The sequence below is a fragment of the Pungitius pungitius genome, chromosome 11 (genome assembly GCF_949316345.1).
Source record: "Pungitius pungitius chromosome 11, fPunPun2.1, whole genome shotgun sequence".
Classification (NCBI taxonomy): domain Eukaryota; kingdom Metazoa; phylum Chordata; class Actinopteri; order Perciformes; family Gasterosteidae; genus Pungitius; species Pungitius pungitius.
Genome location: NC_084910.1, coordinates 16402991 through 16526878, shown reverse-complemented (window position 1 = coordinate 16526878; position 123888 = coordinate 16402991). Strand labels below are relative to the sequence as shown.

General features: G+C 43.2%; 12 protein-coding genes across 16 annotated transcripts; 5 read left to right on the top strand and 7 right to left on the bottom strand.

The window, feature by feature from the left end:
- Positions 1–11473: 11473 nt before the first annotated feature.
- Positions 11474–23574, bottom strand: stk40 (serine/threonine kinase 40). Its single transcript, XM_037454319.2, has 11 exons — positions 23338–23574; positions 19938–20062; positions 19393–19478; positions 18642–18785; positions 17463–17687; positions 17063–17115; positions 14303–14418; positions 13180–13324; positions 12820–12939; positions 12569–12653; positions 11474–12442 (listed from the first exon to the last, which is right to left on the bottom strand). Exons 2-11 carry the CDS (start codon positions 20053–20055, stop codon positions 12224–12226), a joined length of 1311 nt encoding a protein of 436 aa, XP_037310216.2. The 5' UTR covers positions 20056–20062; positions 23338–23574; the 3' UTR covers positions 11474–12223.
- Positions 23575–25388: 1814 nt separating this feature from the next.
- On the bottom strand, positions 25389–31014 carry oscp1b (organic solute carrier partner 1b). Its single transcript, XM_037455068.2, has 10 exons — positions 30749–31014; positions 29739–29893; positions 29411–29578; positions 29027–29107; positions 28832–28935; positions 28097–28225; positions 27352–27421; positions 26982–27121; positions 26792–26855; positions 25389–26288 (listed from the first exon to the last, which is right to left on the bottom strand). The coding sequence occupies exons 1-10, from the start codon at positions 30858–30860 to the stop codon at positions 26169–26171; spliced, it is 1143 nt and encodes a 380-aa protein (XP_037310965.2). The 5' UTR covers positions 30861–31014; the 3' UTR covers positions 25389–26168.
- A 482-nt stretch (positions 31015–31496) lies between these two features.
- Positions 31497–33802, bottom strand: LOC119197916 (cornifelin-like). Its single transcript, XM_037454619.2, has 4 exons — positions 33550–33802; positions 32691–32838; positions 32448–32584; positions 31497–32246 (listed from the first exon to the last, which is right to left on the bottom strand). Exons 2-4 carry the CDS (start codon positions 32800–32802, stop codon positions 32148–32150), a joined length of 348 nt encoding a protein of 115 aa, XP_037310516.1. The 5' UTR covers positions 32803–32838; positions 33550–33802; the 3' UTR covers positions 31497–32147.
- A 759-nt stretch (positions 33803–34561) lies between these two features.
- On the bottom strand, positions 34562–38634 carry mrps15 (mitochondrial ribosomal protein S15). The gene is made up of 8 exons (XM_037454618.2): positions 38304–38634; positions 36353–36421; positions 36194–36269; positions 36045–36093; positions 35858–35942; positions 35680–35738; positions 35077–35268; positions 34562–34839 (listed from the first exon to the last, which is right to left on the bottom strand). The coding sequence occupies exons 1-8, from the start codon at positions 38413–38415 to the stop codon at positions 34750–34752; spliced, it is 732 nt and encodes a 243-aa protein (XP_037310515.2). The 5' UTR covers positions 38416–38634; the 3' UTR covers positions 34562–34749.
- Positions 38635–39553: 919 nt separating this feature from the next.
- csf3r (colony stimulating factor 3 receptor) lies at positions 39554–45993 on the bottom strand. Its single transcript, XM_037454616.2, has 16 exons — positions 45907–45993; positions 44666–44740; positions 44215–44511; positions 43943–44075; positions 43668–43834; positions 43365–43534; positions 42826–42976; positions 42474–42556; positions 42175–42370; positions 41881–42069; positions 41601–41702; positions 41201–41347; positions 40974–41114; positions 40770–40866; positions 40611–40689; positions 39554–40244 (listed from the first exon to the last, which is right to left on the bottom strand). The coding sequence occupies exons 2-16, from the start codon at positions 44727–44729 to the stop codon at positions 39762–39764; spliced, it is 2499 nt and encodes an 832-aa protein (XP_037310513.2). The 5' UTR covers positions 44730–44740; positions 45907–45993; the 3' UTR covers positions 39554–39761.
- A 2557-nt stretch (positions 45994–48550) lies between these two features.
- Positions 48551–59306, bottom strand: creb3l4 (cAMP responsive element binding protein 3-like 4). Of its 3 annotated transcripts, none has more exons than XM_037454830.2 (10): positions 58278–59306; positions 55882–56013; positions 55620–55785; positions 53855–53961; positions 53451–53540; positions 52309–52415; positions 51746–51814; positions 51445–51529; positions 49785–49878; positions 48551–48962 (listed from the first exon to the last, which is right to left on the bottom strand). In XM_037454830.2, exons 2-10 carry the CDS (start codon positions 56008–56010, stop codon positions 48637–48639), a joined length of 1173 nt encoding a protein of 390 aa, XP_037310727.2. In that variant the 5' UTR covers positions 56011–56013; positions 58278–59306; the 3' UTR covers positions 48551–48636. The 3 variants fall into 3 exon arrangements, with proteins under 3 accessions (XP_037310727.2, XP_037310726.2, XP_037310728.2); XM_037454829.2 differs by having other exon boundaries at positions 55882–56031; positions 58332–59306; XM_037454831.2 differs by having other exon boundaries at positions 58332–59305.
- A 223-nt stretch (positions 59307–59529) lies between these two features.
- Positions 59530–80467, top strand: LOC119196992 (CREB-regulated transcription coactivator 2). Of its 3 annotated transcripts, none has more exons than XM_037452843.2 (15): positions 59530–59754; positions 63866–63967; positions 64492–64608; positions 65862–65923; positions 67353–67421; positions 70568–70674; positions 71894–71973; positions 72236–72285; positions 72492–72760; positions 73257–73708; positions 74799–75044; positions 75134–75325; positions 75585–75656; positions 76124–76232; positions 77204–80467. In XM_037452843.2, the coding sequence occupies exons 1-15, from the start codon at positions 59587–59589 to the stop codon at positions 77392–77394; spliced, it is 2286 nt and encodes a 761-aa protein (XP_037308740.2). In that variant the 5' UTR covers positions 59530–59586; the 3' UTR covers positions 77395–80467. The 3 variants fall into 3 exon arrangements, with proteins under 3 accessions (XP_037308740.2, XP_037308738.2, XP_037308739.2); XM_037452841.2 differs by having other exon boundaries at positions 59531–59754; positions 76031–76232; positions 77204–80456; XM_037452842.2 differs by lacking the exon at positions 67353–67421 and having other exon boundaries at positions 59531–59754; positions 76031–76232; positions 77204–80456.
- A 4009-nt stretch (positions 80468–84476) lies between these two features.
- LOC119196996 (sialic acid-binding Ig-like lectin 13) lies at positions 84477–93897 on the top strand. The gene is made up of 6 exons (XM_037452849.2): positions 84477–84684; positions 85056–85460; positions 85684–85998; positions 91887–92162; positions 92738–92831; positions 92931–93897. Exons 1-6 carry the CDS (start codon positions 84624–84626, stop codon positions 93037–93039), a joined length of 1260 nt encoding a protein of 419 aa, XP_037308746.2. The 5' UTR covers positions 84477–84623; the 3' UTR covers positions 93040–93897.
- A 3367-nt stretch (positions 93898–97264) lies between these two features.
- On the top strand, positions 97265–101417 carry LOC119196993 (sialic acid-binding Ig-like lectin 12). The gene is made up of 8 exons (XM_062565446.1): positions 97265–97510; positions 97861–98262; positions 98491–98805; positions 99160–99435; positions 99523–99579; positions 99686–99797; positions 100237–100303; positions 100595–101417. The coding sequence occupies exons 1-8, from the start codon at positions 97450–97452 to the stop codon at positions 100961–100963; spliced, it is 1659 nt and encodes a 552-aa protein (XP_062421430.1). The 5' UTR covers positions 97265–97449; the 3' UTR covers positions 100964–101417.
- A 2107-nt stretch (positions 101418–103524) lies between these two features.
- irgq2 (immunity-related GTPase family, q2) lies at positions 103525–104676 on the top strand. The gene has a single exon (XM_037452851.2). The coding sequence runs from the start codon at positions 103525–103527 to the stop codon at positions 104674–104676; it is 1152 nt and encodes a 383-aa protein (XP_037308748.2).
- A 50-nt stretch (positions 104677–104726) lies between these two features.
- On the top strand, positions 104727–112716 carry si:dkey-24p1.1 (uncharacterized protein LOC556718 homolog). Its single transcript, XM_037452839.2, has 17 exons — positions 104727–105112; positions 105617–105691; positions 105805–106200; positions 107006–107284; positions 107685–107939; positions 108020–108280; positions 108354–108650; positions 109022–109315; positions 109577–109846; positions 110334–110594; positions 110687–110765; positions 110856–110916; positions 110996–111147; positions 111291–111348; positions 111533–111621; positions 111707–111773; positions 112005–112716. Exons 2-17 carry the CDS (start codon positions 105643–105645, stop codon positions 112212–112214), a joined length of 3078 nt encoding a protein of 1025 aa, XP_037308736.2. The 5' UTR covers positions 104727–105112; positions 105617–105642; the 3' UTR covers positions 112215–112716.
- Positions 112717–113973: 1257 nt separating this feature from the next.
- On the bottom strand, positions 113974–116946 carry LOC119196997 (myelin-associated glycoprotein-like). The gene is made up of 6 exons (XM_062565548.1): positions 116201–116946; positions 115683–116033; positions 115295–115591; positions 114726–114983; positions 114381–114638; positions 113974–114089 (listed from the first exon to the last, which is right to left on the bottom strand). The coding sequence occupies exons 1-6, from the start codon at positions 116244–116246 to the stop codon at positions 113974–113976; spliced, it is 1326 nt and encodes a 441-aa protein (XP_062421532.1). The 5' UTR covers positions 116247–116946.
- Between the last annotated feature and the right edge of the window lie 6942 nt (positions 116947–123888).

Sequence of the window (123888 nt, the reverse complement as noted above, 5' to 3'; positions counted from 1 at the left end):
AACTAAAGCAGCAGGATTCCTTCATTTGTGATCCCACGGCTTTATTCACAGTTTAATCTGTTAACATCTAGCCTTGATCTTCAGTGGATGCGTGCAGACCGTAGTCAGCAGCCACAAAGAACGCTAACGACTTACTCCTCCTCCCCTGGAACAAGTGCTGACATGTCAAAGGACAAATCTAATCTTTTTATCTGCAGTCAATGCACCTCAAAGAACCCTCTTGCCATAATCTATTGCTTCCTTCAGGTGCAGCCGAGATTACATGTTAGCATCACTGTTATTACTGTCACTCAAAACGAGGAGCTCACGATGGAGACCCATCTTCAAACAAAAATGCAACTTGGGGGTTTTATTGAAAGTACAATTTAGTCAGTGATGGATATTGAAAGAAGGTCCCTTGAAGCACCAAATAAAGGCCTCAGAGTTCTGGGAGAGAGGTTAATGAACCCAGCATTACTGAAAGTGTGCAAATACGTGTGCACACACACACTGCGTGCTGCTGCTGCTGCGTTGCCTTCCCCCCCCCCCCCCCCCCCCCCCCCGTGTGATCAGCGTGTCACGGTGTTTACATTGAGGCAGCAGACTTGAGAGAAAACAAACAAGGACTTGATGAATCAGTGGATCGGGAGTTTTGCGAGTTCCTCGGCTGCACGGCGTCAGCGGTTCCTTTGGGTGCCTTTTTGTCTTCCAGATGTTTTTGTGGATAGAAGCTGAGAGGGCCCAACGCTGTACGCAAACAAAAATTCGTCTTTTCGAATGGGATTTGCTCCAAATATTCAGGAGTTTTTTTCTTGGCGCAATGCTGCAGCATTCCACCAAGGGTCACTTCACGGAATGCAGCATGTCATGCATGTAGCAGTTTGTGAACATCAGGCATGTAATAATGCTGTGACTCCACTGACCGAGGGAAGGAGACGGTGACGCGTTGTGTTGTGTTTTTAGGAACCCATGTACACACACACACCGTCCTCCTCATACGCTCCATCAGATCCCCGTCTTCTGCTTCAATGGCTGAAACGGAATAGACATCTCCCCCTTAGAGAAGGAAATTCCACCACTGCAGCTGTGGCGCCCGACTACAAAGCAAGCAGGCCAAGACTGCATGACCCCCCCCCCCCCCCCCCAAGACAGTTCACCTCCTTCACAGCACAACATTGACTTCATTTTCTTTGAGACCCGACTCGTTCTGGATCCAATCTGAGGAGCTGCATTAGCTGTAACACGAGGATGGAGGGAATTAAAGGGATGGAGCGAGATCATCCACGTCCAAGAACAATGGCCAGCTGGGGAAATTGTCTCCGTGGATTCCAGACCAAACGATCCACTCTGATCAGGTTGCACGGAGCGTTAATTAGGTCAAAATAGCTTTCAGTTATCGCAGTACCCTCGGCTTCAAAATGCTTAAATAACACAAAGCTAACCGAGGGAGGACTCCTGGTCTACACCAGTCTGTGTTTTTCCAGCATTCTGCGCTCAGGTTGACTCGCGATTTTCAGCATCTAGAAATAGAACCGTTGCCGGGGGTAACGTTCAGCCTGCAGGCTCAGCGAGGCCAGACGTGCCGAGTTCACCCCAGGACACGAGAGAAAATAAAACATTACAAGCACACTAAGTGTTCACTGGATGGGGCAGTCTGTGTGTGTGTGTGTGTGTGAGGGGGAGAGGGATGAGGCACACAGGTGTGAAGTGGGAACAATAAATACAGCTTGAAGTCCAAAGACAAAGAAATAATCGAGCGGTTTCCTGGGATGTTGGTCAATGGGATGCGGTGTTATTTAATGGGCTGAATGCGTACAGCAGGGCAGAAACTCTTCAGGGAGGTGGATTCATTCTCTCCTCGGTTATTTAACGGACCCCCCCTCACCCTCCCTGGACATTAATCCCTCCGGGTCCGGTTCGCCCTCTGGATGCCTGACACTCCAGGTGTTTGGAATAAAAGCCTCTTAACGCGCTGCTGAGGAGGCGGCTAGTGTGTGTGTGTGTGTGTGTGTGTGTGTGTGTGTGTGTGTTGGAGAAGATGGAGGGGAGCCTAATAAATAACAGTGAGGCCCTCTGAAAGCTTATTTTACTGTACTGGGGATCATTTACAACAAGAACACTGCAGCAACAAAAATGTTCTTTTGGCTTTCGCAGCGAAGCATTTCCACACATGCGGGAGAAGTTACTGCTGCGGTTCAAATCGGGGGGGGGGGGGGCAGGTTTCATTGGAGGAGGCCTGAGGTGGGCGGACCATGGCTCTAATTCTTCTGCCAATCGAGGTTTGTTTGCAGAAGACGTGAAAATGAATAACGGCAGGTGTGAAAAAAAAGACATAAAATGAAAGATGTGGTGTGATTTTTAATGATAAATAAGTGGAATTCATTTAAGAGAGAAAGCGAACGCGTCAACGTTCATAATGTAGGGAACATGTTCTCTGTAATGGAACTCAGAGCTTTAATATAGCAGCAAAGTACATGTTTAGAATAATAATAATTGATTTAAAATGTTTTAAACGTTGCTCCAGACATCCTCCTGTAACCCTCCCATTGATCTTCAAAAGCAGACATACTCACCTGTAGTTTTGTATCTAGTTTGCTTCATCAAATGAACAACTTCAGCTTTGGTTCCAAATTAAACACCCAACAAAAAGTCACTGCGTAGTTCACAGTGTTCCCACAGAGAAAATGGCTAAATTCAATTAACACAGGAAGAGATGCTATCTGTGTAATACTCAGGCTTATCCGTGTTATTTCAGTGTACTTCACACACACACACACACACACACACACATTGTGCTGCCACGCAGCCTTTTCTCAGCGTAAATGACAGCCTCTCAAGACCTTCAGCCACGGGTGCCTTTAAAAAGGCACGAGCGGTCTAAACAGAGCAGGAGCAACACACCCTGCGCGCGCTGTAATTCGGGCTGCCTTCTGCTCCTGTCGCAAATGTTAAAAGGATTCCCAAACAACGTGTGCTCCTCATGATTCATGCGCGCAACGCGCCCCAATGAGGCCTGTCGGGAGGCGAGTGTCAACACTACTGTGATGCTTGCAAAGTTTGACAGGAACTGGTCGATGTTATTACATCTGCAGATAAAGCAGCTGCGGAAACACAAACACCAGGTCAAACACACCGACAGCCAAAGTCCAGACTGATCCCCAAGCAGCGGAACCTCCAGAAGGTCTGAAGAACGAAGAGAAACAAAACAAAACAAAACAACGGCGGCGGCGGCAGGTCCCCTCCAAACCCGAGCTGCGGTGACATCAGGCATCTGGAGACGTCGCCTCCTGCTTCCTACATCCAGCCCGCTTCTGCATCGACGCCACGCAGAAACCAGCCTGGGCTGCACCGACCTCAAAGCAAACCAAACCGAGCCAACCCCCCCCCCCCGGAGGAATTCACATTCACATCTGGGACAGAGGGACGGTCCAGACTTGTTGCTTCTTCACGGGTGCCTGGCACCACTTGTGGAATCCCAGTTTGGGTTTCAGTGAACGGCACTCCGCCCTCACTGGGGTTGAAGACACAGCCACAAGAATTACGCCCTGTGGGAATGTTTGTCCCCCACGGCGGTCGAGGCGAGGCCCCGGGGAGCCTGCGGTGACGACCTGCATGACGACCCGGGGCTCCATTTGGCTTCCTGTGGTGAGACCCAGAGAGACAGGAGCACTATGAAAAAAAAAAAAAAGAAGAGAAATGCTGGTGTAGGTTTTTGGTTTCTATTCTTGAATGATTGGGCAAAGTGAAAGAATGTGTGGGGGCGGTTGTCAAAATGCACTTTTTTGTGATCTGGAAAATAAAAAAGGGACACATGCCACACAAAGGAAATGATTATGAACTCACTCAAAGAAGCTTTGGTTTCACTTTCAATTACTGTTCATTTTCGAATGAATCATGAAGAGCTCGTTCATTCCAGCTGCACCTCAATATCTGAACAGGCTAAAAAACATGAATTAATGCACATTACAGTGAGTACAGTTGTGTTCATACACTTAAAGAACATAATGTGATGGCTCTCTTGAGTTTCCCGTTTTCCGATTTTTCTCTGAGTGATTGGAACAGATACTTCTTTGTCATAAATAACATTCATGAAGTTTGGTTCTTTTATGACAGAAAAAGTCAAAAATATACATAGAGAGCAGTGCTAATATCTGGTTACATGTCCGTTGGCCATTTTCCCTTCAATTAGGCGCACATCAGAGAGCGGGATGAAGGAGATGATTCACGGTGACGGGGAGAGCGAGTGCATGCTCTCTGATGTGCGTCGCAGAGATTCGAGATTAGTTAAGACTCTTTGATTGGAGGAGATATTTACACCACACGCACACACACACACACACGCACACACACACACACACACACACCGAGAGCGAGAGAGAGAGACGTGTTTCTTCCGCCCACATCAAAGCCCGCTTCTGAAGGGGCGGTGAGAGGAAATCCAAGTGCTGTTTGCCACCAACAGATACCGGATGAAGGCCTGAAAGGCTCTCAAGAGGAAGAGGAGGAGGGTGACGGTCACAATGTATTCAACATGCTGGTGACAATGGTGAGATGAAGCCACATGTGTCACTGGAAATCACTTGATGATTCAGATAATAATTCACGATGCTGCTTTGACTCATTGCCTCCTCGACAGCTGAGCACAACTATTGCGCACAATCGTTTTTTTTGGACCGTATCGCAGAAAAGGTCTATAGAGATGTCTGGAGGAGATCCTGACAAACATGATTGCATATCGAAATCCAGTCTTTGAAAAACCCCAAAAAAGCAGAAGTTAAAAGGATTAAGGCAAGAGTTTACTGTGCATAAGCAGGCACTGTTCCCCATCTTAATTCAACATGTGAGGCCGATTTAACACACAGTACAGCCGAGGCTGTAATTTATTTTTGGTCATAAACCCAAATTTTGGTAATCATTAAAGGGCTTGTACTTGTAGAGCACATTTCTATTCTTCCGACCAATCAAAGTGTTCCTACACTGCTGCCAGCATGCAGCGATGTCAGAGGTTACCAAGCTGCACGTCGGGGTCCCAAACTGATTTGCATATTTTGTGGTTGCGGTGTCTCGTCCAAAGACGCTTTGACCCCTTTGGACCTGTTCAATGGAGAGCTTCTCAAAATCTCAACCTCTCAAAAAGTTCAGTTCACCAAAGTCACTGCAAATCACGCCATAAAGATGTGTCGCCCCACACGGATCCATCTCAACGTTGTAGAGATACTTTGGACTGAACCAAAGCTGACTGACAGATGATCAACGCCTTGACATTTACGTCTGAGTGTAAATACCTCAAGTCGAATGAAACCAACGTAGTCCTCATCACTCTTGATCTGCTCCGCTCTGGAGTATTTGACCGAACACGTCTCTACTGTTTATGTCTCTGTGTCAGAGCGGGAATGTGGAAGGAGCATCATTAGAGGCCGACAGCTGCAGTGTCGTAATCAACCCCCCTCGATTTCCCAAGCTGACACTGCCTCAGAGGCCCGGGCTCTGGGGCTCGGATCGGATGTGTGTGCAGCTTCCATGGAACACGTTGACCTCCCGTAAAAGCAAAGACCCCCGTCAGACTTGGACGGTTAAGTGTTGTCACAAGTGTCCCAGATGCCGGTACCCGGCCTCCTCTTCAAATTTTCATCCATTGAGAATACACGATCTCATTAGCCAAGGTTTGGATGAGTGGCCCATTTCGTAGTTTGGTGTCTAAAAAGCAAGTTTTACTGTCACCGTTCTCTCTGCCAGAGAGCAGGAAATGTTTCATTTGAGCAGGAACAAGCCGCTGTTTGTGGTGGACGTAGTTCTTCCTTTAGGATTTTCGTGCTTTAAGATGCATGATCGTGTGTCTCTGGCTTCTGCGATACATCCGTGTGCTGAACATTGAACATGCTCTGTGTTCTCTGGTCTCTTTTGAAGTCTGAGCGGTGAAACAGAAGGTATTTACTACGAGGCGGATATTCTCGAGGGTACGCGTGAATATTTAGCTCTTTTTATTTTACGGGCGGATTGAAAAAAAAAAAAAATAGAATTGCAGAGATCGCTGTCCTAAAGATTTGGTGAGGTCAGGCCTTATACTTTTGAAGTTATAGGTCTTTCCTTTCTAGGCCACACCCCTTACAAACTTCATTGGTCCATAACGTCAATGAGAAAAGAGATATCAACATTGTTTCTGGGAGGAGTTCTCAAAAACGTGTTTTTCATAAAATTAAAAAATGGCAGAAAAAAATCGGTAGGCGCATTTGCATCCCATGATTGACTTTTTTCTAGAGCACATCCAAGAGCACCTGTGTGCAAAGGATCAAGTCAATCGGTAAAAGTGGGAAAACATTTCTCCAGAGGGAGCACTTACGCTAGAGAGCACTTTTTTTATGCCCGCGGGACCACAAGAATATCTAAATCTTTCGCACTTCTGAAGCGCGCGATAAACACATTTTTATCACGCATTTTTGAATATGATAAAGTCCTCAAAGGTGCGAATGAAGCGGTGAAATAAGAATAAGATTTCTTGAAACACAACAGGGCTTCGCTCGACTTTCAGTCGGCTCAGGCCCTAAAAACCCAAATCACAGTAACTCCGGCTTGTGAGTCGCTGCCTGTCACGCATGTGAAAGCACACACAGGCCTCCTTGTTCACCTTGCGGCGGGCCTGTTTTCTCATGTGTGTCGACGGGGGGTGTGTGTGTGTGGGGGGGGGGGGGGGGGGACAAGGGCTCCCATTGACAGGGGTCACCCTCCAGATGTTCAGAGTTAGAGGACAGTTTGAAAGCGGCACATGGGCTCGTTCTTGTGACCTTACGACTCGAGAGTAGGTGAAGGGAGACGGAGACGGCCGAGGTTCGGTCGCCTGCGGCATCGGGGGGAGAGGGCGGGGGGGGGGCGGCCGGGGGGGGGGGGGGGGGGGGCGGCTGTTGACCGTTTTCTGCTGCACGCTGCTGTGTTTCAGATGAGTAGGAGCGGCTGTGCACTGGGTCTACATGAGGCTTTATTAATTAAACCTTCAGGGGAACATCTATGTATCACATATGATGAAAAGAAGGAGCAGCATGCTTAGTCTACACTCAGGGTAGAGAACAAATACGAATGAATATGGAGATTAATATCACTCTGTGGGTTTTTTAATAGATTATTCTAATTATGATGATGGACAGTATTCTCCACACTGGAACATTTCATTCTTCAGTTGGTCATGAAGATTCCAAACCGACACATTCGAGCAACATGACTCTTTACTTTTATATTCCTTAAATCATAATTGCAGGGACCCGGGTCAGTTTTTAAGTTCTGACAAGCTGTTGGCAAAATGGCAGCACACTGTATACAAAACCCTTTTTGATCAAATCAATCAATTCAGGTATTTTTGTAATTTAAAAGTGAAATGATATCATTGATGTTCCTCATTTTCTCCGTGTAATGAAATCAAACTCTGCGATTCCAGTTCCAATCATTAATGAGCTGAGGTACGAACTCTTCACGGACTCGTTGGCCCAATGAGAAACTAAGTCATCCGTGTTGTTGCACTCGTACGGGCTTGTAAGTCTTTGCTTCTGCCGGCACCAGAACCACATCTGAAGACCCGCTGTCTGTCACCGAATGAGACTCTGTAATGTGGGGGGGGGGGGGGGGGGGGAGGAGTTGTTACCTCGTTTAATACAGTGGTTCAAATGGAGATGGATCATGTTGAGGACGCCGATTTCAAAGCTTCAGTTTAAAACGAACATGGCAGCATGTGAATGTCATCAACTGAACCGTTGATTCAAACAAGGATGAAAGCTCTTCCTGAGATGAATATGTTTGTGGTCACCACAAACCGGCTGATGGCGCTTTGATTGTATTTTTCACGATATTCCGTTTCATCTTCTGTTTTTAACAGAACTCAAATACGAGAAACTGGACCGAAAAGCGAGCGTCTTTAAACGAGTGAAGGAAGACCTTTTGGCAGATGTTTTCCCTCCTTGTTGCACATCTGGGGACCGTACGCTTTGAGACCTGTGGCCATGACAGCTCGCCAACAAAAATGAACTTAGTTTAGCATTCCAGTGAGTGGAAATCACAACGCTGCTAATCTCATCTCTCTACAGCATATGAAAAGAGGCTTCAGTGTCTTACGTTGAAGTTTAAACTTACAGAAAATGGAGAACACAGAACCCTTTCAGACGGTTCTCGTGTGGCCTCTTAGGCAGCCGACACTATTTAATATGTGTTTACTCAATCTCGTGAATACTCACATATTTCTGGTTTCGTTTTGTGATTTTGTGCGTTCGGGGCCTGCTGCACAGTCGCTGCACAGTCACTGCGCGCGCGCACACACACACACACACACACAACTAACAGAGTCACTCCAGCTGTGCACTGACAACTATTTCGAATACATTTTAAACATTCTAAATACACTACTAGTGAACACACGCCCTGTTCACGCTTTGTCATCGTCGTCCTCCAGCTGCATGGAGCCGCCTCTTCTCCGGTGGAACCAAACACGTGACGCTCTCCGAGGTAAAGAGAGCATCGCAGATGGTCCAGACGGACCTCCTGAGGGCCAGCTGCTTGTAATCTGTCCAACTTTGACCCTTAAACAGTTTTTGCCCTGCTGGACATGATGGGATGGAATGGGGGGGGGGGGGGGGGGGCGGGGGGGTGTAATGCTCTGGAGGAGAATCTGAGGATCGTAGAAGGGTGGGAACCGTTACTCACAACTCCCTGATGCTTTTGCAGAGTGAGTCAACGGATCATTTTTTCCCCCCTTTACTTATTGATGGAAAATGTGTTTGAAAAGATCTGACTATTTGTCTTTGGCCAGTGTGTTGGATAATAGTTTATTCCACTTTACTCCAAATCTTGTGCATCACAGTGACATCTGTCAGGTTAAACAATGCCTGGTTTATCATAAAACATTTGACAATCCAGTCTGTCAAGCGCTGTATGAGGAGATGTGTGTGGATTCTTTAGCTTGCATGACCTGACTTATTGAATTAATATACTGGCGTGTTTGTGTATTCAAAGGCCTGAAGGGAGGCAGTGCTGGAGCGCCACCTCCTCAGTTTCAGGAAACCGAGCCGATGGTCTCTTCCCCCCCCCCCCCCCCCCCCCCCCCAGTCTGAGACAACAGCCTAAATAAGCACGCACACACAAGACTGGCACTAATATGTGGAAAGCATAGAAGAACATTCAGTAGCATTAGTGCATAATTCAGCATTAATTATACCAGTTTAACCGCTGCTCAGTTTCATTTTCTATGAAAGGGCTCCATCTCCTGGAAGTGAAAGGAAGTGGAGTATGAAGAGTATGACGACCAGGATGAATGTTTCCATATCAAAGTTTATTGCTGACATGCATGTAGAGATCTGATTAAGTAGAAAAATAGTTTTTTTTTTATACAAACGTGTTTTCCATCTGTACAATTCCGCAGTTCTCCGTATCTTCGATGCCCACGTCGACCAAGCAGCTTACAGATATCCCATTGGGTTTAAACCACGCGTCTTAACTTACAACTAATATCTAGTTTCCAGTTGAAACAGTCGGCAATATATTAGTTGTGTACTTCGGATGTAGGACTCGACAGCTGAGTGACAATCACTAACTTAAATCTGGAAGAAAAAAAAAGTTTTACTAATAATTAAATTCAGGGGTAAATCTACTTTGCAAATTTCCTAAAAGACATCAAAAAAAGTAAATGATCTGCACACCTTGCGAGTTTAAAATCATGCAATAGTTCTTTTAAACAGAGTTGAACCTCACACTACGTCAGTGCTTTTCAGTCAATAGAACTCTGTAGGACCAAACATTGAATACATTAGAAAGTGAAACACTTTGGGAGTGTAAGGGGGGGCGGGGGGGGGGGGGGGGGGGGGGTGAGAAATCTACATCAAGGTTCTACTGGACCTCGAGTTACTAATCTGTAGTTGGGCACCATGGAAGGTTGTGTAGAAAACACTTTCCACTCACAGATCAGTGTTCAGGGAACATCTTCAGCTGCTGCAGAGCAAAGGGGTTCACATTGAGGTGGGGGGGGGGCGCTCCCTTTGCATGGAGTTTTAGCTTCTGGGTGTGGTGGTTAATTGCCAACGTGGCCATAATGCACGGCAATCCCACCGGGTGGTGACCAGCGCATTTGTGGTGGCAGATATTTACACACTGACCCGAGTGCGGCCTCATGTGGACAATTTGGGGGTAAATGAACAAACTTAACACCCTCCTAGAAGTCAACATAATGTGCGGGTATTTTGTAGAAAATTCTAACTATGCAAAGTCAGTCTTGTTAGTGTAGCTTAAATTGACCAGATTTTTTTTTTTTTTTTTAAATGGCAAGAAAAAGACTGAGGAATTGAAAAAAGGGAAACAAACATTCGATGCTACTCGTCCATGAACGCGGCTGCTAATCATCACAAGAAAACCACTGTTTGAGTTTAGAGCCCCTCTTTAAAGAAGGTTCAGGCCCCTTTACGCTGGCGTAAGTAGCGCCTGGGGGGGGGGGGGGGGGGGGGGGGCTACACAAGAGAATAAATAAATCAACATGAAATTACAAAAAGGAAAAAAAATGAATAAGTAAAGACATTTGGGGGAAAAAAAAAAACATTTCAGAGGCTATGTTCATGCAAACAGTTATAAATAAGAAGCAGTCTAGCCAGGACGCAATGAACAGATGCCCAACAGTCAGCCGTTAGTAGCATCGCCATGGTTCAAACACCAGAATGCAGCTAATTAACTTTAAATCTATTCTCATTTCTCCATGAAATTTTACAGCATCAGCTACCGGCCGCCAACTGGTCCTCTGTGGAGAGACAATACAAGCAATGTACAGGTTGAGCTGGAGCGAAGGCTTGAGAATGTGATGCGTGTTCCATCTTTTAAAGAGAGCATTCAGGGCAAATCGGTAAAACATTCAGTCAAGTCCCGGCAGCGCTCGCTCTGGCTTTCACAGTGTCTGCCGCAGAGGGCAGGCCAGAGAGCAGAACACCATGATCGGAGGTCAGCTTCAAGGGTCTGTGGCTGCCACAGGTGAACAGCTCCACGGACTCAGAAAGCACAGAATGACAGTTCACATTCAAACTGAAGGAGAAAACGAAAAAAAAAAAATGCCATTATCCTTCTTGATGAAGAGAAACGGGGAAGTTGGAATACCTGGAAGCCATTTGATTGTGAACGAGGCTGAGGGAACCAGTTTCCTTGGCTAAGAGTTACTTTAAGACGTGACTTTTGGCGATGGAAACGGGACAGTGCTCAGATCGCCACTATAATGGCACTGAGGAAGCGTTACCATCCATATGCCTTGGCATGGAGGATCCGACGGGGTTTCTCCCCAGTCAGTTATTGGCATTGTGACTTCCAGGTACCTCACACTTAGCTGCCTAGGAGCCAAATTAGATTTGCACAGGTAGGTGTATACGAGCAAACTGCAAGAGACAACGCTTTCTGCAGATACCAAAGGATGCACGTGCACATTCTTTGTTATTCATTATCTTCAATCCAAAAAGGGAGGGATGAAATGCTACTTATTAAGTTGATGATGAAAAAGCTTATTCAGAAAACACAAAAAAAAAAAAAAGTTTCAAAGCACGATCACTCTGACAGAAAACATTAATGCTTCGTGTCACTGGTGGCATCACGACTCCATCGTTACAATCCCTTGTCTCAGAACAGTGAGCATGGTTTACCAACAGACGAGAGACAGAGAGGTAGATTGTTTGAAGTCCGAGTTACAGACGGGACCAGTCTCCATCATTTCAGTACAGTAAACGACAGAGAGGAGCAGGGACGAGTGAGGAGGGTGAAATGGAGGTATTGAGAAGTGACATCTGCGATCAGGTGATCAAACTTGAGGCAATACCATGAACCACTAGGAAGAGGGGGGGGGGGGTTGCTACATGGTCCTGAGATGCTCAGGGGATCCAGAGTTGACGAGGAAGTGTTACAGTAAGGAGGAGGAGGAGGAATATGGGGTTCAACGTCTCTTCAACACTGCAGGCCGAGCCTGGTGTTGGGCCCCGTCAGGTTTGGCTGCACAGTGAGATCTGACTGTGGGGGACCTGAGGGAAAGGAACCTTTGGTTCAGATCTTCCTCCTGGACACTCCACGTCTCTCTGGAGGATTCAGGCTGGAGGTGTGAAGGTTCGAATTGGCAGTTTGTCCCGGTGCCCCGCCTAGCCCACCTGCAAATATGACCGTCCTGTATGCAAGCTCAGTTCTGGTGGTCTGTGTGGGGGGAGGGGGGGTCTCCAGCTCTCGCCTATTGGGGGTCAGGAGGGGCGGTTGAGGACTACTTCCGGAGGAACCGCTGTGCCAGGATGGCGGCGTCCAGCGGGCTGACGGGCTGCGCGTCGTGGCCCAGGCGCCTCACGGGCGGGATGCTGCCAAACTGGCGCTTGGTGAGGAAGCTCTTGGCCTCGTGGATAGTGTTCTTCTCTTCTGCCAACAGCAGCTGCTGGCGCATGTAGTTCTCAAACTCGTACTGTGAAGACTCTTCGATCACCTTGGCCTGAGGGAGAGGGGGGGGGGGGAAACGTAGCCTTATCAATGTGCTGCACCATCTGAGCTGAATGAAAGTGAGCCTTTCGATGTACACGAGTGTTTACAGATCAGTCGTGTTTTTTCCAATATTTACCTCTTGCAGAAGTTCTACGTGGTTGAGCTGATCGTCAATATCCGGCACCACCTGCAGAGGGCCACTCAGCGACGAGACAGTCTGCCTGTTACGGAAACAAGGATGATTAACACCAGTGAGTCTGAAAAGGATTTCAGCAGAAAACAGTCTCTAATAAATCAACTCAAGCAGCAGTCATTTCTTTAAAAATAAATCCTGACAATCAACACGTTTGACAAACTCTTCAAACAACCAGCAGGGGGAGCAGTTACCACGAGGAAATGATGCCGCTGAGGGCCTCCAGCACCTCTCCTGCAGTAAGCCGCTGCTGAGGGTCCAACACCAGCAGTTTCCGGATCAGGCACACCGTGCTCTCCGACACGCGGCCGTCCCTGGGAGGAGGGCGAGGACAGAAGACACGGCTTTTGTTTTAATAAGACATTGGAGGAGGATTACAGTGTCATTTCTTCTGGTCCAAGATGGAGATGCGAAAGTGTGGCAAACTCAGTAAAAGTAGCCGAATCGCAGATTACTCAAAATGATTTGGTAAAAACGTACATGCAGTCACTGTTCAATCGCATCGCTCTGAATACGTCCCCAACCACCTTGACGTGGACAGAACTAATACTCACTCTGGGATGGAGTACTCGGCGGCCTTGATTTTGCGGAAGAGCTCTTGAGGTATGCTGTCGTAGAAGGGAAACTGACCGTACAGCATAGTGAACAGGACCACGCCGAGAGCCCACATGTCACTGGGTTTACCGCGGTACGGCCGCCCTGCAGACAGGAAGGGGGGGGGGTCAGGTGTGATGACAAAGCGAGACTGTACTCCAACAACAGATAAGCCAAAAAGGTTGATCGCAACCACCACCCCCCGCCATGTCCCCAGGTCTAATGATTAATGTGATGAGTAAACAAACAGAAGCTAGAGGCATTTTTTTTTTTAAACCAACCCTGAACTAGATCCAACGCTGTGGATCACAGATGATTAAGCTGTAGCAACATGGCGGTGCATGACCATAGTGTGTGTGTGTGTGTGTGTGTGTGTGTATGGGAGTAGTTTCCCTCCAGTGAGTCATCAGCATGAGAGTCACTGGAGCTCGTTTAATTGCGTGCCTGTCACGTTATGCTGATGTACAGGCGCCGTTGAGGAGTTTCTTTGAGGATTTCTGTCTGAAATCATTCACCCTCATCTTGTCAGCTGTCTAAGACCACGTCCTGGATTTGGCATCGTCATTTCACCGTGGAAGTGCCCGAGCGTGAAGCCGACTGGTCCTTGACAAGTGGGCATTGTGAAGCTCAACAATAGAATTTCACCCCCCCCAGACAAAGAAAATGCTTCACGCAAAGAGGAAAGTAGCTTCCTCTGCTGACTCGCACCATGACAGAACGCAACATCACCACGAACGCAGCGACAACAGAAAGAAAAGCCGCTTCCAACCCGATCCAAAATTGCAACATAAACCCCTTTGTGTTGCCCAATAAGCAGAAAAAAAACAAGACATGGTCTGCTTAACGTTACACAAGGCGCCGTCTTCTGACCAGAACCAGGTCTGACATGACATTTATGTACATTAGAGCGCGAGGAAGGTTTTCACACTTGTGCACACATGACCTGTGGCTACCAAACAGGTTGGGACTGCTGGCTGTCAGTTTCGGCGTGATGCGGATTGAGTTACAGAAACAAGTTTAGGCACCATGTATGCAAGTATCCTCTAAAAAAAAATTAAAAAACATTCATGTGACATCACGCACCACTTAGCACGTCGGGGCTGATGTAGGCCGGACTTCCTCTCTGGTCCTTCAGAAGGTCGTCCTCGCTCACCAGGTGCTTTCCCAGGCAGAAGTTGGTGATGGTGATTCGGTGAGTCCTGGAGGCACAAACAAACCGCAGATTAAAACGCTTTCATACACTGCCGGTAATTAGCCAAATAAACCGACTTGGCTGTTCCTACTGTGGACGAACACACCCCGAGTACTCGATTGAACTACAGCAAAACAGTCTTACTCATCACGAGGAATGAGAGTTCAGAATGTGGGACACGGCACGCTCTCAGCCCAAAGCGTGAAGTGAACACAGGCTGACAGAGACAAGAACTCGCGAGCGTGGCCCCTTCTCACGGTTCACTGGGCCTCAGGATCTCATGACTGCCGAGAAGGGGGGGGGGTCTTAGTATGCCTGTCTATCTCCAGAAAGAACTTCAACAGTTAAAAAAAAAAAAGTTAATTTCCTCCACGTAGCTCTCAACACGGGGGGAGACTCATGGCCAAAGATGGATGAAGTTGACTTAATCCTGCTTTGGAGCTGATGAATTGAGCTTAAAGAACTTTCCCTTCATGTAACCCCCAATGGTCCACGATAAAGTCAATAACATCACTTTACTGTCTACATCAAGCCTGAGACATGAATACATAAAACCAAGCCAGACACATTTGCACTCCAGAGAGGAGATGTGTCTCCGAGTCATTAAGGTCAATGCAGTTTGCGTGTGGTGAAGTCAATGCACCGTTGGCGAAGACTGTTCCGTGTCGCCATGTTCCTTCAGCGCACAAAGAGAAAACAAAAAGCTGCACTTTGACAAACACATGAGTCAACTTGTGGCTTGAGATAATTGTTCCGATGACTAAGCCTGCATGGTGACGGGTCGCCAAACGAGTATATAAAGCTCACATAAGATTCAAGATCTCTACGAATAGGTGAAAACTTTATGTGCGCCCACACAAAAAGACGCCGAGAAGCAGCCGCGGTCTGGAGCCCCGAGTCCGCTCGAGATCACGCTCCTCATCCGCTTTCTAAAAAGCCTGAGGTCAACAGCTTCCCTTATTTGCTCCTACTTTCACACCCGGCTCCATCACACGCGCACACGCACTCGCGCACGCTTTCCAACCAGACACTCCGATCTCAATTCCCCTTCAGAAATTCCAGCTACTTGTATGATTCAACCCTTGAAGAGCTTGTGTGATCAAAATCTAGCTCACCATGCAGCGGCCTTGTGACGTGCACGGGGATGGGCCAGAACAAAGGCGCCATGCTTCAAGGACCCTCGACATAAAAGCTTCCTTCATGGAGGAGTCTGTTCTTTTGTCTGTCCGCATCACGACCCGAGCCGCTATCCGCGCGCCGGAGATTGGGGCGAATGAAATTGCATGTTTGCCTCGTGAGGCAAGGGTCCCCGAGGACAGGAGAGGCGGCCCCCGTCGACGCTTCCTGTTCATGTGAGCCCGGGTAAGTCAGGAAACCAGAAACCTAAATAGCCCCCATGATTACCCCTCCCCGGCCACAACATTTTGCTGACGAGAAGGGAGGTTAAGCGCAGGGCAACTTCTGCAGATCATTTCCTCAGAACGGGGACTCTGTACCTTTGACCTCTACAGAAGAAATTCAAAGTAACCACTGAATGATTGCTACGGCCCGTCTTATGTGATTGCACGTTCCAAAAACATCAATGCAATACAAAAGGCATGCTCAAGACAGCACAGAAAGAAAAAAAACGTCAATTCCTGGGACAATAACAGCAAATATGGGGATTCCAATTTACACAACCGGTCCAGGGGAGAGCAGAACACCCTTCGGCGGCGTCTCTTAGTCTACGGTCGTCCGTACGGTCTGACACACACAACCCTGCAGACTCGTTTATGACATCCGGCTCCCATAACAGCTGGCTCTGCTAGAGGAAATCACATCATTCATGCATAAAACTGCTGAGCTTGTTGATGGCATCGGTGCAATTCCCTGAGTGAGGAGCAGCAGGGGAGGACGGGGGTGGGGGTGGAAAGGGGGGGGTGGGGGGGGGGGGCCTGCATCTAAAATTGGCCACGTCCTTCCCACGTAGGGCCGTACATTCATACACATCCAGGGCGGAGTGACGAGAGGAAACATGGACGCAAGCAAAGTAGACGGGAAAAGGAGATATGACGAGGCGAATGAGGTGGACAAGAAAAACAGAAAGCAGAGTAAATAAATGATGACTGCGTGTGTCAGCTGGGAGCTATGAGGCCTTTGGCTGCTTTCATCACCTCTGGTGGAGGCGGACCCAACAGGCTCTGGTGTGCTCCTGACCCATCAATGCACGTGCTCATCCTGACTGATGACAGCATGAGAAAAGGGTCGGCTCTGTGGGTCATCAAGCACGTGCGTGCAGACCTTTGCCGTTCAGAGGAATCAACCCACAGGTTCAATATTTAGTCACGTGAACTTTGGTTCACAGAGGGGCACTCGCCGGGCTCCCGTCTAGTTCTCCGAGGTTTGTGTGAATACGAATCTGGTTTCCCCTTCGCTGCCAACAACCCAACAGATGGGGGGTAACTCGTCGGCCTTTAACTCACCGAGAGCAGGGTTTTGGCTTCCTACTGCCGATGTGAGCCTGTCTGCTTGGGATTCAAAGCCAAATGCACACTGGACCCAGGCTTCTGGGACAGACATACACAGGCTAATATAACCGACCCGGTAGAATGCGAGAGGGTATTGGCGAGCTCAAGGATTGGCAGGTTCAAATGAGGGGAGTTTCACCTTACCGTTTATTCAGCACCATGTTTCCCAGCTTGAGGTCTCTGTGCACAATGTTCTTCTGCATGAGGAGGGGAAGAGAATGGAGGGGGAAAAGGTTCGCTCAGAGAGTCATTTGCCATGTTTTACACAATAATCAGAAGGTAAGATGTGAACATTTCTCCTACAGTTGTAGGATCCTAACAACAACGCTTTGTTTGTACTCTCACTTGGCGTCATAGCATGAAAAGAGGAGTTAATCCTCCCCAACGCCAGATGGGCGTACTAAATTTAACTGAAGAAGACAAGTGGAACTATTATCTCATGTGCAGTACCGATTGGGCACAGGCAATGTGTATCAGGGTGAATCAAAAGAATATATCTGACCAGACTAGTGGAATAAATAACCCTATTCCATCCTAGACTCACCTTATGAAGGGCTTCCACCACACGCACCACGTCGTAGAAAATGATGATGGCCTCGCGCTCGCTTAGTCTTTTCTCCTTTATAACGTAATGCTGGAGGTTTATTAGATCCGCCGTCTTGTCGCTGAAGTCGTGCGCACACAGGCAGTCGAGCACCAGACAGATCCGCTTCTTCATCTTGCGCACTTTGTTGGCCTCCATGTCCTCCACTACCTCGTATGCGCGATCCTGGAGGAAAACAGAAGGAAGTGAACAAGAGTCGTTAATGCATTTTAAAGGAAGTTTACAAAAATATCGATATACATCGGCCGAGGCGGCCATGAATGCATCAACCTGAATGGATTCCTGAACTATGAAATAAAAGCCTCAACGGGGAATCATATTTTCAACGTTGTCATGGTGAAGTGACAGGTGGCAGCAAAGTGCCGTCCCATATTAACAGTTAAAGCCCACAGACTCTCACACTTAACCATTTACCAGGTGTGGGGGGGGGGGGGGCATAATTTATCACCAGCCATCATGTAGCCAATAAATGAGACTCACCCACCGCTTTTTATTACTAGCTGCATCAGGTTTGAAGTTGTTTTTTTAGATGCTTTATAAATTATGACCGGTTGCCTCACCGTGGAGATAACACAAATCAATAATGAAGGCCTGAATGAATCAGAGCACATGACTCAATGCTGCTATTCTGAGAACACAGGCCGAGTGGAACAGGTAGATGTGGAAGAGTGACTAGGACGAAAAACAGGACAGATGGAACAATAACAAGGCCAAGGGAGGAGACAGACAGGAAGACAGGTGTGTGTGTGTGTGTGTGTGTGTGTGTGGTGGTGGTGGTGGTGGGGGGGGGGGGTGATGTGAATAGCTTCAAATAAATACGGCTTTTAAATGGTACTCCCACTTCTCCCTTGAAAATAAAAGCAGCTGGCAGGATGTATGACGAGCTGATGAGAGCCTGCTGTGACTCCACAATGCCATATTCTGAACGGAATGAAAAGCCATGTCTCCATGGTAATGTTGGTGTATTTAGCATTTTCAAATTATACAGGAAACTCACCCACACAGTTGAGTAGCACACCATAAACTAAAAGACCCCCCAATTATTTGAACAACAATGTTCTATGCACCCATCAACGGAACCAAAAATAAACAGGCCAACGTGTGCAGGGGCCCGTCTACCTGAAAGAGGCCGTGGTGGTGGACCACCCCGTCCTGGTTGTGCAGTAGAGAGAGGAGGGAGTACTCCGTGTGCAGCAGCATCTTCCCCTGCCTCTCCTCCTGAGTCTCCCCTGCAGAGTCCACTCGCTCCTCCAGCGTAAGAATCTGCAGTAACAAACAAAACATTAGGTCACGAGACCAGACCAGACTGCAGAAAGAGCTTTAAATCAAGCACGAAGTCATGACTGAGCAGCCATTGCATAACTGGAGGCGGTACAATCTGCTTAGAATCCAACAGGAAGTTACAATCTGTACGGCGCGGAGGCGGTGAACGGTTTGCAGTTTTAAAAACAGCGGCTCCCCTCTGAAGCAAACAAGCGGCGCGGCAGACACTGAGGAGCTGTAGTCACGGGTATGAGGGCAGGGTCACGCAGTGACTCACTGCATGGCCACGGGGGTTACGGGTCGACATTCCAGGTGGGACCTCGCTTCCCTCCCTCCCTGCCTGCCTCTCTCCCTCCCTCCCTCCCTCCCTGCCTGCCTGCCTCCCTGCCTCCCATGTGTAACAAACATTGGATACCCCCAATAAACAGATTTCCCAGCTGAGGTTCTGTTTGCACCAAACAGAAACAGGGGGCCATAAAATTAACACCAACAAAAGGAAAGTCAACAGCTCTGATGTCTACGGGGACAGCTTAGCTTTGTGTTGTATATGATTTGCACATGCGCTTAACTCACTGCGTTTCGGGGTGAAAGAATGTGAACAACCTACTTTGAGCTGATAGAAGTCGTCTGTGCCGTCCTTTCTGGCCAGACATTGCACTATGCTCGGCACGGGCGAGTTGCCCAGACGAGGCCCTGCAAGGATGAGAAAAGGAACAGCTGCATGACCAAAAGGAGGGCTACATGCCGGAGTGTGTGCTCCCACTGAGACTCATTAAAAGGCTGCATATGCACAAACCCATTAACACTCCCGGTGTAATGTTTTCTTTGGCACCTTTGCATTGCAAATAGTGCAGGAGTTGAGAAGTAGAAAACAGACGTTCGGGGGAAGAGATCCATTTTTCCAGGGGGAGGAAATTCAAATAACCTTGCACCAACACAGGCGGGACCTTTCTGGTCAATGTTAGGGGATCAGCTAAATTCTTTGCATTCTTGCCTTAGGCGTGCGCCCACACAGGGACACCCCGCAACTCACTCACACACCTTTACCCGATTTCCTACCTACACACACACACACTGTGCAATCTCAGCCATTCAGACCACTTTGTATTCTGTATCCCTGCTTTTGGGGATCTGTGCAGAAGAATTCCTTACCAAGGATGAAGGGCCCGGCTCTCTTGGCGTTATTGCCGGATATCCCAGGACATTGAAGCTTGCTGGCCCTGCCTGAGGTCTCTCCAGCCCCCCTCTCCGACGAGCGCCGCTTGGACATACTGGAGCTATTGAGAGGAACGGACGTGATTAGTTCACAGGAACAAGGACAGTCACGTTAAGCGTTGCATGCGTGCATCAGCGTGTGGACAAAACTCATAACTTGACAAAGTGAATCGCAGCAGTCATCAGTCACACAGCAACGGCTTGAAAACTGGTTTAGAAACAATGAGTATACCCAAAGATCCAGCAGCAAGTACTACAGAATTCACCGATTAGTGAATGGAGGAGACTGGAGGTAAACTCTAGGGCAGCTCCTCCCAGCATACTTTAAATATCCCTCCCACACATTTACCAACACCTATGTGTGAATGTGAGGCCATTACGGCTCCATTCAGAATGATGGCTGCTGGCGTCAAGAGTGACGCCGCAGATTCACTCTCCCCAACAGGCTGTGTGCGAATGGGCCACAATTTGCAATCGGAATGGAAAAGGCTGTCATGCAAAACTAGCACACTGTTCTTTTATTAGAAACGCATATTTAAATTTGACTCCCAGCACTGAAACCGCTGCAGTGGACATGGCTTTGGAAAAAACCCTTCTGCTGCTAATCTGCATTTTATCTCAAAATCTGCTCAGCCGGCTTATCTGGTGTACCTTCATCTGAAGTGACATGCGTGTTCGAACAAGGGCGAGAAAAAAACAAAAAAAAGCCAAGCCCTTACAGTATGATAAGGAAACAGATTCACATGCCAGAGAGACCATTGACAGTGTGACACATCATCATTACACAAACTACTTTAACTGCCAGATCTCCCTCCCAGAAGTCAGAGAGCAAGCGGTATGGTTTGTTTACTGACTGAGTTCCCATGTGATGAAACCCCATCTGTTTCCCGTAACAGGGAAGTAGTGCCTTCAACCGAGAGGAGTGATTCACCCTGCTGTCGCCGTCACTTTCCATTGGACAGGAATGACCAGGTGATGACGCCAATAATAAGACAAAGCCTGTGACCTGCACCCTGTCCTCTGAAAAATGGAGGAAAAAAAAAAACACACACAAAAAAACCCTGTAGAAGTTATGTCAACAAGACTGGCAACACAAAGCCATATCTAAAGGGGAAATGTCTCTAATTGGTGTGCATATTTCAGCCAAATTAACGAGAGGTGCTTAAGACTAACAACTTCCAGAATACCTCACCGCCGAGTGTGACTGGAGGGAAGCCCAAAACAACTTCAGGGCATATAATCAGGTCATACGAACGGAACAAACTACGGAAATAGAATATTCTTAAATGAATTCGGACATCATCCAGTTTCAAAGCAGATCGTGCACCACTCGCCAGTTGGCGTTTTTGGGCAGAGAGGAGGCAGGACAGTTGGCAGTCAGTGCGGGCTGGTATGAATTCTCACGTCCATGAGGCTTTTTGTGATCCCAGACAGCAGACAGTGTCATCGTCGTGTCTCTCGCCCATCTGTCTCCATCTCCGCCAGTAGTCACACGCCGAGTCTGATGAGCTGAGGTTTTTCCCGACAGCATTTATGGCACGAGGCAGGGTGACAACATCACCCTGCCAATAGTAAGAGAGCATCTTCCTCGAGTGTGTGCAAGGCAAAGCGATGGATGGTCAACTACTGCCATTCACGAAGCTCCTGGGGAAGGAAATGGTTCAACTTTGGAGTCTTGGATGGCTGTATTAAAAATGTACATATTGCTCCACATGCCTTTAGATTTTAAATAGTTGGTTCAGTGCTCTAAAAGGTGAGTAAACAAACACAACGTTGGCCATGATTGTACCTTGGCATAATAGTCTGTTTAAGATTTTTTTGTATCTATGCACCCGATGAAACTAATCTGACCCAACCGATAGGCACCACACAGCGACAGGTCCCATGGCCATTTGTCTGCCTACCAGGCACCAGCTGTGGAGTCGTGGAGCCAACCCCTGACACATCTAAAGCAAGAAAAAGGTCAACGCAACCAACCAACGAACGCACACGCTGACCTAAATGACATCAGCGCAATGACGGCGCACAGCTCTCCTTTTATGACACTGCTGTGCCTCTCCGCACAGCCAGTGATCTGGCATGCAAGACTGCCTCTGCCTCTGACTGTACCGGAGGGAGGACAAGAACAGATACAGCCTCTGAATCATATCAACACAAAAGGAGGAGAGACACGGCTTGCCGGTGCCCACGAGAAATGTGGGCTCCTTAAATAGCATCTGAAGCAAACAAGCGCGTAGGTGTCCCAGCATCCACCCACTCTCCCGGACTCCACGCCACTCGTCTGGCTCGGCGGGGACAGCGCGATCGAGACAGCGTCCCGGGTGGGACAGGGGACGGCATAAGGACAATGTGAGCAGGTAGTAAACAGAGAGGTCAGGGAGACAATGTGGTCCGATTCAATGGATCCACAGATGGATGAATCGCTAGGATTCAGGACAAAGAGGTGAGGGCCGGCCGAAGGTCACAAAAGGCTTCAAAAACCTGCTGCTTGAATGAGACGTCAATCATTCGCGTCAGCTCCCGGTTGGCTGCTTTATTCCAAATAAAAACGTCCTCGATCGCACGTACACGTTGGAAATGACAGGGCGAAAAATGATCACAAATGCACGCGCACAGACACATACACACGCGCGCACAGACGGTCACGCGTTGATTTTGGTGCCATTTTGCGAGCCCCGCGGTCCAGACGCCGCTCGGCTGCGGGCCGCCTGAACGGGTCACACGCGCCGAGCGGAACCAACCAGAGTCACCGGGTGGCGTGAAGCGTTTCGGGTCCACAACGACTAACGGGACCGTTCGACCACTCGGGGAGACGTTCCGGACCACGCGAACTAAAGCGCGTAACACGGTGCGCGTTCGTGCCGACTGCCCCGGGTATGGTCCGCGCACGAAGTGGGTCGTTTAAAAGAAACACATATTTCAATGTTTAGAGGAACACATTTACACAAAAAAAACGAGGGGGCTATTTGTCGGGCTGAAGAAGCTACCCCCCCCCCCCCCCGCCCGGTCCCCGCTGCAGGCACACCGGCCACACAAAGGGACACACACATGCAACACAACACGAGAGTTGAGCTTTCGCTGCAAACTACCGACACGTCGGGCAGCCGTTAGCTAGGTCAAGCCACCCCCCACCCCCGTCCCGAATCACCTTAACGCCACTATTGTGTACCGCCGGTGTTACGACCACAGCTGCTGGCGAGCGACGTTTAGCTGAAAGCGGAGCTGGAGGCCATTTAAAACCAGTAGGTAGCGTCGGCACTACAGCTGGCTAGCTTCGCCGGAGAGCTAACGGAGGGGGGGGGGGGGGGGGTTGCAATGCAGTCGCCTACTCGCTTACCTCGAGAGCCGAAACCGCCGGGTAAAGTCCGCGTCGTCTGCTCACAACATGGATGTTGCTCGGCCTGACGCCGCGGCGGACACGCGGAGCTTCTGGCCCGAACAGCGGGGGGACCGCGGAGGGTTCGGGTTTCGGGTAGTTCAGCCTCCGTTACTGAAATGAGCAATTAAGGAAAAGCCTGTGCTCTTCGCTGATCGCATCTTTCCACAGCGACAGCACCACCTGACAACGGAAATGACGCACATACTTATTTGATTGACAGCTGCGATCGACCAATGCAAGCACCTGTTTTCTTTTTTTTTTCTTCTTCTTTCCTGGTAAATGGTAGCTCGCCGGTGATGAAACCCTTTGCATAATACAAGTTGCTAAACTAAATACATTACATCATAGTTGTTTTTACGGGAAATGTTTAGTACATTCAAATGGAGTCTGTTGCACCATGAAACAACATCATTTGCACACAACGCCATGGTTATTTATTGTGTCATGCGAATAAACTCAACTTCTTACGTTTTTAACGTTTGGCAACTTTGCAGGCTAAGCATTCAGAGAATCTGCAATGAAATCAAGATCATAAAGAAGAAAAAAAAGCATTTTAAGCCTTGAAAATAATCTAATCTATTGAGCTATTTAACATGACATGGAATTAATCTTCTGTCATACCGAAATCATATAAAACAGTATTTTCTTCTCACGTAAAACAACATTTTCTCTTCAGGTAAATTATTCAATTTCACTTAATCAAAGGTAATGCACTTAGACGTTACCGTGTATGTAACGTAAAGGTATATTTAAGTATTGGGTTAAACTTTGATTCATAGAAGACTGCCTGCTGACAAATATTGCACATTTACCATGTGACTTTGCGCGTTTCCACCGAGCAGTACGTTGCACAGTTAGTGGAAGTTTAATGAGTAAGTCACTCATACTCAACCTTGTGTCACAATTGCAATCGGGCAGGATGACACCCCACTAAAGGTGCATTTCCTGCTACTTTACTCACTCTCGCATGACACTGACATTCAGTAAAGCCCACCCGTGTTTCCTATTTCCTATTTAGCATCCCCCCTTAAATTCCACCCACAGCTACCAGTTTCAACCCAGTAGGCAGGTGTGACAGACAGGGCAACCTAAAGGCCAATGGCTTAATTGAGTCGCACTCGTCTTCCTGCATTGACTCAGAAGAGCATATGCCCCCGGCCACATGAAACGCTCGTCAGCTTGTGGCTTTACAGTGGCCTGCCCACAATCTTTAAAGAGGAAACTGAATCACAACTCGAATGCAACGTTTGTGTCAGAAACACATTTTAGCGTCTTGTTTGGAATGTATATGTAAATTAACACATTTTCTGTACATTAACGACAAACAAGCTGCAGATGTTTTCTTTTTTGGCACTATCTCCGCTTTGTACATCATTTTAAAATCAGCAGCTATTACTCATTTTAGAAATCCCATTTAGGTTTTGGGGGAGTATTCCAGTAAAATATTATCCTCCTCATTGCAAACTGTTTTCAATTGAATCTGTTCAACTGCAGTGAACATTCTTGCAGAAACGACTGGAAGAGCTCTGCTTTCTGATTGTTTGCAGCTATGTAGGATTCTCAGGGCACGCTGAATGTCTTGTTTTTGCTTTCCAAGATTATTGGGAGGACCTCAACGGAATCCTCTTCCCCCACGATCGGATCGGAGAAATGTCTCAGCATGCCTCGCCTGGCTGGTATGCACCATGTTCAAATGTGGTTTACTGGGGGAGGGCAGACTGTCCCACTTTGACCAATCTGCAGGGAAGACTGTGCTAATGGCCAGGAGTCTACTTGGAGATTACATTCAAGCACATTGCTGTAGCGGTTTGTTGGTAGATAGAAATAAATCAATGAGATATTTGTTTAACTGTTGAGGAAAGTTCACTCAAAATACTCCCCCAGCAAGTCAGCTTAAGAAAACTCAGTCACTTAGTTTCGACAGACCACAGTACAGGTTTTTGAATGAAGGACGGACAGCTCCCCCTAGTGTTTGAGCTTTAAAACTGCAACCAGCTTGGGGCCACCAATAACACTTTTGTCATCCATTTATTAAAAATCCTATACAGAACATTTAACAATTTACCAACTGTGGCAATATGTATACAAGGAAAAAATACATTTAAATATATACAGTATGCAATTAACATATTTACATATTAGACAAACTATATTGCATTACTCCATATTAACATGGTCTTCAATGAGCACATCTGGGCTATACATCAAGACTATAGAGATAACAAGATAGTTAAAAAAATGTCTGTCATGCTGCCCCTCATACTGTTTTAAGGAAGTAGAGTATGAAGCAAGAAGAACATATTTTTAACCAAAATATCAGAAAGAGCACTTGGGATTCCTCCAATTCTACCCCCAATATCATCATTTGTTCATTCGATTTAAAATGGAATTACAGACCTCACATAATCAATTAAACTAAAACTGAGATGTATAACTTACATTGTGCTAAATCTTGAGTACGAGAGCCGTCCAACTCCATTAACCCACATATGTTTAATACAATCACATCAGCCCACTCTATACTTTAACTAAAACAGCAAACATCATATTACGGCGTCCTTGTGACGTCTTTAGCAACCTAAGGGCGCAAATTCGCCATTCGACAATCAATGGAAACACCGGCTAACATCCGCATTTGAAAAAGCACCCAGAGAGGTAGGATTCCTAACTGCATGCAAGGTTTCTGCAGCGTTTCTGCAGGTGCAGACGGCAGGCTGGTCTTCCGTCGGACATAGTGTTGACGACGCGTTGAGCACCTCTCCCTGGGCTTCTCTGTGAGGGTCGCCGTGTCACAGCCCGTCCATCATGGCCAGAAGGTCATCTCCTTTGCTGCTGGAACTTGGACATTGATCTCCAGACTCTGCAAACTCCCCCATGATCTTGGCCAGCTCTGCATTGGCCTGCTGGTCCTGAAAGACAACGGCCCTCCGTTCAGACCTGGCGTTGACATGCTCCGTGGATGACCCAATAGAGAGGGGACATCTGGCAAGCACAGTGGACTCGCGTCTCAGTTAAGTAAATCCCGTTGGACTGGCAAAGCCTCACATCTCTGAATACTGACTGTACACGCCTCATTGAGATAAGTAACAAATGGCCTAATCGTGGATGTTGATCATCACGGGTAAAAGACGACAACATGGGTACAACATAGCCAAAATAAAGATGCACTAGTTGACTGGAGTGAGATGGAAAGAGAGGCGTATCTCTTACATCTATGATACAAGGATCGTGAAAGACTGGATCTGAGGTGAGCTCCTTCTTGTTTTCCATAATCTTCCCAAAGAGAGTAACCCACAACAATCAATCACTTGGTGCTTACACGACAACATGAGTCTTATGGTCTGCGTGTGCCCACAGATGACCGAAGGCTGACAGTGAGATCAGATTACACAAATCATTTCATAAGCTTTACCTTTGTCGCTTGGATGTTGATGATTCCATATAAAAGGTCATCTGGTCTTGATATTAATGCTTCTCTGAGAAGAAAAAAAAATTGACTGATCAAAACAAGTCCAACCATTTATTTTTATTAACAGTTCTGTATGATCAAGTGCTATAGAGCACAAGGATGGTACACAAAAAAAAAAAAAAAAGAGACTCACTCTTCCTCCTCATCGGTGGAGAACAGGTTGACCCGGAAGCCGTTGTCGGCATTTCCGGGCTTCTGGATTTCCAACCCTCCCATCAACTTGGCCAACATGTTCAGCTCCTCTTTTGCGAGGGGATTGGGAGCAACGTTGACCTGTTGGTCCACAGAGGCGTGTTTACTTCAGTGTATCAGGGATGGACCTATGGTTTGCAAGATCCTGCTACACATGTGCTGCAGTAAGCGGTCTGTAGTTGTGGACTTCATTAAGTGATCAAGTCAGAAAGGGTGTCAAAGAAATAAATTGTGTGCATAAAGTTATTTTATATTTTGTGCATTCATAAAATCATGTACTGTTAAAAGTGTTGCCAGTGAAGCGGTTTCACCTTGGTGTGCTGAGCAGAGTTCTTAGACGTTCCTGTCATGTGGGTTTCCACTGGGCGACTTACACTGTACCTGGATTGAAGGTGCAAAACAGAGCATAAACACCGCAATGCAACAACATGCCAGAGGTCATCTGTCTACTCATCAAGTCTCAGGCATTTCACTCTCTTTAAGGTGTTGGCAGGTGGCATTTGTAGGTGGCAGGTGGCATCAATTACAATTACGATTGTGGCGGACCCCTCTCACCCTGGACATGAACTTTTTTGTGCCCCCTTCCATCCGGCAGGAGGCTGAGGTCCACCTCCCGCCACACTAACAGTTTCTTCCCATTGGCGGGGACCAACTGACTGACTCTCACTCCACGTAAATACACTTTGTCACTTTCACTTGTCACTTTCTGTCTGGTGCACTTAGGGTTATATTTTTATCTTCTTGCTGCACTACGTTGTCTGTTGTCATCATTGTACTGTCTTTGTCATGCACCAACCGCCAAGTCAAATTCCATGTATGTCTGACATACTGTATGATGGCAATAAACGATTCCTGAAATCATGTGACACCAAACCACATAGATTTACAAATCTAGGATGCATGACTACACCATTAAGTTAAATTGCCTTTGACTAAGAACTTCCAAATATCTCACAACTTGGATGACAAATAAATCATTATCTACTCCCTGCCACTGTATTCATTTAGTATCATGATGTCAAGACTTATGCACATCGTTGGTACTTTGCAGCTTACATGTTTGTGCCTAATTTGGTGACCCTGTCACCAAATATCTCAAAGGATCCCTCGTGGAGAGCCGCTGTGTAGTTTCCTCCGTTACTGAACTGCCGCCTGGTCACCTCTTCCCCACCGCGGCTGAACATCCTGCAATCCAGAGATACAAAAACACTAAATGTTATGGACTAACATGCTTTCAAAATATTTTTTTTGTTGTTTTTTTTTTCCTCTGATGAAAGTAGTTCTTGTGTGGAACCCTCTAAGGCTTTGGTTGCTTTGAATACTTTATCATAGTGACGAGTGTGGATGTTTCCTGTATCAAAGGTTGCTGACGAGCCCCTATTTTAATAATTATTAATTTAATTATTTGGTCAGGGTTTTGACATCACAACAACAGGAGATCTACACTAGCTCACGTACATATTCTAAATGTGTCCAGGTTTATGCTGCAATAAACGGCATGTCGAAAGTCAAATCCGAGTGGGTATCCTCAATTTCCAGCACAATCAGGTCCAAGTTAAAAACACGGTAAAACATGGATGCATCATTGTATAGGCTGTAAACTTCAGAGGCACCTACAGAGGACCTGCCTGTTACCACACCTCCATTAGTGATAAAAAAAAAACAAAGTAACCATCTTTAACTTTAACACGAAATCTAAGGGGAACAAATTCTGAAAAAATAACTTAAGGCATTACGAGGATCCACAGGAACTGTAATTAAAAGAGACCTCGTGGCCATACCAAGTGGTACCTTATCAAGCAGGGAACTAGCGTTCCATAAGGCACGGGACCACTGGTGGGAAGCACAAAGCGGCCATTAGAGTTCTGTACTTTGTCCTTGAGGAAAATAGACACCTGGCATAGAAGAAAACACAAGACAATAATAGTGTACGTTTTTACTCTCTAGTTACTTTATTATTCAAACCTGAGATCAGATTGGACTTACTCTTATATGCATGTCTTGGAAGAAGATAAGGAGAGTTTGTCTGATCAGCTGGAATTCTCCACTTGACAACGTTGTATACATCTATAAATGAAAAATTGATTTAACAAAACAAACACTAAAATGAGAACATTGGAAAATCACTCTGTATCTCAATGTATTAGTTTGAAATTTAGACAACATTGAATATCACCCAAAAATAAGTAGATCAAAGTAGATCATGATACTTGTAATGCTAATACTATCTAATAATATTAATACAAATAATACCAGTCATGTTCATATGAGAATATGAAACATTTGGCATTGACATTTGTCAAATCAGATGACTGTTGCTGAGCTTTGTTGTCCTTATCAAATTTGAGGCAAGTGTCGCACGTGGAATACCTCTATGAGCTGTCGGTAGGTCTCATCAACCTGGCCGAGAATGCTGGGAGTGTCTTTCACAAAGTCTTTGATGGCATCCATGTGGTTGAAGGACACAAGAAGGATGTCCTTGGGCCGAGGACAGAGAAGCACCTGGTACTTGAAAGCCATAGTCATCAAGTCGTAGAGCTGTGAGGAGGGACACACGCGCATGACTTCACTGACATAGCTGTCGGTAACAGCAGAGGGAGCCACAAACGGCAACCTACAGTCCGCAAGATACGAATGGCTCTGTAACCCCAGAATTACTGTTGTACACAATGCCTCAAGGAAAAACATGATGACTTACCTTGTCCATGCTGGCTTGATTGAGTCTCATTATTGAAGCATGGGCGAGCCTGTCGAACACAGTGCGTAGGGCTTTTTTGGAGTAAAGCTCCTGCGGCTTGAAAAGCTCTTCGAGGAACTTTTTATTGAACATGGTGGTGATGATGTCATTCATAACTATTGAGGAAAACCAAAGTAACAAGTCCACAAAGAGTTAGCCGAGGTTAGGCAAATGGAGTTTCCACACAGCAGGCTCGGAAGCAGGCGGCATAACTATACTAGATGTCGGCCAGAAACACTCCGTCCTCAGCCTATCCCAACAACCCCAAGGAAGCAGCAGCTTGGCAAGCGTTTGCCCTACCTGGTGCAGTGGCAGGTACCAGGTAGGTAAAGGGTCTGTGTGCGAACTACCCTCAGACATGTTTCATTTGCTGTGATTAAGCCCATTGCTTCGGCCTAGGCCAAAGCACAGCAAAGAGCTACGAATGCATCAGTGCACGATCATTCTGAAGCTGTAGTAATACCTCTCCTTCTGTCATCGTCTATCCAGCCAGCTATTGTGAAAACGTTGTGGTTTGAAAAGAGATAAATAGATGCAATAATGCAATGAGTCATGAAACCACAACGCTCAATGACAAATGACTCAAAATGTTAACAATGCGTTTGTATAGCACAGATGCATGCGTGCTGAAATGTGAAAACAGGTTTTTTAACATTCATGTGGATTGGGAGTCTGCAATCAATGTTAAGTTCTCTCAGCGCTCATACGGGTGGCCCATGCACCAGCAACCGGTGTCTATGAGAGTTATGATATAACGTTAAGTCAAAAATCAAAATATGTGACAAGACAACAAGCGGACTCATTTTTGTTAACTCTTGACCTGGCATTATATCTAATGTTTACACGTTCTAAGAATCCCGATTCCTTAATTCACCAACCAGCAGAGGAATGCATGGAGGGAAATTTACGTTTGACTGCACGGTGACATTCGTGATGTTGTCAGGGTAAGCTAGCTGCTAAACTAAGCTAACCTTTATTAGCTTTGTCCGGAGGGATGTTCTGAGCTCGAAGCCGTTGGTCCAGGATGTATAGCATTTCTCCACCGAGGTTAATGAAAAGCAGAGGCAGAGTCCTGGACGACATGGTGGAAACTGGACGGTTTAAGCTATCCAGAAAAAAACGTAATTAGGCGGCTAGCGGTCGTAGCTAGCTCGGCTGCTAGCTCCTACAGTTTGGTTAAGCCTCTTCTGGTTGCTAGGCCACGAAGCCAACTACCAATCAGCGCGTCGTGATTCGAGACGAGAATCGCGTTTCAGCCAAAGCCGTATAAAGAGAGAGTCGCGTCAATCGGACAGTCACGTGATTCTAGTGGGCCTCAAGTGGTACTTAGCAGGGATTTTTCATACGTAAATATTGTAACGTTCGGCGCCAATAAAGAGCCAGTTTATGATTACTCGGGTTTATTGTCGCTGTTGTCGGCCACAGCCACGGCATCAAAAAACACCCCGTTTTTTTACACACCCGTAAGAACTCAACTTCCCACAACTCCCCGCAATTCCCACTTCCTGTGTTCCCCAAAATCTACACACATTACACCGGAAGGGGCGGTTCCCCAACCCTGGCAGTAACAGTAATCAGAACCGTATACATTTAGGAACTTAAGACACGCTACAATATTATTAGAAATCGGTACAAAGAGACAATATTGTTTGATCAATGAATGCATTTACAATAGTCAAATGGAGCAAAAACACATGTATCTAATCAGATCAGGAATCAGGAATCAGGAAACGTTTATTGCCATTGTATGTTGTACATACATGGAAATTGTCTTGGGGGAAGGTGCATGAAGACAGTAGATACATTTTTTTTCCAAGTATAATGTGTTAACGTTTGAGGATTAGTAAGTGTAAACTTGGCACGGAAGAGCGTGTTACCTGCCTTGGTAGCTTGGTTTGCTTAATGCAAAAGTTCCTTTGTTTTAAGGCACCAAAAGCGAAGCATTTCTTTCTCATTTCACAGATGTTGTGACGTACCGGAAAAAACTGTTACGTGTAAGTTTCTCATGTAATGAGTGTCAAGCCACAAACGTTGGAAACAACAGGTTTAAGAAATGGTTTACATTCACCCAAATGAATCAGAAAACCTGTTTTTATTGGAAATGTTGTACACAATGGTCCGTGCTTAAATGCAGTTATGAGTTGTGAGTGATAAAAAAAAGTTTATTTACAGTAATGCAGATCAGTAATATCACTTTTTCATTTCCATTAGACGGATACATAAGAATTCATTGTTCATGAGCCCTCCCCCACATTTGCAGTGTGCATGAACGCTAAGCCCGCTACAAGAAAGAATAAAGAAATGATAGCTGAACATCCTCACCAAACTGAAAATACTGTATGGCCCAGAATGCTTCATGTCTTCTCGTGATTACATTTCTCCATTCCTGATGTGGATTTCCCGCGCCATCCGGCACACCTCGCACAGTCCGCAGCAAAAGGTCATCAAGGCGTCGTTGGTTATTGTTCCCTGCGGTTCAAAAAAAATTGCAACAGCATCAAAACAAGGAACAACGATCCTGTGTGGGGAAATGCACTTTCTTGATTGCAGTGAACACCCAACGTTTCCTCTGTTCTTCAAATCTCTGTCTTTCATAAGATATTGACGCAAGACTCTGTGCACCACCCAAAAGGTTTCTGGAGAGTTGTGATAGTTGTATGAGCAACTTACTTGAATGCCATAGGTCAGTCTCATATGAGTCCTCAAGGCCGCCATGCCTCCTGGCAAACAAGCCAAGCAGCAGTTTTCTCCATACTTGTTAGCTGTGTAGCAGGTCAGTGCAACTGGACAGATGCATCCCAGGGCGCCTGCACAACAGAGGTGTTATCGAAACAGAAAAAAACAAACGAATGGGTACCCGAGTTTGACTGTCAAAAAATAGACGTGAATGTCCAACGTTTTAATGGCACTCACAGACAAACAAGTCACTGAAGCAGGAGCACAGGCCCGTGCTCCACTCTCCTGTTTGGACATTTGTCCCATAGCTGCCTGCACCTGGTTGATGGGTGACCACTGGGTTTGACATTTTTGGATTCACGGATCCGCTCCTTGATTTTAAAGTCTGTAAGAAAAAATATGTTCTTAGTTTATAGCACAAGAAGCTAAAAGCAGCTGAACAAATGACACAAATCAATCTTTCCATGTGCAACATGTTCTCTCACATGTGTCCTCACATGCGATATTCATCTCCAGAGCAGGTAATATCACATTTTGAGTTTCCATTAAAAAAAACGGTAGGTGCAATGCATGTTTTTTTTGTTGTCTTTTTAGTATATGAAGACACAGATCATTCACGCTCTACAGTGCAATCATCAGTCATAAAACAGCCTGCAAAGAATAAAATACTTGTTTGATGGACTTATCCCTTCAAACAGAGTGAGACATCACTGTTCGGGGGTTTTGAGAGCAATTGATTCACTAATTGATTTGAGGACTATTGCCCGTGGGTTTCTAATCAAAAATATACTCTTAACAGTCAGTGTGCAACAGCTCATCAACTTGTTGCTTAGAAAATATTTCCAGTTTCAAACTGGAACTACTTATCTTGAAATTAAAATGTATTTACGGAAAAGGGGCCGCTTCTGTCCTACTTTTTTCCATAAGAACATGTAACAGCCTCTGGTACTGGTGCTAAAAAAAAACGAGGATAAGTGATACAGAACTTTTAAAGTCCTAAATGTTTGGAAATTTGGTTCATTAGCAACTGTTTAACCAAATAAAAAGTGAATTGTTCAGCGAGTCTACTGCGAGAGGAACAAAAGGTGTCACTTACCAGAAGAGTGTGTCGGTGTGCAGTCCTCTCTCTGTAGCCGACAAGCTGCACACCGCACAGGAAGCCGTGACGAGCCTAAGCTGTGAAGCACTCCGCTGACAAACTGCTGTTTCTGCGGATGACAACGATCTACATTCAGACTCAGACGGCTGCTGTGCTTTCAAAGGCCGTTTCTGGGTTTAATCGCAGGCAGCTGACTGATGACAGGAACACAGTGTTAATGTGACAGGTCACATTAAACATTTGTTCCGATCTCGCATTAGATCAGCAGTGAAGTCTCGGTCGTCAAAATCACACCTTCCTATCGCACAGAAACCACAAATGCATCATGCCCGATGTTATATATATATATACACACACACACACACACACATTCACAAGGCTGCATTTGTTCTTCCAAGAGTACTTAACAGATGAAATGTAAATGTGGAGTTATAAAGTGATGATGCTGATATCTCAAAAATTGGTGCGTTGCACAGCATTCACAATGCCATAATAAACATGTAGTTACTCAATGGGGGAATGGATTGAGATCAGGATGCAGTGGATTTTGCTATTTGAACAAAATATGAGACACATTGCAATTTTATCTAGTTTCATCCACGACGTCTCAGGAAGTCAACAAAAATCTAACATACGTTTCTCAAATGTCTTAATTTCAGCAATTGTAGTGGATTAATTATGTTTTTTGGAACTCTTGTGTGAACGGTGATTCATTTTACATTATTAGCAGATGCTTTTCAAGATAAAGCGGGGCGATGGATTGGTTTGTTTGATGAATGATGACACAGGAGTTCAGCCGTGCAGCATGTTTGACCCACAAAGACCAAGAGTGGAAAATAAAATGAAACCCCGTCTACAAATGATCTGCTTATGAGTTCCCTTCTTCACTTTATACTTCGTATCAGTTGAAGACGTATTTGTATTGTGAAGATAAAACTAATTGAACCCAAACCACCTCCGACTGATTTTAATATTCATTAAGTTCATCAAAAATACATTTACAAAGTAAAACCTTGTTTGATTATTTTATTTCCAACATCAACGTGAAAGCAGAAGAAATAACATTAAATGATAGCAACACATATAAAAGGGATCCATCTATCCCCGGGCCACATATCTGAAGGTGTTGAAATAAAAGATGTTAACACAAACATGTGGAATCAATTGTAATTTACACGACACGATCCATTATTGGGGCTAAACGGCTTTTGTCTCGGCGTCTTTGGAGACTAAACCTTGCTTCATCTGCCTCTGCTCGGCTTTCTGCTTCTGCACTTCCTGAAAGACCTGAGAAGAGACACAAATGGCCGAGTGTCAGTGGGGGCACAGAAATAACACCTTCCACGTGTCACCCAGTGAGAGGAGCGTACACGGCGGCCTACAGAACGCTTCGGTAACGCCTCTCAGTCGCGACGTGCACTGTGGGAGGAAACTAGCGCAGTGTTTTAAGATCCCTAGGCGTCAATCATGTGATGCCATTGTGAAGAAAACAGAATATAGGGGTCATGGGGGGGGTTTCGCTACCTTGATGCAGAAGGCCTTCTTGGCCACCCAGCGGCGGGTGGCCCGTCTGTAGTACTCGGGAGGGAAAGTGTAGGCGATGCCCAGCTGCTCGCACACTTTCTCAAAGGCCTCGTAGTTCACCAACCGAAGCTTTTTCAGAAGCTTTTTCCGTCGGTCAACAGCCATGAGCATCCGCCTCTTGTTGGCTTTGTCCTGCAATGAAAAGGATTCCAAACCGGTTAACGTGGGAAGCCATGGGAGCACCAAGAGAAGCGCAGTTTCAACACATCGGTTTGTGAGGAGATTCTAGTACAACCTGTACTATCTGTGACCCTTATCGGAGTATGATGTAACATGGAAATGTACTACCATGCTAGGCATGTTCTTTTTTTTTTTTTCTTCATGTGGGGGAGTAGACAGGATATCCTGTAGTATGTCACAAACCAGAGGAAGGCGAAATGTGAAAAGATGTAGTCAGACGCGGGTGGTCTAGTGGTGCGAGAAAAAAAAAGCAGCGCACAACAGCGCACGTCATCGGAGATCTTTATAAAAAAAAACTAAAAAAACCTGTTGACGGCTCGAGCCTCTGCGTTATTTCGATGGCGCAGACTGTCCCTTACTCACCTTGTGGTGTTTTAGTAAGTGCTCCTGATAGTTTCGGATCCTGGCGGTCAAAACAGCCACTGAGGAGAAAGAAATGAAAATGGGAACTGAACCAGTACACAGTTCAATCACGTCACATCCCGTTTTCTTTACCCCGGGCATAAACAATGTCTACAGGGGGTGAGAGAGCGCGACTCACCCTTGACTTCCACTGAGCTGCGGTCATTCTCGTCCCTCTGGACTTTAGCAACGTACTGCTCCTTCTTCAGCTGCAGCTTCTCAGCCTGGAATACAGGAACGCAAACAAACGTGGTGATGGGTGTGCGTGTTAAAAGGTGGCTTCAAAAAAAGTCACCTTCATCAAACGTGGTGAATCCAGGACTCACGTGACTCGCCAACTCCAGAGACAGAAGCCTTTTGACGACCTCGTCAGTCCTGTCGCGTCAGAAGAAATACAACGAGGAAAGCATGAGTGCCTATTTCTAATTGAATTGTGAATATATACGTAGTATTTAGGGTATAAATGTATGTTTACGATTGAGCGAGGGGAACCGCTGCGTAGTCCATCTTCAGCATGGTGGAAGGAAGGTCAGCGAGCTGGCTCACGGGGCCTGGAGGAGACCAAATGTTTGGATGAAAAGCGAGAAACATCAAAAGGTCGGAAACAGGGCGCCGTGACAACGCAGCGTCATACCCGTCGTCTTTTTCTTTGCGACCCGAGCATAATGCCTCACTGGTGTTGGAGCAGCAAAGCTGCCGGCAACTGAGGAGGGAGAGAGAAAGAAAGAAGAGGGATTGGGAAGAGAGGGGAAGGGAGAGAGGGATGTAAACACCATAACGTTTAAAAAAAAGTTTCAGACGAAGAATCTGAGCTTGTTTGAGCCCAGAAGACACTTCTTCACAGTCGCTCCCCGAATAACAGCCGGGAAAAAAACCTGCAGTGGGATCTAATGTGGAAGGACAAAGGGCAGTCGTGGGCTTTGCCAGACACAAACCCAACCGGGCTCAGGAGACGCTCTGCGGCTGCCCGACGAACTAAACGGAAAACCTCAGATAACGCTCTCGTCGCGCCAGGAACTCAATCAATACGCCTGTGACGCAGTTTCAATCAAAATGCACGCTGTGACCTTCACAAAGACGGTTTGTGTGTCAAGACCTCGACAAGATCACATAATGAGGAGCAAGTGGGATTAGTGAAATGAGGCCTTTTAATTTAACGACACTGCTGAATAACAACTTTTTTTTGTCAATAAAATATATTGTTAATCTGTAATGATGGTGACTTCCACCTATTTCCAATAAGTGTTTTCTCTGGTAATGCAGTAGACCAGAATAAGCAAAAAATAGGCTAATTACCACTACAGTGTCTGTATTTTAAACTATCTCCCCTTTGTAGATTTCTTCAAAAGAATCTGACGCAAAACTTAAATATCACACAGCAAAGCAATCATTAATTTCATATTAAAATCAAGATCTGAGTGAACCTTTCATCGAATTCTGCATACAAGGAAACCGTTCTGTGTGAGACACATCTCGTGGATAGCGTGTCGTTTGCATTGCTGCATGCGAAACTTCTCTGATGGTGCCGTGCGATAGGAAAGAAGATCAAGCAATCGATCTACAAGTTTAACATGAACGGCTTGGAGAGCGCGGCCCGAGATCGTCTTCATAGTACAGCAGTCGCTCACCCCGGATAAAACACGGCGTCCCACATATCTGATGGAGAGAGGAAAGCGGTTTTCAACGCATTGAAATCATTGAAACACAATCTGAAGCCATTTCGGAAATACCCCCCCCCCCCGGCGCTTCGTTCCTGCAGAAATGGAGTTGCACGCACAGCAGCTGGCCTCTGACTGCGTTCTGTTCATTGGAACACATTTTCATGCTGCTAAACGTCATGTCAAGTTGCAAGAAGGCAAATGTGTGGAAGAAGCTTCTTTCTATTTCTTTTGATGATATTGTAATTGAGTTCATTTCTGTCAGGTCCGAAGCTGCGTAGTCAGCCACAAGCAATTAGGAGGTCAGGGTTGAACTAAGGCCCTGCACAGAGGGGTCAGACACATCTCTTAACAGTGCACAAGTCCTTTAAAAAATGTTGTCCTACCCCCAAAACGTGCCGTTGTTAATTAACCAATATTAATCATCTGCCAGCTATTTGGTCTATCGATTATTTATGCAAGCTCTTTCTCTGATTTGTAAACACTAACATTGAATTTGAGGAGAAGAGCCCTGATGTCCATGGTAGACAATACGAATAGACGCATTTATGATATTTATCCTACATATAAATGGAGGTGGATAAGATACACATCGTGTGTTCCGGTGTGGAACTTTTCTTTATCTATAGTGATGCAGGACTTCTGTCTCAAACCCGTTGGATGTGTTGGACGTTGAAAACAACGAAGGCAATTCGAACAATTAAAAATTGGAAAAACCACGAGGCTCATTAATTGATTCTCGCTTTGGACCGCTGTGCCCCCCCGATGGAGGACATTGACGTTCGCTGACACACGCCCCTCCTCATGGACGATGGGCGCAGTGTGTCACCGACCCGGCCGAGCGACCGGCGGACAGGTAACAACCGGGCGGAACGCATCGGCCGAATGTTCTCTACGCAACACCTGACGCGGGGCTCCTGAACTCACCGCAGCAGACTCTCGGCGCCGACAGGAAAGCCTGGCTGCGTGTCCACGGCTTCGCCGAAAGAGCGACACTTTCCCCCAAAACACCGAGCGAGGACCTCAGAGCAGTCAACATGGTGGCGAGGACGGCTCGCGAGGCCGAGAACGTAGCCCCGGGAAATTATGAAAATGTGACAGTTTATCAAAGTCGACCCCTAGACGTGGTCCGCCATTTTGAGGAGACCGGACTAGCCGAGCGAGGATCGGGGAAGAGTTTCGGAGGGCAAAGCCAACAATCCCAGAGCAGGTCGATTTGAGAAGAGATTTTACTTCCGTTTCTATCATTAAAAACATCTGTCGTTGTTCCACTCCTGCTTTTGTTGTCATTTCTTCATGACTAAATAATGCAATTCACTGTATTTTGGGAAGCTAGGCTCAATTCGCCGGGGACTTGTATAGTATTGCAAATATATTAAAGCAACTCTCGCTAATGAAGCTCTGGGACAACGTGCTCTTTTTTACTTTAGTACGGAAACCGTCTACTGTCGGCCGAACAAAACAAACCAACAAGAACTCCCGCAACTCTCCCGCGTTCCGTTACTTAACGAAGCCCCCAAACGTCACCACGACACATCTCCGTAGGTGGCACCGGGATGAGTGACACAAAGCACTGTGAGCCCTTCACTGAACTTCTAAACTCCGTAAAGTGTACCTTCGCTCACAGAACACGTCCGTTACAATACAATAAAAACGACTTATTTTGACTATAGTTATCAAGTTGTCACATTTTACAATCTATGCAATAATTAAATCAAATATATAATACGGAAATATCAAATGGCAGTTTTGTGTGTTGGATTAATAATCCAATATAAAAAGGGGGAAAAGGGAGAGGAGTTTAATAATACAGAGGAGAATTGTACAGAGGTTAGTCTTGTATTTAAGTCCCAGATTTATACCCAATGCATTTTGATCACATATCAGTTTTATATTCATTACCTCCTTTTATGTTTTTAAATGGATGCATAAAGCATTTGGCGTTTTACTGAAATCTTGTAATAAATAAATATCCAATTTTACAAATAAAAGTTTAAAATTCAAAGCTTTCCAGTAAAACAGCATGCCGTTTAAAGGTTATTTTCATAGAAAAACATTTAGAATTCATAATTCCAAATAAATTGCAATGCAGTAAAGGACTGCATACTCGACTTATAAAAGTAATTTGGACAATGCTGGGATACTAACCCCAAAATAAATATATCAACAATATCAAATGTTTCTTCAGAAAAAACGTTTATTTGATAAAGAGGTGGTGTATCTACAAAGTGTGTTATGAATAAAGTGTGGACAGCATAATCATTAAATATAAAAGTGATTTTAGCATTTAATCTTCCATGCATGTGCTCTGCTGAATCAACTTGTCGGCTCATTGCAAACTCGGACGAACATCTTGCAAAGCAGCTTATAATCAGCAAGGTACATTTAGTCATTTTCAGTATCATTCAAGGCTAATGCTCGAAGAAAAGGAAAGTCATCCCACAGAGTCCCTCCGCCTTCCCCTGTTTCAGGCACACAATCGTGGGAAGGCCCAAAGAAGCACTGCTCATCCGGCATCTTGACAGTCCCCATGTTATGGCAGCACTTTGGACTGGAGGACTCCTCGGTCTCCAGGAGGGGCTGTGTGGACTCGGAGCGCAAGTACACCTGAGGGTCGTCGGGGACGGGGTCGCTGCACGGAGCAGAGAACACCACGGTGGCGTACGGAACGGAGTCGCTGTTGGAGCCGGAGTAGTCAGGGAGGAGCGGCGAGCCACAAATGGACTCTCCCAGGTCGCTGGTGTCCCCTGCAGTGCTCGACCACGGGTCATCGTCCCCTTTGCTGGGTTTCACGGGGATGTCCAGGAAGCTCAGGTGGGACAGGTACATAGGATTGGGCTCCTCTTTGTCCAAGGCAAGATTGGAATCCTGCGAAAACGAAAACAAGTACAGTTTCCGTTAAATCCATATTAGTGTATTTTTTGCACGCTCAGGTACTTTGGAACGAGCTTTAAATAATGCCCTGATAGATAAAGGTTGGGATGAACCAAAGGTGCACCCCCCCTGAGCAATATTATAATAGGATTGTGGTGTGATTTTGGCCGCCTGGTGAGTCCCATACCTCTAGCTCTGTTTAGCTCTGTTTTGGTCTAACTCCTGAAGGGAGTATTTGTCTCTTCGGCTTTATTCACCAGCTATTTGCTTTCTTAGTTTTGTCGATCTGATCTTCTGAGGATTTAAAATATAGATTTTTTGAAGTGGGATATTATTAGTAAAAAAGTGAATTGTCTGCACCTGTGTTGATTGCGATGTCCATCTTGTGATGCTGCTGTTGGCCGGATCTGGAACAGCTGGCCAAAAACGCCCGTTCAGGCTGCAAAAGAAAGAAGACTGTTTGCAGAACAAATGCCACCACGGCTTCTCAGTTAAAGTCGGCGTGGGCGATGGTCTCACCTTTTATTGTCGGAGAAACAAGTCGTGACTACGCCGATACCCGCCAGCAACAGTCCAACGACGGCCACGGTTACAATTTCCACAACAGCAGCCGCATCTGGAGAGAGGAGAGAAATCGACATTCCGGATAATGGATCTGCTCTGGGAATACACACGATGACATAATCTCTCTAGAAACGCCGCTGGCGAAACGTTAATACAAACCAAAGGACTCCACTTTGAAATGAACCGTGGACCCGTTGAGGCTCCCGCCGAGCGTGCTAACCATCAGGAAAGCCTCGTACAGAGACTCGCTGTTGAGGCCTCTCAGGACCACTCGCCTTTCTTTGGGGTCAGCATTCGCCACTGAAACGAGCGACGGGCATCGGATCGAAATCGAAAATACATAATGAAACTGTTTTGGAAAAGTTAAATTACGGCCTTTAGCCTACCCTGAAAGTGTCCCTTTGGATCACAGTAGAAGACTGTGTAGTTCTGGATGAATCCGTTCCTTTGCTCTAATGGTATTTCGTCCCAGGCGAGCTCCACATGCGACTTCCAGATCTTTGTAATTTGTAGTTTTGGAACCATGGATGGCGCTTGAAAAAAATAAATATTGTGAGTGATTATTAACGCTTTATTTGGTAATTATGCTCTTTTTTGTATCCATTCTGGCCATCATAGAAAACATGAATTTAAAGCCACAAGAGGGCATTATTACATCGTGTGTTAACTGTTTCAAAAAGACTGTTTCTGTTAAATAACCTTGGCGACCTCCTTTCTCACTTCTCCAAGGCCGAGGCCGCGCCGCCTGCTCTCTGTGGGATCCTCTTTGCGTATTTGGTGACTTACCCTTTTCTCTCGAGTAGGCATCAACGGTCTGAGGAGGGCCTATCCCGTCCTTAAACCTGGGATACACGGAGATCCCGTAGGGCTTGTAGGGCTCCAAGCTGCCTGTCGATGAGAGTGAAGAGGTTACAGAGCATCAGCGCCCCGTGAGCTGCTGGCGGTGTGCGCCGGCAGGTTTGGCACAAGAAAAAGAAGACACTCAGGGGGAGGGGGGAATTAGGAAAAGCGGAGTGAAATAGCATCAACGTGTAGATACTAATACCTGAAATACTATAAAACATACCTGCTATAAAAAGCTGTGTCTGGTTTTGGTCAGTCAATTCAAATTGGGTCGAAGAGGGGTCTGTTTGCAGCAAAGGTCTCCATTCCACCACGAAACCAGTGAGATTGGAAGACCGCTGGCTTTTCCACTGGACCAGGAGGGATCTGTCATCCCGAGGGACGACTGTGACGTTTGATACCGCTTCGCGAGCTACAGGCACACAACACATTGAGGGAAAACGTATTCAAGTGTGTCCGTCATGTTTGAGGCGGTTTCTGAACAAGTTTAGGCGGGTTTCGAGGAGGTCAGTCTTACTTCCAGGTGGGTAAATCCACACTTCTGTGGGGGAGGATTTCCCCACTGCATTAACAGCACTCAGGTACACTTTCTTTACTCTGCTGGAAACCCGAAAAGCACAATAATGTCTCGTCGTAGAGCACACTTTCCCATTCCTCTTCCCCACGACGGTGTACGACACATTTTGGCCGTTGGCGCGGAATTGTTTCGACGGCTGAAAAGAACACAGCGAGAGGGGAGGTTTTTGAAGGCAGCAGAAATGACGTGGGCCCGTGGGCCCGTGGGCAGGTGGCGGGCGACACAAACGCCGCGTGTACCTTCCAAAACAAGAGCACGTCGAGCGCTTTGTCCGCGCGATCTCGTGACGCCTTCAGCCAGCAGTCCAGGCGTCCGGCGGGAGCTGAAAAAGGAAGAGGTGGATGTCAGCTGAGGGGAAGAAAGGTGAAACTCTCCTCTATTAGACAGGTGGCTGTGGACTATGGATTCACTGCCTGGGTGCGCGGCGTAGCTCAATACCTCCATCCAGGCGGTGCCATAGAGCAAAAGCAATGGGAGATGTAGACGTGGCATTAGCATATATTGAAAAGACCAGGAAGTGGAAGAAAAGGTAATAGATTGGAAGTGTTAGAGCGACTGATCGCGTCAGCGTGGAATTGATGTGAGCCGCACCGTTCTCCAAGGTGACTCCCGACCGGCTGCGGCTCCATTCACTCCAGGGGCCCCGCTGGTATCGGACTCTGATCTGGGCGAGGTACCGCGTCCCGTGGAGGAGACGGCACAGGTCCACGGGTCTGCTTGTTCTAACCCCGCTCCGCAGGATCTGTTGTGGGTTTCAGTTACTTTCATTGGTGTGGCTCTTTAAAAGCAAACAGGTTCGGCGCCAAAGTGCTTCACAAAGACACACGCTATATACGGATATATGAAACCTATGTCTGAATGGTAATAGATTCAACAAGTTGAATTTAATGAAAATAACACACTTTAAACCAAATTTAATAGAAGTAAACTTAAGGGCCATCTTAAATGTATGATGCAGAATAACAGCCTCCAGCCATTGCAACCCTGCGACTGTGAACCATGAAGAGATGTGTAGACAGTAAGAAGGACAATATGGGTTCGTCCCATTCAGAAGGTAAAGCATGCGTTACTGCGGCCACTGTGTCAAAAGGGAAAGTTGATGTTGGATCACTGGAGCGAGCTCTACTCACGGGTTGTTCGCCCCATTGGCCGCCGTCAGCTGGGGTGAGACGGACCTCCAGGTCCAGGCGCAGGCTGGCCGTCCAGGCCAGCTGCTGAGATAAGTTCCAGCTCAGCTTCAGGCAGCCGTACTTTCTGGGCACCGCTTGAATCCTCACGATCGTCGGTGGGTCAAACTTAGCTGCGACCAAGCAGTCAACGATGCAAACGCACGTTAGATTTATCTCCTTTTGGAACCACAACAAGCTTTTTTTTTTGTTAATAAATAGCAGTACTTCCCAACTAAAGAAACATGTTCATCTAATTCTTCTCACCTGCACTGACAGGCTCCAAATCCACAGCCTCCGACGTCGCTTCTCCGAGTTCATTCACTGCCTTCACGTATATGTGGATGTTTGAGAAGAGGACGAATCCAGAGCGAGGGATGCTGTAGCGGTGGACCCCTGGGAGCGGCTCGTAGGTGTCGTTCTCGTTTGAGTCGCTGAAACGAAACGGTGATCTTCGTAAACCCCACTAAAAGAAATCCAGACGCGATGTGGTCTCCTTGGCAAGTGGTGCAGCGGCATTTCCCGGTAGATCGTAAGATTACCATATCTGCGTGTGGAGGGTGTACTTTGTGTGCAGGTGGGTCTCCTGCTGCCCGGGGTCCCAGCTACAGGTCAGCGTGATCGGGGTGGTGAGGTTCGTCTGACAGCTGAGGTTTCGTGGGGCTTCTGGCGGATCTGTTGGCCAGAAAATAGGTGAAGAAGGTTAGAAGGTTGTTACATTAAATACGAGACGGCCGCTGTCGACCTTCTTAGACGAATGAATGGTTATATTTCTCCTTTAAAGTCCTCCTTTTCTTTCTCAAACGTGTCTCACATCCGGCTCTGATCTCCAATCCTGCCACCACTTGAACCGGCGAGGCCTGGACACAGCAGGTGAGGAACTCCCTCGTGTGATTGAAGCTCGGTATGGCGACCTGCGAGACCAGGCCGCTCTCGGGGGCCCCGGGGCCGGCGGGGAGGACGCGGTCGCCCAGGCGCCACTCTATGCGAACGGCCTGTCCGGTGACCAGAGGGCAGTCGCCCCTGACGACGCAGGTGGCTGTGACGGGCGACCCCAAAGGGACCACAGACCCGGACGCCTGGACCGTGGCGCAGGGATGTGCGTCGTCTTCTAGCAACGAGAGGGAGAACCGATTCAGGTGTTGCGTTGTTTTGATGACAATCTTAAGTGACGGCGGCTTTGTGAGTGTAGCGTGGAGGAACCCAAGGGTCAGAGAGAGAGAGAGAGAGAGAGAGAGGTTTTGTCTGAAGGAGCAAACGCTCACCGTTTCTCGCTCTGCTCACGAGCGCCAGCAGGATGACAGTCACCAACGCCGACGTGGATTTCATCGCGACAAAACCTGCTGGGCGACCAAGTCAAAATGCATTATTCCCAAGCGGCGAACTCCTTCAACCCAATGCATGCGTGGGGCAGCCGCGTCCGACCCGGGTCGGGAGGCAGTGATGACGCCCGTCGCTTCAACACTCATCACGAACGCAACGCGGAGCGTGTGATGCCGCCAACGCAGGGTATTTCAAAATTAACAGAGACATTCACAATATATTTCATATAGAAGGTTAGGGTTAGGGGTTAAGGGGAAACACTGAGTTGAACTCAAATTATACTTTTAAATGACTTGTTATGACCTCTTACATTTGGGCAGAAGCAGTTTGTCAACTCAGACAATAAGGTATTTCTCAATAAGTTGTAACTATCCCTCAAGAAAATAGAGCATTTGTAGAAGTCCAAGTTGAAGCAATGTGAGAGTTTCCTCTTTAGATCGTCTGCTTGCTACTAATCGATATTTGCGGCTCTTGACAAAAAGCATTTGAGAGAAAGAAATAGAGAGACGAGATGTAGATCCGTGTTGACCGTTCATGTATTGATGGAAATGGTATCTGGACTAGTCAGTGCGTGTCGGTGACTCATGCACACACTGTGTGTAGGGGCCCACATTGCTACGTTTCCTTTCCCGTTGCTGTTGCCTACCAGGATTTGGCAATATCCTCGACACATGTGCAATAACCCGCAACCATTTCCTCTTTTTGGTGATTTTTCTCACACTATGTGTTGTGCTTTAAATAATAGAGTGTGTGCTAGGTGTTTTCTTTGTATTTGAACACCTATTAATCGTAGAACACTTCCTCCAAGTGTAGACCGGCTGAGCTTTGGTGTCAGCAGAACATAAAGGCCAAGGAGCTGAAAAGGAGGAATGTGATCTCTTTCACATCCTCTTTGGAATCATGGATGACCAGAACATAAATATGTTTTCGGTTTAACATGCTAACGGTAACAATATTGCCATCATAAAATGTTACCATTATTACCATTGTATAATCACGGATAAAACACACAAAATAAGTTATTGGGAAACATTTGCATAGTTTTGACATGAATTGCACCTTTAAAGGCATTGATTTATCTTAAAAATAAAAGAACTAAAGGATGATAAACGGCACAAGAGCAAGGCAGAGCAGAAAGTATCAAAACGAGAGGAGCAACGGGTCGCAGAGGTCGGCCACTCACCAGAGGGACGGGGGGCTCGGAAACAACGCGGCTCAAAGCGGCTCGGACTGGAGGACCTGCGTGTGCAGCAGCAACATCCTTGTTGTGCATTTGTGAAACTTCACTATTTTCCTGGAAGAAACACATGACTGACGGGAGGGGGGCCGGGGGAGGGGTGTGTGTGTGTGTGTGTGTGTGTGTGGGGTGGGGGTGTTAAGGGTGTGTGAGACTCGGGCCTCTAAAAGCTCGAGGCTCGGGATCGATCTTGTTTTGTTTTCAGGGCAACCCAGTCGAGATTTTAAATCCAGGAAAACTACAGAATGTGGGTTTTACGCATAAATGCACAAATAACAGACTTAACGACCGAACCGAAACAAATAAACTGCACAAACTGACATGAATCGACTCTGGGACAAATTGATTGTTGCTTTTGTTTTTACTCATCGGTATATTACGTAGTGAGTTGGTGATAACAAAAGTCAATGTGCGCTGTGTGGCCTTTGCTTGAGTCATCATTTAAGTTAATAATAAGACTGTTTCATAAAATTTGGAGGGATGGAATAATACCACATAGTTGGAAAAGTGCAGTAATATTACCATTCAACAACCCTGGTAAGGACCCAGCTAATCCTGATAACTATAGGCCCATAGCATTGACATCCCACTTGTGCAAATAGATAGAGAGGATAATAGTTTGTAGATTATCACATATTTTGGAACAGAGAGGACTACTGACCAATATACAAATTGGATTTAGAAAACATCATGCAAGTGCCATGTTGAAAGTTTATTCATTATATGAGCAGACAATGATGAAAGTAAATTAATTTAAGTACCTGGGACTATGGTTTGATAGTAGGCGTACATGGAAAATGCATATTAGGAACTTTGAAAATAAATGCAAAAAAGTTAGAAACCTGAGGAGAGCTGTGGCGGGATGTGACTGGGGTGCAGAAAGGCAGTCGTTAATTAACATCTATAGGGCTTGTATGAGGTCATCAATAGACTATGGTTGCGTAGTTTATGGTGCAGCAGCAAAAACAGTGCTGGAAAAAATTAATAGATTACAGAATAGAGCATTACGTGTATGCATCGCAGCTGTTAAAACCACCCCCATTAATGCTATACTCACAGAAGCTGGAGAGATACCTTTGGAGTTAAGAAGAGAGAAACTGGCGATGGTGTATTGGATTAAATTGAAAGGAAGTGGGAAAGAAAACCCAGCAAAAGAAACAATACAGGAATGTTGGGACAATACAAAGTTTCAGGGGTTCAGGTTTGGATGGACAAGAGAAATGAGAGTGAGGGAATACGAAATGGAAGCCATACATTTCACCACCTTCTCAACCTAGTTAGTAGAATTCCACCGTGGCTCTTTCCAGAAGTAAAGGTTGATATTAATATATTGGAAAAGAAAAGTGAATGGAGAATGGAGGAAATAGGAGTTAAAGCAAACATCTAAATAAGAGACAGTTACTATAAGTATTTAAAGATTCATACAGACAGATCTAAGAATAAACAGGAATGTGTGGGAGTTGGAATATATACACCAGAAAGGCTCTAATTACCTTTTTAAAAGACTCAGGGGTATGGAATAGAATATAAAATAACATGACAATACACACTCGAGTACAGTGGGTGGCGGCATGCACCTAAACGTTGGTTCCAGTCCGCCATTAAATAAGAGAAGAAGAAGAAGACGAAGAAGAAGAAGAAGAGATTGGAGACACCTGGTGGAAAAGGTAAATGAACTGACAGAGGCTGCATGTGGAGTGAGAGGAGACCGCACAGAAAAATAACATCTCAAAGTGCTGCTGGTGCACAGGTAAAAACACTAAAAACAGTCAGAGACAACAAGAAACAAAATTATATTAAGAAAATGCAATAAAAAATAAGTAGATCTTTAATTTATTTTTAAAAACCTCTATAGACTGTGGCGCCCTCAGATGGTTGGGGAGGGCATTTCACAGTGGAAGGCCCTATGTCCCATGGTGCAGAGTTTGGACTTGGGAACCTGGAGTTTGTGGCTGTCAGAGGAACATGTGATGTCGGGTTGGGTTATGTCTACTGATGAGTTCTTTGAGGTACAATGGTGCGTTGCCGTAGACACACTGATAGGTCAGGAGACAGATCTTATAAATAAACCCTGAACCTAACAGGGAGCCAGTGAAGTTTATGGAGGATGGGTGTGATGTGCTCAAATATGCGCACCCTCATCAGGACCCTGGCAGCGCAATTCTGAATGTACTGCAGTCTCTGCAGGCTGCTGCCAGGGATCCCGATGAGGAGTGAAGTGGAAGGTTAGAAATGGGCCGGTAATTTGATAAAATATCAGGATCGAGGGAGGGTTTCTTAAGCCGATGGTTGATAAGTGCAGCTTTCAGAGAGATTGGAAGATGGCCAGATTGCAGGGAAGAGTTTATCCAATCGAATACGATATTCTTAAGCTCTCTCATGAGATATATATTTATATGTGTGTTCGTAAATCCATTTCCTGCTATTGCTAAATCTGTAGGCTTGCATCTACATTATGAGGCAAGCTTCAGAAATCAATTCTGTAAACCCTTTATTCGAAAATCTATGCTAAACACAAACATTTCCATCACCATGTTAACAAATCCTCTACGATGGAAGAGTAAATTGAAAGTGACAATGACAATATAAGCCAGGCTGGAAAACAATTTTAATTATAGACATTGAAAGGTTTTCTTTTTTTTCTACATCTTTTTCCTCATGGGTGCACACATTGATCTACATCTCGTCGGCGTGGGCAGGTTTGGGGGCATCACCGCCTACTTTCCCTGCCGATGACGTCAGACCAAGAACCAAAGGCTCAGGTTGTCCGGAAACGGGATCCGAGCTGTTTCCTGATTGGCTTCCCTCAGGAGTCATTCGATCAAAGCCTGTGTAGTCAGGGTTTTCTATTGGTTCTTGGAGAATGGCGGCGCTCTCCAGAGGTCCCGATTGGGTGACCTTAATGGGCGTTGACGAGGAGTCTGACAGAACAGTTGAAACATCTGAATCTTCTGCTGTCGGCTGGGAGATGGAAGGATTTGTCAGGATGTTTCTGGAAATAACTAGAAAGATGGATATTATTATTATTATTATTTAGTATGATTGCATATACTAATATGGGGTGTGATGATGGTTTCAGCTCATAGAAAGTCATTCAACATTGAATATGCACTGAGCAACAGCTGATTAACAAATTATCAGTCATTGGTCAGACAAACTGAGTGCTTGATTTAAACACGTAACAGCTTCCTTTTGGAAAATAAAATCTGTCTAGAATAAACCTCATCAAACCTCTCAACTGTTCACAATAAAAACAAGTTTTTCAGTCAGTCGCTATGGTAACTAAGCCTGTGAGCCTAACCTGGTCGGGAGCAGGTTTTCTTCGATAAACCTCGATATTCTTTCACAGGCTCCTCCCTCTGACAGCAGCCCAGCCAATGAAACGGCACTTTTTCATTTCAACATTCATGCATACTCATCAGGTGTATTTTAGCGCAGTTTCTACATGAACAAAATAAGATCTCTGATACGTTAACGACTAAAGTGTTTTCTCAAACATGGCATGTCCTTTTCTGGATGATCCTGAAAAGTTTTACTTTGCGAGGCGTTAAACGTTGGAAGAGAATATTTGAAGTCCCCATTAGATTTATTGTCATTTCCAGATAACTACTCGCAACATGGACACACATGGATTGTATGAGAGACAGTGTGAGATCATGTAGAGACGGTCCATGATCATCGCGTGACATTACGGCTCGAGAAAATCTTCTTGTAAATAAAATTCCTGTCTTCATCATCTATAGCGCTCGTCTCAAAGGCTAGTCTGATTAACCCTCTTAGCCCTTAATCGATGTAAACAGGAAGTTATGCAGAAAAGGACTGACCTCTTGTGGGTCTGTAGTCGTCATCTGGAGACGAGTTGCGGCTGAACGGACTGAAGCTTGGCATGATGATCAGACCCAGAGAGACCAGGATGAGCTGAAGACACAAATCCAAACACACTGAGTCTCTTTCAATAATGAACATGAAATATCGTGCCCTTCATTCTTTGCATGTAAACTGAGTTTTCAGTTGGACCTGGCTCCAAATGTATAGGAAATAACCAATTATCCTACACAGGATTTCGACCTCTTCATAGCACCGAGACGGCCCTTATTAAAGTTGTAAATGACATCCGTCTGAACACAGACTCTGGCAAAGCTTCAATATTAATGCTATTAGACCTCAGTGCTGCATTTGATACTGTCGACCACTCAATACTTTTGGACTGGTTGGAAAACTGGGTGGGGCTCTCAGGCGTTTCCATTGGTGACTTCGTATCAGAACCAACCGACTTAACGTGTGGAGTCCCCAAAGGTTCGATCTTAGGGCCGATTTTATTCAACATCTACATGCTCCCACCAGGACAAATCATGCAAAATAATAAAATTGCCCACCATTGCTACGCTGATGACACCCAAATCTATGTAGCGCTATCACCAAACGACTATCGCCCCATAGATTTTCTGTGCCAGTGCATTGATCAAATCAAAGACTGGATGTGTCACAATTTCCTACAACTAAATGAAGACAAAACTGAGATCATTGTATTTTGTGCTAAAAAAGTAACCCAACACCATCACTCTGTGTCCCTGAAAACATCAAATAAAGCCAGAAATCTGGGGTTATTATGGATTCAAATTTACACTTGGAGAGTCATATCAAATCAGTAACAAAATCGGCCTACTATCACCTCAAAAATGTAGCACGACTTAGAGGGCTCATGTCAGCTCAAGACTTAAATCCTTACATTGGCTCCCAGTATGTCAGAGAATTCATTTCAAAATCCTACTGCTCACATATAAATCACTACATGGTTAAGGGCCAAAGTATATCACTGACATGCTTCCACTACATAAGCCTTCAAGATCACTAAGATCTTCTGACACCAATCTGTTAGTGATTCCCAGAGTAAATACAATCATGGGGAAGCATCATTTAGTTACTATGCCAACAAACAGCTGGAATAAACTTCCTGAAGATTTAAGACTCGCCCCAACTCTGACCACGTTTAAAACAAGACTGAAAACTTTTATGTTCACCTTCGCCTTCTGCTAAATTTTACCTGCATTGCCCTTTTAACCTTCAATTAAACAATTTTAATAAGATTTTAATCTCTCACTCTGCACTGTAACTTTTAATTATTTTTATATTTACAATTTTATTTGCTGTTTTTTAATTGTCTTTTAATTCTTGCATTTCATTTCACTTTATTGTATGACATGTTATGTGAAGCACTTTGAGTCTGCCTTGTGTATGAAAAGCGCTATACAAATAAACTTGCCTTGCCTTGTGTTAGCCACAAAATCAAAAAGAGGTTTTGAGGGATGTGAGTCAGTTTTTTTTCTGGATTTATTCTTTTATTTAAAAAAACTAAACATTTTATTCTAGCGTCAATTAAGAAAACAAAGCTTTATGGTCAGAAAAAGAACTGTAAATGCAAATAGACTTTTGTATACTGCACACAGCCCCCCCCCCCCCCCCCCCCCCCAATGAGTTTCCTACCAGTAAGCAGGTGGTGGTTTGAGCTCCTCTGCTGACCGTCTGTTGGATCAGAGACTGAAGCCGTCCCAACTGAGCCGACAGAGACCTGGACAGAAGGAACACCTGATATTTTGCTTTGTTGGTTGTGTCTCATAACATAAATATAATAATTTCATCAGAATTAGTCATCTGACCTAAACAATAGTATAATAGTATCAAATCAATCAAACATCATCAAATAGCCCAAATCTTCAGACGCAGATTCTCCCAGATGGGATCATCATAACCTCCTAACTATAACCCTAAAAAAAGGTGATCGTACATATTGCGTTTTTCCAGCTGCTCCACTGTCCTCTGCAGCTCCTTGTTCTCAGATGAGTAAGCAACTGCCCTGTACACAAACACACACACACACACACACACACACACACACACATTGCAAACAATTTGACAGATTGATATCATATGTTTGCAACTAAGAAATACTCTTTTTTTAAGAAGAAATCAAGCGGAACAGACGTGACATGAACCGCGCCTCAGAGAGAGTGAAAAAGACACAGAGCGACACGGAAAGATAAAAAGAGAGACGTGCCAAGATGGACAAATAAGTGCCTGGTGTAGTGTAAATCCAATGATAGTGTGATACAGCTGTAACAAGCGACACAACCTCCACAACTATGGCACTGATTTAGGTAAAAGTATGAAAATATAAGGAGCCCTATTGAGCATAAGCTTATACTTAAAGAGCATAAGTTGATCTTTTTTTATAGAATAGAAAACCTGAAGATATTCAATTGACTAATTATTATAATTTATCATCAAATTAGTTTTGTATTGATTTTCTAAACTGATTAATCATATAATGTGAGATTACACCACCGCTACCGGCTTTCTAGCCCGTCAATGTACTCCTTCCTCCTCCTCCGGCTGTCCTGAGCCGACTGCTTGTTGCGGATTTTTCTCCGAACTCTTTTCAGGATTCTCTCCTCAGCCTGCAAATAAAGAGCAATCAAAAGTCATTATCAATCATTTCAGGATTAATTCTCCTGTCATCACTACACATGTCTGATCAGTGGGAAGTTGGTTTTCTCATTTTGGAATTGGCTTGGTTATTTGGTACGAACAATTCACAATTATCATTGTGATTGGGGAAAAAGGAAAAAACAAGTACGGCAAGTTCAGAAAAAAACAACTTTAAACATCAATGAAGCAGCTTTGTAATCTGATGTAAGAAGCAGCTCTATTAACTGAATTTGACGTGAACGCAGTTTAACTTGGTCAAAGTATTTTTTTAATAGACTGAGCAAACCTGTGATGATCTGATATGATGAATGTTTCAATGAAACATGGCTCGGATTGATACTTTCACATGTAGTATTTATCCAGAAACATCAAATGAAACTACCAGCCATTCATTTTACTAGTTTAATTGTATTTTGTTGATAATACTTACATACTTTTACTTCAGTAAGTTTTTCAATGCAGGACCACAATTTAATTTAACTGCAATATAAGATGTGGATGCTTTCTTTAATTAAACAAAATAATTTAACATAGTTAACGTACGATTGTTTACTTCCGGGACCGAGAAATTGACCGCGGAAATTAAACGGCCGCTAGCTACAGTAAGTTATATCAAGATGGCGAGACCTTTTTAAAACAAACATAGGCGCTACATACATTAGCAATTAAATAACAGTGTCTAAAATACACTTTTTCTGAAGTGATTACTTATTTCTTTTAAGATTCAGTCTTACGAACAAACATTGATTAAAAGCAACATTGTTACAACAATAACATTCATTAATCGCCATGAATCAAGATTAATTCATTTCAAAATGTGTGTTTAGGTGAAAAAAAATGTATCTATTGTGACAGCCCTACTAATGAGTACTATAGTCAACAATGGTTTTATGCCATGTGCGAATAAAGCTTGACTAGTTAAGGTAGTTAACATTATTGGATTCTGTCATGTCTCCCATTGTGATGAAGGTTTAAAAACTAAGTGAGATAACGGAAGGTCTGACCTTGGATAGAGGAAGGCTGTTGGGCAGAGAAACTCCTTCTTGTGTTAGTACCTGCTGTTCTTCCTCAGTCAAGTGCAGATCTGGTATCAGCTGCAACAGCAGTTGAGTAAATTTGGAGAATGGACAGCAATACACAGACAAAAGGAATATAACATGAGTAAATGAATAAAAGCACAGGATATACAAAATAAACACCCGCTATGTCTTCACGGTGATAATTAAGACAAAGGAGTTCGATGGAGTCTGAGGGGATCACTGCAGGGAAAAGGTGAGGATTTTGTTGGCGGACTGTTTAAGGCCAACTACTGAAAATGCTGGATCGATAAAAGAAGAGTTGGTCCCCCCGGGTCAAACCTCTACCCAACCATCAACAAGTACATAGAGTGTTCAAATCAAAGTCTCACCAGATCACCGCCCGGACTGGAAGGGTATTCTGGGGGAACCGCAGAAATCCCTGGCAGCTGATTCAGAACGCAGTTGTCAGAAAACAACACCTGAGAGCGCCACTCGTCTGTGCAGGACAGGATGTGACATCCCTGTTATTGTCAACCAACAAAGGTTACCTCCCAGACATCCCTGTTTGGATCTCATACAAGACAAAAGGAACCTTAATTGGATTGTTGCAGCAGCACAAACACGTAAATAAAATAAAAATACAAAGAAAACCTGGCAGTGGTGGGACAGTGTAGAGCAGGCTGGTATAACATAATATAAAATGATACGGTACATTTTTGTTTGCATTGATCTTTTGACTGGGCTGCTATGAATTACACAAATGTTACTTAATCAGCACATGAATTTATGGTAACAGACAGTTGTATATATAACACTGTGGCGGGTAAAGCAGTCTCTCTAACTTGCCATCTGGGCGGGTGGATCCACACACTCACCTAAAGGATTATGTGTTGGCACATAACAGGTGGAGGAAAACGGCTGATTTATGATCTAAAAATAATGTATTGCACTTATTGTAGGACGTACGGCAGTGAAAAGCTTAGGGGTGTCTCTTGGGACAACCCATTTCACAGTGGAAACGATAAATAACCATGACATTTCCATGGTAATGTCAAAAGCATGGCGACTAAACGGACAAAGACAACAAAGTACTCCTGCACTAGTTATACGCAATGAGCTACTCTTTTTGTCTTTGTCTTAATCAGTTGCAGATGTTTTCATACAAAAGGAGCTTTACTGTAGATTTACCTAGGCTTAACCTAGGTATGAAGTCATCCTCATTGACACACATACATATATATATATATATATATATATATATATATATATATATATGCAGGCATGTCACCTAAAACTGTAAACCGCAAAATATATATGTTGGAAATGAGATATGTTTGTGTTGTGCAATGGACAGAAGTGACAGCAGTTCTGCAAGGAGAGGTGAGGACTAAGTGCAGGTGGACACTTGGTATGGGTGGTTTATGGCCTTTTGGTATTACATTACAAAATATTACATCTTCTGCCGCAAACTAAAGACACACCTCTTCAGACAACACCTTGACTAAAAAGACTACCAAATTGCAGCACTTCAGTTGTCATCATAAGTACAATTTAAGTGCTACAGTTAGTGTTTTAGTGCAGGTTTAGTCTGAAGAGGTGTGTCTTTAGTCCGAAGATGTAAAGGCTCTCTGTGGTCCTGATGTCATCACAGAGCTCCTTCCACCATTTAGGAGCAGGACAGCAAAGAGTCGTGATCTTGTCGAGTGTTTTGCTCTCAGTGAGGGAGGAACAAGCAGCTTGATGTTGGGATGGAGGGTTTCACCATGTCCTGGATGGAGACTGGACCCCATCCATTCACAGCATGCTACGTGAGAACCAGGGCTTTGAACTGGATGATGCAGCCACTGGTAACCAGTGAAGAGGAGGAGAGGAGTAGTGTGGGCGAATATTATTATTACTATTAAATATCTCTTCCTCCTTTAAATATACAGTTACTGTGATTTACTGTAGTTCAGTTTTAATGAATTCTTTTCACGGATGATTCTCTTTGAAGGATCTTTGTATAGTATGACGAATAGATGGAATCATCATGTTTACCTGTGTTACCAATTGTAAAATTTGAAAAAGTATTGTGACATTTGAAGAATCTCCGTATGGTAATGTTGGACTGAGCAACTGGACCAAGTGTTTTGAGATTAATTAAACCAAACTCACCGAGCTCTATGGAGATGACGTTCTCTTGACCTGGTTCCGTCATCACAGCACCCAGGCTGCTGATGTCATAGACCAGCTGACAGCTGAGAGAAACCAGCGGCGTACTGGGTAACACCTCGTTTGGGTCGACGGCTGGAAGGACGTCCTCCGACTCACTCTCATTCGGCTTGTGAGACAGAATTGAGAGGGTCGACATATTTAACTGACAGGTGACTTCACTGACGTTACCCATGGTGCAACTTTTGCCGGCGAGCAGACTCACACAGTTCGGGTCTACCGCCGAGTGTTGCAGTGTATCCTGGAAGCAGGAGAACGGAGCGTTGAGCTGCCACCTATCTAGAGCCTCAACACCGTCACCATGGAGAAACTGCTCCCCCCTCTCTGCATCCATGACCTGAGACCCCACCCCCACCAAAAAAATGATACACATACATATAATAATATTTATGTATACATTGAAAGATGCAGAGTTATCAAAGCAAAAGGATCTCAAATAGAGAACATATTCTGCTTTGTTTAACACATAATTCACATAATGTGTTTTTTCATAGTTTGGATGTCTTTAATATCAAACTGCGACGCATGTAAAGATACCAAAAGACTAAATGGCTATTAAACCATTGATGAAGGACTTTGGATTAACATATCTATGGGGCTCATCAACAGAAAAGTACACACAAATCTCACTCTAGGATTGATTATTTCTTTATTAACAAAGATCTGGTGAAGAATGTCTTACAGTGTTCAATAGGAACCATAGGTCCAAACAACCATGGGATTAGTAATAGTGACTGAGTAAAATAGAGGTTAGATATCTCTTTTTCAGGACTCAGGATACAGCAGATTAATGGTAGATGAACCGTTTTCTCCTAAAGAAAACAGTGGTTCAACGGATAGAGGTACAGTATGGGAGGCATGCTAAGGAGGCAAAATCATAGCTTTACACCAGTTGGGAAAAAAAAGCAAAAGAAAATAGTCAGGGATATGGAGGAAATATACAATGAAAAGAGTATGCTCTATTCCGGTAAAATGTTTAGTGCTTTGATATATCAGGGTAAACTGGTGACAAATACAAAGAAAATTAATCAGGTCTAGATTTTATACAGAAGTGGGGAAAGAGTCTGATCCAGAAATGGGAAGCTATATGACAATTCTTTCAAAAACTACCAGAAATTCTAGGTATCAAAAGAATGATATGGACAGCCCGATAACGTTGGAGGAGTTCAAAAGTGCCATTTCTTTAAATAAAGCCTGGAAAATCACCTGGGAATATTACAAGATTGATGTAGATAAACTGGCTCCCATCCTGACAGGAGTGTCGAAATATTCTGTTTCATTGTGGGAGCTGCCAAATAGATACAACGAAGCCCTGATATCCTACTTTTTAAAAAGAACAAAGACCCCATTGAGCCTGAAAAGTATAGACTACCGAGTTTGATTAATGTGGACTGTAAAATCCTAACAAAGATCTTTGCTGTGAGGTTGGAAACTATTCTACCACCCTTAATGCATACAGACCAAGTATACATATACAGTGGGAGGCTTTCTTGCCGCCTAGAACGCAGAAATTCATCAAGATTGCGAGAGGAGGAATCTAATAACAATAATGAAATCATACATATCATTACAACAGTCTTACAATTATCCAGACCCACACAGAAATATGCAGCATCACAAGAAAACTAAACTGTAGAGGTGGACAGGAGGAGGATATCCTGGTAGGTACACACCCTTGACTCTGTGTGTGCACACACACACACACACACACACACATTCTGGTCGTACCTGTCTGACTGATAAGCTGTTCAACAGGTTCCACTTTGTTAACTTCAACCTACTTACTTTTTATATTTACTTTAGTGGTGAGAATCTGGAAAGCTCTAGTTTAGTTGATCTACAGTACATTTGTTAGTGTATGGAATTAATTCCATGGATTAGGGTTTTTCTTGTCTTTTATCGAATAAAGTTTTGACATGTGGTGAGTAAAGGTTTTTTTCTCGGTAATAAAGGTCTATTTACAGTATTAAATATATATAACTTTGATAATTTCCAGCCTGTTTGACTAGCTCCTTCTAAATATATATTTACATATCTATAGATATATCCACACAATATCTGGGTTGGTCTCGCTATTCTTTCTATTTATTGAGCAAAGGAACTTGAGGAAATCCATGGAGACACGTGGATTTTGCCGCACAATAAACAACGAAAGTTACAACCTAATACAAAAACATTTAAAATTGAGTAGCAGCTACACGAATATTTGGTCAATGAAGTTTATGCGGCTGTGGCTCATCATCAACACTGAACTGAAATACTGAAGTATTACCAAGAACTTACATTAATGTACTCATCACAGCCATAATATATTTCATCATTTAAAAGGTAATTATTGGTGCATTTACATGATAGATGCAGTGGAGCTTACTGCATTTGATATTTTATTTTTCTGCTTCTTTATTCTTCTTCTCTGATACTTAAATATTGTACTTTATACACATTTTTTTTTTTTACCGCACTACATTCATTTGACAACTTGGGTCATTTTTCAGCTTCAATGTTTTAATACTAATAACAAAATAATACATTATTCTGCATAAGGAATACTGTTACTTTTGTACTTCAGTATATTTAATGCAAATACTTTTACTGAAGTACCAATTTGACTGCAACAGGGTTTAATTCGTCTGGTCTCCAAGTTCGGACACTCACTGCGCTGACAGGCTGCCGCTTCTGATGAACACGCTCCCGCTCCTGTTGAGAATCCTCTCATGCTCCTGTTGAGACTCTTCTAAAAGGCTCCTCTTTAGACTCCTCCTCCTCTTAACTCCTCCCTCTCGGGTTCTCCTCAGACTCCTCCTTGTGTTCAGACTCCTTCTCCTCGGACTCCTCTTTGCCCTTCTTCAGACTCCAACCCCCATCTCTTCAAACTGTTCTCCGGTTCCTCTCCGGCTCCTCTCCTGACTCCTCTGTGCTCCTCTTCAGACTCCTCCTTCTCTTCAGACTCCTGTCCGGCTCCTCGTCAGACTGTTTTCCGGTCCCCATCCGGCTCCTCTCCAGCTCCTCTTCAAGCACCTCGGCGGATCTTCATCACTCTCTTCGGAACCTCTTCAACAGGAGAACCGACAGCAACCCGCTTCCGGTTTCCACTGGTTCTCAAAAATGAAAATCTTTTATAATGTCCAGCCTGTTCGACTAGCTCCTTCTCTCTCTTCTTTCTTCATAGAATGCCAAAAACTGACTTTTGTTCTCCAGAGAAGGGACTTTGGAGTCCAATCTCACGGAGACATGAGGACGGAGGACGATCGTTCTGCAGCTGGAACAGCAGCTGACTTGATGACGTCACTATATCAGCTGGTCTTGCTTTCCGTTTTCATTTAAAATAAAAACATGTATATAAATAATAAACTACTACTTCAATGAATCCGTCATTTGAATCCATGTGTCTAAGCTTAATAAGGAAAAGGGGTTTCATCTCAACAATAGAATAAACCCAGGATATTGACTCGCTTGGTTTCGTATAGGCTATAGCCTATACGAAACCGTATACAGAAGCTAAGAGCCACCAATAGAGGGCGGATCCGACTTTTTCATCAGACATCAAAGCTCGTGTGTGTGTGATAAGATGGGCCACATCGTGAGCTTAAATAGTGAACAGTCTGTTAGAGGAAGTGGGCGTTCACACCTCGCCGTCGTTCTCTACTGACCACACACAGACAAGTTGTACACAATCTAAAGCCTGTATTATTTTACTATGGGATTCAGGCTTTTTAAAAACGTTCTCGAACGAAGATAAGCAACATCTGGAATACGTCAAAGGAGGATTTCTCCTTTTTGTTGTTAATCTCTTTAAAACTGGCTGAGGTTTTCTGATCCCATAAGCAGCGACAGAGTGAGAGCTCTTCTTTTTTCCATCTGTATTTGGTAAAAAATCATTCCACTACGTCAAGTCGTCCGCTCGGTGAAGATGTCTGCGACGGGTTCAGTCGGCTGTGGACCAGTACCCACCTCGGGTACCGGGTCCGGGGTTTCCAACCCACGAAAGTTTAGTGAGAAGATCGCGCTTCACACGCAGCGACAGGCCGAAGAGACAGCCGCCTTCCAGGAGGTTATGATGGACATCACCTCCACCAGGGTGAGTGTGAGAGAGGGAGAGGAGGAGCCGAGCTCCCTGGAGGAAGAGAGGCCTTGTGGGTTAGAGACTCTAATGCTTTTCATGGAACTCAGCTCAGCACTAACTCCTTATTAGTGAACAACAACGTAACACGACTCAGCGACAAAGTGACACAATGATCCCAACATGTGGTCGTCTATTTCTGATCATTTGTTAGCATGAAGTTAGCACAAAGTAGCTAGCTTGTTTACAATGTTGCGTTTTCGTCGCTGTCACTCTGATAAGTTAAAATGTTGCGTTCAGGGATTTTCCGTGAACACAAAATTGCTATTTGTGATTGTAACCCTAATCCGTCCCGATTAATATACGGTCTCCCCTTCCATTATACCGTTATTATAACATATATATATATATATATAAATTGGTAATAGTAGTGGAAACTTTTTATATTATTATATATGTTAACGGTCTGTTTATTATTCTGTTTTTTATTTTATTCTTAAAATGAATCCTGAATGAACCCAAAGTAGCATGTGTGAAATTGTTTTCTCTATAATGATTTTCTTTGGTGCATCAAATAAAACTGCTGTGTCTATCGGACTAACTCAGCTCAGCGGGGGAAGTGGTTGATTGATTCAGTGGGAGATTTGGTCTCTTTACATTAAAGAAACATTTTAAAAAAACATAATAACTTATAAATGAGCCTAATAATTAGGTACAAATATAATAATTATAATAACCATGTATAAACATTTGCAATTCACAACTAACAAATCAAATTAATTCAGTACGATTCTAAAACTCCTTTGGGAATACTTATTGTCACGTAACAAAGAATTGAACATATGTGTCACTGCAAATCTAAATAATGTTCCTTCAATTAACTAAATAAAAGTAGGGCTGCATTTAAAATAAATAAATAAAATGTGAAAATTGCTTGGATTTCCCCTTTTCTGCGTCACATTTGGACGTGACAGTCCCAGCAAATAATAAGTAATGACTCTAAACAGATTTTAACAATTGAACAGTTTTATAGAATATATATATATATATCTCCACTCTCCCACTTTTTTGGTAAATGGGAGAATTAAGATCTAATTTTTCCTGCCAGCAAATATGAACAGAAACCAGTCTGTCCATTATGGATGAAGTGCTCTAACTTTCGCTGTCCATTTTTCCCTCATTTGTCTCACTCGTCCCTTTTTCTCGCTTTCTCTGTCTCACTCGTCTTTTTCTCAAATTTATCAAATTGTCTTTTTTTTCCTCCTACTGTCTTTTTATTTTTAATTTGCCGCTACCTCTCACGTCTGTCCACAGTATTGAGATGATGATACCCTGCCTTGAATGCAACAACTCGATTGGTCGAGTGGTATCACCTGGGATGGTTTAACTCTAATGCAATTGGTCAGCGCTTTAAGCCACTACCGTAAAGACGAGTAAAGCTGCGCAGTCGAAAAGTGCCCTGTCATGTTTAAATCACAACCAGGTTTTTTTTGCATTTGGTCCCGGTCCAGATGGGACGGCTTCTGCGTCCGGATCCGAAACGCGGTCTGCCAGTTCTGCACTAGATTAATGGTCTTGATGTTAAATCTGGATCGACTGGATGATTTCAATTACAGATATTCCAAAAAGGGATTGTAATATCATACATCTGAACCAAGTGGGGGAAATGAAATGAGGGTATTGTTATTGAAGATGTCTTTCAAATGATTAACGCCTTTAGTGGACCATGTGCGCACATTGAGGTTTAGTGTGGCTTAGAAAGTCAGGATTGTTCCATGTAGGCTTGAAATTTGAAGGTGCAAAAGTGATGTTTGTGATTTTGTGAAATTTACACCAGGCTGTCAGAGTTTCTGCTATTGTCAGTGATTTAAAACAGGAATGGCGTTTAATGGATTGACTGAGGAAAGGTAGGTCTGAAATCTCAGTGTCTTTACAAAATGTCTGTTCTATATCTAACTATGTGTTATCTAACTGATTGGGGTGGATCCATTTAAGAATGTAAAGAAGTTGATTTGCTATTGAGTAATGAAAAAAATGTGGTCCTTTTTTTGGCCAGTTCAATTCTTGGTGTGTTAGTTTTTCCAGTAGAATAGATTGAGGATTGAGCTGAGAGATTTTAGTCAAGTGTTGGTGGGTTGTGATGGTATCATTGTGAATAGGTAATCTATCTAAGGAAGTATTGGCATTTTAACTATAGCAATTCTGCCCATAAGTCATAGAGGTAGTTTCATTCAGCGTAGGAGGTTGTCAGTTATTTTTTTAAATAGCAGAGTAAAGTTAAGTGTTAAAAGTTCTTACAACCTGGCGGAAATATTCATTCCTAAATATGTGAGGGCACCAGTGCAAAAAAGGATAAATGGGCTGCCCCATCCCAATTGCTGTCTAAATGGAGGATGGATGATTTTTGCCAGTTATTGGAGTGGTCTGAGATATTGGAGAATGATTCAATAACTTTGATTTTTCTCTTTCTTGTAAGTAAGGATTTTGAAGGAAAGATAGTACATCATTTGCATAGAGGCTAATCTGATCGGTTTGAATTCCTTTTTATATAGGTATTCTGATTGATGGGTGCAGCTAACGGTTCAATAAAAACGTTGAAAAATGATCCATCCTTGCCTAGTACCGCTCTGTAGTGTGAAGTTTTGTAAAGTTTGTCCATTAGTGATGACAGTATAGAATCTTACCCAGTTAATAAAAGATTCATCAACGCCAAATCTTTGCAATGTGCCTATAGGAAAAGTTTACTTTGTGGAAGGCTTTTTCTGCATCAATGGAGGAAATGGTGGTTCTGGCTTGTTTGAATGATAAGTAATTTATTAAGTAAAACCGTCTGTGTGTGTGTTGATGGATGAAGGTCTGTCTACCTTTGATAAAGCCGGTTTGATCTGGATGAATTATGGCTGGAGTTACTTTCTAATCTGTGAGCTAGTGCCTGCCACAGTGATTATTTTAACACCTACGTTGAGGAGTGAAATATGACGGTAACTAGATGGAAGAGTTGGATCGTTGTTGGGTTTGAGTAGGAGTGATATACACGCTGTATTCATGTTGGTTGGAAATTGCGAATCTTGAATGTTAAAAAGTGTAGCTAAAATGAACCAAAGGTGTTCATAGAACTCAGCAGGGAAGCCAACAGGTCCCGCAGCTTTGTTATTGGGCATACGATTTAGGGCAGTAAAAAGTTCTTCCTGTGCTAAATTGAGTCAGGTATGTTACATTGTTGTAATTGGTTAATCTGGTAGATCGATACTGTTGAGAGATGAGTCGACGTCTTCCTGATTTGGGTTGATGATTTTTTGGCATAAAAACATGTGAAGATTTTTTTTATGTCATTGGGTGAATTTGCGTTTAATTTGGCCAAATATTTATTTGGCAAACTTATAAATATTTCCATTTATTGCTATAGTGAAAATGTTCTTGTCTCTGTATTAGGAATTGAGTTTTATTATTTAAAATTTAATTTGAAATTTGAATTGATACTTTCCTAATTCGTTTTGGGTTTCTAACATTGGGTCACTTGCATTAATGATTTCAAGTCGCTTGATTTGTTGTTCCAGTTTCGCTTCTTGTTTTTCTTTCCTTTTATTTAATATACTGCGAATGAGATGATTGTTCCTCTTTAAACTGCTTTCCCTGTTTCCCATAGAAGGGTTGGGGATGACTCTGGGCAGAGGTATTCACATTCATTATCATTACTCAAGTAGAAATATAGGTACTCAGGTCTAAAAATACGTTTGTAGAAGTATCAACTCAAGGTTTTTTTCTTGAGTAAAAGTAAAAAAGTGCTGGTTCTAAAGATGCTTAAAGTATAAAAGTAATGTAAGAGCATGTAAAAAAATGTCCATTACGGACAAACTCTTAATGTGTAACCTCGCTCACAGAGCATGTCAGTCCGTTAAAATATTATCGTACCCTTGGGGTACTACTTAATGGGGAGGGTGGGTCAAACCTTTTTCCGGGGGGGGGGGGCTAACCTCTGTAAGGCGTAATGATGGGGAAACACTGGACTGGCAAAATGTAGTTGTTGTGACATTCCTAAGCTCATGATGTGGTGCTTTACGTGTAGTATATTTCTAGAGTCATGGCTCATGATTTGGTGACGTTTATTGGTGCTTTGTTGTCTCATCAGCTTCAGGCCCAGAAGATCCGCCTCTCCAGGAATCCAGCTGTCTACTACGGCGGCTCGCTACCCAACGTGAATCAGATCGGCAGGAGCCCTCCGGACTTCCAGGTGACCCCAAATATAGTTCTCCTACTGAAGAAGTACCTATTGGGATCTGAATCAGTGTTTTCCCTAGGTCTACAACTTTAAGGGGGGTGTTTGGGTGGCTGTGGTAGTCTGTTCCCCTGGTGCTCTCTGTCCACTGCCAGCAGCACACGCATGCATACGTTGATATACACTGTTGATGCTTACAGATATTTTAGAGACCAGTTGATGTAAAGGACTGTCAGACAAGAACAATCAAGTTGTATGAACTGCTTCACATGTCTTGGTCCTCTTTGAGCTATGTTCAGGGACAATATTTAAGGCATCTGAGTTCCATGTTCCACCAGTTCCATGTTTTAAGAATCTTAGTCATCAGTAGTAAATGGTTTTACAATAGAGCCAACAGGAGTTCTCTGACTGTACTGGACGTAGATTTCTCTATGTGGCTATTTCCTTTTCCTTCCTCCGACATTAGAAGTGTCGAATATTGAATACATGCACCTCTAATAACAAAGTCCTGATTGGATCACTCTTCCTTTCTCATTCAGGGCTCCTTCCCCTCCATACTGGAGTCCAACCGGTCCACTCGACATCACGGTCTGGTGGAGCGAGTCCAGAGGGACCGCCGGTTTGTCTCACCAGTCCGTCCGTACCACAACCGACAAGTATCCTTCAATCTACCGGGCATCAAAGGCCTTTCTTTTTACCACCGTCCCTCAAACCAGTCTCACTTCCTGTGTCTTTCATCTCTGAGCACATTCAGGATTAGGAATCAGGAAATGTTTATTGCCATTATTTATATATATATATATATATACATAGAATTTGACTTGGTGGTTGGTGCATGACGGAAGACAGTACAATAATGACACCATAGTGCAGCAATTGGGTCCTACTGAAGACACACGTGTGATGGTCAGTGAAGATGTAGTGACTTAGTTGGACTTTTTTTAGTGATGGATGAATCCACATTTAGTGTTAATGTAAATATTTGCATGTGGGATTGAGTCGAATGAAACCGCATTGAGGCTGACTGAGTGTTCAATGTGGCTCTATAAAAAGAGCAATGCAATATATCAGAATATCTATTGAGACGAAGGGCCTCATGTTCAATTCATTTTATTTTGTATACCCCAAAATGGATGGAGATCAATGCGTCTCTCCTATTGCCGCTTCCTTCCCTCTCCAACCAAACAGCAAAGGGAGGGAAGGCGATTGACATCTGAAGTTTTGGATGGAAACAAGAAGGAGAATCTCACAGGATCTTTTAAGACTCACGTTAGGATTTGCTTTTTGGTTTATTCATGATGCTGAGCTTTGTTTGACCGACTTAGATTTCACTGCAATTAAGGAAATCAAGAAAAAAATGGTCATGGTGAATCAAAGGGAATGTTGTTTTAGCCACCAACTAAAGTCCTCACAATATATTTCATACTTAATACAATGTTTACTTAAAGAAGGTCAGGCTTATAGAGACTGGAGCGTTACTGTAGAGGGCCCAACACATTTTCAATGTATGTGTTAAAGCCCTGGGGGGGGGGGGGGGCGGGGGGGGACTTGTTTGATTTTAATCCGTGCTCCTCATACAATTACCGATGTCTATTTCCTTGCAATACTTTGCATTTGTTGGTTACAGGCACCACACGGCATAAGACGCCACCTCGGTGACACCTGCGACACGGTCAAAAACTGTCTGCTTCCCGTCCACAACTGTTCTCATTAGCCAGCACTTATATGCATTTTACTGGTAATGTGCCCCCCCCCTGTGTTCAGATGGGTTAGGGGTTGGAAGGGGTTTCCTTCAAGATAAAGAAAAAGCAACTAAATCTGCATTAACGCTAATTATAACCAATTAACCCTTTATTTAGAATTCGAAAGATTACCGTCCTTCTTGTTTCTTAACCAATGGTCTCCTCAGGTGGACAACTCGCCGTACAACTCTGCCTACTTGTCCCCGCCTCCTGACCCCAGCTGGAGAAGGTATTGTCTCCCCTTTACCCGTCTGTCTCCATTAAGATGCCTGTTTGTTATCGACTTGCCTCCTTTTGGAAAACCTTTCTGAAGCCTTTGTGATGCCTCACGTGGTTGAAAACAACACAATGAGATCGACACTTTGTGGTTACGTCTGCAGGTTTAATGAAACTCAATCATGCCTTCTCAATACATTGTAGAATTTAAAGCATCATAATGCTTGTTTACTCTACACATAATGGTTTAACACCCTGCAGTCTGTTTCCATGACATAAAAGAAATCGAGAAGTTGCAGAGAGTTAGCTTGCTGTTACTACAAATAATGTCCTTCATCTTAAGTTCGACCCTTCCCTCCTGCCGGAGTGTCCTTGAGCAAGGCATTGAACCTCCACTTAAGGGCTGCTTTGTCCCTCTGCCGCGTGACAGAATCACATCAGGTGACACTGAGACTTCACAGAGGTTTTCATGGATCTTACTAAGGCACACTAATCTTTAGAAAACTAACAGGATTCATTCTTTTGCACTTCCTCCTTTCTGGGAATCTGTCCCTTTTTTTAATTCTTTTTCTACAAGCAGTTTCCAGTCAAATTCCTTCTGTACCTCTAACAAGAGAAGCCTTCCCCATCGAAGAGAGACTGGTCTTGCTCCCGAGCCGAGTAAAGCGTTATTGGTTGGGCCATCTTTGGAAACATGACATCGTTTCTACATCTCTGGTTGTAGTTTGTGTTTATTTAACCTGGCGCTGCTCATGCCAGCTTTCAGGTGCAGTTCTGATAAATGCGGCTCAGGAAGAGCGAGTTTGTCCAAGCTCTTCTTCCGTGTTTTTAATACAAGCTGAAGAATAAATAACTTAATATTCCATATTTCTTTAATAAATTGAAAAAGTCCAAACCAACAATATGTTGGACCATTGTGTGGGACGAGAGCTAAAACATGGCCAAAGGCCATGAATGGGGAAAAAAAGCACCGTGATATAAAAACAGTTTTTTTTTTAGCCTGTCAAGACCTTGCAAAGGGGTTTATAAAAACTACTACTACAAACTACTTTTGTATTCAAGTAAACAGTAGATTTTGGTTGAGGACTGCAGTGGACAATATATAATATATGAGCTAAATTAAATAGAATGGACATATTGATTGCTAATTTGCATCACTAAAAGGTCCCTTTTTCTTTGGACATTGTGATCACCCGTGATAATGTTGTTGCAGGCCCAATGCTGCGTGGGATCATGAACTAAGATCCCTGATGAGTTAATGAGTCCAGGCTGCATTGGCCTCATCAGGCGACACGTCAGCCTCCTTCCTTCCTTTGCTCCTTTCCTTCATCTTCCTCGTTTGCTTGCTCTTCGAGTCCTCATACTCTTTTTTTCATTTCTTTTTTCCCAATGTACTTACCCGGTGGAGAAAGTAACTTTTTTTTCTTGTCGATCATAAAAAGGAATTGTTCCGGAAACTTCCCTGGAGATAAAAACCAGTTGTTTCACCTGCCCACCACTGCACTCAACAGGTGAATCCTCCTTATGCTCCTCCTCTTTTTCCCGACTGGGAAACTCAAAATCTGTGGGTGAAATGAATGTGTCCGATCCGATTGATTTCGTCTTTGGCTGTGATTTACAACACTTAATAAAGGTCCTTTTTATTCTTTGGACGTTGTAAGCACTTATGATAGTATGTTAGTATAGTAAGTATGTTGCGGTCGCTGTGCTGCGTGGGTTCATAAACTAATATCCCGGATTAAATTACAAAGCAATCATTTCTGCCTTTTAAAAAAATCCCAAATCCTCACTTCTTTTCTATAACCTTGATTCTTCTCTTATTTATTTCGTCCTGCCATGTCTCATTTTTGTTTATTTTATTGTAACTGCATGCGCTCATGTGCTGTAAAGACTCCGTGAGGACCAGAGGGGTGTACCTGAGTGTGTCTCTAACCTAAATCAGACCCGTTCATGTCCACAGTTTCAGATTAAAAAGTGTCCCTTAGTCCAGTGGTTCTCAACTGGGTCGCGGCTTGTCGACCCCCCCTGGGTCGCGTTTAATTTTAATTTTCCCATGCAAAAGCCCGTCAGAAAAAGAGATCAGCGAATCTGACAACATTGATATAAAACTCCAAATAGTCAAATCAGTAAACTCTATTTGTGATATTGTCAAAGCGGTGGAGAAAAGTATGGACAAAGCGTAACATAGGATATCCGACATGGAGGAGTCGGTGTCACAGCTACTAGTTAAACTCGAACACACTGAGTCACTACTAACCCACGCCATGGCCCGACTGAAGGACCAGGAGAACTGGTCCAGACGCAACATCATAAAGGTCTTCAACCTATTCGAACACACACAAGGGAATAACATGGGGGACTTTTTCGCATCTTGCCTGCCAGAAATTCCTAACGTCAAGGTGAAAAACAACCAGATTAAGCTGGAAAGGTGCCCCGCACACGTTTGCTGTTTTTGTCATTTAGTGTTCTCAAATGTTCTGTTCAGAAATAAATATCCATCTGAACTTCTTCAGAGCACCTCCAGGAGGTCTGTAAAAGGACAGCACCTCTCCTGTGACAAAGGAGGAAATCAGAAATGTCAGGGATAAATAGTATCAAACTTTGTACATTTAATAACATGTCTTTTTTTGTATGTAAAAAGGATCCACCATCCAATTAAGCGGAATAAAATACTATGCCTTCTCCAATAAAGAAAGGAAAAAAGACAAGACACATTGAATTGCTTTCCTACAAGAAACCCACCTAGTGGAAAAGCAACTGCTCTGTGAAACTTTGTGTAGGCCAGGTTTACTACTCATCATTTACCTCAAATAGTCGCTATTCTAATACACAAGGCCAACCCATTTGTACTCCGTGCATGTTCTCTACCGTCTGCCAGGCTCTTACTTGGAAGAATTGGACATCCTCCTGTCCAACGTCCCGTGTGCCGAGGGTAATAATGTAAGAAGCCTGTCAGTGTCCCTGCACTCATTAAAAGCTTTTGATAGAGATGAATGGCATATACATATATACATATATTGTCATGGTTATTAATATTATATAATTAGTGCTGTCAAACGATTAAAATATTTAATCACGATTAATGACATTTATGTCATATTTAACTAATTGCACATTTTTATCTATTCTAAATGTTTTCTTCATTTTAATGCTCTTATCAACATGGAAAAGTTGACTGGCTTGCTTTATGCAAATGTTTTTTTTTTTTTACTGAAAAACAACATTTCCAAACAGGGCGGTACAAAAATGAAATTATAAAGTGCACATTTCAGGTAAACAAGGACTCAGCCTGTAGTGCAGTCAAACCATGCCTTAATATTTTCTATTTCAGAAACAATGGACCGTAACAGTTAGGCTTACCTTTTATTGGTAACTTACTACTTCTTGCAGCTACTCAAACAGATAAGCCTGTTGACATTTCCAGGCAACAGTCATCCACCCCCCCCCCAAAATAGAAGAAAAAGAAAACGTTCGTCTCGCAATAAAAAAAATGTTAATAGCGCTTTTAACTGACTGCACTAAATATAATATTTTTTTTCCTTCTTGTCCCCTTTTTTCCATGTCTCATCACCTGTTGCATTGAAGTTCTTAAAGTTTTACAGAACAGTCTTGTTAAGGTGTAAAATCAAATAAAAAAACTCAACATTACCTATGTCACATAACTTTTATAAACTGACATGTATTATATATATTATGATATAACAAAAGACAAACATGTTTTAGTAATTCATTCGTTCGGAATAACATATACGGTCTACCCCGGTACCTTTTACCAGTTAGACCTGCCCAGAAAACCGCTAAAGGGCGTTGTCCAAAACCTTTGATCACCCGGGTCCTCGTGTACCAAAGCTTTTGCGCCCACTTCAGGTGCATTTGTTTTGCAATGTGCCACAAACATGCCGCACTGAGGTAAAAGCACAGAGTGCCTCTCATGGAAAATGAAAAAGGCAGGTGTAAACCAGAATGCGGGTTTCCTGACATATGGCCCCTGGTGAAATTGGAAATTCATTTCAAACAGTCATAACATCAGCAGTCAGAATATCGCAGTATCACAGCACTTCACGCTTTGCTACAGCAAACTTGTCAATACACACATTTCCCCACCACCAACGCACAAATAACACATCAACTTTGGTGTCACTGAATTTTTTTTTCGCTGTTTTGACTGGTTGATCGATTATGGAAAGAGAGAAGGGGGAATCTCCGGCCTCGGTGGCACAACCTGATGGTGACCAGTTAACAATTCTGCTTCCTTCCCCCTTTCCTCCATTATTGACAAGGTGTTTTTATTACGGCCAATCTCATGTCTACAAAAAAAACACAACTTGGGTTCAAGTCAGGCTGGCTTTCATTTTCATTTTAGATCCAGAACCAGTGGTATGTCAGGAGGTCTTTGATGATACAGCTAACATAAAGAAAGCCTGCCTCTGTGTGCTTTAATGATCACGCCTCTGAACTGACTGGAAGTAGACCGGGGCGTGTCAGTCACTGCCTTACCTGGATCCTTTGTTATCGCTTTAATAACTAATGTTTAATGTTTCCAGTTATGAGGGTTTATTGTACTTTTTGTTAGAGAATTAAGACTCACCTGACAGATTTTGTCCTCCTTTCTCTCATTTCTTACATCCTTTAACATTGAAGTTTTCTTTCCGCACAGGACAAACTCTGACTCGGCCCTTCACACCAGCGTGATGAACCCTCCTACAAGAAATGCCTTCACCTCAGGAGGACCAAGCCTTACCACCCAGAGCAACAGACGCTCAGGTAGTCAATAAAATACACTTAAATCTCTGTCGCTCATAAATGTTGGTCACCTAAAAATCTTGTTTTATTTTGAAAGAGCCTAAACACATGCAAAAACATTAACAGTTTCATCACCAGTTTAATTGGAATTCAATATGGTCCATTAACACTTCAGAGTTTTAAAAATCCACAATAAACCTGACTCGAACTTGATCAGTCGCCATCCTTGCAAGTTATTGATTGCAGAGTAAGTAAGGGTCGCTAGGGTTTAAGAAGGGTCATTGAGCCGTAAACCTGAGCCAGGCTTCGCTATAAACCTGATAAAGCTGTAACTGCAAATCTGTGCAACCCCTAACTCAACCAGACCAAACTTTAAACCCGGGTCAGTCCAGTACTAACTAGAAGTGTCACAAGGATGGAGTGCGGAGGCAGGCAGGGAGGGAGGACTCAAACGCAGAGTTTCCAGACAAAAGGTGCTCTTTAATTATTCCAAAAAGCAGACAACAAACTGGCAGCGTTAACCTAGACAACGACGCCATAGGGGACAACAGGCACACTAGGCTTAAATATACTAGGGAGGTGCAGGTGATTAGACACAGGTTTAGACCAGTGATTCTTAACTGGTCTGGCTCCGGGACCCACCATCACCCCTTAATGAGAAGCCGCAACCCGAATCGTGGAACAGTCTCAACATCTCAAATTTATTCAAAATAAAGTTCATAAGCTGAATTTTATATTTAGGATGTTTAATTATCCTAAAAACCCAATGTCTCCCCCATATCAGAATGGTTTGACCCAACCTGGCACACGCTGCTGAAAACATGGACTGACGCCGGCAAAAAAAACGACACTCCGCTGTATTAAAAAAAAGTCCCTTCAAAATAAAATCACAGGATGAATTTGTGATTTTTTTAATTCTAATTAATTAATAAGGCCCACGACCCATTAAAAACGGGTAGTGGGTTGCGACCCACCAGTTGAGAATCACTGGTTTAGACAGTGTGGTGTAACAATGATCCAGCGTGTTCTCCTCTCTGGTCGGGCATTTAATAAACAGTTTGTACTTAGGAAGTTCATGGCTGAGGTTTCCTTTGTTAAAGTCCCCGAGGAAAATAACTAAGGAGTCCGGATTGGTCCGCTCCACTCCATTGCGTGCCAAAAAAAGTGGGGGGTACCCCTGCTCTACATCTTATTGACTGACCCGTGTTTGATGTAAAAGTGATGAATGTTTTGCCGTCAGTGTTTCCGTATCCAGTGCCCCCCATTGAAGAGAATGTGTTGGATGAGGGGAAACTACTCAAACCATGGAACACCAAGAAGGTACAGGGACCTTTTGGATTAATATTAAACTGTGGACGGATTATATTTCGCTTAATTCATAGGTGTTATATAAGAAGTGTTATATTAACCTAAAGTATAATGCAATGCATAGATATTTCTTAAGTTTATTATTCACCATCTCAAAATGTGCGATGTAAGTGACAACATCTGTTTAATCATGTTATCAGACGTCATTTTTCATTTTGAAATCTCTGGATGTTCAGAAGGTAAAAATATAACACATGTTTCGCTGTCTTTCCAGTTGCCTCTGCTGTCATCCCGACCCAAGTCCTGTGAAGTTCCTGGCATCAAGTGAGCCCAACACAACTCTGACACACACACGTTGGGTTACTTGGTGTCACTGGTTGTTACATGTTGTTCGGTGCCGTTACCGAGTGCATGTTGTTTCAGGCATACACCATTACTTGCCCAACGAAATAGAAATATAGTCATGATTTCTTACTTGATGATCATTTTTCAGCCTTGGGGGAAAATGTTAACCCGCTGTTTCCTCTTAGTATCTTCACGTCCCTGGAGCAGCCGTCCACGCCGACTCACGGCGTCCCATTGGGCCTCAATACCGGTGGTTCGTTGCCTGACCTTTCCAGCCTCCACTTCCCCTCCCCGCTTCCCACACCGCTTGATCAGGACGAGCCGCTCTACCCGGGTTCCTCCTCTCTGAGTGGGGGTGGCAGCACGGGGAACCTGGCCTCCACCCTTACTCAGTTGGGTATTAATGCTGCCAACCCACAAGGAGGAAACGGCATCTTCCACCACCACACACCAGGTACACAGGGTTAGGGTGTTAGGGGGGAATGTGTTGATCGAGTGTTCGAGCGCACTTTTACATCTCTGGACTGGGGTTGACCAATTGTTAAAAGAATTCAGTGTTGTTGGCCGTACTGAGTTTATCATTTCTGCAGTCATTCTTATGTGGAGGTCACTTCAGTTATGCATTCCTGGTTTCTCCTGCAAGTTATGTCCAAACATCTTATTTTTTATATTATATTTCTAGTAGAAGTAGTAGAAGTAGTAGTCTTGTTCCTGGTGTTAGTCGTAGACATTATTAAACATTATTAAAACGTGTTTTTAGATTTGTGACAAAAATAACACCAGAGCTGAAAAAGATTGTGATTTATAGACTTCAACTGAAGTAACATTACATCATAGTTTTAAGAACTGAAATCTAATCGTGAACGGTTTTGTGTGAGTATTTTTTATTTATTTTCTTTTGATTACCTCTTTGTCAAGTTGTGCTCATCCACTTTTATTTGGGTCCTCAGGTCTCCTCGAGTCTTTACCGAGCACGCTCAGTAGCCCCTCCCTGCAGTCGTCACTAAGTAACCCCAACATCCAGTCATCGCTGAGCAGCCACTCCTTCTCCAACTCTTTGAGCTCCGCGTCCCTGCACTCGTCGCTCAGTAACCCTTCGCTGCAGTCGTCTCTCGGTTCCTCCCCTTCCCTGCCGTCCTCGCTCAGCAGCCAATCGCTTCACTCCTCCCTAAGTAACTCCTCCCTGCAGTCGGTGTCTAGTGGTAACCCTGGCTACAGCTCCGGCTCCTGCTCCTCATACTCGCCGCTGCTCGGCACACAGGGCCAGCCAGCACTCAGCACGTCGCCACGACGACGGGCACAGCTCTCCCCGCTCATCCTTCCCATGGGGGGGGAGTCACGGAGACATCACTCCAAACAGTTCTCCCCCACCATCTCCCCCACCCTGTCCTCCATCACACAGGTATCACTAAATAAATAAATAAAAATAATCAGAACAATCAGGGATGGTTCATAATTTTAAATCCTTAATATTAACCAGTTTGCACAACAGCACTTTGGATTAGTTAGGCAATACAAAAGGAAACACAATGCTTTTATATTGTTGCATCAAACAAAGAGTTTAAAAAAATCACGGTTTGAATAGAAGTGGTTTTGGTAGTAAATCGTTTAAGGGCTGTAAATAGTTTTTTTTTTTTTTAACTAATTAATCTTAAATTTTGAAAATCATGATTAAAAATAAGTTTTTCTTCTTAAGACTGAATCTTATGAGTAATTACTTTAGAAAGTGTTTAATTCAGACACTATTGTTCAATTGTATTATTTTTTTAAACAATCTCCCCCCATGTGATCATGTTGGAGGTGGAACACGTTGAACTACGTCTCTTCCTGTTGTCCTCGTGCACTTTGCTCCCAAATCTCAGTCATGTGACGTGTGTCAAGTGCCAACAATGTCCCACGTTTAGCAGGACGTTTCCACACTGCTGTCTATTAGGGACACAGTGGTGGTCCTCTGCAGGTTTACATGGAAATAGCCTAGCAGCTAGCTTAGCTTAGCAGCTAGCTTAGCCTATCCGCTAGCAACATGTCCCGGTCGCCGTCAGTCCTAAAGTGGACATGTTTTAAAGTTCTCTCCATCTTCAGTGACAATCTTGTCTCTGCACCTAACTGACTGCAGCTGACGCGGCACTTCAGGGGTCAGGGGTCAACGCACACCGAATGTAAACTAAACTGCATTCAAATATTTTATTGCATTCATTTCAGCTACAATATTCTCATAGGTTAACGTGTTAACTTTGACAGTCCTACTTTAAATATTGTGAGTAAAATGTTCAATCAACTATTTTAAGAATAATAATACATCTTTTAGTAGTATTAGAGTGTCATCAACTTGAAATGGAAACTAAGATAAGATCAGGTATTTTGAGGTTTTATAATATTTCAAGACAACTTTTAATAGTGGTGCGATTACATCTGGGCTGTTTACGCCCAGTTATAAATATATATCTGTTTGCTGTGAGATGTTTAATCTGACGAGCTCTCCCCCACCACAGGGCGTCCCTCTGGACACCAGCAAACTCCCTTTGGACCAGAGACTCCCTCCGTACCCGCTCAGCCAGTCCCACCAGCCTCTCCCTGGTCTGCATGGCTCCCAGGCAGCGCAGCAACCCTCTCCAATGGGGCAGCACCACCAGCAGCTGCACCGCCTCCAGCAAGCGCGGCCCAATGCTCAGCAGAAGCTTAACCTGCAGAACTTAGTCAACTCACACGACCAGCACATGCAGCAGCACTTTGGATTGGTAGGTCGATGGATCGATGAAAGATCAATAAATGGCGTTCTCCCGTGCAACACAGCTTCTGAGTTTGACTACGGTGATTTTCTCTGTAGCAACAGAGGCCAATGGAGCAGCAGGCCAATGCACAACTAGTAAAGCACGAGAGGCTGACGGATCAGTGTGTGCAGAGCCCCTCTCAGTGTCACATCAAACAGGAACCCGAGCAACACACGGCGCAGAACCGAGCCGGCGGCCTGCAGCAGCTCCAACAGATCAGCCACAACCTGGCAACCGACCTGTACAACGTAAGTGACCAGAACACCGTCACGGACATTCAGCCTTTACAACAAGTGACTACGACATGGTGCCAAATATACACATGCAAGTGACCACAAACATTCACAACGTGAGTGACTCCCACACCGTAGTCACTCACGTTTACTTGGAGCCTCCCCTGTAAAACGGATGCTTCATTGAAATTTTGTTAAATATCACAATGGAGAAAATTGGAGGATTTTTCGATTTCATTAAAAAGAACAATTGTTTTTTTTCCGTGTTTCCCAGGATGCCTTGTTCAACTCTCTACTGGATGACCCTTACTTGAGTCTTCAGTTCACAGGCAGATCCACCCAGCAGGTAACCCAGCACTCTCACATCAAGTCACTCACTGGTCTGTTAAGGGAGCATCAAGGCACCCACTGGTTTGAGAACTGATTACGATGTCATCCAGTGGAGTCAGAAAGAAACATCATGTCACAAACTGGTGTTTTAAGGGAGTGTGATGTCACACACTGGTTAACATTATATTACATTACATGTCATTTAGCTGTCATTTAAATGCTACTTAAGTGTTAGTGTTTTAGTGGAGGTTTAGTCTGAAGAGGTGTGTCTTTAGTCTGAAGATGTAAAGGCTCTCTGTGGTCCTAATGTCATCAGAGAGATCCGATTGCGCTGCCTCTCAATCACTTCATGATCACGGTCTGGTTCGAATCCTTCTCTTTGTGCTTCAGTTCTTAGCAGATAAACAGGCAGACTGTCTGTCTCTGAGCAGCAGTGGTCTGAGCTGCACCAGTGACAAGAACCAGTATCTGTCCAACACCCAGGGACACTTGGACCTGCAGGACCCCGGGGACCAGCAGCTACTCAACAATCAGAACCAGAACTATGGTGGGGCGGACGGCCGACACAACGTTCCCAACATAATCCTCACTGGTGGGTTTATTTGGTAGAATGAATGAGACCAGCATTTGTAATGTTTGAGTTACTGGAGCTTACAACATTCTCCTGTAACAGCAGCTGAACTGAAACCTATTATTTCAGTTAACTAGTTCTCTAGGTTGTTGCCCTTTCTTAAATCCACCCGGGGTCTTAAGGGTCTTCATTTACTGTTTTTGTGAACATCAATAAGCTTTATGAACATCAATGTTCCAACTTACATTAATGACAAATGCCACAACTAACTGAACAGAGAACTGTTAACTGTTCATGCTGGTGTGTGTGTGTGTGTGTGTGTGGTTACAATGTTACAATGTTTATTTTCCTTCTGAAGACTAATTCTTAGTAATGATTCACTTTATTATTTTAGTATTTTAAATACTGTTTACACAAGACGTAATTTTAACGATGAAATATGGTTGAAATCGGGTTGAAATGAGGTCTGAACGTCTAGGACCTCATTTCAGGGTATTTTCAACCGGCCAAAAAGTGCGTGAAACATCAAGGTGCTAGAAAAGTTTTTTTCAACGTCTATTCATAGATCCGCTCAAAACGGATTTAGACCCGTTTTTAGCGTCATTTTTAACATCGGTGGTAAAAGTACAAATGTGGACGTCTCTACAAAAAATGCTCACTGGGTAACGTGACATGTTGAGATGAAAGTAGCCTAGTAGCTAGCTCGGCATAGCGGTGCTCTAAGTGTTTTGCTTTCTCCGATCTAACCGACCACAACCAGCACACCGGAAGACAGGAAGTAAACTAGGTTGTGTTAACTGCGTTAAAACATTTAGTCACATTAATGCATATATAAACGCTTTAGTGTTGACAGCCCTAACATATATATATATTATATGTTTGTGTTCATGTATTAAGTGATTCATAAGTTCCTTCTAGAAAATAAAAGGTACTCTAGTGTTTGTTGTTCCTTTAGGTTTGACCTATCCCCCCCCCCCCCCCCCCCCCTGCAGGAGACTCCCCCCCTGGCCTGTCTAAAGAGATCGCCAGCGCTCTGTCTCATGTGCCTGGCTTTGAGATGGACCCATTCTCCCTGGACGACCCGCTGAGAATGGACCCTCTTTCTCTGGACATGCTGGACGGAGACCTGATGCTCGCTGACCCGGCTGTGGAGGATTCCTTCCGATCCGACCGGCTGAAGTGACCCCCCCCCCCCCGCCCCCCATCCCTGTGGGTTGTAGTGAAGAGAAGATCACCCTTTAGAGGTGGGGTGGGGGTGGGGGGGGGGACACACCGAGATCAAGCAGCCCTGTTTGGAGTTCAGAATGACGTTCTCCTTAAACCGCCCTCGCTGTGATTTACGTCCAGAATACCCAAGAGCTTCTCTTCTGGGCATTAGCATGTAGCTGCATGTTCAGCATCCGTGCTGGTCGCCATTCCGCAAGAAGGCCGAGAGCAATGCAGTCCGTGTTGGTCTTTGTTTGCTCCATCAACCTATTTGCTGCGTCTTTTCCACACATTTGAAACTCAAGTGATCAATTCATGACTCCATAAATCCTGTGTGACCACATAGAACACTTGAGCTTTTCTTTTAGGAGTTATGAAGTCAACTAATGTAACCAAACATGTTCCGTTAATCCTCACAAATATATAAATCAAATCAAATAATAATGAGGGACTTTAAAACTGGACAAACAACTTGATCTTCATCCTTCAAGGTTGTTTTGATTTATAATACGGTAGTAAAAGTAAATGTATCTGTGGCAAAGGTTTTAACTTAAACTGAACAACGGATCAGGAAAAACATTCTATTTGTGAAATAAAGTTAATTTCTTTGAAGAATCAATAACCTTAGCTCATGTGTTCTATCTGATCACAGATCAATAATCTCAGAGCTGAGCTCCAACACGTTTTATACTAACAAGTGTCTTTCCAAAGAGAAAAGGGGACCGCACCTCTGTTGCTGTTCTGATATGTAAGCAATCAGCAGGAAGAAATCTTTATTTTCTGGTTCATGACTTTGTCTTCATCTCTTAAAGAAAAAAAAATGAAATTTTCCCCAAATATTGAGAGATATCAAAGTCTGATGGCAGACATACACCCGCCCCTCATAACCTGCACTTGCTTCACATGTGTTTTCAGCCTGAGCATAGAGACATATTTTAACGTAATGAGGATTGAAACCTATATATTATTAATATTATTGTGAATTTAAAGATGTTTTATTTTGTAACAAAAGTGATCTAAAGTTTTGTAAATGATTTCTCAGATAATTCCTTATATTTAAAAAATTACAATATAAATATTTAAGATGAAAGAGAAAGACAACAAACATTTGTTTTGAGCTGTGACGTTTAAATTAAAAAGAAGAGTTTGTCCCTTTAATTCTGAGGAGGTTGAGGAAGAGGAGGATGGTGATGATAAGGAGGTCGAGGAGGAGGAATACTGAAGGTTTCCCAAGATGGGGGCTGGACCCTTATTAAAGGTTGGGAAAAGTAAGGTGAATAAATGTTTTTTCCTCCAGTAAAGATTATAAAACATCCTACACCTAAATATCTTTCCATAAAACCTACACAGTAAGACTTCTGCACCAAATGTATTATTAGATTGATTTCTGATTGGAAAAATCTGAGGTTAAATCTGATCAGGAATGAAAGCAAAACAAATATTGAGTGAAAAAATAAATATTAAGGAGTGATAATATTGGAGGGGTTACACTGCATGGTTCCTGTGTCACAGGGTTCTTATGGATGGTTCTACTGCACGGATCCTGTTTTATGGAGAGACGTTTTATGAGGCCTGTTGGATTAGAGATCAGAAGTCAGAAATAAATGCGTCAAGTGCCTGATATTTGGAGGATTATTCAGTGACAGAGTGATGATGAGGATGTCGAAGATGATGGTAGAGTGACAATCAGAACACAAAGTGGAATGTAGTTTGGATGTGGCATGCGGGTCTGACAGACCAACAGCTGTTGCCCTTCTGGCAGGTTTGAGCCTGCGTGTCTTCGGTTTCTTGATGTCTTCCAGAACAAAAACATGTTTGTTTTTCTGGAGTTTTACTTCTCTGAATCTTTGTGGGATTTAGATAGGCAGAAGTTAATACTTTCTTCATGTATTCTAAAACCACAAAGGCTCCACCATAACATATTGAGAGATCATACCCAGTAGTAGTATTTTGTGTTAAATCAACTTCCTCTTGTTCCCATTTTCAGACTCTTACGTTCACACCAAAAGCAAATTTCTTGCCACGTTGCGGTTGGCGTTGGGGTTACAAATATCTCAGCTTCGTTTGCATCCTTCGCTTCATTCACTGCGCTTGTTGAAACGTACCCTTTTGTTCGAAACCATCTGTGTCTGTGCATTGACTGTCCGATCTGGACAGGCCATCCAACTGGCTGCCGGTTAGCCTGAAGTAGCGCTGGAAGCGACAGTCCTGCAGCTGCACGTCTTGAAATTTTTCTTGAAAGTACAGAGCAGAAATAGTGCTTGATTCCATGGTGGATAGCGCAAATGTCTTCACGTGGACAAGCCACAGGGACATGCCACGCCCCCCCCCACCCCCCCTTTTCTGGCGCCAATTAAGCAAATGAACTAAAAATAGTAAGCGTTGTGAACATTTGCTTTGCTTTTGCTGTGAACGCACCATTAGACATAAGTCGCAGATCAGTTAGAGGGGCAAACAATCAGTCAACTTGTTCAGAAACCCTGTGTGTGGGGGCATGTGAGTGTGAGTGAGTGTGTGTGTGTGTGTGTGTGTGTGTGTGTGTGTGCGCGACTGAAAGAGGACACAACATCTTACTGTTATGCAATAAACCGATTATGTCAAGATGCAGTTCCAAGGTCTGCGAGTAGAGGGAGCTGTCGACCGGTGTGGTAGTTTTGTGTGCATGTTTGCACAATAGGGATTCAGTTAAAGGCCATATTTTATACATTTTTCAAGTAGTTTATTGATGTATGAAATAATTGCTCTCATATTATTAACGTTATTGTTAGTTTTATATGTTCGTAGGTTGCAGAGAGTAAAATGAGCGTTGCGTTTTTATTTGAATAATAAATGTGCTTTTTATATTATTGAGAGCTTTATTTGAATGTTGTAATAAATAACCAGAGAATGTTAAGTATGTTGTAAATATGAATATGTTTTCAAACCAGGAGTGCTTCTCAAACTGACAGCAGAGAATTTTAAAAGACTGTATCTTCATAAAATATTTTACGGAAAATAAACAAATGAAACCTGGAAGATCTGTAGTGTGTTTATGTGCACGTAGTGTACTATTTATATTTATACTCCAATATCATGACTAATATAAGATGACTAATAGCACACTGTAAAAATACAGATAAAGTACTAATTTCACCCAGTTGAAATACGGTTAAAGAAAGTAATCTGCTAAAAAAAAAAGAACACTTTAAAAACACAACAGATCTGATGTGAAAAATACTCATGTTGGATATCTAACTGATATGGACAGATTGTTGTCTTAGGAATGAAAGGACAGCCCATATGTTGATGGAAATAAAGGTTTCAGCCTACAGAGGGCTTAGACACCCCAAAAATCAAAGTGAAAAAATGATGTGGCAGGCTAGTCCATTTTGCCAAAATTCATTTAAAAAAACTGGATTGGAATGGATTGGATTAGAAATAGAGTCCGTTCTACTGTGTTATAATATGAACAAATGCCTTTGTTTTGTTTCTGTGTTTTCAGATGTCAAGTTTTAGTGGCACACAACAATGAACCCTTCTTCAAAATGGTCACTGTGTCCCTGACAGCTAAAGAGGGGTCCTGTGTTGAAATCAGTGTGAAAGCTACTGGTGCACACTGGTTTTGGATAAAGGATAGAGACTGGAAACCATATTTATATTTATACTTAAAAAATATGTATTTTAACTGGATAGATTATTATATCGCCACAACATTAATGCTGATATCGTCTGTCTTGCATTTTCAGATAATCCATGCCTGATCACTTTTAAGCCACCCCCCGTCATAAAGGAAAAACCCAGTGATCAAAAGTTTGAGGCCACAGTCTCCGACTTTGCTCTCATTGCATCCAGAGAATAACAACAACAGTAGGAGCATCTGGGCTCGTTTTAATGTTTACTGGCAGCATGACGGAGAGGAGGTTTTCATGTCAGACAGATGACAGCGACGAAGATTTGATTAAAAAAATCAGCTTAGCTGTGGAATGTAAGTTCATGAATGGAGTCTATCTATGTCTGCTTTACCAGATCGACAGATGAGACTTGGTTTATTTAATGGTGCCATTCACAAATAACCCAAGTAAATATGTAGTAAAATAATTAAGCCATAATAAGCTGCAACATGTAAGTGAATCATTATTACTGTAAGCTGTCACATTTTCTAAGACACACCTGGTACTTCTCCTTTTTACTGTTCTTTTAATTCATTTTTCAGTGTCAAAGTTGCACATTATCAACATGATATTCTATAGTATAATATTTACATTTGTAGTTTATCTCATTCATTTATGTTGTAAAGTCCAAACACACCACCAAATGATTCTTGTTTGGTGAACAAACTGCAGTGGAATGAAGATTTAGTGAAACCAAGTCTGGCTTCAATAACGAAAACCTCCAAATTAACACATTAGATGTATTTCTTATACACATTTATTTATAGTTATGTAGCACGGCTTAGCAGTGTAAAGAGACTTCCTTTAAATGAGTTTTTCCCGCAAAGAGGAACAAAGTTGAAGAAGAAGACGAAGAGGAAGAGAGGAAGAGTGAGGGACAAAGGACAGGACAAAGAAGGAAGAGAGACATATAGATGTACACATGGACACACTAACACACAGATGTACACATGTACACATGGACACACTAACACACAGATGTACACATGGAAACACTAACACACAGATGTACACATGGACACACTAACACACTAATGTACACGTGGACACACTAACACACACATGTACACATGTCCACATGGACACACTAACACACAGATGTACACATGGACACACTAACACACTAATGTACACGTGGACACACTAACACACTAATGTACACGTGGACACACTAACACACACATGTACACATGGACACACTAACACACACATGTACACATGGACACACTAACACACAGATGTACACATGGACACACTAACACACGAATGTACACGTGGACACACTAACACACACATGTACACATGGACACACTAACACACAGATGTACACATGGACACACTAACACACAGATGTACACATGGAAACACTAACACACAGATGTACACATGGACACACTAACACACGAATGTACACGTGGACACACTAACACACACATGTACACATGGACACACTAACACACAGATGTACACATGGACACACTAACACACAGATGTCCACATGGACACACTAACACACAGATGTACACATGGACACACTAACACACTGATGTACACATGGAAACACTAACACACAGATGTCCACATGGACACACTAACACACAGATGTCCACATGGACACACTAACACACAGATGTCCACATGGACACACTAACACACAGATGTCCACATGGACACACTAACACACAGATGTACACATGGACACACTAACACACAGATGTACACATGGAAACACTAACACACAGATGTACACATGGACACACTAACACACGAATGTACACGTGGACACACTAACACACAGATGTACACATGGACACACTAACACACAGATGTCCACATGGACACACTAACACACAGATGTCCACATGGACACACTAACACACAGATGTACACATGTACACATGGACACACTAACACACTGATGTACACATGGAAACACTAACACACAGATGTCCACATGGACACACTAACACACAGATGTCCACATGGACACACTAACACACAGATGTACACATGGACACACTAACACACAGATGTACACATGGAAACACTAACACACAGATGTACACATGGACACACTAACACACGAATGTACACGTGGACACACTAACACACAGATGTACACATGGACACACTAACACACAGATGTACACATGGACACACTAACACACAGATGTACACATGGACACACTAACACACAGATGTACACATGGACACACTAACACACAGATGTACACATGGACACACTAACACACAGATGTACACATGGACACACTAACATTGACTTTATATTAATGGTCAAAATCAAGTGTCTCAAAGTTTCAATGTTTCATCACTTCAGAACAAAAAATATTCAACTAAAAAAAAAACACTTACAAATATTGACGTTCTTACTGTTGCAACAAAAATGTTACAGTAAGATGCATATAATTCATCTACTTTAAAGACTAAATATATTATTATCTTTATAACACATATTTCTCACATGCACCCTGCCCCCACTGTGCACATGCATGTGTTACATTGGGCGTTGCTGTGTAGAAGTAGAGGTGCTAAATAACTATTGGTTTCTTAAGGTGTTACATTTTCTTACACACACATGGTACTTCTCCTTTTTACTGTTCTTTCAATTCATTTTTCAGTGTCAAAGTTGCACATTATCAACATGATCATTATTATGAATAGATATTATAATATGTACTTTAGTGGTTTGTCTAATTATTTCATTTTGTGAGACAATAAGTCCAAAGAAAAAAACTGAAATTCTTCTTGTCTAGTGAACAACCCGCACACTCCGATCTGCATCTGCCAAGCTGCTTGTTCCTCCCTCACAGAGAGAAAAGCACTCGGTGAGATCGCGACTCTTTGCTGTCCTGGTTCCCAGATGGTGGAATGAGCTCTCCGATGACATCAGGACTGCAGAGAGCCTCTACATCTTCCGTCGAAAACTCAAGACACACCTTTTTAGACTCTATCTTGACTAAAACACTAGCAAACCGTAGCACTAACAAATGGTATCACTTAAATTGTAATTATAATGGCACTTTTCTATAACATGTTTTGAAAGTGCTTATTTGATGAAAATTGTACTTTCTTGTTACTTGTTCTTCTGAGTTTGTAGCTGTGGAAAAGCACTTATTGTAAGTCGCTTTGGATAAAAGCGTCAGCTAAATGACATGTAATGTAATCTAACAAACTGCAGTAGAATAAAGATTTAGTGAAACCATGTTTGAAGTCTGGCTTTAGTGACGAAAACCTCCCAATATAAACATAAGATGTATTTCTTATACACATTAATTTATATATATATATGTAGCACCGCTTAGCAGTGTGAAGAGAAACTTCCCTTAAATGAGTTCTTCCGCAAAGAGGAACAAAGTCGAAGAAGAAGAGGAAGAGAGGAAGAGTGAGTTCAGAGACGAGATCAGCGTGGTGAGAAGAGAGCAGCAGAACCAGACCAAGAGACGTGAAACAAGCGGCACCGTACTTTAATGAGCACATTTAAACGTTTGTTCTTGTTAAAGGAAAAGAGACTGACTGTCTCCATCGTCCAATCAGGATGTTTGTTCTCATCTGTGCGACTCTGCTCTTCTCTGTGAGACGCATCACTGCTGCCACAGGTATGATCTTTATTATCATCTAGTTATGATGCCAACATTAAGACATAAGAGTCAATAGTTTGCTTTAATAAATGTCCTCAATGGAAGCATCTGTTAAGTCACTTTGCAACTATGGGACAAATATATATCTATATACGTATAGTTATATATTTTATAGAAATATTAAGTTGTTTTACAAAAGTCAAAATATGTGAAGAAATATTAATTCTGAACAAAAGCAGTGTTATAAAACAAAAACAGTTCAAATGTTGCCTTCTTTCACCATTTATTAAATATTATGAAGTATTATCAAGATTAAACACCTTTTTTCACTGTTTCTTTCTCACATCTTTTATTTAACCAAAATGTTTGTTTTCTCTTTTTATTAACAGATGGATCAGTAACCTGGTGTTCTCTTAGTGATAACTGTATCACCGTAAGAAAAGGTGATATAGTTGCACAGGCTGGACTCTGTGTGGTCATACCGTGTTCTTTCACCACTGCTCCTAGTTTTACAACCACACATCTGGAGTGGTACAAATGTGGACCATCAAATCAACCATGTGTGGATTCAAAGATGATATTCAACTCTGACAAGAGCAGCAAGGACGTTCAGGCTGGGTTTATGGGACGAGTTTCACTGCTGGAGCCTTATGAAGGTCTGAATAACTGCAGCATCATCATCAATGACCTCACTGAGTCAGACTCTGGATCATATCGGCTCAGAGTTAAGGATGTAAAAGATCGGAGTGTAAATGGAATGACATTCCAGCAAAAAGTCAACATCTCTGTTAAAGGTACGAAGAGCTTCAATACATATAATCATATAGTATTTATCACATATTCTGTATTTACAGTCTGAACGGAGCATGAAACGATGTTTTGCATTTGTCGACCTCTTTGGTCAAACAGTACAAACTGCATCAGTTCCTGATAGAAGTTCCACAAATGTTGCATTGAAGTGAGTGTTGAGCTTCAGGCTGCTCCCCTGAGTCCTCTCACTGACTGCTCTCCCTTCAGGTCTGACCCAGAAGCCCACAGTGAGGATTCCTCCTCTGACAGAGGGGCAGCAGAACACACTGAGCTGCACTGCTCCTGCTCTCTGCTCTGGATCGGATCCTGAGATCACCTGGACGTGGAGAGGAGCAGGAGAGAAGGACTCTCCCATCACAGGAAGCATCACTGCTGTGAAGACCGAGAACCTGACTTCTGTCACACGGAGACGCAGCTCTACTTTCACCTTTAACCCTTCAGCTGAACACCACGGCACCAATGTGACCTGTAAGGTCAGCTTCACCAACAACATCACTACAGAGGAGACGGTGATGGTGACCTGTGAGTATCACTGACCTTCATGCTCACCTTCACTCTGTGACGTCTAAAGGGTTTTCACACATGTAGAAGGTGATGTTGATGGTTTATCTAAATGTTCATTGGTTTTACCACATCAACGGTGCTCTTGTTAAATGTTGGGAAATCCGGTCCTTCACTTATTTCAAATGCTTCAAAATATATAAACTTTATTAGAAAGTGAAGAGATATTGTTCGATTTTCATGCTCCTTTTGTCAGGTATTGAAACACGGAACAGAGGGGTGAGTTTCAAATGCAGTTTTATTGTTGCAGCGATGCAGACGTCGAGAGGAAAGTAGGTTGTAAGACACAGGGTGGATGGAGAATCTTAACTGAAAGGCGAAGAGTCCTGCTTGCTCCGTGACGGATGAAGATGCCGATGGAGGTGGTGAACAGCTGATGATGACGAATGGAGTTTCAGGAAGGTATCTGGGAAGACACGGAAGTGAGCTCGGAGAGTCTGTAGTCATGGAATGACGAGATCAGACAACGGGTGAGTGATGCATGTTGGGTTATAAAGGAGTGCTGGTGATTAGGCTCAGGTGAAGGTGATTAGTAGTCAGGTGACCGGGATCGGGTGATTGAATGAGAGGGAGGAGAATGGGATTGAGTGGGAGGCGATGTTGAACGGGATGAGGGTGGAATCCTGACAGTACCCACTCTTCCCGAGGGGGCTCTTGACGCCAGCGAAGGATGCTGTCGGCGACGAGGTCTACCCCGACCTCTGGGTGCGGGATGATCCGGATGTTCCTCATGAAACAGAGAGGAGCGTCGGATCTAGGACGTCATCACGAAGTACCCAGCATCGTTCCTCAGGTCCGTAATCCTCCCAGTCGATGAGGTACTCCAGTCGGGGACCTCGCCGCCGAGAGTCCAAGATGGTCCGGATCCCATAGATGGGTTCATCCTCCACAGGCACCGGAGGAGGAGGTACATCCACCGAGGGGTCATCTGAGGGACAAGGGGAGACCGGTTCAATGAAGGGTTTTAACAGCGAAACATGAAATGAGGGAGATATACAATACTGTCGGGGTAGCTTGAGTCTGTAGGTGACTTCGTTCAACTGCCTCTCGATGGGGAATGGTCCAATGAACCGAGGATTCAGCTTACGACAGGGCAGTCTTAGTCGAATATTTCTAGTAGAGAGCCAAACCTTCTGTCCTGGTTGATAAATAGGAGTTTTTAGTCTTCGACGGTCAGCTTGTGCTTTGTGCCTTCTGACTGCCTGTTGGAGTTGAACGTGAGCCGAGTCCCATACCCCCTCGCTCTGATGGAACCAGAATTCGACAGCTGGAACCTCCGAGGGCTCACCAGACCAGGGGAAGAGAGGTGGCTGGTATCCTAGTATGCATTGAAATGGGGTGAGCCCGGTGGTGGTCTGTCGCAGGGAATTTTGGGCATATTCCGCCCAGGGGAGGTACTGGTTCCAGCTGTCCTGGTACTGGTGGTAGGTCCGCAGATATCGACCAATCTCTTGGATCTTGCGTTCAGTCTGGCCATTAGTCTGTGGATGGTATCCTGATGAAAGGCTGACAGTTACCCCGAGGAGCCGGAAGAAGGCACGCCATACTCTGGAGATGAACTGGGGTCCCCTGTCCGAGACAATGTCTTCTGGAATTCCGAAGTTCCGGAAGACATTATGGAAGAGGGCTTCTGCGGTCACGAGTGCAGTAGGGAGGCCAGCTAGCGGGATTAACTTGCAGCCCTTTGAGAAACGATCCACCACTACTAGTACACACGTGAAACCATCAGAAGGAGGATGGTCGGTCATGAAGTCGATTCCGATGCGGGACCATGGACGACGAGGAGGAATCGGTAGAGGCGATAATTTTCCCTCAGGCAGTCTCCTCGGGGTATTGACGATGGCACAGACTGAACATCCTTTGACGAACCTTGCGACGTCCTCCGAGATGGTGGGCCACCAGTACTGTTGACGGAGGAGCGAGAGGGTCCGCTTGCTACCCGGATGTCCAGTGCCCGGAACAGAGTGGGCCGAGTCCAGAAGGGGGGTTCTCAGGTGTTCAGGGACGAATGTGCTCCCGTCTGGCCCTCTCGGCGGAGCAGGATGGAGAAAGTTTTCCTGATTGATTTGGTCGTCAAGGTCCCAGAGGATCGGACTAATGAAGAGAGCTGTAGGGAGGATAGGAACCGGTTCGGCCTCGTCCGAGGAAGCATGATGGATTCGGGAGAGAGCATCTGCCCTGCAATTCTTACTTCCAGGGCGATATGATACCATGAAGTCGAAGCGGGTGAAGAAGAGAGCCCAGCGGGCTTGTCTTGGATTCAGTCTTTTAGTTTCACGAAGGTATTCGAGGTTTCTGTGGTCAGTAATTACCTCAAACTGGTGATTAGCCCCCTCCAGCCAGTGTCTCCATTCCTCAAGGGCTAGCTTGATGGCGAGTAGCTCACGGTTTCCAATATCATAATTCTGCTCCGCCGGGGCAAGTTTCCTGGAGTAGAAGGCGCATGGGTGGAGTATGGGGGGTTCGCCCTGCCGCTGAGACAGTACTGCTCCTACACCAGTAGATGAAGCATCAACTTCCACGATGAACGGCAGTTCTGGGTTGGGATGAGCTAAAACAGGTGCAGAGGAGAAAGAGTCCTTTAGTTGTTGGAATGCTTCCATGGCTGCGGGTGTCAAGGACAGGGACTTGGGCCGGCCCTTCAGAGCAGATGTGAGGGGAGAGCTGAGGTGACTGTAGTTTTGGATGAAACGTCTGTAGAAATTTGCAAATCCTAGGAAGCGCTGGAGTTCTTTAATGGTGGCTGGCATGGGCCAGTCCTGAATGGCGTCTACCTTCCTTGGGTCCATTTGGATTCCCTCTTGGCTGATGATGTATCCCAGGAACTGGACGGTTGAAGTGTGGAACTCGCACTTCTCCAATTTGAGGTATAGTTGGTGTTCTCGCAGCTTTCGTAGTACTTGAAGGACATGATTATGATGCTCAGATCTGGAAGAAGAATAGATTAGTATGTCGTCGATGTAAACAATGACAAACCGGTTGAGGAAGGGCCGGAGAACTTCGTTCATGTAGCTCTGGAAGACAGCAGGAGCGTTGGATAAGCCGAACGGCATTACCTGATACTCGTAGTGGCCTGAGGGGGTCACGAAGGCAGTCTTCCATTCATCGCCATGACGGATTCGTATCAGATTGTAGGCACTTCTCAAGTCTAGCTTGGAAAAGAGGCGGGCGCCACGTAGCTGTTCCAGAGCGGCAGGAACCAGAGGAAGGGGATAGCGGAATTTGATGGTTTGTGAATTCAGGTGACGATAGTCAATGCAGGGCCGCAAGCCCCCGTCCTTCTTAGCCACGAAGAAAAAGCTTGACGCGGCCGGGGAGATGGATGGACGTATGAACTCTTGCTGTAATGCCTCTGCCACATACTCCTCCATGGCCCGTTGTTCCGGGATGGACAAAGGATATATTCGGCCCTTAGGAAGTGTAGCTGCGGGTAGCAGGTCAATTGCACAGTCCCCTGGCCGATGAGGTGGTAACTTGGTTGCCAGTGCTTTACTGAAGACGTCCTGGAACGTCCAGTACTCCACTGGAATTTCACATTGGACGTGGGTCTGGGAGCCGGTTTCAACTGCAGATAACACAGGAACCACGGCCACTGCGGCCTCGGAGTCATCTGGCGAGGAAGAGGAAGAAGATATTTTCTTAACAGACTTCAAACAGGAATGGTGACATCCATTACCCCATCGGAGGATTTCGCCGGTTTTCCAGCGGAGTACGGGTTGATGTTGGATCAACCAGGGTCGTCCCAGGATGAGTTCAGCGGTAGACTCCTCCAGCACCATAAAGGAAATTTTCTCAGAATGCAGACATCCTATTTGAAGAGTGATTACGGGGGAGCAGTAACGGATACGACCTCGGCCTAGCGGTTTGCCTTGGATGGTGTTAAGAGAGATCGTGATCTAGTCGTTTTCTCCTGAGATTCATCTTCTGAAGGCAGGTGAAGGAGATGAAGTTCCCCGCGGAGCCTGAATCGATGAGGGCTTGCGCTGGAAAACACAGTTTACGGGTTAGGAGATGTACTCGGGTTTTCACTAGATGTTCTACTTGAGGGGCTACAGTAATTGAACTCACTGCTAGGCGCGGAGGTCGAACGGGGCAGTTGCTGAGCATATGCTGGTCAGAAGCACAGTATAGACAGTGTAGCGGCTAAGCCGAACTTGAAGCCACTGAGGGGCTGCGTAGACAGGCTAAAAGTTGCGTTTGACGCGCTGGCCACCTCGTCACCACCTGTTTCGTTCTGCACAATAAACCCGCTCACCCCTTTGATTTTTTGCTTGAATATTTGGTTTATTTGTCAGACTGTGGAGTCCATATAGCTGTCACCCATAACCACGTACTTGTGACGGAGCCCGGAGCGGTCGAAAACTGTGTGCTCCTCCGTCTCGCAACACCTGCCACCTGGCTGAAAGTGCACACCTAATAAGGCAAGTGCACCATGGTGACACCTGCTGGCCCAATTCAGTATCTTCCACCCAATATCAATTAAAACTGGCTCCTACAGACAGAGATGTTGTTGCATTCGTCGAAGGCGCTCAGAAGGGGAGAGATGAGAGGCGTCGACTTCCATAGGAATTGGTGCCGGAGGAGAGGCCGGGGAGGAGTCTGTTGCCGGCAGCGGGGGAGGTCTCATGTGTGTGGGCCGATCGCAAGCAGTGAGTAGTTGTGCAACTCGAATGGTTTTCTGGATGAGATTTTCGATGCCCATGACATCATCATACACCACAATCAGCTGACGAACCGTCGGGTTTCACCCCTGGCGGAATGCCGTGATTAACGCGGGCTCGTTCCATCCACTAGCTGCGGCGAGGGTGCGGAAGCGAAGAGCGTAGGCGTTCACGGAAGAATTCCCTTGTTGAAGTTGGAACAATTGATCGTGAACAGATAATGAAGCCACTGTTTGGCCAAACACCTCTTTAAAGTGACGGAGAAAATCAGGGAGAGATTTAATTACCGGAGAATCGGATTGCCACAAGGCTTGAGCCCATTGAAGAGCGGGGCCGGACAACAGTGATATGAGGAAGGCCACCCGAGCAGGATCGCCACTGAATTGATGTTCATTCATGGTGAAGTATAGAGATGTTTGTAAGAGAAACCCACTGCAACCCTCCACCTCACCGGAGTAGGGCGCGGGCCGGGCCATGGGACTCGAAGAGGCAGAGAACAAAGCTGCGGGTGTACGCGGGAGAGACTCCGCTGCAAGAGGAGCTGAAGCCGGGGGAATTGGTAGCGGTGGATCCTCTCGTGCATCCGTAGAGCGTTGCATATTGCGGTCTGATCTTCTGTCAGGTATTGAAACACGGAACAGAGGGGTGAGTTTCAAATGCAGTTTTATTGTTGCAGCGATGCAGACGTCGAGAGGAAAGTAGGTTGTAAGACACAGGGTGGATGGAGAATCTTAACTGAAAGTGCGAAGAGTCCTGCTTGCTCCGTGACGGATGAAGATGCCGATGGAGGTGGTGAACAGCTGATGATGACGAATGGAGTTTCAGGAAGGTATCTGGGAAGACACGGAAGTGAGCTCGGAGAGTCTGTAGTCATGGAATGACGAGATCAGACAACGGGTGAGTGATGCATGTTGGGTTATAAAGGAGTGCTGGTGATTAGGCTCAAGTGAAGGTGATTAGTAGTCAGGTGACCGGGATCGGGTGATTGAATGAGAGGGAGGAGAATGGGATTGAGTGGGAGGCGATGTTGAACGGGATGAGGGTGGAATCCTGACACCTTTCTTCAATTTTTTTAGATTTTAATGGACCTTTTGTTCTTACTTTTTTGGCTTCAACCAACATAATGGTTTATTAAAAAAAAGGTTGTGTCACAAATTCTAAAAGTTAGTGTAAAATGTTTTCCTGAAGATATGAAGAAACCTTTGATCAGCGGAAACACAGCGGTTAAAGAAGGAGATGTTCTCAATCTGACCTGCAGTGCAGATTGTTTCCCTCCATCTCATGTCACATGGACTAAACTGATTTTCAACGAACACCTGCCAATCAAAAATGTCCTGCAGGACGTCAGTGGAACAGCAACTGTTCTCATCCCTAATGTGACAGCAGAGTATTCTGGTCAGTACGTCTGTACAGCGGAGCAATGGATCACTAATGTGACTACAGCTGCTGAAGTAACCGTGACGTGTAACTAGGCTGCAGTCTGAAGGACCTTCATGTGCTTTTACTTTACGGTTTGCTATTTTTCCAAATTTCTTAAGTAGCTCTACATGCGAGGTTCAGTGGAGGGTTCTCACCTTTGTGTGTCTGTGTGTGTGTCAGTGAGTGTTTTACTTTAGCCACCATCACATGGCCGCTGCTGGAGACTCATACGTTATTCTCTCATCACCACACTGTCACTGTAACACTGATGTTGAGTATTTCAGCAGCAAAGAAGTGTGGAAGTGAAATAAACATTACGCATTATAACCCTCAGGGAAGCAGAACGGTGAAAACAGAGATAATTTAGACTATTGTTGGATTTAATACAATTTGTTGAGCTGATGTTTTGAAAATGTAAACTATCATCAAATAATTAATTCCTACGGCCTTCAGCTTTAATAGAAATCCCACCATCTGCTGTGATTGAATGTTTTTGAGTTAATCCATTGCAGTGATACATTTACCTCATTTTTAGTGTTTATCATTAACAGCTAACACCTGTTGAATGTGCACAGCTTTTTCAATAACACTAATCGACATGATGTCATTGGTAATATTAGATCTACATGGACCATGTGCAGAGCTTCCCTGGATGGTGATCGCTGTCATTTCTCTCATTGTGAACATCATCATGATCCTCTTGATGTTTCTTTGGTACGTCCCTACTTCATCATGTGATGCTTTGATCACTCCGTCGATGCAGCAGAGACCTTGAGACAACACGTCATGTGTCACTCTTTCTTCTCTCCAAAGGAACACGAGGAAAAAAGTGAAGCCAAACCAAGAGGACAGAACTTACATGTCACTGAAGAAAACCGACCAATCCTCAGAGTATGATGTCATCGCTCGACCTCTGAACTAAGAAGCCTCAGCTTCCACTGAGGGATCAACAAGATGGTTCTTCCATTCCTCCCTTCAACGTGTCTGAAGGTTCATGAATATGGTTCCTAGACTTCTTTTAACTTTACTGTAACCTGTATCCCACTTTGGACAGTGTTATTATTTTATTGGTTTACATTTCACGAACCAATGAGCATTTAAATTGCAGCGATGTTTATAAGATAATAAAGATTTGTTTTACCTAATACAACTACTATTTCTGCTATTTAGAACTTTGAATATTTTTTCCAAATGATATTGAACTTAAGGTATTAGAGTAAATGGCACATTTGTTACTTATAAAAACATAAAGAGCCTATAAAACAGTTAATATTAAAGTACTATTATAACACATGACTATAAATAATCGTTGTTCAAACATTGTAGTTTCTGGTTTTCCTTAATTGGCGAGTTGATTGATCATGTCAGTGGAAGTGCTTTTCAAACTTAGAACTTGAATTTAATTTTGACCACATGTTTGATTTCTGTTGTCATTTACTTTAAATCATGACCAATACAACATTAATTAACTTTAGAGATGTTTGGGTATCAATGTTTAAATGGCCTACAAATAAGGTGATCAGAATTGGTGATTATCTCTGCTTTAATCTATTTTTTGAAAAGTACGCCTGCATGTTGCTTCTATATGTTTAGTTGCTATTTAAATCCTAAAAATACAAATTTATTTTTAATTGCTGGTTTATTTTGATGTATATCTACTTTCTTAAAGCCTTTCACTGTTCTAGTACATTACTATTATATAATAGTATTTATTTGTCTCTTTTCTACATGTTTTTCACATAAACCTGTCCCTGCTTTTAATAATAAACAATGTTAGCTTTTCACTGTCAGTTTTCATTACGCATTCAACCAAAAGGTAATCTTCAATGATGTATTTTGCTTAATTTTTCCTTTTATTCAACTCATAAAAAGAGGGAAATGGATTTTTTTTAACATGCTCATATCAGAGACAGGAATTCAATTATTATTCACTATATTTTAGAAAAATACCAACATCCATATAATTATCAGGTGTTTATTTACAATGGTACATAGAGAGAGGGAGGTAGGGCACAAGGATGGAACATGAGAGGAGACAGGAGACCTTGTGAAGAAGTAAAGAGGAAAAACACCTCAGTTTCCAGTATGTGTTGTTTTTATTGCCAACAAGGAACTGATAGTGTGCTAACATGCTAGTATGATGTTATAAAGGTTTTAGATGGTGGACATCAACATGCTAGCATTATATTTTAAGTAAGTTAGAACGCTGACGTTGGCATTTAGCTTAAATAATGTAGCAACGGCTGTAGTGTCTTAATCTTGTTTTAATATTTCATTTAAAGTTTAAAGAGCAAAGTAACTCAAAGAATACGGTGAACAATCCGAAGATAAAAAGTCTTTAGAGTCCATATGAAATATAATTGTTTTATTTACATTTGTCAGTATTGTTATGTTATTGATAAACAGCAATCTTTGATTAAAGTAGAAAAAAATAAAACAATTGTTATTGAGCTTTTTGATTGATCATTAACTTCCCTTTAACTTCCATTTGTTCCAAGAATCCACTTGGCTTTTTTTAAACACAAAACATGTTTATGTTTTATGTTTTCAACAAAAACAACCTTTTCCACTCTGGTACATTCAGTACTTTGATGGATTCTGTTGTGAGTCTTCACCTTGTAGAGAAGGGTGTCAAAAATATCCGCCGGATGACTTTGGTAAGTGTAAAAATGACAGAAAGACCTAAATTGCATTTGTATAAAAGTAGGTGCTATACTTTAAAAGTCCACTGGGGGTCGCACTCTGTGAGGGAGAGATCATTGAGACTCGACGGCAGCGTTCCTGCAGGCAGCAGCATGTGTGTTAGCAGCAGTAGTTGAATCCATGTACACAGCGATACTCATCGGTTCGCTGTTTGATGGAATGTAGTTTATAATACAGGTAATAATGGAGCTAATAATATAGTTAATCATATTGTTTAATCAAAGTGGTTTGTGTCGCACACTCGCTGCTCTTGGTTCTGATATTTATTGTCCACATATTGTGTTGCTTCAGTCAACGCACAGCAGAGACCGTTTAAGGAGACGCAGAGTAAACGTGATCATCTGCGTGTATTCAACTATTGCTTATGCGTCTTGTGTCGACGGACTCGTTTCAATTCATGGTTCAAAAAGGCTTGGGGCGTGTTGCAAAGCAGTTCACCGTCAGAACACTAGGTGGAATTTTTTGTTGTTGTTAAAGACGACCTGGAGAGTGACGCCTTTGTGTGTGGAAGTGTTAGGGTTTTAAGTAGAAGTGCGCTCCTAGCGGTGGGAAGTATATTACATGTAGTAATGTTTAGTGTAGAATTGTAGTGAATTCAGCCGAACAACTTCTCTCGTTCTGGTAGATTTATTTGTCAGATCACAGGTCAAGTATCAGCGCTGCGTTTGCAAAGGCAGGAGCAGTTCTGTCAGAAGAACAACTCACTAACATCAGGAAGAACATCATGTTTTATAACCCTTATAAGACAGAAAAAGGAAAGATTTCTATTGGCCCTAAACTGGTGTTGAGGGGGAGCAGGTTCTTCCCCCACCACACAAGACCCAGTCACATACGATTTAAGGGTCTTCTAATCGTGATGTAAACAAAACGACCAAAGTCAGCAGGTGAGAAATATGCTGCGCGTGGCTTCTTCTCCATTTCAGCATCAGTAAATCTGTGATCGATAGCGGGGTCTACTTAAAAAAGGCGTGGACGTGCACTTCCCAGCTATGTGCACCTGAATCGACTTGGCGCCGCCTTCTCAGCCCGACTCGGCCCCGACTCGGCAAACGTGCAACCGATTAGGCCGCGACGAGCGGGTCACACTAAGTCAAGCGGCGCTTAATCACTTAGCCTTGATTTCTTTATTCTACTTTTGTGCAATACCCCCCTGCTGTAATCATGACGTCGATACATCTAGACACACAAGGAGCGTCATGTATTGGTTCAGGCACTCTATAAGCCAGCGGTATGTTTTAAAAGTATCGTTTTAGCACTTGTATCAGGAAAACGGCTAACGATACTCATCCATAGTGGATAATTGTAAACATCAAATTGCGCAAATTGAATGTAGGGGAAACAGTTAGTATACCTTTTGGAATTCTCATTGTTAGGTTAAATATTTTCAGACAGAGACACGCGTCCCCGTCCTCCAATCAGAGGGCTGGCGGTTTGATCCCAGGCCCGGCTAACCCGCACGGTGATGAGTCCGTCGGCAAGACACTTAATCCCAGCATTGCTCTTCTAGCTGTGACTGCAGTGTGTGAATGTTAGTTACTACCACTAGTACCACATTTACAACTGTAACTAGTACTAAATCTTATATTTATATATCTTATATTACTACAAAAATGTATTTTTTAATTCTCAGCTTTTCCTATTTCTATTTTTTCAGCAATGTTTTGAAATTAATTTCAGCTTTTTGCATTCCAACGCATTTTCAGCGTTTTCAATTTTTTCTTGGAATCAAAGGATTTCAGACTACATTCCGTAATTTTTACAGATTCTGTTGTGAGTCTTCAATCTGTAGAGAATAGAGGCTGATGAGGACAAACAAGTAGCCATTTAGCAGCGAAATAAAGTCATGGTCGTAATCTACTGTCTCAACATGTCGATGTTTAAATGAGTCATCACTTCAGAGACATTTCTGAGAACACAACTCATGGAAGTTGCCCAATAAATTATTCAACTATTAATAAACACAAATATAGATATTCCTGCAGTTAAAACAAAAATGTTAAGATGCACTTTAAAGCCTAAATATATTATTATCATTATAAAACCATCACTCACATGCACCCTGCCCCCACTGTGCACATGCATGTGTTAGATTGTGCGTTGCTGTGTAGAAGTAGAGGTGCTAGATTAACTATTGGTTTCTTAAGCTGTCACATTTTATCAAACACACATGGTACTTCTCCTTTTTACTGTTCTTTTAATTCATTTTTCAGTGTCAAAGTTGCACATTATCAAAATGATTTTTATTATGAATAGATAGTATAATATGTACATTAGTGGTTTGTCTATTATTTCATTTTGTGAGACAATAAGTCCAAAGAAAACAGCGTGAAATTATTATTGTCTAGTGAACAAACTGCAGTAGAATAAAGATTTAGTGTGTGAAGAGAAACTTCCCTTAAATGAGTTGTTCCGCAAAGAGGAACAAAGTCAAAGAAGAAGAGGAAGAGGAAGAGAGGAAGAGAGGAAGAGTGAGTTCAGAGACGCTGGGCAGAGATCAGCGTGGTGAGAAGAGAGCAGCAGAACCAGACCAAGAGACGTGAAACAAGCGGCACCGTACTTAAATGAGCACATTTAAACGTTTGTTCTTGTTAAAGGAAAAGAGACTGACTGTCTCCATCGTCCAATCAGGATGTTTGTTCTCATCTGTGCGACTCTGCTCTTCTCTGTGAGACGCATCACTGCTGCCACAGGTACGATCTTTATTATCATCTAGTTATGATGCCAACATTAAGACATAAGAGTCAATAGTTTGTTTGTATATATGTATATATATGTAGTTATTTATTTATAGAAATATTAACTTGTTTTCAAAAAGTTAATATATGTGAAGAAATATTTATTCTGAAAAAAGCAGTGTTATAAAACAAAAACATTGCAAATATTGCCTTCTCTCACCATTAATTAAATATTATCAAGTATTATCAAGATTAAACATCTATTTTCACTGTTTGTTTCTCACATCTTTTATTTATCTCAAATGGTCGGTTATTATATTAAAATTACCCAAATCCCTTTTTTTTCTCTCTGTTTGTATTAACAGGTGGATCAACAACCTGGTGTATTAAAGATTACTGTATCACCGTCAGAGAAGGAGAAATAGAAGCAGAGGCTGGACTCTGTGTGGTCATACCGTGTTCTTTCACCACTGATCCTACTTTCACACCCAAACATCTGCTGTGGTACAAATGTGGACCATTTGAAAGAAGATGTGTGAATTCAAACATGATATTCCACTCCAACAAGAGCAGCAAGGACGTTCAGGCTGGGTTTATGGGACGAGTTTCACTGCTGGAGCCTTATGAGGGTCTGAATAACTGCAGCATCATCATCAATGACCTCACTGAGTCAGACTCTGGATCATATCGGCTCAGAGTTAAAGGTGCAATTGATGGGAGAGAAAATGGAGTAACATTCAAGCAAAAAGTTAACATCTCTGTCAAAGGTTCGTAGGGTTTCAATACATTTATTCATATAATCTAATATTCATCACATATTGTGTATTTACAGTCTGAACGGTGCATGAAACGATGTTTTGCATTTGTCGACCTCTTTGGTCAAACAGTACAAACTGCATCAGTTCCTGATAGAAGTTCCACAAATGTTGCATTGAAGTGAGTGTTGAGCTTCAGGCTGCTCCCCTGAGTCCTCTCACTGACTGCTCTCCCTTCAGGTCTGACCCAGAAGCCCACAGTGGGGATTCCTCCTCTGACAGAGGGGCAGCAGACCACACTGAGCTGCACTGCTCCTGCTCTCTGCTCTGGATCGGATCCTGAGATCACCTGGACGTGGAGAGGAGCAGGAGAGAAGGACTCTCCCATCACAGGAAGCATCACTGCTGTGAAGACCCAGAACCTGACTTCTGTCACACGGAGACGCAGCTCAACTTTGACCTTTAACCCTTCAGCTGAACACCACGGCACCAATGTGACCTGTAAGGTCAGCTTCACCAACAACATCACTACAGAGGAGACAGTGATGGTGACCTGTGAGTATCACTGACCTTCATGCTCACCTTCACTCTGTGACATCTAAAGGGTTTTCCACATGTAGAAGGTGTTGTTGATGGTTTATCTAAATGTTCATTGGTTTTACCACATCAACGGTGCTCTTGTTAAATGTTGGGAAATCCGGTCCTTCACTTATTTCAAATGCTTCAAAATATATAAACTTTATTAGAAAGTGAAGAGATATTGTTCGATTTTCATGCTCCTTTCTTCAATATTTTAGATTTTAATGGACCTTTTGTTCTTACTTTTTTGGCTTCAACCAACATAATGGTTTATTAAAAAAAATGTTGTGTCACAAATTCTAAAAGTTTGTGTAAAATGTTTTCCTGAAGATATGAAGAAACCTTTGATCAGCGGAAACACAGCGGTTAAAGAAGGAGATGTTTTCAATCTGACCTGCAGTGCAGATAGTTTCCCTCCATCTCGTGTCACATGGACTAAACTTTTTTTCAACGAAAGCCTGCCAATCAAAAATGTCCTGCACAACGTCAGTGGAACAGCAACACTTCTCATCCATAATGTGACAGCAGAGTATTCTGGTCAGTACGTCTGTACAGCGGAGCAACGGATCACTAATGTGACTACAGCTGCTGAAGTAACCGTGACGTGTAAGTAGGCTGCAGTCTGAAGGATCTTAAAGTGCTTTTACTTTACGGTTTGCTTTGTTCTTGAGTTTTTTTTCTTTCTTTTTGCAGTTGTTCCAAAGTTCAGCAACCAGTGCAGCACCGTGGAAGCAGAGAAGAACCTCAAAGGCACGACATGACTTTTTAAATTCATAATCTTTCCAAATATTTTTTAACATCAAGGAGCAGCAGTACATTGTTGTTTACTTACTTAATGTGTTCCTCTCCATTACAGATCTGCTTTATTCATTTTTCATCAGCTTCACAAACCCACACGTCCTCATTGCGTTTTTGATGGGGATTCTCCTTTCAGCAACCATCTGCTGTTTGGCCCTAAAATGCTGCAGGTACTTTTTATTTACTTGCATTACTGTTCTTCATTTTGACATGAATTGCTGTCCTTTCCTTCATCAATTTCTTAATTTGTTTCATAAAGATGAATTTAGCAATTCTGAATTGTGCCGTTTTACTTTTGAGGGAATTTGAAGTGATCACAAGAAATAGAGAGATCATAATGAGACTAAATGAAAAGACATTTCACTTTCTTTGACCATAAATGTTCTTCTATGAAGTGACTTTATTTACTGTCCTATATTTAAGTTATAAATTATATAACAAACGATCCTGGTAAGTTGGTTACAGTAAATTACTGAAGTTATGATTACCTTAAATAGAGGTTATAATGAAGTTTAGTTTATTAGTCGTGGGCTCATACAATTGAAGATTAATTAAATTAAGGACTTTGGTAAAAAAAAAGTAATGTTTGTTCACATTTTTTCTCCCCAGAAAAAAAAAAAAAAAGAACTCTGGTGGAATGGATCTGCAGATCGTGACCACTCAAGTGGTTCCACTGGTATTTATATTAACGCACACAATTTATGTACAATATCTTAGTTAAATGTGGCTTAATTGTTGGCTCAAAGGTCAGTCCTGATCAGACATGCATTAGCATTGTTTTTCTTTCTTTTCTCTCACTTTAAAAACAATCCTGATCCTTTCAACGGCTCACAGATGATAGAAGTTCAGTGTTTTAGGCTGAATTTCACACCTCACAGGTTTAGGTAAAGAACAGTTGTTGCCTGGATGCAGGGGCTTCATGTGTTTCTATGCAAATGATTCCTTATTCCTGAATTTCACCCGACAGATGGATCCTAATCAAGCAGCGGACAGCGACGGGACCCACGGCCCAGAAGGTGATGTGCAGCCGAGAGAGGTGGAGTACTCGGACATCGACTTTTCCTTGGTGAAACGAAAGAGTGTCGGAGGGGCCGAGGGTACGCAGGAGACCCCAGATACAGAGTACGCTGAGATCAACAACAAGGGAACGGAGGAGAGGCAAAGCGACGGTGCTGAGGACAGTGAAATGATGGAGGGCCGGGAAGAGGAGGGTGAGAAGGAGGAAGAGGAGGCCATAGGGGGAGATGAGGAGACAGAAGAGTGTGTGCTGAAGGAGGAGGGTGGAGGTGAGGATGATGCGGTTTACTCTAATGTCCATGAAGTGATGGTGGAGTGACTTCTTTTCTTAAAATGGCGTTTCATTAAACGTGACGGGGTCGATATGGTGCAGAAATGCATGTTTTAGATGTGATGCTGAGTGTTTGTGAGTGAGGTGGATTTCCTTTTCCAGAAAGTGCAAAAGACACATAAAATATCACATTGTATTTAATAAGTGCTTTTTAAAGAGACATAAATATCTAAAAACATGCTTAGTAGAAATAGTCCAATAAGCAGGAAGGACAGACAGGTTGCAGCAGCAGGGAAATGCAGCTCATTTTGTACCAAAGTGCCCTTTGTTATGAACTCTTAGCTGTGGCTCATGAAGTGAAGCGACTGAGTGAGCAGGTAAGGCACTGCAGCCCAAATACTGCTCTCATTTTATGATTAAAGTTTGTTAGAATGCAGTCTATTGATATGAAATATTCAAACCTGATGCCTAGATGTAGATGTATTTGCACAGAAATAAAAGCTCATCCAGCAATGAAAATGTTGTCGGTTTCTTTAATTTATTTCACTCATTCTTCAGAGAGAAGAAATAAACAATGGATTACAATATAAAATCAATAAGTAGCCCAATGTGAGAGCAGGAAGTTAACAGAGGGACTGACAAACACTAATGCTATATTTGAGCATATCATGAACAAATGCAGAAGCTCTTTCTGAGAGGCTGAAAAGGAGGAACATATTCTGTGTGTCTATTAAAAGATTCATCAGTGACACAAGATGCACCCGAACACGACCAGTTTCTGTCCCTATTCATTATGCTACAGTCATAGAGGTCATCTCTTTGACCTTTTTGTTCAGTTCACTGTCATGAAAGTGGGGAACAAATGTCCTTCATTATTCAGGGTTGAAGGTTGAAGGTGCATATTGTGATTCTGTAAGGTTTTAACTGCATGAAGACAATACTTTGCATTGATGTTGTTTGCACAAAGAGGAAACAGATAAAAGATAACTGAGGGGGAGAGTGTGTTTAGAGCTGAGTCACATGACCAACATCATTCTCAGAAAAAAGAACAGAATAAAGAGAACCAGCTCAAACTGTTCCTCTTTCTTATTAGGAGGTCTTTTCCTACAAAACCAATCACATGTGATCCACATCATTTTGAGTCTTTAGTGAAGTATGTAACCATTTCAGATATACTCACAATAATACAAAGAATTCAATGCAAAAAGATCTATGTTTAGGACTTTCTAAAGCCATTAACAATTTAGAGGTACTTTGCACCTTTGCCTCAGCAAAACATGATCAATAGATTTACATCCACTGGAAATCTGCCTTATTATTTTTAATATTTGGAGGTCAAGACTCTTTTTCAAAAAAACTTACATACTGAAAACTAGAGTTTGCAACTCTTCTGCTTTCAAAAAGACAGGAAATCATTGTGTAAGAGGATGTGAGGCTAAAATAGCACCCCAAACTTCGGACAGGTGTTAGATTTTTTTTTGCATTCTGAGTTCCTCAAAATTAGAAACAGAAGAATGCAAAGCTGTGCAGCTTTGCTAGAGGATCACATGCAGTAGCTGTGAATGCTTGTACGAACACGTTGTTCCTCTTTATGGTAAAAGGAGTTTGCAGGAAATCATATCATTGTCTCAAAGTCTCTCATTGTTTCACAGCATTTCCAGATGTTTCTTACTCTTTTTTTTCTGTATATTTCATTTTTTATTTTTTAAATTAGATGTTGGTAAGAATAAATTGGTAAAAGCTTTAAGTTTCATTTTTGTGAGGATATTTTTTCATTTTCCACTGTTGAAATTGGAGAAATACACAACCTCAACGAGAGCGATGCTACTTCCCTCAACTTGGAAGTTGCATCATTGTGTGTTTGACAACGAGGCCCCTTACCTCGTCACAGTGGACAGTGAGGGAAACTCAGGTGTGAAGTAGTAAACATTCCTGAAGGTACTACGAGGTTACATTGACACATAATTGCATCCTTTCTTGTCCGGATCTTAGCCGACCTGTGATGATTATTACAGCGTTGAAAATGTATCTTCACCTCACATGAATTATGCTTGAATGTCCTTGTGCATGGAAGCAAAGAGCTTTACATTTACACACAACGGGTGCTTTAAGTGCCTCTGGATTAAGGCTGAGCTGACAGGATTAGAACGTTCCACCGGGCCGGACACCTTTAAATAGATCAACCCGACGCTGCTGCTCATCCAGAACGAATCCTTCGACCTCCAGAGCCGCCGGTGAGTACCTGCAGTGTCGTGTTGGACTGGAGCAACATCCATGAAGGACTTTTGTTTAAATTTTGATTACTTTAATCCAGCACAAATCCCATTGGACAAAGCGTGTATGAACATTATCAGTAGTGAAAGGGCGGGTTTCCAGGTAAACAAAAAATGTAATTGGCTTTAAAATGTATTCTGGGATTGTGTTGCAAGTTTACATTTGAAAATCTTTTGCTTTAATCTACTTTTATTGACATGTTAAATGTCATGTTGTTACAATAACCATTGAGGTAAACTACATCATGATTAATGCTCTGTTTGCAGTCATCCTATTCACATGATATTTATGCTCGTGTTAAGACATCTTACTGCAATCTCTGTCCTTTCACAGAAATGGCGGATGTTTTCCGGAGCCTGAACCTCCTTGGGACCCTCAAAGAGTCCATGGACCACAATAAGTTATCCGACATCAAGGATGCAGTGGAGGATCTTCTGATCAGTAGGATCAACCTGGCTGTGATGGGGGAGCGCGGAGACGAGAAGGCCACCTTCATCAACTCCCTCCATGGCCTCAGCTCCGGGGACGACGGAGCAGCTCCGTCTCGGCCCCCTGTTTCCCCGGAGGAGGTGGCGAGCTTCCCCAACCCCAAACACCCCGTCTTTCGCCTGTGGGACCTCCCGGCTGCCCCGTCCACCTCCCCCTTCGAACCCGAGGGATACATGGACAGGGTCAAGTTTGCCCGCTACAACGCCGTCTTCATCACCTTCAACCGGGCGCTCCCACCCAACAGCGTGCGGGTGTTTCTCGAGGCCCGCTCGCAACAGCGGCAGACGGTGTACTTCGTGCTCTTGGCTTCGGCAGGAAGCACCGAAGAGCAACTGGAAGGGCGGAGGAAAGCCGGTTTGGAGGTGCTGACTTCGCAGGGCGTGGCGGCCCCGCCTCAGGTCTACCGGGTGCGACCCTCCGCCCTGGAGAAGTTGGACTTCCCCGGCCTGTTGGAGGACCTGGGACGAGACCTCCCGGAGATACGGGCCCACGCGCTTCTCCTGGCTCTGCCGGCACTCACCTCCACCCTGGTCGCTCGGAAGAAGGAGGCCTTCAGCGCGCTGGTGTGGGCGGCGGCCTCGCTGTCCGCCGGGGCGGCGGCGGCCGTCCCCGTCCCCTTCGTGGCCTCGGTGGTGGACTGCGGTGTGGCGGCGCGGGTTCTGAGCAAAGCGCAGCTCTCCCTGTGCCTGGACGAAGGGTCGGTCGAGCGACTGGCTCGCCAGCGAGGGGCGGAACCGTCGCGGCTCAAGGGGCTGCGGACCTGCGTTCTGTCGGCGGGGGTCACCAAAGGGGAGGTGAGAGCGCGGCTGGCGGCGGCAGAAAGGGACTTGGCCGCGGTTTCGGTTCCGTCGAAGCTGGCGGAGATGGCGATGCCCAGGCACGCCCGCTCGGCCGGCCGCTCCTTTGCTGCCATGCTGCAGGCGCTGAACGCCGCCATCGACGAGATGGCGGCGGACGCTCAGAAGATCGTAGCCGCTGCTCTCGGGGAGGGAAAGTGAATCCAAATGTTCTTTTGTGTTTTCTTTTTTATGATTCCTGAATGTTCCTGAATTGTTTATTTACATCGGAGGCTACAAAAAAAGCTTTGATACGTTTTCACTCTTTCTGATGAGCTTGAAGTTCTAAATGACAATGTAAATATTGTGTAAGTATTCTGCAAATAGATGTCAAATACTGTAAGTGCTCATTTCCTTCACTATAGATAGCCCCTCCCTGGACGATAACTTCAAAAGCATAAAAAAGAGGAAGTGAGAGAAAGATGCATGCAGCAGGGTGGTGTAAGTAGAAAGTCTATTAAAGATGGTGTTCTCTGGCTCGCATGGTGGGGCATGCAAATGTTTTTAGGTCAACTTTGAAGACTCCCTTCACATGATCCTATTCTTACTTGTGGAAGAAGGGTGTGTGCAACATGGTGCTATAAGTGGATCACTGTAGGTAAGAACAGGCTTTTTAAAAATGTATCTTTCTGTCTAAAATGTCTCTGTGCATAATTAAACTGAAAGACGTCTACGTCAGTGAACATTTATTCCAATCATTAAGGTGGTTTGGTTTTTTTATTTTAACAAAAAAATTAATTAACTAATTGTAATTTGGATTCTTTTTTCCAAATAATGTTTGAAAACAAAGTTTTAACTGTTTACGACGCCAACACAATATACTTTACACTTTAAGAATAAAGTTTGGGGCTGATAGATGACTTTGTCAAAGTAAACATAAAAGCTTTTTACAAGTTGTGATAGTTAATCTTCTATTTCTAGAGTGCAAGAGAATTCAATTCAACAATCTTGAAATAATGGATGAAAAGGAATACCACTCAAAACATTTAAAATGAGGGGGACAAAAAACAGGAAGTGTAGCTGATTTGAATAAATGACTAAAGACACACTCAGCAGAAAGGTTATATTAGAAATAGAGAATTTTTTTGTTTCTGTGTTTCAGATGTCAAGTTTTAGTGGCACACAACAATGAATGCTCACACAGTTGGCTGGTTGGTGGTCCTGGCAATAATGAAAAGTAGGAATTGTATTACTCCGCTTGGATAACAATATAAACTTTAACAAGATTGTTATTAAATTTTGTAAATCTCATAAATTATGACTTCTCCACTTGTGTTTTTACCATGACAGATGTTTCTTCTAGCAAAGAAACCTTCTTCAAACTGGTCACCAGGTCCCTGACAGCTAAAGAGGGGTCCTGTGTTAAAATCAGCTGCCAAGTCAATGACAGAGTGAACGCTACTGGTGCACACTGGTTTTGGATAAAGGATAGAGACTGGAAACAAGTTTTCACTGGCACCATCATTTACAGCTCGGATACGTCACTCCGTCCGGTCAGCCCAGACTTTGCTGACAGAGTGAAAGGAATTGATTCTCTTTCACCAGATTCAGGAGGTTATCTTACAATCTCACAAAAGAGCACTATTAAACTCTGTAACCTGAAGAAGTCTGACAATGGAAGCTATTCTTTAAGATTTGAAGGAGACATAAAGTGGTTCACCGACCTCGTGTGGCTAAAAGTTGAAGGTAATAGTGAAATATACTTTGAGAAAAGACACAAATGAATGAAACAGTGAGAGATGAGTTGGTCTGGAAGCAGAAATGTTAAAGTGAATTGTTTAAAGTCAAGATTACATTTTTTAATATTCTGAAACATAATTGTGGTGTTAAAAGTTAAATTAAGAACCCGGTCATATTTCAAGAATTGAAAGTAGGTTATGATTGTGTGTCTTTTTATCATGATTCATGTCATGTTTCCTTATTTCATGAAAAAAGGAACAATAACATCTTTCCCTCAGAGGTTGACTTCATGTTTGTTGTAAGACAAATGCTCTTACAGTACTTTAGAGAGTCTTAGATTGCTGTGCAGCATCTAAACTGCTGTACGCTACACTATTTCTAAACTCAATATTATGTCTGGTAATGAGACATTATCATCTTGTATTGATGAGCTGACAGGTTGAGCTCACGTTGTACCTGATTCAACTGAAACCAAATAATCAATAATCAGGTCATCAAATCAACTTTTGAGTCACACACCAGTAAAATAAAAAATATGTTGTTTATCCAGCTTTTACTTGAACTCTGAAAGTGGTTATTTAACTCTGCAAGTTTTTACTGAGCAAATAAAGTTATTCATCACTCTGAAGCTTTTAATTGAAGCTCTACTCACATTGTTTAGCAGACTCAATAATTCAGTCAGTTTTCACCACAGTTGTGCTTCAGAATCATCTTAAAACAATAATTATACTTAAAAAATATGTATTTGAACAGCATAGATTATTAGATTGCCACAACATTAATGCTGATATTGTCTGTCTTGTATTTTCAGCTAATCCATGCCTGATCACTTTTGAGCAACCGCCCGTCATAAAGGAAAACGACCTCATAACACTCACTTGCTCCACTTTGAGATCATGTCGTTCAAACCCAGTGATCAAAAGTTTGAGGCCACAGTCTCCGACTTTGCTCTCATTGCATCCAGAGAACAACAGTAGGAGCATCTGGGATCGTTTTAATGTTTACTGGCAGCATGACGGAGAGGAGTTTTCCTGTCAGACAGATGACAGCGACGAAGATTTGATTAAAAAAATCAGCTTAACTGTAGAATGTAAGTTCATGAATGGAGTCTATCTATGTCTGCTTTACCAGATCGACAGCAACTTAAATGAGACTTGGTTCATTTAATGGTGCCATTCACAAATAACCCAAGTAAATATGTAGTAAAATAATTAAGCCATAATAAGCTGCAACATGTAAGTGAATCATTATTACGCATTCTGCATTATCTACTTTATTTACATTTTGACGTATACACGTTCACTTATGTACCTGTAAATGCTCCTTCTTTAATGGTTTTCAGTACTTCATACTAGCATAAAAGTACATTTTTGAGCAGATAACTTGGATGCATCTTCTGCAATAAATAAACAGTTCATCATGTTTAATTTCTGTCAACAAGCATCAAGTTGACAGATTTCTCTCTGCTTGTATTGAATTGTTTGACACAGATGCTCCCAGAGACACACGGGCTGAAAAACAGCCTGCAGATGTTGTGGAGGGAAAATCTGTGACTCTCAGATGCTCCGCTAAGGGACGTCCAGATCCCAACTTCACATGGTTCAGAAATAAAAATAAAGTAATCGGAGGAAGGGCCGAACATAAGATCACGTTTATTCTAGGGTCACAAAGTGGGGAATACCATTGTGAAGCTAAAAACAAACTGGGAACAATGGAATCAAACCCTGTAAACATTAATGTTACATGTGAGTATATAATTATTAATATTTTAGAGAATCATTACTGCCGATTAGAATTAATAAATAATTCAATCTTTGTGTTTCAGATCCTCCTGAGGTTGAGGTGAGATCCCCTCCTGCCACAGTTATACAAGGAGGTGCGATGACTTTGACATGTCATGTGAGGAGAAGCAACCCACGACCTCACACCTTCAGCTGGTTCAAGGACGGGAAAAACCTGGGCAAGGAGCCGACAGAGCGGTACGTCATCGAAGGAGTCGAGCCCGAGGACGCAGGCGACTACAAATGCTCGGCCATTAACGTCCGAGGGGAAGGAACATCGGAGCCCTTTAGAGTCCAAGTTGAATGTAAGTTTCACAGCTCTGTGTGATGTATAAATGTTGTTGTTGAGTTGATGAGGAAGTGAATCCTTTCTTTCAGATGGCCCGAGGAACACGACCATTTCCATCAGTGAAGGTGATGAACGTGTGAGAGTTGGTAAATCTCTGACATTTTATTGTCAGACTGAGGCCAATCCCGACCCGCTTGGATACTCGTGGTACCGAGACAACGAAACCATCGAGATTGACTCCTCACGGTGGGAGTCCGATACAACCACAGATAACAAACTAAAGCTGGTCACAGTAGAGAGAACAGATGAAGATTGTTACACGTGCAAAGCAACCAACAGAATCAATACAGGGGAGCAAAGCGAGCCAGTGTGCATAGAAGTGCTCTGTAAGTATAATTATATAATTCTGTTCTGTTATTTTTATATACATTCATTAACATGCATTAACATCCAAACGACTCGATCAATCTCCAAAAAGTAAATTCTCTGTCTAATTTGTTAGTAAATTAATATTTTTCTGAAATGAAAACTTGCTTTCACTTTTTGTGTCTGTATAATAAATATTTAGGAAAAAAATGGTTAAAAAACTTGGATCAGCAGTTGGTTAGCTTAGCCTGGGAATGGATAACGTGACTAACGCACTGATTCCACCTTCTAAAGCTCAGAAATTGAATCTTTGTCTACATTTGATATGTTCTATCATGTCAAAGAATGAATGAATCCCCCTGAAGATCATACAGATGTTTTCTCTCTGCAGATGCTCCCATCAGTCCATCACTTTCCATGAAGACCGAGGTCATGGAAGGTCAGCTGATCACCATCAGCTGCACCGTAGAAAGCTCCCCGCCCTCAAAGCTCACCTTGACACTGACCTCAGAATCAAATCCTCAGTCTTCAGAGGTGCTTTTCACTCATCCTGTTAGTGACCAGCGGCCCAACAATCTCAACCACACGTTTAACGTCACTTCCCTCCACGCTGGCTTTTACACCTGCGACGCCACCAACACCGAAGGCTCAAAGACCAGTGAGCAGAAGAAGCTGCTGGTGAAATGTGAGCACTTCAGCAGAGCTTTGTCTCTTGGTCTATAAGTCATTGCATTTGGGAATGAATCTTATTTCCCATCTGTGGAAGTCTTAATCTTCCACCTCTTTGTACCAAGACTTTGAATTGGCCGCTCATGTCTGAATTACAATGTGCATTATGTAAGGATTACTGATAGCAGTTAACTATATCATTTATGATGGTCATTTCTGTCGTGTTGTAATGAATACTACGACTTCTCTGGCTTTCTCTTTATTCTGGTGAATGCAGATGGTCCCAAAGACGTGACGGTAACAGCTCAGCCGTCCCTCGTCGTGGAGGAGAAGAAGCCGGTGACTCTGGAGTGCAGCGCCCGGTCCCACCCACCGGTGTCCTCCGTCACCTGGATGAAGACGAGCGATGGCGAGACCGAGATCCTCAGGAAGACGAAGACCTTCTCCCTGAAGTCGGTGGTCCCTTCCGACAGCGGACTGTACAGCTGTGAAGCGAGCAACGACATGGGAACCGGAAACTCAGCGCCAACCGAGCTTAAAGTCAAGTGTGAGTGGCCCGATGCACGCGGGACGGTTCTGTTTCCCTCTTACAAAGCACACGGTTATGGGCAAAAGATCAAGAACAGTATGCTGTCATGTCATGTAATTAAAACCATATAAGCCAAAAAGAAAAGGGCATCTCTGTTTGATTAAAGATATTAGAGAGGCATCTTGTGGATTTATTCTCTTAAACAACAGTTAACATTTGTTGTCTCACCAAATCATAACAACCAAAACAGATTTGTATTATTACAGCCTTCTTTTCATTCAATAGCAAAGAGTTAAAAGCTACAATCCATCTAAAGCCGTTTGTGACTCTTGAGGATTTGAGGTCTCCATCTTTCTGCCGTCATTGTGGCCGATGTCTGTGAATCTCCCACTGGGAGACGCCAAAAAGACATTTTCAAATTCCACACACAGCAGCTTGTAACCATCTATTAAAACACTTTGATATCGAGTAAATCGTATTATCTTGAATCCCCCCCCCGGCTCAGATGCCCCGAAGCTGACAAAGGTCACAGAGACGGAGCACTGGCAGGCCGACGGCAAGAGTTTTGTCAAGCTGAGCTGCAGCAGCCACAGCTACCCGCCGGTCACATGGTACGCGTGGTACAGGATGAACGACCAGGAACCCAATGAAAAGGTGTCCGACCGTCAGAGCTACCTGGTGAGTTCAGACCATCCGGGATCCTACTACTGCGTCGCACGGAACGAGATGAATCAGACACAGTCCAGCCCCGTCCATCTGTTTGAGGGTGAGTGAATTCCGAGGCAATGCGTCGTTATTAATCAAACTTCACAAAACTCATTTTCACACCCAAGTCTCTACATGCTGTGTCTCCTTCAGCCACAGGAAACACCATGAGGACGGTGTTGATCACCCTGTTTGTCCTCGTCATCATTTCCTTGATTGTCGTCGTCTACAGGTGGAGTAAAAACACAATTACATCCTGTGGAGGAGTTGTCATGTGTCATTGTGTGTAAACATCCACTCTCTTGTCCCTTTGTGTTTTCAGACAAAAGAGGAAGAGATCAAGTCAACAAGCATCTACAAACACATGCGGTTTGGGTTCTCTGGTGATGACTCAAGTTTTTCCACTCCGTTACGTAACAGGTCAAGAAAATACGTGACTTAATACGTGTTTTTTTGTGTCAGTGGGAACCCATTCAGCGTCGGCGGAAAAGCGGCGAGAGGAATCGGAAGAAGGACCCCGCTGCAGGAGAGCCTTTCAGGAGCAGGGAGGACCACCTGCCGTACCAACTGCACCATCCAGAGGCCCCACGTGGCAGGCCTCATCCAGAGAGCACGTAAGCAGCCTCACACACACTGACAGGGACTCCAAGCATCCATTTAAGAGCCCTCAGACACGACTGGCAGCATAACCGTCGTCCCTATCATTTGTCATGGTCACTGCACGTTTGCATTCATGTTGGCCTTTGTTGTTCTGCAGACCTGCAGCCGACATCCACAGCATTTACTGCACCGTGAACCAGCCCTCGGGACAACACGTGAGTCAAGCTGTGCACGCATCACGTCAGCAACACATGAATGTACAGAAAAAAAGAATCACAATTTGAAAAAGGTACAGGATATCGTGCTTTATGAATAGGAAGTAAGTACTTGTCATCGTGTCCTTTCTGGTTCTGGGAGGAGCTTCTTTTAACCCGATTCATTGTGTGTGTCTCTGTTTAGGATCCTCCTGCACTGAACCCAATCACTGAGAAAGGTGGGAACACACCGGAGGATTCCCTCAACTACGCCTCTGTGCACTTTGGAAAAATGTGAGAGTGAGAAAGGCCAAGAAAGGTTTTAATACATGGCAATTATGTGGTATGTTATGTACATGATGGTATTTGTTATTTTTAGGAACCAACGGGCAAAGGGGGTAGAAGATCTGTATGCTAAATTGTCCAAGAAAAAGCCCCCTGAAAAGGTCAGAATCCAACGAACCAGATTTTTTTTGTAGTATGTGTTGTGCATCACTATGTCCACAAAGTTTTAATCAAATAAATACCTTATTTCAATCAAAATGACTTAAGGAACAGATTTCCTAGTTCTCGCAAGCATTAAATATATGCTGATTCAACTTTTTTCCTTGAAATGAGTCCAGATGCCGTCGGAAGCTATGACTCGAATAATCTGGCGTCCATTTGTGTTCCTCTAGAGCGATGAAAGGCAGGAGGACTACGAGAACGCCAGCTCCGCCCACGTGGCCAGAGATCCGGATCCATGGAGCTACGACACGGAGACCAGCGAGGAGGAGGTGGAGGTCCACTATTCTCAGGTGAGCTTCACGGTGAAGCCCGGACGAGGCGGCTGGAACTCCAGCAGCTCCGAGGGAGACGAGACGCGGTACTCTGAGGTCAAAGTGTGAGATGGCTGAGTTGCTCCGGCAGGTACTTTCCAGGTGCAGCCAGTTGTTAAATGAGGGAGCGAAACCTGAGCTTAAACTAAACAAGCAAATTTGTAAGCAAATTAAAATACTTTTTTGATCAAACTCCTGCTTTGTGAAAGAAAGAAGGTGTGAGCTAATGAACACACTTTTAAAAGTTATTGATATGTTTATGACATTTGTGAACAGTACAGGATGACATGGTGTTATTGTTGTGCAATGTTCCTTTACTGATACTTGTTGATATATATATATATATATATAAAAATCAGGTAATGTGCATGAGTTCATGTTAATAATATGCTTTGAAATCTGCTCTTGTGTAAACCGGCAACTTATCAGAGAGAATTTTCCTCTTTTTTATGAACTAGCTCAAAAATATCAATGTAGAACAATCACAATGATTATTAAAGACGTTACATACTGTTTTTTAATTTATTCAACAAAAAACAGCTTTTTTGTCCCTTTTTTTTCAAAATACTTGTTTTTTTTCATAAATCACTCTTCCATGATTATATTTTATACACTAGGCCATACTGTACCTATTTAATGGATTTCTAAACACACTTTACCCAAATGTCTTCATTACATTTTTACATATTGTACCAGACCTTTTGCTAAATACTCTGTATTTTACAAAAATCATCCCCATAAGTTGTAACAAACTCAAAGGTCTAAAATAAAAACTCAAGAGAGCACTAAGACAAAAGTTATGATTGAAACATCAAATGTAAACAGAAGCATTACAGATGTGACTTTATTGAAGTGAATAACGTAGAAAAGATTCAGCAATGACTTTAGAGGCAGAATTTACTGTTGGATGGTGGAATACTAAATGTTTTTCATTTCTATGGTTCTTTTGCTGTGCATTTTTCAGTAAAGTGACACGAGATAATAAAATAAAGTGGCATAAAGTTGAGAGCTAAGCTTGAAGCTGTGAGTGTGAGGCATTACTCAGGTTGCATAAGTGGCCTGCAGTGTGGTTTCTATCTCCACAGCTCTGCTGATACAGTAAAGTCCTGTTCCTATGACTACATCCCTTCCTCCAGATGGACGTCGTCCTCCGTCTCCTCCTCCCTTGTGTGTCCTCCATCGCTTACATTACTCTTTCAGAAAGGCTTTATTGACATAACTCACGTTGACGTTTGATGATCTGGTCTAGAAGGAAACAAGAGGGCTACTTCAGTAATGGAGAAGAGGAGATAGTCGTTACACACTGAGGCTCAGCTGGGTTACATAACCTCCATTTAAAACTACGTTTTATTTTCATATATGAAAATACAACTTAAATGCCAGGGTTGAAGGCTTTAAGGATTATTGTTATTTTCAAAACAAAAAAGCAATAGTTTATGTGCAGTAATTTACAAGTATCTTATTTAATAGCAATTGTATGTAACCTGTGGTAGCAATAGTTATCCAAAGATATTTCAAACATCTTTGTCCCCAAATGCCTTTTGGAGACTGTAGCATTTAACTCACCTGAAAAGATTAGTTATACCAGCGTCGTCCCTATGGCTGCCACCAAAGAGCCGATCAAGAGAGACAAAGAATGGAGGCCTGAAAAGTCTGCACAAACCGTATGAGTCAGTAAAACCAGAGAGAGACAGATTATACAAAATAAAACATCCTCATATCCTTGTACCTAGATTAGTTTTGGCGTTGAATACGAAGCGATCGGAGCCCACAGAGTTGTTACTAAGGCAGACCAGAGAGGACACGTCTTTGTCCAAATAGTTCAGGGTTATTTGGCTCCACTTAACCAAACTCCCAAGGGGAACTTCTGTGGTTGGGATGACAGAGTGATTGACAGCCTCTCCAGCCAATTGCCATAAAAGGGAGGGAAGAGGGTTCCCCTGGCTGATGCAAACACATCGGATCAGGGAACTGTTCCTGACACAACTTGAAGAAGGAAGAATCTGTGGAGCAACTGAGACACAGAAGACAATTGGTATTTTTTTAGTGCATGTCTGGTCAAACTTGCTGGGAACAATAAATGCTTAAATTTAACAACAGATACATAAACCTCACATGTGACATCAATAATGTGGAGCTCTAACTGAGTCTTGGCTTCAGAATGTGTGCAAACAGCAGAGCCATCTTCAGCATATGAACCCACTGGAAACTCTCTACTGTGGAAAATCAACTCACACTGAATGTCCAGCTGTGTCGCTGCTGACTGACCCTCCCCCAGCTCGTTTCTGGCCTCACAGCGGTAGTGACCTCTGTGGCTCGGGCTGACGTTGCTTATATTCAAGCTCGACCCAGACACCTTCTTCTCATCATCTTTGTACCAGGTGTAGTTGGTCACGGGGGGGTTGGCACGGCTCTTACAGAGCAGAGACACGGAGACCCCCTCCAGTATGGGACCGTCGGGTTGGACAATGACTGTGGTTCCCTTGGGAGGAACTGTAAAAAAAGCATTCACACGTACGGGTTCAGTCCATGTGGACGGTGGATATTTGTCATCTGTGTTTCTGTCGCACTCTGACTCACACTGTACGTCTATCTGAGTGGTGGACGAGTTCTGGCTTCCATATCTGTTACCGACTTGGCAGAAGAAGCTGCTGTCCGCCTCTGAGACATTAGTGGAAAGCAAAGCGTGGAAACCCACTGCCTCCACCTGATCTCCATCCACTTTGTACCAGGTGAACTTGTCCACGGACGGATTTGCGTCGGTGTTGCAGGTCAAGTTCACCGAGGTGCCCTCTATCACGGGACTGGAGTGGCTGACCCATGTGTTGTTTGGAGGATCTGGAAGAGGATTTTGGCAAATCTACTGAGCTCAAGACGTGCTGGTGGATGGATTATGTTTCCTTGGGACAACGATAACCAGCTGCTGGCTGAAGCTTCTTATTCATGACAGATATGACAGAGGTATGAATAGTATCATCTAGCTCCATGTTTGGGAGGCAGATTATGAAAAGAATCCTTTGGAACAGATCATTTCATTGAGTCTGCATGTTTAAACAGTAATAAGCTGAACATGAAGATGTGCTTTTTACATGTCACATTATACAATTAAGACATAAATAAACCATTTTAAGCAGCAGAATCGTACTCACAGAGAACGCGGAGGGTCAGATTATTTTCATACTGAAGGTCAGTGTTTCCAGCCTGTCGGCTGTAGAGAGCAGAGCACTGTAACCTCTGTCCGTTGTGGAGGCGGGAAGCAGTGAAGGTCATAACGGAGGTCACAGATGCAGCTTGTTGGTTCTTCTTAACGTCACCTATAGCAGGGGTCCAAGTGAGAGCCGGGGGAAGAAGGGGGCAGGGAGCTACAGCCGAGCACTCCACCCTCACTGGAGCTCCTTCTTGCACCTCCACCGAGGGTGGAGTTATGACCGGTTTAGGCAGTGAGTCTGAGGAGTGAAAAAACAACAGGGAAATGTCAAGAGAGAAACCTGAGGATGTTAGTTGTACATATGTGAGAGTAACAGGTGTTACACAGACCTGTCATGGTGATCTGGACGTTTGATGGAAAGCTGTACTTTAGATTGTTACACTCCAGTCTGAAGTAATATGTGTTATTATCTTTTGGTGACATGTTGTGGAAGACGGTGGTGCAGTTCTTTGTATGCAGGTTTCCTGTTAGGTTTCCTTGCAGAATGTTTGCACTTTGCCCACTGAGCCCAGAGTTGAACACTGTCGTAGCGCCTGTGTTCCACATGGCTACACAGGTATCATCCAGGTATTGATCATATGTTGTGGGAATGCTGAAAGTGCAGTTGATCCTCACACAGGACCCACTGAGTCCCTGTAGACTCTGAGGCATGAAGCTCGCCCAGTTCTGGCATGAACTACCTGATAAAACAATTATTTTTATAAATATCTGCCATGAGTAAAAGCCCAAAAATGTGATTAAAAGGAAAAATGAAATCACCAACAACAAGCTCATTTTTTTAATTTGTGAGAACTTACATAAACAAGATTAAGAGCAAGAAAGACACTAAAAATATGTGAAACCCTACCTTGAAGCAGGCAGCACAGCAGGAAAAGCTGGGCAGCACCTGCCATGCTTTCCTGCTTTCAGGTGGATGAGCCTACAGAGAGATGCTGTGCTGCACACAAAGGAGATCTATTCATCTCTAATTCTGCTTTACCATCACAATATCAGCCAGGGTGATGCACAATAAACACGGGAAAAACAAAGAAAAACATTTTATCAAAACAATCGCTGCCTGCGTATTTTGTTTTGTGATTTCTGGTGTTTATATTATTCATAACTGTTAATGGCAGAGAAGAACTTAAATCGCTTATTTGCACTGATATTTGATCAACTAAGGAGGCAAACAGGGAGACATTTAATAGTGATATGGCACCACAAAACACATCAACCAACTTCCTCTTGACCAGAAGTACCATTTATATTTCTGTCTTTCATTTGTTTTAATAAATCATTTAAATTTTGTAATGTGTTGCATATCTTTTTAAAGATTTCAATCTGTTTGTAATATTTGGTCTTACCTTAATGGTGAACAGCGCACGATGCCTTTATTATGGAAAAAAACGTATTCAAGATTTAAACCGGATCTGACTGATCAGTTTGTGCGATACTGATACTTGATTCTATGCAGCCAAATAAAGATTTCATCAGCGTCTAAGTGTCAGTGACAAACAGACCCTTTATAGAGCTCTTGATGATTTGCATGGGGAGTGGCAAACAGCACATTAACACAAATCACTGTTCTTCAAAAAAATGGCTGTCTAAACAAAGAGGAAGAGAATGAAAACCTAAACTAATCACACATTGTATATAAAGATAGTTACGTTGAGGATTGATAATTAGCTATCTAAATTGAAGGAAACAAATAGTGTTGTATAAATACTGTTGCGGAGATCGGCAGACATTGAGGAAATAGTCGATAGCGTTAAGAAATCTCAAATAAGAACTAAAAAAAGAAGTTGAAATCAACGTCAGAGTGTGTTGGATCATATAGATGACTCATATTTTTGGAGGAATAAGAAAAGTTTATTTTTAACTAAAAACAATAAATGTTCTTCCTAATTTAATTGTCCTAATCCCTAATTTCTCTGAAGAATGTGCAATAAGACATTTGGTTAAACACCATTTGACAACAACAGAGCACTCAACACTGAACCAATAATGAGTAAATATTGAAATATTATACATATCAAAAGACTACAAGAAGCACTACTGGAAGAAAATGAGAAGAATTGAAAGTATGAAAACGCAGACATTGCAATTGTTAGAAATGTTTCCAACCAACACAACAGCACACATATGTACAAACAAATCAAAGAAAACCGCTTAATCAGGAATCAGGAACCAGGAAACGTTTATTGCCATCATATGTCAGACATACATGGAATTTGACTTGGCGGTTGGTGCATGACGGAAGACACAATAATGGACAACAGACAACGTAGTGCAGCAATAAGATAAAAAATATAATAAAATATATGCTATGGGTTAGTACGCTAAAGCTATGGGTTAGTAAGTTAAGAAATAAAGATGAAATTAAAAATAAAGATAAAGTGCACCAGCCAACAGAAAGTGACAAGTGAAAGTGACAGAGTGAATGTACATGGGAGTGAGAGTCAGTCAGGGGGGGCCCCGGGCTCTGTTGATGAGCCCGACTGCCGAAGGAAAGAAAATGTTCGTGTGGGCGGAGGTCTTAGTCCTGATGGACCTGCAGAGTGGATGTCATGGTGTGGTACGCTGCAGCCACAGCCAAGGTCAAGGGCAGGCTGCAGCGTACCACACGGTGATGGAGGAGCAGAGGATGGACTCCATGATGGCCATGTAGAAGTATACCATCATCATCTTTGGCAGGTTGGATTTCTTCAGCTGCCTCAGGAAGAATTCTATTCCTAGACGTTGAAAATACATACATGTTTAGACCACATTTCAACCAGCGAGCATTTCGCGTTGGTAGAGGAACTTTTCCTATTTGGTGAGCTGCATGGGCCGGAAGTGGGGTTGGGGGGGGGCAGACTTCTCTGAAACAGCTTAAAAAGGGTTTGGGTTGGAGGGGCCTAAATCCGTAATCCTGTCATTGACGCTTGCCGGTTTGGGAAAGTTGATTTAAAGAGGTACTATCTTTAAACTTGCACGGCAGATGGACTCTGTGGCTGTCTCACCAAAAGAGAGAAATCCCACCGAGGTGTAAAGGCACGTTCCTTTGTGTCCAGCTGTAGCGATGCATTCAAAAGTCAGCCTGGGATTCATGCTATGGTGGGTGCCCAACAGCATGAAAAATGGAAAGAAAATGCACACAAATGAATAACTATTATAATCTCTCATGTCTGCTTTACCATCCCAATATCAGCCAGAGTGATCATTAAATGCAACACTGATACTCTGTGATGCTAAATAAAGGATCAGCATTGAAGGGTCTGGATGATCTCTTTAAAGATTTGCATGAGGAGTGGCAACCAGCACAGAAACACAAATGACTTCCACATACAAACCTTCTTCTCTAAAACTATCTAAATAAAGAGAATAAAAGAAAACTCAACATGCATTGTCTGTAAAGTATAAATGCTTTTGTGGAGAAAGTAGCCAGTGTGCAAATTGGGATGTTTTTTTTACTAAGCTAGATGTCAGAACCCTGACTAACTACTACTAACAAAATAGGAAAATAGGTTAAGACCAAATTATATATTTGGTTAAAACACCATTTAAATCAACAGTGAATAATGAATTGTATTAGTTCGATCTTTGCATAAGCTAAGACTGCGAATTTAAATAGTAAAATCCACCTTGGACTTGGAAAGTCTCACAGACTGCCAAACCTTGATTGATTCCTTGTCTCTGTGCGTTTAATAAACTCTTGCGTTCAGTCGAACTTCCACCACAGTATGTTGTACACATGATAAAACAGAACTCAACATGCATTGTTTGTAAAGTGTATAGGCTTTACCGGAGAAAGTTGCCAGTGTGTATGTTGGGTTGTTTTTTTAACAAACTTCTACCAACAAAAGAAAATATGTTTCTGTGCGTTACAAATATATTAATTTGTAAACAAATATAAATAAATAAAAATACAAAAATCCTTCCCAAAAGTTGTGACAAACTCTGCTCAAAGTTTTTAATGAATAACTCAAGAGAGCTCTAAGAAAAAGAAGAAAAAAAAGTCCACACTGGCATAGTGAAGAGATTCTTCCTCATTCTCTTCCAGAAAGGCTTTATTGTCATAAATCACGTTGACGTTTGATGATCTGGTCTAGAAGAAAACAAGAGGGCTACTTCAGTAATGGAGAAGAGGGGATAGTCTACACACTGAGGCCCAGCTGGGTTACATAACCTCCATTTAAAACAACGTTTCCTTTTTATAGTACACTTCTTGGTTTAGTTCTGGCTACCAGTTCCCCATGAGAGAGAATAGACAGGCATCAAGCTAATATGCAATAATAGTGTAAGGTATTTACAGCATGTTACACTATGACGTTTTTATTGCATTCTTTACGAAGATTGAAACTTTTCAGGATTAAAGGCTTTAAGACTTATCTTTATTTTCAAAACAAAAAAGCAATATTTTATGTGTTTAGAGCATTCTATATCATGATATTCTATTCGTATTTATGATGTCCTGCACATTTACAGAGAATGCTACAATATCATTTTGTTCATGATATTTTCTTCAGAAAAAAACATACCATGGCTCGTTTATGACACAACATAAAAAAATGGGATTTTTAAAATGTTACTACACTGTTCATCATATTTTAATCTAACACCATTTTTGGCAAAATACACATAATAATGGCACAATTTTCGTTTTATTTTTTTAGTGCATACATTATTTACATTTTATGACATACTATATCATGCCATTTTAAAAACAGTATGATACGACATTTTTAAAGCATAGTATGATTTAAGATGTTTATGACATTTTTTTAACTTTAACTTACGATTTTTCAATAAAAACTAATCTTTTAAGTGCAGCTCTACTTTATTTGTTTGACTTGTACTTTAAATGAGTTTCCTTTATGGAGGATGTGTGACGGTTCCTGTTTTGTTTTGATGCATCTCCATGTTCGTCATTTGATCAGTAAATGCAACACTGATACTTGATTCTTTGCAGCTAAATAAATGTTTTATCAACACTGAATGGTCAGTGACAAACAGACTGTGGTGTGTCTGAATGATCTCTTTTGCATGATTTGCATGAGGAGTGGCAAGCAGCACAGAAAGACAAATGACTTCCTAATACAAAACCTCTTCTTTAAAACTAAATACTAGCCTCTTTGATGACCTCTGCTCTGAAAATGGTAAACCCATGATAAAAAGTGTAACAACTAGGGAATTACTTATACTTATTTCTTTTTATTTAGATAAAGGGGAACCCCTGTGCTGTGTTATAATGTGTGACAAGCAGTTTATATGTTACTGTTGAAAACAATATAGCAAGCGATCCTGTGCTTCCACATGTCACTCGAGATTTTTGATTGGCTCAAAATAACCCGACCAGGCAGCTTGAGCAGCCATGTTGTCTCACTAGCAACGAGTTCTGCCTGCTAACTAAATGGTAACAATAGTTTTTTTTTCGTTTCCATGGATTGATGGGTTTTGTACTGGAAGTTCGGCATGGTTTGTCTGAGCGAAATTATACTTAAATCACCATAATCAGCGCTTTCTGCTTGTGATGTTTGTAGCATAAAGCATCATTATAATATTGCACTTTTGGTCATTCAAGTCCAAAATCTCTGAACAAATCTGCATGGAATACGTTCTTACTTTTACCCCACCCACTAAAGTTGTGTTTGGAGTACATTTAAGTAGTTTATGGTTATTTTATGGTTATGGTTAGTTTATTTTTATTTTACTAATATTAAGACAGTTCAAGTTGTGTTGCAGTATTTTTAAGTGGTTTGTTTCTTATTGTAGCCAGGACTCTAACACGTCCAATAGAATCACAACATTCATATCTGGGTTCATGATGAGAGCCGTGTTCATGATGAGAGCTTGGTCTGACCCGGCTCTGAATGGTGTAGTATAAAAAACTGTTGCAGCAATGTGCAGACAATGAGGAAACAGTCGATGGTGTTACTAAAACAATAAATGTTCTTCCATCGCTAATTTCTCAGAAGAATGTGCAATAAGATATGTGGTTAATTACCATTTGACAACAGGTCTCTTGACACTGAACCAATAACTAGTAAATGTTAAATATTATACATATCACAAGACTACAAGAAGCACTAGTGGAAGAAAATGAGAAAAAAATAAAGGATGAAAACGCAGACATTGCAATGGAAAGAAATACTAATCCTTGAAGAATGCATGGAATATCAACCCAGTCTCCAAAAAAAGCGTGAAATGGCTACGTTGGTCCACCGTGATAAACGTAGTCATGTTACGTTTTCCCCCAAAATAACGTTACTATGTTACGTTTCTTTTGGCCCATTCATTTACATTGCTTTGCAAATAGGTCACGTGACTATCAAGTTTCCCGGTAGCGAAAAGAAAAACATGGCGGACGGTCAGCATAATCTCCGTGAAAAACACAATATTTTAAGAAAGCATCAGCATTTGTATGCATTTCGATGGCATTTCTAGCGAGAAGTATGCGTTATTCTTTCATAATCTTCTATCAGAGACTGTAGAAGACCTTCCGTTTATTCGTTTCTGCGAAGATTTGAGTGTCTCTTTGAGAAAGCGTGGCTACGCAACGCCTTTAACGGCGCATTATTAAAAAAACACTTCCAGTGGGGGCGTTACCGTAAAGAAGCGTTCAGCCTTAAAGCCACTAATCGCCAAACAAAACAAACTCAAAGCACTCGAATCACATTATGACTTTTTAAACATAAATTCCGTTATTTTTATGAGTTTTCAATGAAAGAATGCATCATTTCCGGGGGTAGGCATGCCCGGGACATCCCGAATTATGGGCAATTTTGATTTGTCCAGCTTTTTGACAGCTCCAGTCCCGACTTCCAATCACAGCCTCCTAAATCAATGACGCGCCTAAAACTCTCGGATCGAACATTACGTCTTGTTTACATGGGAAAGGGGGGCGGGGCTTCGCCCTCAGAGCGGAGCGTCATTTCTCGCTCCACACGTCTCCTCTTTTTACTGGCCAGGAAAACGGGCGATCTATCCCACGTGGGTCTGGCTCCATTCCATTGGCTCTGACGAATCCATAGAGAGGCGGGACTTATAATTTGCCCGGCAAACGGAGAGATTTGAGCTGCATTGCTTCCACTGTGCGTGAAGTGGCCGTGAGGCCTCCACTAAAGTCTCTCTCTATTTGTTCTGCTTTACTCAATAAAAGTAAAACCTTTACAGATATACTGTCCACACACTAGGCTAACATAATGGAGACTTCCAGGCTTCGTCCTTTATGTTTTATGGGGATAAAGCCCCTGTAAGTAGTTTTTTCCCAAGCAAATCTGAGTTTCTTCTTTTTTTGTGTGTCCCATACAAATATCAAAATATATATACTGATTTTCACATCCAAACACACTCACTTATGTTCCCTTTTATCATAACAACAAGAAATTTCAAGATATACCTTTTGCTTTCATAAATCATACAGTTTTAGTGTGTAAATGCCCAGCAGTGTACGGTCCGAGGGCCCCTATCGGGCCACTTGTTAGATGGGTTTGATGGGTTACCGACTAAAATATATGCCCCCACCCCCTAACTTGATTTAGGTCTGTTGCCTCAGGGTAACTTGTAAATATAATAAGTCAAACAAGCAATGTAAGCATTAAGAAAGTAGTGCATTTTGAGCACATTAACCACAAATGGATTCAAACATAAATTCAAAAATATTAAACAAAGAAATGAAATGACCAACACTGTATGTACAAAATCCACATACAAAACATGTAAACTTAAAGGGCTTGTTTGTGTCAAATTTTATGGCATACACATTCAACTGGCCTACAATAACCTGAAGAATGTCTTAAAATACTGAAGGGGGGGACATGATATCATTAGAAATGTTATGCCAGAGGGAGCACAGAATGTATTGTGGGGTGTTCAACAAGGAGGATTTTCAACCTCTACTATGTCTCCATCCTCATCTTGATCGACAGACTCACTGTCACTATCATCAGACATGCGTTATCCTAGTTTTAGTGTGTAAATGCAATTTCCAGCATGAGACCTAAAAAACGCCTACAGGAATAAAAGGGTTAAACCAGATACAACTTGCTTGTTTGACTTATTTGACTTATTATATTTACAAGTTTCCCTGAGGCAGTTAGGGGGTGGGGGCATACATTTTAGTCAGTAACCCATCCAACCCATCTTAAAACTCAGTCGAAGGAGTCTAACGCCGGAGTCACAGGGTGCAACAAAACTCTGTAGTGAAAAAAGTGAAGGCCGAGGCATGCTGGGTGAGGTGCGATCCCGGCCCTTTTGGGACAGTGTTGTGCCTGAACGCGTTCATAAACTTGTTGATATTTTGGGCGAACGTGAACTCAACGTACTGTATTAATGCCCGATGAACGTCACTGTTCTCGTTCATTCTGGTGTCTATGAACGGCGCGTTCGTTCAGCTTAACATCGTTCAATGGGGTACCAGATTTCTATAGAAAACACACCATAAACGCGCATTAATAAGTGTAGCAAAGAGGCGGCGTATAATAATTTTAAAGAGTTTATGAAGTTACTGACAAGGTCGGTGAGGATGGGAGGAATCTGACCTTTCTTTGCAAACATTTGCACCTTAATGATTAC

Coding starts and splice junctions, on each gene's coding strand:
- creb3l4 (XM_037454830.2), bottom strand. CDS start 56,010: ATGGATGCAGAGAGGGGGGAGCAGTTTCTCCATGGTGACGGTGTTGAG. Junction 49,879..51,444: donor AAACCACCACCTGCTTACTG/GTAGGAAACTCA, acceptor TTGTGTCTTCAG/CTCATCCTGGTCTCTCTGGG. Junction 48,963..49,784: donor CGACTACAGACCCACAAGAG/GTCAGTCCTTTT, acceptor CCATCTTTCTAG/TTATTTCCAGAAACATCCTG.
- LOC119196992 (XM_037452841.2), top strand. CDS start 59,587: ATGTCTGCGACGGGTTCAGTCGGCTGTGGACCAGTACCCACCTCGGGT. Junction 75,045..75,133: donor TGCAGCAGCACTTTGGATTG/GTAGGTCGATGG, acceptor TTTTCTCTGTAG/CAACAGAGGCCAATGGAGCA. Junction 75,657..76,030: donor CAGGCAGATCCACCCAGCAG/GTAACCCAGCAC, acceptor TTTGTGCTTCAG/TTCTTAGCAGATAAACAGGC.
- LOC119196996 (XM_037452849.2), top strand. CDS start 84,624: ATGTTTGTTCTCATCTGTGCGACTCTGCTCTTCTCTGTGAGACGCATC. Junction 84,685..85,055: donor ACGCATCACTGCTGCCACAG/GTATGATCTTTA, acceptor TTTTATTAACAG/ATGGATCAGTAACCTGGTGT. Junction 85,461..85,683: donor AGTCAACATCTCTGTTAAAG/GTACGAAGAGCT, acceptor CTCTCCCTTCAG/GTCTGACCCAGAAGCCCACA.
- LOC119197916 (XM_037454619.2), bottom strand. CDS start 32,802: ATGTCAAACCCAGTGGTCACCCATCAACCAGGTGCAGGCAGCTATGGG. Junction 32,585..32,690: donor CTTCAGTGACTTGTTTGTCT/GTGAGTGCCATT, acceptor TCTGTTGTGCAG/GCGCCCTGGGATGCATCTGT. Junction 32,247..32,447: donor GACTGACCTATGGCATTCAA/GTAAGTTGCTCA, acceptor TTTGAACCGCAG/GGAACAATAACCAACGACGC.
- csf3r (XM_037454616.2), bottom strand. CDS start 44,729: ATGAAATCCACGTCGGCGTTGGTGACTGTCATCCTGCTGGCGCTCGTG. Junction 42,977..43,364: donor GCCAATGGGGCGAACAACCC/GTGAGTAGAGCT, acceptor AACCCACAACAG/ATCCTGCGGAGCGGGGTTAG. Junction 42,371..42,473: donor ACGTGCTCTTGTTTTGGAAG/GTACACGCGGCG, acceptor TGTTCTTTTCAG/CCGTCGAAACAATTCCGCGC.
- LOC119196997 (XM_062565548.1), bottom strand. CDS start 116,246: ATGGCAGGTGCTGCCCAGCTTTTCCTGCTGTGCTGCCTGCTTCAAG. Junction 116,034..116,200: donor GCTGTGCTGCCTGCTTCAAG/GTAGGGTTTCAC, acceptor TTGTTTTATCAG/GTAGTTCATGCCAGAACTGG. Junction 114,984..115,294: donor TCTGACCCTCCGCGTTCTCT/GTGAGTACGATT, acceptor ATCCTCTTCCAG/ATCCTCCAAACAACACATGG.
- si:dkey-24p1.1 (XM_037452839.2), top strand. CDS start 105,643: ATGAATGCTCACACAGTTGGCTGGTTGGTGGTCCTGGCAATAATGAAA. Junction 109,316..109,576: donor GAAGAAGCTGCTGGTGAAAT/GTGAGCACTTCA, acceptor TGGTGAATGCAG/ATGGTCCCAAAGACGTGACG. Junction 111,148..111,290: donor AGGCCTCATCCAGAGAGCAC/GTAAGCAGCCTC, acceptor GTTGTTCTGCAG/ACCTGCAGCCGACATCCACA.
- mrps15 (XM_037454618.2), bottom strand. CDS start 38,415: ATGTTGACTGCTCTGAGGTCCTCGCTCGGTGTTTTGGGGGAAAGTGTC. Junction 36,422..38,303: donor GGCGCCGAGAGTCTGCTGCG/GTGAGTTCAGGA, acceptor CTCCCTCCTCAG/TTGCCGGCAGCTTTGCTGCT. Junction 35,739..35,857: donor CAGCTCAGTGGAAGTCAAGG/GTGAGTCGCGCT, acceptor CTTTCTCCTCAG/TGGCTGTTTTGACCGCCAGG.
- irgq2 (XM_037452851.2), top strand. CDS start 103,525: ATGGCGGATGTTTTCCGGAGCCTGAACCTCCTTGGGACCCTCAAAGAG.
- stk40 (XM_037454319.2), bottom strand. CDS start 20,055: ATGTCCAAGCGGCGCTCGTCGGAGAGGGGGGCTGGAGAGACCTCAGGC. Junction 14,419..17,062: donor AACATGGTGCTGAATAAACG/GTAAGGTGAAAC, acceptor TTGTGCCTCCAG/GACTCACCGAATCACCATCA. Junction 12,654..12,819: donor AGCGGCATCATTTCCTCGTG/GTAACTGCTCCC, acceptor TTTCCGTAACAG/GCAGACTGTCTCGTCGCTGA.
- oscp1b (XM_037455068.2), bottom strand. CDS start 30,860: ATGTCGTCCAGGACTCTGCCTCTGCTTTTCATTAACCTCGGTGGAGAA. Junction 28,936..29,026: donor TCCAAGACATGCATATAAGA/GTAAGTCCAATC, acceptor CTTCTATGCCAG/GTGTCTATTTTCCTCAAGGA. Junction 26,289..26,791: donor TCAACATCCAAGCGACAAAG/GTAAAGCTTATG, acceptor GTTGTCTTTCAG/GACCAGCAGGCCAATGCAGA.
- LOC119196993 (XM_062565446.1), top strand. CDS start 97,450: ATGTTTGTTCTCATCTGTGCGACTCTGCTCTTCTCTGTGAGACGCATC. Junction 98,263..98,490: donor AGTTAACATCTCTGTCAAAG/GTTCGTAGGGTT, acceptor CTCTCCCTTCAG/GTCTGACCCAGAAGCCCACA. Junction 99,798..100,236: donor TTGGCCCTAAAATGCTGCAG/GTACTTTTTATT, acceptor TTTTCTCCCCAG/AAAAAAAAAAAAAAAGAACT.